Genomic DNA, 124,345 nt, shown 5'->3' on the forward strand with positions numbered 1-124,345 from the left:
TTCCTGAATATGGTACCACGGTGGGTAAGGAAAAGCCAAGGGCTCTTAGAACTGGATTCTTCCCACCAGCCCCAGTGAGTCGCACAGTGCCAAAACCCAGCTGGGTCCTGAAGAAGGAAGACATTTCCTCTCCCAACTTCCCATGTAGCTAAGGGTGGTCATGTGACTTTGTTCTGGCCAATAAGATATAAGGAACATCTACTGGGAGGGTCCTGGGAAAGATTTCCCTCCCTGACAAAAGAGAAAGACCTGGAAGGGGAGTTCTTTTCCTTCCTGCTCCCTTCCTGGGATAGGAATGCTGTCACATAAGGACATGATATTTGGAGCTGTTGCAGCCATCTTGAAGCCATGAGGTAAAGGCCAAGAAAAATCAAAATTCCCAAAGAGCTTTGAAACCATTGAGCTATTTAGCATGGAATCACTGACCTCCAGACTTCTGGTTATGTGAGAAAAATAAGCCCCCATTTGTTTAAGTCACTGTTGCTTATAGCAGAAAGTATTCCTAATATTACACCCAAGCTGTTTCACTGTATTCATTCACTTACTTAATCAGCAAATACCCTTGAGCATATACAATGTGCCCATCACAATGGAGGGAAGGGAAGATATGGCCATAATCAAGACAGACATGATTCCTGGCCTCATGAATTTCTTAGCTTGGCAGAGAAAACCCACTCTGAACAGATGTGATGGGTCAGGGTGTTAACAAGAAGGAAAGCACAGAAATGCTACTGGAGTATAGAACAAAGACAGTTAACCTGAGTAAGCATCAAGGAAGTTCTTGAAGGATACTGTATTATGAAGGGTTAAGTGCTATAATAGAGCCCAACATGCAGTGCCTTAAATAAGAAAGAAGTTTGTTTTGTTTTCTTTTTCTTTTTCATGTAACAGCCCTGGGCTCTGACAGCCATAAGACAGGGCTGCCCTCTCTGGATTCAAGACGGCAGCTCCTGTTGTTGCCATTTTCCAGCCAGTAGGAAGAGGGGAGTGGAAGTGAAAAGCAACCGGCTCCCTCTTTAAAGATGAGACCTTCGGAATGACCATCATTAAAAAGTCTACAAATAACAAATGCTGGAGAAGGTATGAAGAAAACGGAACCCTCCTACACTGTGGGAATGTAAGTTGGTGTGGCCACTATGGAAAACAGTATGGGGGTTTCTCAGAAAACTAAAAGTAGAATTACCACATGATGCAGCAATCCCACTCCTGGGCATATATCCAGACAAAAGTATAATTCAAAAAGATACATGCACCCCTATGTTCATAGTAGCACTATTCACAATAGCCAAGACATGGAAACAACGTAAGTGTCCATCAACAGATGAATGTGGCTTCCCTGGTGGCGCAGTGGTTAAGAATCCGCCTGCCAAAGCAGGGAACACGGGTTCGAGCCCTGATCTGGGAAGGTCCCACATGCCGCGGAGCAATTAAGCCCCTGCACCACAACTACTGAGCCTGTGTTCTAGAGCCCACAAGCCACGACTACTGAATCCTGCGCACCTAGAGCCTGTGCTCCGCAACAAGAGAAGCCACCGCAGTGAGAAGCCCGCGCACCACAACAAAGAGTATCCCCCCCCACTCGCCGCAACTAGAGAAAGCCCGCGCGCAGCAACGAAGACCCAACACAGCCAAAAATAAATAAATAAATAAACAAATTTTTAAAAAATAGCAAAAAAACAAAACAAAACCCAGATGAATGGATAAAGAATATGCAGTACATATATACAATGGAATACTACTCAGCCATAAAGAAGAACGAAATTATGCCATTTGTAGCAACATGGATGCAACTAGAGATTATCTTACTAAGTGAAGTCAGAAAGAGAAAGACAAATACCATATGATATCACTTATATGTGAAATCTAAAATATGACACAAATTAACCTATCTATGAAACAGAAACAGAATCAGAGACATACAGAATAGACTGGTGGTTGCCAAGGGGGAGAGGGGTGGGAGAGGGATGGATTGGGAGTTTTGAATTAGCAGATGCAAATTGGTATATATAGAATGGATAAACAACAAGGTTCCTACTGTATAGCACAGGGAACTATATTCAATATCCTGTGATAAATCATAATGTAAAAGCATATGAAAAAGAATGTATATATATATATATATATGTATAAATGAGTCACTTTGCTGTACAGCAGTAATTAACACAACATTGTAATTCAACTATACTTTAATAAAAAATAAATAAAAAAAAAAAAACGAGACCTTGAAGTTGGCCGTATACACATATAAATCGCTTCTGCCCACATCCTATGGGCCAGATCTTAATCATGTGACCACACCTGGCTTGGAAGGGAGGCTTGGATATGTAGTCGTTAGCTGGGCAACCGGGTGACAGGTAACACCTGGGGAGGTTCTATTGCTAAAAGAAACAAGGGGAAAGTGGTCCTGAGGGAGAGTTAGCAGTCGCACCTGGTAAAGGAATAGGGCTATTGTTCTCTTAACCCAGAGAGCAATGGGAAGTCACTGAAGGGTTTCAAGCAGGAAATGCATGGTCAGATTTGTGTTTTTAAAAGATCATGGTGGCAGAGGATGGAGTGGAGGGGGGACAGATAATATCGGGGGTAGTGAGTTCTCTCTGCTATTCCAGGACCCAGCTCCCCAACTTGGCTGGGAGCTTCATGAAGGTAGAGACATGACATTTTCTCCTAACTCTGGGCCGATCATCAGACCACCTGCCCAGTCGAGAGACCCACTGCAGGGCCCAGGACTCAGCCCTTTCAGTAGAAGCACTGACCCTTTGTCACCCCCCTTTCCTTACCTCATCCCCCCTTTCCTCACCACAGCACTTGCTGCCACATTTGCCAGCACCTGGGGCAGACACCAAGCCCCCTCTGCCTGCAACACCCGGGCTGCCTCTGGGATGACCCCAGTCATGCAACCAGCAAGCGGGTGTTAGGGTGTCCCCTCCTAGGGCAAGCTGCACCCAGTTCCTCCTCTGTCTGCCATAGATGGGCAGATTTTGCAGAAGCCTGATGTTGAGAAATGAACCCGTTTTGTGTTAAAAGCTTCTGAGCTCTGTGTACACCAGGACTACAGCAGATGTAAACACTCGCGGCCTCTCTTCTCCAGCTAGATAAACTTCAGGCTTTCAGGGGCAGGCACTGCCCCAGCACACTCACAGTGTTTAAAAAAGGTGTCAGCTGCAGCCCATGCTCTTGGCAGAGGGCAACTCTCCCTCTCCCAGCTGAAGTCCCAGATTCTGGGCCGCCGATGCTCAGGCCAGGGGGTGGAGGGCCCAGAGCCCATCTGCTAAAGGGGCCAGCCTGGGACCCTCTAGTCTGTGGACAAGGGGGGGCATTCTGTGAGGAATAAATCCTGGAATGCTGCGGAGACCCTAACATCCTCCAAAAGCTCTGCCCGACCTACATGGACATGTTCTTTTAGTTTAAGCTTTAGATTCTGTGAAAATAAGAATGCTACTCCCATCATCCCTGACAGGGTGATGTTTTAAACTTTATTCATTATTTGTTATTCATTTATTCATCTGGCATTTATTGAGCACCTACTGTGTGCCATGTACCAGGCTTCATACTGCCCTGCCCACTCAAAGTTCCCTAAAATCCCACCATTACAGCCAGTGCCATTAGTATAAGGCTTTCAGATATATATATATATTAGATATAGATAGATGATATATGTTACATATACAATTTATCATCCCTCACCCCTGAGTCATATTGTAAATTTTTTTTCACCATTTTCATTCAATCAACATTTATAGTGCACCTGATATGCTGACTACTCTCCTAGACACCAGACATAAATAAGACACAATCCAGGCCCTGAGGAGCTCCCTGCCTGTGTGACAGGGAAGTAACCAGGAGGTGACTTTGATGGGCCTCAAGCAAGCAGAGGCAGACAGGCCAGTGCAGGACGAGGGAAGCCCTCAGGAAGCGGCCCCCCTCAAGGGCCAGAGGACCCAGGGCAAGCCTTCCCCTCTCGGGGGCTCCCCCTCTCTTCTCCAAATGAGGAACTAGATCAGGGCTCCTGAGTCTCTGAATTTCATAGACCAATAAAATATCAAAAACCTAATTGAGGGAACCACACAGCTCACCAGAATGTTATTCCACTGAGTAAGAAATATTAGAGAAAAAGAAAAACCAGGAACACAGCTACCATCTGCCATCACCATTATTTCATGAAAGAAAGGACACTTTAACCCAAAAAGCAAGAAGGGCATAGTCTCAGAATGAAGGCTGAGCCTTCAAACGGGATTCATTTACCGGAATAAAAAGCTCAGTGCATCGTCCTCATCCTCAATTTGCCCACAGCCCTGTGAACTTCGTGGTGACTAGATGACCCACAGCTGCATGTGACCCGCCGAAGCCAGGACCAAGGGCCCAAGCCCAGCCAGAGACATGGTCAGGCGACTTCCAAAGGCATCTCTGGGACACTGCTGAGGGGCACCCAGGCCACAACGCTTCCCGGAGCCCCTTTTCTCTCCCTTCCCTCATCCCTGCAGCAGCTCCCACCTCCTTCTCCTCCAAACTCCCTGAAACACAAATCACTTCCGACTCTTGTCTTCAGGATGCTCGCTTCAAGACCGCAATAGCACAAACCATGAGGGTAACTCTAACAGGCCATTCTAGCTCAGAGTGACTCAACCCGGGGCTGTCCAAGGCGGCTGTCTCACCGTCACCGCTCAACTTCCTCTTCCGCCCACACCTGCTTCTTTCCCCTCCCTTCCCCAGGGGTTGATCCCATGCACTCCTTAATAAACATCCTGCACTCTAAAGTCTGAACCAGAGTCATCTCCCAAGGGTACACAACCTGCACCATCACCTCAGCCCATCCAGCCAGAACCGATGGGCAGCCTTCCCCTCCACTTCCTGGCGGAGGGAACTTCCCATATACATGCTCGAAGAGCAAACTGGAGTCTTCACGCATCCAGAGGAGCTGAAGGAATTTCGAATGTTTTTCTGTTTTGACAAAGAGCAGCCTTCAAGGACATTGTTTAGCGATGAACTCAGCAGGCCAGCTCTGAGCAGCAAGGCTGATTGGTAAACCCTTTGTCCAGGGCGAGGCGGCCCCCACCCTCTCCTTCCACGAGGCCACGAGCACATAGTTGGAAAGCCACAAGAGCACATGATTTAAGGGGGAAATAAAACTCTTAGATTCCACAGCTCCAAAACATAATCCTCACATACACAGTGGAGGTGGCGGGACGCTGCGGGGAGGAAGAAAGGGTACTATTTGGGGCTTCTAGGGCAGGTGACACAGCCTTGGGTGTCCCAGCCCTGCACTGTGCTTGCACCTGAAACTCAACGATTTCTGGCTGCCTGGAGTAGGAGGCAGAACCGCAAACAGAGAAGACTGCCCTGCGGTTACGTCCTTATTTCTATACATTCTACCTCCAAAACCCTGGTCACTGGAGCATGAGACAAACAAGCCCTAAAGTTCAGTGGCTGCCGCTGCTACCACCAAAAGGCATCAAAGGCAGAGGCCCTTCAGCCAAGGGCAGACATCCAAACAGAGGCTGGTGGCCCAATCCAGACAAGGAACAGGCCTCTGCCCCACGGCCTGGCCAGGGCTGGAGCCAACTGTGTCTGAAGCTGACTCTGGGCGGGAGGAGGCCCAGGGCCCCACGGTACACATATCCACGGGAGGAGCAGGGGCCCCTGGAAGCAGCCCCTCCTCAAGGAACGGGGCTGGCTTCCCAGGAGACCAAGCACACACTTAGCACAGCAGCCCAGCAGGGCCACCAATGCTGGTGACTGAGAAGCCCTCCTCGGCTTTAATGAGGGACACGCCCTGCCCTTCTGAGCCTGCCCGGCCTTGAGGGTCCACACACCCACAGGTGTGCACAGGTGCACGAGTGTGTGTGTGCTTACACAAGTCTGTCACACACACAATCACTCAGACACAGCATTGCAGCTTCAGGCAGCACCCGACACACATGCACACAGTCAACGACCAAGAGTAGAGTCTGTGCGCAGCCCCTCGGGGTTTTCTGGAGCTCACAGAAGAGGCAGCGAGCCCTGCCCTTGTGCTAAGACAGTGGTTCTCAAAGTGAGGTCCCTGTACCAGCAGCACCGGAATCACCTGAGAACGTGTTAGAAATGCTTTGCGTCTGCCTCGGTCAGCAGAGCCCTGGGCTGTCTGGGGGCCTCCCACAGGGCTACAACTCCTTGTCACGTTTTCTTACCTGCCAGCTCCTGTGCTAAATAGACTTTACGTACGTTATCTCATTAAAACTCACCAATATCCTGTGAGATGTGCACCGTATTGTTCCTATTTTTTTCAGATGGGAAAGTCGAAGCTGGGAAAGGTTAAAAGACTTGCCTGGAGTCCCTGGGGCTCCCAAGCCCGTGCCCCTAATTACATTCTAGATGTAGCTCCAGCCCCACTGAATGTAAACACCCTACCAAGGACTGTGCCCCCCATGCCCGGCCCCGCTGCTGCCACCTCCCATTTCCCCTGGGTCTCTCCCTGCCTCAGCAGCCAGTCCTAAATCTTTCCTCAAGAGACAAGGCCGGGCCCTCCACGCAGGGGTGGGACGAAGGGCAGGAGGCAGCCCCACCTCGTGAGCAGAAAACACCTCCGCCAAGGTCCTCACCGCCCAGCATGCCCCGCCCAGAGAGCAGCAGGGTGGCAACCACGGGCTGGCAGCCCTGCCTGCACCCCAACGCCTGGAGAGAGAGCCTGCTGTGCAGTTGACCTATGGAATCCAAAGACGGCTGCTGTGTGTGCATCTGATCCAGAATGTTCCCTGAATTGCATTAGGAGGGACCTGGGTTTGAGTCCTGGCTTTATCACCAACTTACTGTGTGACCTGGGCTGGTCCCCTCTTGGAATCTGTTTTTCCATTTCTGCAGCGAAGGGGTTGACTGATGATTTATAAGGATGTCTCTCGCTCTGAAAGCGTGTCTTGGATTCTAGATGTCCACATGACATTGGAGAAGTCTGGCCAGGACATGGGAATGTAAAATGCCAATGGCTCTGGACCCGGCTCTCTGCTCAGCGTAACTCATCTTTGCTTGAGACTTGGGAGTGCCCCCCGGCTCCCCAGATGTGCCTGGCTTTGCACAGGAGTGCTCCCCTCGCTCCCCCATACTCATGCACCAAAGAGGATTTGTCTTCTACAGCATATCTGGCAGGGCACCAGGGCCCGGAAGGAGCCAAGGAGCTAGACTGTTGTCCCAGACCCAGAGGCAGCCATGGGAGCCTGTGCCATGGTGACTGACACCAACATCTCGTCTGGCCTTGAGAGCAACACCACGGATATCACAGCCTTCTCCATGCCTGGCTGGCAGCTGGCATTGTGGGCAGCAGCCTACCTGGCCCTGGTGCTGGTGGCTGTGATGGGCAATGCTGCAGTTATCTGGATCATCCTGGCCCATCAGAAGATGTGCACGGTCACCAACTACTTCACTGTCAACCTGGCCCTGGCCGACCTCTGCATGGCCGCCTTCAACGCAGCCTTCAACTTCGTCTACGCCAGCTACAACATCTGGTACTTTGGCCGTGCCTTCTGCTGCTTCCAGAACCTCTTCCCCATCACAGCCATGTTTGTCAGCATCTACTCCATGACCGCCATCGCCACCGACAGGCAAGAGGGGGCAGCTGGGGGGAGGGAGTCGGCTCGCTTTCCTGGGTTCACACAGGGCTGGTAACTTGCCCACAGTCACACAGCAAGTTAAGGGTAGAACTCAGTGAATTAATTGCCTCCTAACCTGATCATGATCCTAAACTATGCATCTGGAAGACAGGGGCCTGTGGAACCGAAGCAAGTAAGGTTAAGGTTAGACACAAGGAAGAACTTTGCACTAGATGGCTGTTCAAGGCTGAAATGTTCTTCTCTGGAGTTGATCTTTGTTTTACTGAAAGGAAATTGCTTATATTGTCATCCTATTCCTAGATATATTATATGAGGGGAAATTTTAACACCGCACGCAGTTACTATATAATTAAGATGGGGCCAATTACTTCCCTGTTGCTGCTCTCTGGGGCTGCAGACTGTGACGTTCTGACGGGGAAGGGGTGGGGGCAGGAGGGGTGGAGGGGTGGAGGAGTGATCAGTCGGCAGATCTGAAAGTCCCCTAAGACTTTCTTTTCATTCACTCAGGTATTTGAGGCACTGTTTCAGGCACTGGGGAATAAACACCAGGGGGAAAAGAGTCCCGAAATCATGGTCTCGTGGAACTTCCATTTTAAAGGCTGGGTGGAGGGTGGGTAGTACGGACTGTAGAGGGCAGGGTGGGAGCCAGGAGACCAGGCAAGAGGACACTGAATAATAACCCAGGTGAGGGAGGATGGTGGCTCAGGTCAGGATGGTAATAATGGAGACTCGTCCATTCATTTCTTCATTCATTCTTATGTTCAATGCCTACTTATATACAGATACTGTTATGGGCATTGGGGGAAGAAACAGATAAAGATGCCTGCCCTAGTGAGAATTTAAATAATAAACACAAGACTAAATAAATTATATGTTGTATTTTGAGGTCATGAGTGCTATAGAAAAATATCAGGAAGTGGAAAGGGGATCCGAGGCACTAGGGTATGTGTGCTGGGGTAGGGCAGGTTGTAGTGTTAGATAGGGTGTCAGGATCAGCTTTATTGTGAGAGTGGGATTTGAGCTGCGTCCTATTGTTCTGGCCTGGTCTCAAGATTCAGATTAATCCCAGGGAGGAAGGCCCAGGGGTCATCTAGGACCAAAGCCGTTTCGGCGTATGTAGAGCAGTTCCTCCACTGCAGAAAGGTGGTGGGCAGCTGCTTTGGGCTTTGTCCGGGAGACCGTTGGGCTCTGTTACGGTTTCTGAATGGAAGACAGGCTGTGTGGCTGGGGAACTCGGCAGGGCTGAGCTTCAGGACAAGGCCCCAGATGGACTGCCGGTGTGGCCACACCGCTCTCTTGTGGCCATCCGAGAGCACATCCGCGCTCAGAGGGAGGCCATGTGGTGGAAGGGGGTGGGGTGGGCTGGCGTTTAGGGCGCTAGTGTTCCACATGGCTGTGGGAGAGCACCAGCCCAGCTGGCTCTCTGCAGGTGGTCAGCCAGGGTGCGGGGAATGGGACTAGCAGATCTGGGCTGGTCTGACAGGAGGGCACCCTCCACTCACACCGCCCTCTGCTCACAGGTGCATGGCCATCGTCCACGCCTTCCAGCCACGGCTCTCGGTCCCCAGCACCAGAGCAGTAATTGCTGGCATCTGGCTGGTGGCCCTGGCCCTCACCTTCCCTCAGTGTTTCTACTCCACCATCACCATGGACCAGGGTGCCACCAAGCGCGTGGTGGCCTGGCCCGAAGACAGCGGCGGCAAGATGCACCTTTTGTAAGGCCTGGGGGTGGGGGAGCATGGTGTGTGTGTGCGCACGTGCATGTGTGTGCGTGCATGCACATATGTGCACGTACACATGTGCAGTGTGTATGCATGGGTGTGCACATGTGTCTGTGAGTGAACTGGGGATTATGTGAGTACAGTATCAACTAAAAGTAACACTTAGCACTTACTAAATGTCAGGTTTGGTATAAGTACTTTACATATATGAACCCACTGGATTCTCCTAACAATATGGGTATGTATGTATTATTATTCCCATTTTTCAGATGAGGAAACTGAGGCACTAAAAAAAACCTAAGTAATGTGCCTAAGACCACACAGCTAGTAAGTGGTAAATCGAAGATTTAAATCCAGGCAATCCTGCTTCAGAGCCCAATCTCCTCACCACTCTTACTTAAATAAGGGACATGTCAGGGTACCGAGACAGAAAGAAAGGGCAGGTGCCAGAGCCTGGGATGTTTTCAGGAGGAGCCTGGAGTGGACTTGAGCTGAGGCAGGCACCATGGGCCAGGGGATGGGGGGAGAAAACAGAACTCAGGCATGGTGCAGCTGCTGCGTGACCCTGGGTAAGTCCTTTCCCTTTCTGGGAGTCAGTTTGCCCAGTTCTCACGGCGGGTGTGGCTTTGTCATCCCCAAGCACGGCGGGGGTTGGTAGTAGAGGATAAAGAATTGGTTGAGGTTCTGGAGACAGTAGTCGAGTTGGAGCCCTGCGCTGTCCCCTGCTGGCCGGAGGACCCTTTGTAGTCACTTAACCTCTCTGACCCTTTGGCTCCTTCTCTCTTCAAGGGGATTAGTAAGAGAACCTTGCTCAGGGGTTGTTGTGAACACAGAAGAGAAAATGTACCTGAGGCAACTTAGCACGGTGCCTGGCACAGAACCGGCGCCCAGTAGGTGGTAGTTTAAACGGGCAACAAACGAAAACAAACCTGGAAGATTTAGTCCAAGAAAAGCCCAGCTGCCCCAAGCATGAGGATGTGCACGCTCTGAGCCCAGAGCCGCCAGATCACAGCGACAACTCAGCTCCCTCCCCCGCCTCCTTTAACACTCCTCCCCCAACGCCCGCCCCTACCTGGCCTCCTCCCGTCCCGAGCACCAGCCAGAGAGCGCCACGCTGCGGCCTTCGGGGAAGGCGCCATTCCTCTGAGAAGCCTGTTCCTGGCAACTGCTGAGTTTCCCGGGAAACTGCTGCCCTGGGTCTCTGCCCTCATTCCGTAGCCCACGTTCTCGGGACTCGCGGCTCCAAGGGCGGAGTCCACGTAGGGACCCGCCCCCTTCTTGGCTTTGGGGAGGGGCAGAGAGCAGAACATTTCCTGACTGGCCACTGCGGGGCGGTGTTTCTCCACCTTAACAGTGAGCTTTTCTCTCTGAAGTGGGGACCAGTAAGAATTTAAGGTACCAACCACCACCTTTCTGGGGATGGTGATTTCCGACTCTGATTCAGGCAACAGGGGAAAACAGGAGGGCAGAGGTGGGCTAGGAAGGCCATACTTTGGTGCTACTTCGAATTCTGAGAGGATTTGGGGAAAAGCCTGGTTTCTCGTGTGTAAGAATATATTATTTGTTCTTGGGTTGGGGAGCTTCTGAGATTTAGACTGGGGGCTCCATCCGTACAGGCTCACATCCTGTGTGTATAGGAATCTAGGAAAATGCACATATGCTCCCCAAATCAAAATACAAAAAAAGGCAGTCCAGGCTATGAGATTCTGGCAGGCCCTAGAAGATGGTTCCCAAAGCTCCTTGGCACTCCCTTCTGTGTGGGAACCTAGCCCAGAGTGAATTCCTATCCTGAACCGACCCAAGAAAGAATGAGGCAACAGAAAGGCGTCACTCATACTTGGGAAGGATGGTAGAGATTAACTCCTTGTTTTACAAATGGGGAAACAGACTGAGGGAGAGATCTGACTTGCCCAAGGTCACGCTTTAAATTAGAGGCTAGGCAAGAACCCAGTTCTTCTGACTCCACAGGGTTGACCCTCAGTGGAAGGGAAATCATTTGTGTGTTAAGTCCGTATAGAGCTGTTTCACAGGACACAGACTTCCTGTGCCTCTCTGAGCCTCATTTTCCTGCTCTGGCTGAGACAGGTGGCCCTGCTGATCCTCAAGGTCTATCTATCTCAGACACTCTGTGACCTCACAATGAAGGTAAGGTACAAGGGCCTGGCTCCTGGCTGCTCCTCCCGCCTCACCTGCTCCACAATAGGACAGATGATGATCAGGGAGTCGAGGAGCCCCCAAACCTTTTGTAATTAGCATGCTTGCCAAAAGAGCAAGCAAGCCGAATTCTAAACTCAGGCTTTAGGGAAGACATTTGCTGGAGCCACCTACTCCCCTCCCTCCAGGTGTCAGTACCTCTTGAAAGGTACCCAGCAAGGCTGGCACACGGGGAAGAAAGGAGGGGCTTGGGTACACCTCTGTTCTCCTAGAAAAAGGTCACATGACAGGGCCAGGGGTCTTGGGTCCATTCACCGGGTGCTCCTGCTTGGGCCTTGTCAGAGAGAGGCTACAGCATCGCTCAGAAACCAGAATGGGCAGCATGCATCTTTCCAAAAGGAAATGAGAAGGCCTCAACACAGCCCCGGGTGTCCTCCACGGGGACTGGATGAGCGCCATCAATGGTGTTCTGGGCCACTTGCTCACAGGTGGTGTGAAAGAGTATCTGCTGATGTGAGCCATGTTCCCAACCAAATGCTAATGGTCGGGAAGAGATGCTCCACTAGCATGTGCAGTGTGGCCTGTCTCCACTGCCCCCTTCCCTGCTAGGGATGTTGGTGCAGGATAGAACCACATCAACTCTAGGAAATCTATCTAGACAGACAGATGCAGATATAGAAGATATACATAATCTATCTAATACATATGTGCATATACATATACACCTATATTACATGATTCTGGAAGAAATATTCCAAATCGTTAACAGTGGTGGGGGTGAGATACATAATTTTACTTCCTCCTTTGTGCTTACTGGCACTTTAAATTTTAAACAAATGTATTGCTTGGTTAACTTTTTCGTTCCTATTTATTTCCTTGTTTGGTAACTTGTCTGTCACTTGGAAGGACTCAGAGCTAACACAGGTGTCCCTTTTGCAGCAGGGGAAACTCTCATTGGGCACATGTGCTAGCCAGTTTGCCCTTCTTTTTTTTTACTCCTTTTTTTTTTTTCAAACCAAGGCCTTGGGAGGTGGCCCAGGGTAGGCCGCCAGGGACAGCTCAGGGGCGTCAGCAAGGTCCTGGGGATTGAGTGCTGGCGGATGCTGGAGTCGCCCCCAGGTCGCCCCGTGCCCAGGCCCTTGACTCTCCTTCCAGGTACCACCTCGCGGTGATAGCCCTCTTTTACTTCCTGCCTCTCGTGGTGATGTTCGTCGCCTACAGTGTCATCGGCCTCACGCTCTGGAGACGCACTGTCTCAGGGTACGAGGCGCATGGCGCCAACTTGCGCCACCTGCAGGCCAAGAAGGTGAACTCCGGGGTCAGGGAGGGGGCGGGGGGCGGGGCCGGAAGTTTGGCCCCCGCCTTGGGATCAGCCATTCCGGGCACGTCCCCTAGAGGGCGCCGCGGAGGATAGACTCCACTGTAATTTGCCCTTGTCCCAAGTCCCTGGCCAGAACTTTCATTCCTTCTTCCCGGGCGGGCGGACTTGCTTTGGTCTTCGGGCTGTGGCAGACGCAGATTGCAGGGAGAGGGAGACCTCGGAACCCGTAGCTGGCATGGTCTCCTCTAAGGATGGGGTTAGGAACGAGAGCTCATCCACTCTCCAGGGAGGGGAGCTGCTCTGCTCTAAGAGGGATCCAAGATGTCTTTTAGAGGAGATGGCCACCGAGCTGGGCTTTGAGGAGTGAGGACTTCAAAGGAAAGACAGCAGTGTGGACAGAGAGACCAGCCTGAGCAAAAGCCCCGAGGTGGAAGGCCCAGGAGTGTCTGGGTAGCAGAAGCTCTAGGGGCCTGAGCCTGTGGAGGTAGACAGGGCCTGCTTACTGAGGGCTTCTCAGGCTGGCATGAGAGGTGCCTCGTGCTTCCCCTCGGGAAAACTGGGGCTTGGGGCTTCCAGGCTGAGGAGTGACCTGAGTCTCTCCTGGACCAGTTTGTGAAGACCATGGTGCTGGTGGTGGTGACATTTGCCATCTGCTGGCTGCCCTACCACCTCTACTTCATCCTGGGCAGCTTCCAGGAGGACGTCTACTGCCACAAGTTCATCCAGCAGGTCTACCTGGCGCTCTTCTGGCTGGCCATGAGCTTCACCATGTACAATCCCATCATTTATTGCTGCCTCAACCACAGGTGAGCCCTCACCCCAGCCCCTCTCCTCAGCCTGTCTCCATCTGGACTCCCCTGCACAGCTTGAGCCTGTGCCCATCCATCCCCGCCACCATGGGATTACCATCCTCCCAGGGAGCCCCCAACACAATCCTCCCTCGGGTCCAGGCCTAGCTTGAGCCCCACCTCCTCCCCAAAGCTTTGCCCCATTGCCCAGGCCACAGCTCTCACGTCTGCCTGCTCCTGCTCTGTCTTCTGGGGGCTGCATCTGGGAAAGGAGAAGAAAGGAGGGAGGGACAGAGAGATGGAGGGAGGGGGAGAGAGGAAGAAGGACAGCCAGAGAGGGCGGAAGGAAGGAGCCAGGTAGAGGAGGGAGGGACTGATGGTTTTAAGAGCTTCCTACACTGAGGAAGAACTGAGGACTGTCCCTGGGCGAGGAGAACAGCGCCAGCCCCAGCAGAACGAAGCACTCAACCTGAGGCCTGGGGCCAAGACTAGACGGGGAGCAGGTTGCTCCCTGGAAGATCACAGAGGGGGCTTTCAGGGCAGCTAGGAAGTGACCTTGGCAGAGACTGCCAGAAAGGAAGGAGCCAAGTTCTCACTTCCCCCCAACCCTTGTACTTCTAGAGAAGTGTAGTCCCAGAGAGGGGCTGGCATTTGCTCAGGGGCACTTGCACAGGTGAGGAGGTGCTGGGCCAGGCAGGAGCCCCAGCCCAGGAGTCCCGCTTGCAGAGCAAGTCGTTCAGCCTCAGAAAGCCTTGATGGTGGAGCCAGGTAAGAGGAGATGAGAGGTGGACACTGAGTCCTGGCCTTCACGAGGCAATGATGTGGGTGAGGTTGGCCCTGGGCATCTTTTATCACCTCCCTGCCCACATGTCCAGGCCACTCATAATGCCAGTAGGATCTTTGTTGCTCAGACATCCCACCCAGGGCAGGCCAGAAGGAAGTAACAGACTGTAATTTTTTTTTTTTTTTTGGACTGTTTAATGGCTGCCAGAACCCTCCATTGTCTCGTGAGAGGCAAGTATATAATGGGAGGGAGGTGTTATCCCCATTTTACAGATGAGGAAAGTGAGCCTCCAAAAGGAAGACTCTCCTAAATTCATGCAGCAGGAATTCCATGTGTCTCCAAGGCCTATAATCTCATCATTTCTCTTGCATGCAGTTGTAGGAGTAAGAACTTGGAGACAGGGACTGTCACATCAGGGAGGGGCTCCCAGCTTTCTGTGTCTGTGCACTGGTCACTCTCCTGCTACCCAAAGACACAATCCCTGGGAGTCTGAACACCCCAGGGCTCTACAACTTCTGAATCGTTCAGTATTTGATGACACTAGCTCTGAAGACTGGTATTCCTGGCGGAATTTTCATTCTTCCGGAAAATGTTCACCAGTGGCTCTGTGTGCCCGGCACTGTTCCAGGCCCTTGGGATACCCCGGTGAACAAAAACAGTGATCCCTATCCTCGGGGAGCTGACCCTCTAGTGGGGAGGTGGAGATAGACAATAAGCAAATGTAATGAGTAAATAATACAGTGTGTATTAGGTGATAAATCCTATAGAAAAAAGAAAAACTAGAGCTGGGTAAGAGAGGACAGGAAGTGCTGGGGGAAGTAGTGGGCATAAGGGCTGCGATTTTACAGGATGGTCAGGGTAGGCTTTACTAAGGGGTCTTTTGAGCAAAGACTTGAGGATTGAGTGGGCCCTGTAGGTGTCTGGACAAGAATTCCAGGCAGAGGGAACAGCCAAGGCAAGGGCCCTGTGGTCAAGGTAAGGACTTGGGCTGGTTCTCTGACATGAGGAGCCCTGCAGTGTTCTGAGCGGGGGAAACACATGCTCTGATTCCCTTTTAAAAGAATCAGTCTCGCAGCTGTGTTGGAACTGGACCACAGAGGGGCAAGGTGGGGGAGGCAGGGAGATGGCTAGGCAGGTGCAATAATCCAGGCGAGAGATGGTGGGTGTAGACATGTGAGAAGTGGTCAGAGTCCGGAGATTGCTAAGGTAGAGCCAACAGAATTTGATGGAGAGGGAGTCAAGGATGACCCCAGGTTCTTGGCCTGAACTAGTGGAAGGACAGAGTGGTCAGCTGTCAGGAACTGAGACGAGGACGACTGGGGGGGTGTGGGGGGAAGAGGATGGGGAGCTCAGGTTGGGACATGCTGAGTGTGGGCAGAGGCCATGAAGCTCCCATAATAAAGGCATTTATTGGGCTGCACCATGGAACCTTTAGAGCTACAGGGGGAAGAACCAAAGTCAGGCCTGCTCTTCTGAAACTCGGAACCCTGCGTCTCCTGGGAACAGACCATATAGTTCTTTCCCTCCCTCCGCATCACACAGGGTCTCATCTGTTTCTGCTCCTGACAGACCAGTGTCCTCTTTCTGCCAGCTCCTTCTCATTTCTTCCAGTCACTCTCTGCTTCCTCGGATCTCCAATTTACAGGTGGACCCTCTTTGCTGCCTTGGGGAAAGTTTTTTATTTTTTAAGCAAATGTACTAAAACTTAGTAGTTCCATGTGTATATTTTCTTTCAAAGCTGTCCCCTTGGGGGAGCATCCGTATTCTACCCAACATTGCCGAAGCCCCAAGTTTTTAAGACTCCTCTTTGCATACTCCTTTAGAAACCAATTAACAAATCGAACAAGAAAATCTGTTGTGTCTTTATAACTGTACTTGGTTTACTTTTGTTTGTTTGTAATAGCAAACGGTCTCATTCGGCTTACTTCAGTCCTTGGACTTAGCTCCAGATTACTTCTGGTTGTTTCCAAAAACCAAATCCACTAGAGAACGTGTCTCCCCAGAGACCCTGAGCTCTTAGGAGCGAGGCAGCGACTTTCCTCTGGAGGAGAGATCGGCTCCCGGAGGTGGGAGCAGCCACAGGACAGTTCCCTTAACTGTCGCCCTCACTCCGTTGCTCAAGATGACTCTCCATCCCCCAGGTTTCGCTCTGGATTCCGGCTTGCTTTCCGTTGCTGCCCATGGGTCACGCCAACTGAGGAGGACAAGATTGAGCGGACTCACACCTCATCCCTTTCCACGAGGGTCAACAGGTGTCACACTAAAGAGACTTTGTTCGTGGCTGGGGATGTGGCCCCCTCTGGGGCTGCCAATGGGCAGGCTGGAAGTCTGCAAGCTGAAGTGTCTACTGACCCCTGAACCCTTGTGCCTGGTTGCAGGGGGAGGCTTAGCACCCTGGAGAAGTAGCCAGTTGAGAGGACCACATCGGAAAGTTTGGCCCATGCCTCACCCTTCAGTACATCAGTGGAAAAACAAGATGGGGCCAGGAACTCTGCAGTGGGTGCTGACTCTCCCAGCCACCCCTCTGACAGTGCTTCAGGGGATCCAATAAGTCAAAGAAGACAGTGTGAGCTAACACTTATCTAATCCAGGAGTTGCAAGCTCGAATGCCTCCCTGGGGCATACAACATAATGAGTAAACTGAATCCAGTATAAAAGAAAAACTGTAGATATAATGATAAAAGGTAAGTGACTTCCAGTGTTGGGGCAAAAGGAAGGGTGGGGACTGTGGCAAACTGGAGAGCACAGGAATCCAAAGGGAACAACAGCCGATCAGCTCTGGACAGATGCTGCCATGTGGCTGGGAGCCCACTGTTGCCAGATCCTCCAAACCTTTCAAGAGAAGCCAGAAATCCAAATTTGTCAAACTTCCAGGTTTGTTAAATTGAGCTCACATTTTTTTTTTTTTAAATTTTATTTATTTATTTATTTATGGCTGTGTTGGGTCTTCATTTCTGTGCGAGGGCTTTCTCTAGTTGCGGCAAGCGGGGGCCACTCTTCATCGTGGTGCGCGGGCCTCTCACTGTCGCGGCCTCTCTTGTTGCGGAGCACAGGCTCCAGACGCGCAGGCTCAGTAATTGTGGCTCACGGGCCTAGTAGCTCCGCGGCATGTGGGATCTTCCCAGACCAGGGCTCGAACCCGTGTCCCCTGTATTGGCAGGCATATTCTCAACCACTGCTCCACCAGGGAAGCCCTGAGCTCACATTTTTATAAATGTTGCATAAACCAAACAAGACACACCTGTCAGCAGCACCCAACCATGACACTGACCTATTATGAGGCTAAAGACACAAGGAAAGAAGCTTCTTGTTTTGCAAAGCCCCTAACCTGTGAGCCAATCCAGGGTTTCTCTGCCTTAGCATCTAAGAACCCAGGTCCACCCTAGTGTAGGTGGTGGTTAAAAGGAGCCTCAGCTGGGTGGCCTCAGACAAGTCACAATGACCTTCAGCTCCTTTCTCTTTCAATGGCAAAACCACCTCACAGGGATGCTGTGGGGATGATGGGAGTGATGCCTATAAACTGGCAGGCCCAGCACAGGTGAAGTGCTTCACAACCAGCAGCTGTGACTTTTATTACTACCAGGGCAGCCGTTTGACCTGAATTCCGCAAGGCAGCGACACAGCCCTCACCCTTACTTCTGCTCAAGGAGGTGGCAGGCAGAGAACACCCACTGTCCCATCTCCCAGAAAGCTCCAGGCCCAGCCCGGTCCACACCTCACCCTGCTTGCTGACTCACCCTTCCCACCTCACGGCCCCTCCAGAAGAATCACGTAACACTGTAAATGCACACCTAGAGTTCAATGTTATCTGTGTTCTCCACAAGATCACTGTGTCATAGGCACCGGCAGTGACAAATAAAGGGACTCTGGTCTCACCAAACCAAGGGAGCATGCAGTCAGTCCTGGGAAAAGCCACCAGAAGTGTGGTCATGGCCTGGGAGACTCACATCGCACCTCAATCACAGGGTACCAGAATGTGGACTGATGTGGGGTCCACAGACAGGCTGGGGGAGAACCCAAAACGGCAGCCACAGAGTGGAACAGCACCCTCAAGACCGCGGTGGGGCAGGGGTGAAAGGGTCAGACAAGGGCCCACAGAAGGGGTTCGCTTATGATGGGGGTTGGGGAGAGGACGGCAACCTGCTACCCTGGGCTGCTGCAAGGCTTCATCTGCTCAGGGCAGGGCATCTCTTCATCCATCGTCCTGGAGTCGGCAGAGAGGGTGATGGGGGCAGGACCTGCTCTAGCACAGCAGGAGGGAGGGCCAGCGTTGCCCTGTCCTCTCATGGGGCTTCCAACAGCCCCCGCAAAGCCAAGCTGACTTTTGCTTTGTTCCAACTACAAGTGAGGAAGCCAGGCTATTGGAAGACGGAGGCCTTCCATCCCTTTACCTTCTGAGAGGTGTCGAGGCGGGGGCTGCAGGAGTCCCTCCCTGGGGTAGACCCCCGGGGCTGGAGCGGGGAACTGGAAGGGCAGGTGCTAGAAGAAGGGGAGAGGCTACTTCCTGACCCTCTGCAGGGTACAGAGTACAGAAGTCCTCAAGCCAAAAGAAGGCTGCACGCTGAAGAACACAGCCTTCATTTCAAGCTCTGCCCCTGACCCAGAGGGCCACCAAACCCCTCAGGGTTTGGTTTCTGCCACATCCCCCCGATGTCCTCCCCACTCCCCAGCCATTAAGCATCACTCGGGTCTTTGAATTGATACAAAGTTTACTAGGTCATACAACATGGCTCACAAAAGCGATGGGAAATTCCAATGAGCGTACTGTTTCTTGATTGGTTCGTTTTACCCAAACGGAGACAAGACACTTTCCCGCAGGACTGCCCACCTCCCCTCCCCAAGACAGACAGAATGCAAGACTGTCACAATGTGGCTATGACCAGTTCCACAGACACACAGTTCAGTGGCATTGACACGCCCTGATGGGACACCAGACAGCAATGGGCGCGGGGCCGGGAGGAAGCGGCGGCTGAGGCACCCGTGGGAGGAGGAGTCCCGGCAGTGTCTGCTGGTGATAATACATTGCACACGGGGGACACATCCCCAAGGACGGGCTGCGGAGGCCCATAAGGCCTGTCAGATGGTGTGACTTTTCATCTTGGGCCAATAAATAACTGTTGGACGAATGCATAAGTTAGAAACGGACGCCACTAAACTTCACATGTGGGGAACGTACGACCAGGCTGAAGTCAAATCATGCAAAGTGGCAGGGCAGGTGAGGAGGGATCTGGAGGTCAGGGAGATTACCAACAGCACACACTCTATTTTGTACCCTACGTTATGCGCCAGTAGTTGGCTTCTGTTTTCCTCCCCGCGGTGGTGCTGGCGGGCTCTGGCGCCGGCGTCTCCCAGCACAGCTCGCTGGGCAGAACAGGGGGTCGCTGCTTGAAGAGAGAAGTGCTGGAAGGGCAGCAGGCTGGGGGTCCAGGACTCTTAGCTGCTCGTTTCTTGCCGGAGCCGAACGCCCACTGCCGTGATGAGGGCGGCTCCCTTGCCGCTACCGTCTTCGGATAAGAGGAAGGACACGTTACACTTTGGTGACAGTTCCTTCACGGTTTGGTGCATGATTCTGGAGAAGCTAAAAAGGACAAAAATAGAGAAGGGTAGGTAGAGGAATACGAGGCGAGACGCCAGACCCACCTGAAGACGCTGAAGCACCCTAACAATAAGGAGGGAGGCGAGATGGGAGGGGCTGTTTGGAAGCAGCTGCGGCTTACTGAGAATGGCTGGGAGAAAGTGGGTTTACAGCCAGTCCTGTTAACAATTTGCAGCAGGGAGGCACAACGGAGAATCCAAAACAAGCTGCTCTGTACACCTTCTGAGGGCTATGGCATGAGTAACACACCCAGACGGCTCCCATCCTCAAAGCCTGAGGCTCCGAGGGGACCGAAAACCAAGAAGGGGTGCTGGGACCTGGGTGTGGACCACTGAGGCGGGCCAAGCTGGTCCGGCACTGGGTCAGCTCAGCAGGCTGCATGGAAACGAACATCGCCCACCCCCAGCTGCAGCCCTCTGAGACCCCAGCCCAGCACCTGAAGCTAAGAGGGGGAGCCCCCCACCCACGTGAACTATAATCTCTAAATGAGAGGTGACTCCGGGTTCTTGCATTTTGTGCTGAAAATGAGATAGCGCCAGGCTGAGGAAGCTCAGGGCAGTGGGGGTCCTAGAGGTAATACTGACTGCCCTTTGCTGAGTACCTACTAGGTGTCCCACACTTTATATATGTAATGTCCGGCCTGCCGGTGGTCATTTTCCCATGAAGAAGAGGAGACTTGGCAGAGATGAAACCACTGAGCACAGCTCCTAAATGGTGGTACCAAGATTAAAACCAAGCGTGTCCATGTGCGGCTCCAAAGCCTAGCTCTAAACCACAGTGACAACGAGGACAGCTATGAAGGTGGAGAGACAGAGGTCGGCGTGGAGCCGAGCAGATGCTTTCATCCCAAGCCACGGCCATGACGTGGGCAGGCAATGCCTACACTGAGTTGGGTGAGGTTGCTTTTAAGTAGAGTGAATGGCCCAGTTTACTGGGGACAGTCCAGTGAGATTATTAGTAGCACTCTCTTGACTGGCAAAAGTACCTCCGTTTCGACAATAATATGGTCTCTCTATTCATAAGAGCCAAGCTTTGGGATGTGTGGTAGATCAAAGAGCAGACGGGCTCACTTCTCCTCCTCCAGCATGGGGTGTTGGACACCTGACCAAAATGTCAGGGAGGTCACATCCCACCCGCCTCCCTGCTACAAAGCCCGGGGCCAAAACCGCTCCTGCCTTCCAAGGCTCTTGACAAACTGATTTAGCAGGTGGACAAGACAGTGGGCCCTCTTCCCCTTTCCTTCACTCCCTCTTCCCGCTTACCAAACACAGCCTCCGGGCCAGGCTGATGGGTAAGTCCACGCCCACCCTTACCTCCTTTCCTGTTCCCCACCTGGATAAGAGAGGCCCAGGGGGAGGGGAAAGCAGGAAATGCCAGGCCACAGCTGTGAGCTGGCCAAGTGAAGCCGCTCCCCCACCTCCCCAGGGATCCCAGGTAAACTTCAGAGCAGCTCATTTCCTCGTCCCAGACAAGCCCCACCCTGACCGCACGGCCTGCAGGTTGGCTGTGTCCTGGCGAGGAATTTTCCTGGTGGGAATCACATCCTGATGTCCCATAGCCATAAAGGGGCCTTGCCTGCCCAGGAAGCTCCGCCCATCCCCACCGGAAGCCCCACTCACTGCGGATGAAGCTTGTAGAGCGTCCCGTCCACGCCCACAGTCACGCTGAGGTGGTCCAGCCCCCTGTTCTCGCGGATCTTATCCACCACGGCAGCCATGCCCGCGCCACACAGCTGCGCGGCCCTCCTGGACACTACCCCGCACACGGTCTTCACCAGGATGCTGTCGTCGCACGTGCTGTTCAGGCCAAGCTGCTGGAGGATGGCCCGGACCTGCAGCAGCGCTAATCGGTCGCTGTGGGGGACAAAAGCCAGGAGGCTGGATGAAGCAGGACCCACGAGAGCAGCACAGAAGCCGCCGACTCCAAAGGAGCCGGCCCCAAATCACTGCACTCATCCACGAAAAGGGGCATGGGGTTTTCTCTCCCCTCCAAAATAACATTTATTTGTCTATTTTTTTTTAATGATCCCCAAAGTATTACATGTTAAGTTGTAGAAAAACTAGCAAATCTAGAAAAATTAAAAATTGGAAAATTAAAACTATCTACAATCCCAACACTGGGGAAAATACTATTAACGTTTAAATATATTTCCTTCCAATCTATTTTTCTTGGATATTAAACAATGTCATTGTTCTGATATGTGAATAGGCTTGTTCTTTATTTATTTATTTTAAAATTTTTGTTTTATATTGCAGTGTAGTTGATTAACAATGTTGCGGGCTTGTCCTTTATATATGGTTTTCTTTCTTGCTTTCTTCCATGCTTCATACATCTGAGCAAGTTCCCACCTCCTTATCTGAGACCAAGATTGGTAAAAGCTGCCATAGTATTCTATTCTGGGGATGACCATAATTTATTTAGCCAGTTTAGAGAAATTTAAGTTGTTTGCAATTTTCTGCTAACATAAAGTAACACTCTGATGACATTCCTCTTTACAAGTCTTTGTGTGCAAGTTAGATTTTTCCCTTAGGATAACATTTCTCGGTCAAAGGTTTTTTGTTTGTTTTTTAATCAGTCATCAATTTTATACACATCAGTGTATACATGTCAATCCCAATCGCCCAATTCAGTGCACCACCATCCCCACCCAACCGCGGTTTTCCCCCCTTGGGTCCATACGTTTGTTCTCTACATCTGTGTCTCAACTTCTGCCCTGCAAACCGGTTCATCTGTACCATTTTTCTAGGTTCCACATACGTGCGTTAATATACGATATTTGTTTTTCTCTTTCTGACTTATTTCACTCTGTATGACAGTCTCTAGATCCATCCACGTCTCAACAAATGACTTAATTTCGTTCCTTTTTATGGCTGAGTAATATTCCATTGTATATATGTACCACAACTTCTTTATCCATTTGTCTGTCGATGGGTATTTATCGGTCAAAGGTTTTTGATACATATTGCCAAGTGCCTTTCTGAAAGTTGTATCAATTTACTGTCTCTAACAGAGTATTTGGCCTTACTTGTCCCAGTGGAAAGGGGCTTCCCTGGTGGCACAGTGGTTAAGAATCTGCCTGCCAATGCAGGCGACACGGGTTCAAGCCCTGGTCAGGGAATATCCCACGAGCCACTACTGAGCCCACGTGCCACAACTACTGAAGCCCACACACCTAGAGCCCGTGCTCCGCAACAAGAGAAGCCACTGCAACAAGAAGCCCGCACACAACGAAGAGTAGCCCCCGCTCGCCTCAACTAGAGAAAGCCCGCGCACAGCAATGAAGACGCAACACAGCCAAAAATAAAAATAAATAAGATAAATAAATATTTTTTTAAAATTAGAAACACTGGACAATTTGGTAAGAATGGCATCGCACTGGTTTAATCTGTGCTCCTCTCTATTAGTGAGGATTACTGTTTTTGTTTTTGTTTACTGGCCATATGAACTACCTTATACCAAAACTCTTGTTCTCCTGAGATATTTGTCTCCTTCTCATTAAACTGAAAGAGTTGACAATGACTGATGATGAACACAACAGCAGTGGTAAGAGCAGTCAGCCTTTTTTGAGGACTTACTATGTGACACGTGCTTTACATACATCACCTCATTCCTCCTCCTAACAGCCAACTGATCCATGTACGATTATTCCCATTTTAAAGATGCGGAAATTGAGGCTCGGAGAGATCGAGTAACTCACCCAAAGCTCACAGCCAATGGGGTAGAGCAGGTCTCAAGACCAGACCTGCCAATGCTCTTGCCCACCATGCCATGCTCTGCATCTTGCATATATAATGCAAATGTTTTCCTTAGTTTTCTGTTTGTCTTTTAAGCTTGATGACTGATTTTGTTTTTAACTTATAGAAACTATGCAGCTAAATTTGGCAATTTTTTCTTTATGATCTCTCCCTTTGCTATCACACTTGAAAGGACCTTCCCCAGCACTTCACACCCATCAGGATAGCTATTATTAAAAGAAAAACAAAAACAGAAAAGAATAAGTGTCGGCGAAGATGTGGAACAGTTGGAGCCCTTGTATATACTGCTGGTGGGATGTTAAGATGGTGCAGCCACTGTGGAAAACAGTATGGCAGTTCCTCCAAATAAGTAAAATAATGATGTGATTCAGCAATTCCACTTTTGGGTATACATCCAAAAGAATTGAAAGCAGGGACTCGATCGTGTATTTGTACACTCATGTTCATAACAGCATTATTCACAACAGACAAAAGGTGGAAGCAAACCAAGTGTCCATGGATGGATGAATGGATTAACAAAATGTAGTGTATACATACAAGGAATTATTCAGCCTTAAAAAGCAAGGAAATTCTGACACATGCTACAACGTGGATACACCTTGAAGACATTATGCTAAGTGCAGTAAGCCAGATGTGAAAGGACAAATGCTATATGATTCCACTTACATGAAGTCACTAGAGGAGTCAAATTCATAGACACAGAAGGTAGAAGGGTGGTTGCCAGGGGCTGGGGGGAGGGGGGAAATGGGGAGTTAAGTGTTTAATGGGCACAAAATTTCAGTTCGGGATGATGAAAAAGTTCTGGAGATGGATGGTGGCGATGGCTGAACAACAATGTGAATGTACTTAATGCCACTGAACTGTCCACTTCCAAAATGGTAACGATGGTAAATTTAATGTTATATATATCTACCACAATAAAAAAATGTTAACACGAAATATTCACTGATATTTTCTTCTCATTCTTTTCTGGCTCCTATTTTCCACACTTGGCTCTTGGGTGAACTTAGAATGAGGAGAGAAAGCAGTGGGGAACTTGGTTCCCTGTCATGGTGCGCCCCCCTCCCTGCAGCTGTGAAATGCCATCACTCCACGTGCTCAAGTCCTCCAGGGTCAGTGCCGCAGGGCCGCTGTCTGCAGCTAGCACTTCACCGCGTGGGTTCTGGTGGGCAGTGAGTTTTACCTGAAGGTTACAGACCCAGGCCTGGGCGAAAGCGAGGAGCAGACCCGAGCCGAGCCAATATCAGTGCTGCTATCATGACCATTCTAAAATGAAGGTGGCTTTTGCACAAGCTCTTTTGCTGAGCACTTTTCCACCTCTTCTCACAGCTCACTGTGGAAGATGGCAAAGGCACAGATGAAATGTTCACTCTACATGAGAAAAACAGGAGGAAGACAGAAGCAGCTCGCTGTGGGGCACGGTGGGCGGTGAGCTATGCATCCTAGGCTGCCTTTCAGAGGAAAAGAGGGTGAGGCCAGACCAGGGGTGCTTGGCCCTTTTGGACTCAATGGTCCTTCAATACAAATATCTGTGATGCACCTTTCCTACCCTGAAATGTAACCTACTTACACACAGGATGATTTCAAACAAATCAATATAATGCCCTAACATACAGGATGAATAAAAGGAAATGATTTATAGTAAAATTATGGAACTTCAAAATGCAACTGCTCAGGGCCTACTACTCCAGAGGAAGAAGAAAACCCTCACAAATGGCCAAAATGTCCCCTATGTTGCCTACTGCCCCCATCACAGCCCCCTGGCCAGGTCCACCTCTAATAGGGAGGGCCCTGCCCACTCACCTCTCGATCTGAGAGAGATACTTGGTCTGAAAGATGCCCCGAGTCTTCAGCGGCTCAGAGATCTGCCCTCGGAAGAGGAATCCCCTCTTGGTGAAGTCAATCAAGATGTTGCGGACGATTTCACCCAGGTACATGCCGCTGATCATCTTCTCATACCTGAAACGAGAGGAGGGAACTGGGTGTCTCTTTGAAGCCTGCGGTCTCACGGTAACCCCGGGCACCTCACTGTGCCTCACGGGCATCACCAACCCGTGCTCCCAGCCCTGTGCTCCCCAGCAGAGGCAGAGCGTGAGACCGGGAAGGACTGAGGAAGCCCCAACCCTCCCGGGATCAGACGCGAAAGTACCAGCAGGACCATCCTCTTCCTCACCTGACTCCCTGCCTTTGCCTGGTGAAACCCCATTCCAGCTCTCAGCTCTCAACTTGCCCAGCACTGCTCCAAGAGGTCTGTCCTCCCCCTGCCTATCTCAGCTCCCACGCACCCTCCCTCCTTCACAGCACACACAGGTCCTCCGCCCCTTGGCACCCCTGCAGCGAAAGCCTCAAGGGGACAGAGAATGTGTGTCTTGCTCAGCTTTGAGTCCCAGGGCCCAGCACAGCTCAGCGCTGCTCTCAGTCAGGTGCTCAATCAATACCTGTAGAACCAGCAAACGGCTTAAAGGAACAAGACAACACAGGGGAAGTTCCCACTAGATTTTTGGAAGGTCCTGCCAAAACCCAGAGTGCTGGTCAAGGACCCACAGAGTGATAAAGCCACACAGGCTGGAGGACCCAGGCGGCCACCACACCCCTGAGGGTCACCTGTTCTTGGGGGCTTTTAATTCCTGTCCTCTCCATGCTCAGGAGCCTCAAGAAATGACAAGGGCTTTCAATGCTTCCAGGCACACACCCCATCCCAGTGTCCCCAAGCTGGCACGACTCCACTGGAATCTGGATACTCCAGAAGACTTCGAGTGGTCCACAGGAAAAACACGGAATAGCACTACTATCATCAATTCCCATCTAGTCCTTTTCATTCCATCAAGGAGACATCTCCTTGGTGTTGATAAGTTTGATGCTGATATGGCTCTAACCCCTTCCAACCCCTACTGATCTCCCTTATAACAAAGGGGGGGTCTTCCTGTAGAGCTGTTGGTAGGCACAGTAGCTAGGACTGAAATAACGCTGTTCTTCACTATATCCATTTTATGGTAATATTGGTTTTCCTCCCTCATTAAACATAAGAATACAACCTGATTTAAAGAAAAACATTAAGCATAGGTGGTATTTGGAAAAGACAAAAATCTTGAGGTTAGCTGGAGAATCACTTATGTTTGGGAGGTATTACCCCCAGCTCTTCATTCTGTTCCTGGGGGCACGGCTTAGACCACCTCGTCTTGGCTATGGCAGAGGATGGCCTGATCCCTGGGAGCTTGAGACAAGGGGTCATTTGTCTCTATGCTGGGAAGGGTGGACACTGCCATCTCGGGGAGGGTCACTGACACCCGAGCTGCAAAGGTGCAAATAGCCACTAGGCGGTGCAGGAGGTCTGCCGTGGGAAAAGGAGGAATTGGCGGTGGCGGGCCTCTGCCTCACCCGTGACGGGAAGCCCCCCACTCCCACTGGCAACATCCTAATTTCCCTTGCCCCTTAACAACTGCAGGTCAAGTGTGTCCTACTAAACATGGCAAAAACCTGTTGACCAACAGATTTCTATTAGTCTGATGGGGAAGAAACATAGAGCAATGAGAAGGCCAGAATGTTCCAGGATAAACCCGGTCACTGAGAGGAGTGGTGTGGCCGCTGCTACCCTGTCCCCAGAGGCACCTGCACAGGACATCAACCCTGGGCCATCCTGTACCATGTGCTGCCGCCGCCCTCCACCCCTAAGTTCTCTGCTCTCCTTGGGCCAAAAGCCAAGGTCAGGAGTGAACCTGAGGGACCACAGTCTCCAGGCTTTGTGCAAACCCCACTCCTAGAAACTTCTTCCGTTGTAACAGGCAGAATGCTCTCCCGTCCCGTCTCCTCCACCAGGTGGGATTACCTTTGCTTCCCGCCGTTTAGAGAATATTCATCCACCAGTTTGTCATAGATCGTTCTGATATCATCCAGACACCCGTTGTCCCCAAAGGCACCCCACTCCATGTTGATACACATTCGGCCCTCGTTTCCTTCTAGCGTCTCGACGTTTTTCATTTCTTCCATGTAGCAGGCATTGCTGCCCGTCCCTGAAATACACGAGGGGAGAATGAATGGCCACACCACCGTGCTTAGTGGGGAGGGGGGCTGCAGCTAGGCTTGGGGCCTGGGGCTCCACAGAGAGGGGCACGCTTTTGAGATGAACAAAGTAATAGCTTCACTTTCCCAATGTCTTCCAGGAAAATCTCAAAATATAAAGGCAAAGTCAGAGTTAAAACTGCCCAGAGCATTTGATTAACTTACTTTATACTAAGATGTCAACACCGAGAGCCTCGTGTGTTTACCTGTCCGCGAAGGGCTATGTTTATTTTAATACAAGATGGTCTTACAACAAAGGGATGTATTTTCAATAGTGGAAGTTTAGGCAGCATTCAGACTGGAAGGATATTTCCCTATTTCTCTTTCCTTCTCTCTCCACATATACGTACACACACATATACTGTATTTATGCGTATATACACACATAAATATAAAATATTACATGGAGCGGTTGTCTACTATCCCACCATGCATGTCCACTTATGTTTTCTTATCAAACTTGGCCGTGGACTCTGCCTGAATAAACTCTCCTGTGTGTTCCAGAATGAGGCCCACCGTTAGTTCAGGGAAGGACAGTGTCCTGAGCATCTCAAGGGTGCCCTTCTAAAGCAAGGTTCCTCACCATTTTGGTATCACAGATCGCTTTGAAAGTCTGATGATTCTCCTGAGAAAAGGGACGTTTCCCTGAGTGCACCCCTACACTGTATACACACAATCTGACAAACGGCTTCCAGGGGGTCAGGAGCCTCTGATCTCCATCCCTGACCTCCCCAGGGCAGGGCTAGTCAGACTGTGGCCCCCCAAGGACTAGGGCTGGACCACAAACTGTTTACTGTTCTCGACTAGGAGTAGTTAGGTACAGATGCTGAGAGGAAGCGTTCTAAAACTTTCACAGCAGATTTAATCTCCAGACATCCAAATTTGTGGTCACTGGCCTTGTCTCAGTGAATGGACGGGAAATTTAAAAACCAATCAACTAACCAAGGAGTCCCTCACACAGATATTTTAACATACACCTGAATCCCCTGAGGAGCTGCTGAGATGGATTTTCTGATTCAGGAGGTCTGGGGTGAGGCCTAAGACCCTGCATTTCTAACATGCTCTCGGGTGATTCTGATGCTGCTGGCCAGGGATCACACTTGCAGCCGCAAGGCCCTCGAGCACCCTCGAGCACCGTGGACCCACCCTAGGCGGGAGACAGAGGTCGATGGATTTTCAACATCCTTAAGGGACACAAGGACACCTCTACCAGCTAGACAAGTGGGCTCTGGCTGTTTTATGCCCTTTAAAGAAACTCAAGTAGAATTCACAGATGCTTCTGACTGTGTACCTGTAAGCAGACAGGGTAGGGAGTCCCCAGAGAAAGACAAACAGGCATGACTCTCTTGATATAAGAGGAGCCATTTTGGTCTAAGCCATTTTGTGATCTAAGCCTGGCCACAAGGCTTGCTCTTGAACAGGTCTCAGTAATAATGATTTTAAGGGAACAAAAGGACAAACTGTTATCAGGCATGAGAAGTAACAATAGCAAAGATAATAAATCAGTTGTAAAGACTCCTAGTTCTGTTTCAGTGGTAAAGATTAGCCTGAAGCACTTTACTGAGCTGTTTTGCAGAATTTAAACCCCCGCTGGGCACTCAACCACCAGATCAAATGGAACCTAAGGGACAGTGATGTTGACCTTTTCTGACCCTCGTGACTTAAATCGACTGAAGCCTGGACTCTGTCAACCTTTGCCCCAATTCTATACTGAATTCTCCTCTGCCTAAGCCCCTTCATGAATATGCACGTACCCTTAGCTTAAAACTTCCTCAATTTTTCTGTTCAAGGAGACATTGCTTTGGGAAAGATCCCTAGTGTTCTCTTTACTTGCTGCAAGTAATAAAGCCTTCCTTCTGATCTTTGGTTTGGTTGTGTCTTTTGGCTCGACACCCACCAAGAAGCCAACCCAGTTTTCGGGTAACATAACTGGATTATTTTTGTTTTCTCGGCTCCCTTTCACCCAAAGTGTAAAACTGAGAGAAGAGGAGCCCCAGAAATGGAAGGGGTGCAAAGAAAGCCAAAACATGTAAATTATACTTCTTGCTCATGGGCGTTCTGAGCAGAGATCAACTGATGACAGAAGGAAAGAGTGACTTTGAAGGCAGCAGGAGAACCCCCTACCCCGACCCCCCACCTCCGTCCCCCGCATTTGCGGGCCTGACCTCTGGGCAGGAAGGTGAGGTCAGGCCCAAAGCAGAGAAAGTGCTGTGTCACTCTAGCTTTGCATTTCACACCTAAGCCCATTCATAAGCAGAAGGAAGGGAGGGGCCGGGTGGAGAAAGAAAGCTTTGCAAAAGAAAGGAAGAAACAAAGAGCCCCAAAGCCAGGCCCCAAACAACATTTACCTGGAGCTGCTCCCTAGCTTTTTAAATTTCCACAGGAGCGAAAAGTGGTTTAACAAATGAAAAGGTCTTCCTGGCACCAGGAAGGCAGCCTGCTGGGGCCTTCTCCCAATCTCCCAGGTCCACGCAGCAGGCTGCTTGCTGACTCTCTCCGTCCAGGGATGCTCTGCAGGTGTTAGCTAAGAAACCGGGCCTTTTCCCAGCATCCCTGGTGCTAGGAGCAGGATCAGTTAGGCAAATGTTTTTCTTGTAGCCTAAATCAAGATGCTTCTGGAATTTTGTGCTCTCAAGGCCCAGACCCCTACTGTGCTTGGATTATAAGGGAACAACCAGCAAAGCCAGGTAATCCCCCTGCCTGTAACCGAGCAGGACCCTATGGGGCCTTCCCGGGACAGACCCCTCTCCCATATCCTCTACTTTAGCTCCTCTCTGAAGTACCTAGATAATAGTGTCTGATGCACATTTCCTAAGTTGTTTTACTGATGCTAAAACCCCCACCAAATGGAAGATATTAGCTACTTGATGACCTTGAGAACATAGCCCCAGGCCTGCTGGAGCCTAAGGACTGATAATGTTAACCCCTGTGACACCATCCTGTTACCTCACCATCAACCAATCAGAGAATTGTGCATGAGCTGATCACATACCCTGAGACGCCCCTCCCTCACCTGGCCTTTAAAAAGGCTGTGCTGGGGGCTTCCCTGGTGGCGCAGTGGTTGAGAATCTGCCTGCCAATGCAGGGGACACGGGGTTCGAGCAACTAGGCCCGTGAGCCACAACTACTGAGCCTGCGCGTCTGGAGCCTGTGCTCCGCAACAAGAGAGGCCGCGACAGCGAAAGGCCAACAGTGAAAGGCCCGCACACCGCGATGAAGAGTGGCCCCCGCTCGCCACAACTAGAGAAAGCCCTCGCACAGAAACGAAGACCCAACACAGCCAAAAATAAATAAATAAATAAATAAATTTATTTAAAAAAAAAAAAAAAAAAGGCTGTGCTGAACTGTATCGAGGAGTTCAGGCTTTCTGAGCATTGGCTGTCCTGGACTCCTTGTATGGCGCCTCACAATAAACGCTGCCCTTTCGGTCCTGTGGTAATCTAACTCTTTGTCTATCCCCGCTCCCCCCGACAAAATACCAAAAACATAACATAACAAAAAAAATGCTGCACTTTTCCTTCACCACAACCCAGTGTCAGTAGATTGGCTTTACTGTGCACAGGTGAGCAGACCCAGATTTTGTTTCAGTAATATGCCTCCCACTTCAGCAGCTGGGACCATTGGTGCTGAAGGCCAAATGGCGCCCAGACTGCCCTCTGGCCCTTCTCCACAGTCAGGAGAGGAGGAGGCTCTGCTTTCTTCCCAGCCATAGGCCCCGGCCCTGCAACACCTGCCCGGGTCCCTCCCTACAAGCCCTGCTGACCAGGCCAGCTCCAAGCACTCCCACCCTGCCCACCGGGGCGTGTGAGCCACCTGGGGGCCGCACTCCTGGAGAGCTCGGTTCCTGACAATCTGCTCACAGTCAGCTGGAAGCCTCGTGGGCTGGGTGTTGGGAGGGGGAACCCCTGGAGAGCCCTGCAGCCTCGGGCGGTCATGAAACTCTGGAGGTGGTTAAGGGGACAGTGCTGACAGATATACTGTCTCACACCGAGGGCTGAGCTGTTGGCTCAGGGCCCCACAAAACAGGAAAACCCAGCCTACCCTGCCCCAGAAAAAGACCTTCCAGGACACCCACCTACGATGAGTCCAACCTCGCAGGTGGGCTCCTCATAAGCACAGGTCATCATGGTGCCCACCGTGTCATTGACCACAGCCACCACGTCCAGGTCAAATTCCTTTGGAAAGAAAGAGACACAGGTTTAGCTTTAGGGGAGGGACAGCGCTGCCCGGCTTGAGTTCTGCAGGGTCACTCTGCCGCACTGCAGTCAGAAAGCTGCTGGTGCATCATCTGAAATAGTTTCCTTACCAGCCTGTGAAAGGTAATGAAATGCTTCTTCACTAAACATCTACTATTAATGATGTATCTGAAGCTTGAGCTCTGAAGAAAGGAAGTATTCTACCCATTTCACAGATGGCAATGAGTCCCAGAGAGGCAGCCCAGGAGAATGGAGAAGAGACAAGGGACAATGGTCAAGTAGCTCTTTCTCTTGGCAGGTTAAAGTATTACAGCCTTTCAGAGGGCAAAATGGAAGTACCAAATCTATGTCTCAGAATCTGTTCTTTGGAGACAAACATGCAGGGACACAAAGGCACATACAAGGGTATTTATTGCGTGACTTATATGAGCCAGAAGGAGAAACAACCCAAATCTAGATCAAAAGGGGCATGTAAGGCCTGGTTCAGGCAAACTCTGGAATCCTGCACAGCCAAGAAAGTGAATGAGGTTGGCCTCTATGTAGCGATACGAAAGACTGCTGTTTCATAGTAAGTGAAAAAAGCCAGCTGTAATATAGTATACATGGTATGACTCCCATTTTTTAAATGTGTGTTGGTATATGCATGGAAAGTACATTGGAAGAACACTGAGATTAAGAGTTGTGAAATGGGGCTTCCCTGGTGGCGCAGTGGTTAAGAATCTGCCTGCCAATGCAGGGGACACGGGTTCAAGCCCTGGTCTGGGAAGATCCCACATGCCGCGGAGCAACTAAGCCCGTGAGCCACAACTACTGAGCTTGCGCGTCTGGAGCTTGTGCTCCGCAACGGGAGAGACCGCGACAGTGAGAGGCCCGCGCACCGCGATGAAGAGAGGCCCCCGCTCTCCGCAACTGGAGAAAGCCCTTGCACAGAAACGAAGACCCAACACAGCCAAATATAAATAAATAAATAAATAAATAAATAAATAAATAAATAAATAAAGAGTTGTGAAATGGGCAAAAAGAGGGCATCAGGTTTCTTTTCAATGAAATATTAGCTGTCGTCTAGCACACTCTTCCAGGAACAATCGACCCCTCTTCCAACCCATTCATTTCAGCCTTCCTGACTGCCTGTGTATATTAATCTGTTCTTCTGAACTGGAGACACTTGAATGGACCTTTTTTTTTTTTTTAACTTCTGATTCCCTCATTAATTAATGAGTTAAATAAAAACTTCAGAATTTTTCATTTTATATTTTGTCAGTCAATGTCCTCCAGCCAAAGACCACCAGAAACATACCCACAGTGGACAAAGCTGCATTTCCTGACTGGTTGGTTGCAACACGGGCAAACACATCCCATGGTGCGTGCCAGAAAGTGCTAGAAAGCACAGTTATAGGATCTGAGCCTGTGCTGGTGGTTTTAGGGAGGGTTCTAAGAAGTGGGGTTTTGCTCAGGACTGGATGCTGTCAGGAAGCAGGGCCATCTCTGAGCACGTGCCAAGTTCTGCCACGACGACGCAGCGCTTCCTGCTCATTTGATTCCATCGCGGTCGCAAGGGGGCTGTGATGACGGCTGTGCTCCGCGGCAGTGCCAGGCTGTGCCCCACGGTCAGGGGCTGCTTTTCCCTTTTTTGAGCTGGAGGAGAGCCATGATTTTACATTCCTTAAACTATCCTTTAATAACACAAAACTGTTCTGCTCTCTTTTATTGCCATCGGTTGGGGCAACCTTAATACCCTTGTCACAGGGTTCTGCATCGTTTGAATTCTTTACAGCAAGCAAGTACTTTTTTTTTTGGCTGCCGAGTGGCATGTGGGATCTTAGTTCCCCAACCAGGGATCGAACCCATGCCCCCTGCAGTGGAAGTGCGGAGTCCTAACCACTGGACTGCCAGGGAATTCCCGAGCAAGTACAATTTTTATAACCTGAAAGAAACAGGAAAGATTTTTAAAAACATCCTTTTAATAGTTACCTCTCTCCTTTTTACCGCATCCCTCAGTAAGGTCGCTACATCCTGCCCCACGCAATCAGTTGCCTTAAAACCTTTCGTCCAGGTGATCAAGATTCCCTGTAATAGGAAGGGCAGTGGGAGAGTCCTGTGTCATTAATCCTTCTAGGCAGAATACAAAATCCCAACCCCTCCTTCCAGAGTAAACACCTGCTAAGAATTTACAGTGAGACGATGCTGGAACATCTGAGGCATAAACCAATAAAATACAAAGAGTCCTCCGCAGGCCTGCCCCTCTTACTGTCCTCACAGTGGTCTGGTTTGTAATCCCCACTTCACAGATGGAAAAACTGAGGCATAGAAAGTTAATGGTGCTGCCCATGGTATAACCAACTAGTTCCTCTGAAGAACAGTTTGCCAAAAACATAAGTGGAGAAATGCAAATTTTTAGTAACACTGCTACTACCTAAAGTAAACTTTAGGTTTGATTGGACTGTAGTGTATACACTTGCTAGGTGTGTACTCACTATGATGACGGTATAAGTGAACTGCTTTTAAAAATCACCAGACCTTTTAAAAACTGCAAAACCAAGTTTACATGGATCCACCTGTTGAGATCCAAAAGAGTTATTAAGAGGGAAAAAGACCCGAGTCAGCACTGTCTGGATTAACTGGCTTCCAGAGGCAGGTGGCCCTGCCCAGCTTGCCAAGTGCTGCCAATCACGTGCCTCAAACCCTGGCCTAAGGCCCTATGTGATGTGATGCCAACACCAGGGTCTGCTCCCTGGCCATACCTCTACCTGCGAAACACAGAGGATGGGTCTCGCCCGCATGATTCTGCACAACCATTCCCTTCCACACAGAACATACCCCCGGGCCTGCCAACACCCCTAAGCGTGGTGCCGGTGTTGCTGGAGTAGGCTGGGATGCTCCACTAGACTGGCGGCTTCCTGAGGGCAGGACCTGTGTGCCCAGCTCTTGGTCCTCAGCAGGTGCTCAAGCCCTGACCTTGAGCCCTGGTTCATTCCATTTATTGAATAAACATTTATTAAGCATCTTCTCTGATAGCACACTGTGCTAGGGCCTGTGGGGAACACAGGTCCTCGGCTCAAGGAGCATACGACATCGCAGAAAAGAGAGACACCAAAGATCACTAAAAACTGTGTAAGAAGTGCTATAACCAGGCAACGTTCGAGGAAACAGGGAACACTCACGAGGGTGAGATTCTTTTTGCCTGGAGGACCAGAAGGCTTCCCAGAAGAGGTGAATGCTTTAAGTGATAAAAGAAGAGTAGAGTCTTAAGATGTACTGGAGGGTGTGGCGTAAGGCCTGGGTCAACCCACTGTGACAGCTAAGCTGTCCCAGAATCGAGGGATGACACAGAGGCTGGAGGAGGCTTCAAGAGCTGACCCACACTGGCCAAGGGACAGTCAGCGCCGCCCGATGTCTGATGCCTGGAAAAAGGAGACTCACCGCATCCAAGCTCGTCTGCTTGCAGGGAAACGAAAATGTGAAGCCCAGAGGCATTCTGGGGCCCTTGATGCCCATGTAGTCCAGGAAGTCAGAGATGCAGGAAACGATGTGGTCAAACAGCTTTAGGAGAAAAGAAGGGCTTACTCATGTACCTTCTAGTTTCATACCTTCAGTGCATACATGCAAGTACACACACACACACACCCGACCCCGACACATGCAGAGCAAGCCCCCCTCCCTAGTATCTTCCCAGCCCCTGAGCATCCTAAGCCCAGCATGGCTGAATGTACCTGATGCTTTCGGGCCACACAGACACAACTGCACAGCGGCATGTATCACATGCAGGTTCTGGGGCCCAACGATGCCACTGGCCAGGTCTGTGACGCACATATGCCATGGTGGTGTAAAAGCAAAACTGTCTCACCTCTTCCCCAGTGCCCTGCATGATTTCCGTGGGAATGGCGTAGATCTTGTTGTGCATTTCCACTGTTCTCTTTTTCCCACTGCGAATTTTCACCAGCAAGACGCGGAAATTCGTTCCTCCAAGATCCAGGGCCAAGAAATCACCGTGCTCTGTTGTGGTCAAGAACATAAAGAAGGTCAAGAAGAGTTAGTATTACCTCCTGGCAGCCAGTAACCCCAAGACTTCAGACTTTCAAGGGAGGAAGCCGCATATTAAATATAGGGGAGAAGCTGTTAAGTCTTCCCTCAGCACACAGCCCAGGCTCAGAGAGGGTGGGCACTAACTCATGACCACCGCAGCCTCTGAGCCACACTAGAAGGACAAAAGGCCCCATGGATGAACCATCTGTCACAGTAAACAAATAAATTTTACCAGGCTACTAAAAAGCCTGGCAACAATGACCTGATCTTAGGGAACCTCATATAAAAATTAACAATATATGTCGATGTGTATAGTGTTTGCAAAAATGGCCACAGTCACTCCTCCCTGTATGCAGGCTTCTTTGCAAAGTGACTTTGCAGTTCTTCCCGTCAAAAGATGGAATCTATTTCCGCCTCCCCTTGGATCTGGCCTGGCCTTATAACTTGCTTTGGCCAACAGAGTGTGGCAGAAGCGGAGCTGAGCCAGCCCCAGCCTAGGCCTCCAAGAGGCTTTGAGGTCTCCCTCTCCCTCGTGGACCCTGCTGTTACCATGTGAACAAGCCCGGCGGCCCGCTGGAGGATGAGACACGTGGCCGGGCACTCCTACACCCCAGCTGACAGACAAATGCTGGATGTGTAAGGGAGAGTCCCCCAGGGACTGCAGACGCATGAATGAAAGATCAGCCAAGCCTGGCCCAGATGAGCAACGATAAGTTGCCGACCCAGGGACCCCTGAGCAACAATAAGTGGTTGCTGTTTAAAGCCACTAAGTTTCAGGGTGGTTTATAATGCAAGAGTAAGTAGCTTACACATAGGACATACTCATATCACAAACAGTCATCAGCACCCCCCCCCCCCAGTGCTCAGCTCCAACAGGACCAGCAAGGTCAGCAGTACGGGGTTGGACGCTGAGCTCCAATCTGCCCGGGTGTAACAATCCCCAGGCCTCTGTGTGCCTCTCCACCAGGACCTAGGAAGGGGGCAGTGAGTGTTTATCCTTCTTCTGCTTTCCTGTGTTTATCAGAGGCCCTACAGCAATCTCAGTGCTTTGGGATCTGCCCAGCTCTGTTCTCTTAAGAACACTTTCTAATTCTGAACAGGGCTGTGGTTTTAGAGACAGCACCTGCCTGGGAGGCTGGACCAGGGGAAATCGACTGCCTTGAGTCACACACGCGGCAAGTCGGTGGTAAAAATGGAAGAGAGAGGTTTGAGTGAGTTTCTAGCTCTTGCCAAAATCATGCCACCCCAGTGTAAAGCATCCCCTGGAGAAGCCAACCACCCTGCAGCCCCACCGTGACTCGGCCACTGGTATGAGAAGCAGGAGGGGCGTGTCAGCCCCCAACAGAGGTCCTCACCTGTCCCATCAGGAGTGCTCCGGACGAAGGAGGGCAGCATCTTGACGACGGCCTTGTCATGCGTCTGCTTGCCCAGCCCCAATTCCATCTCGGCCCGCATCCTCCTTTTCACCTCCAGCAGCATATCCTTGGTGAGACTGAAGTGGGCCAGGGTCTCCTCTATCTGCCGGTGCTGCTCAGCCAGGCGGTAGGCCACCGCGGTCACCATGGCAGCCCCCTTGCCGCTGCCACTCTCCGAGAGGAGGAAACGCACATCGCAGTCGGGCACCAAGCGCCTCAGGGTCTTGTGGAAACGCCGGGAATACCTGGGGTGGGGAGGCCACAAGAGCCGACTGAGCTGGACTGTAGGGACCTCTAGGACCCCTTTCTCTCTTCCTGCACACCTTAATTCCATTTTCTACACTTGCTTTCCGCATTACTCCAGTCACACAACACATCCACTGTAGAAAAGTTACCAAATGCAGACAGGTAAAAAGGGAAAACTGAAATCACCCACAGTGACACATAAAAAGAGAGGGCTCTCATTACGACATGAATATCGAGGGACTTCCCTGGTGGTCCAGTGGTTAGGACTCTGCACTTCCACTGCAGGGGACCACAGGTTTGATCCGTGGTGAGGGAACTAAGATCCCACATGCCACGAGGCCAAAACAAACAAACAAAAAAGAATATCAAATACAGAAAATTCAGGGTCCAAAAAAATGTTGTTGTCCACCGTAACAAGGAGATAATACAGCACAGTGGTCAAGAAAGAGCCCAGTGTTTAAAAGTCAGACCAGGAGACAGGGTGAGTGCCCCCACTTCCATACCAGGGGACCTTGTCCCGTTACTTAGCCTTGGAGTCACTGTGGATGACAGCATCTGGCTGACAGTGATGTGGTGGGAACTCAGTGAGTTCATCAAATCTTCGATGAATAACTGGCGCTGAGCAAGGGCTCAATCAAGCAAGAATTGCTCTTGTTTTCCATTTTCACTTGGCCCTTTCCCCCAGCCCCCAAGACCAGGGATATTTTTTAGTGGTCAGAAGAGGACTTTAGGACAGGACTCAGTGAGACACAGAACTTTCTCCAGGTCTGTGGTCTGTTGTAAGTACAGAAGGCTGCCTGCCATGCGAAACTGGGAAACCGGAACCTCAAAATGTTAACAGCGGTCAACTCCAGGGGATGGGATTAACAATGACTTCTATTCTCTTTGTAATTTTTTGAACTATCTGAAGTTTCTACACCAAAAATATGTTATTCCTGAAATAATCAGTATAGAATCAAAGTTATTTTTTAAAATGTGATGTTGCAGATGACAGAGTTCTAGAGATGACTGGTGGTGATGCCTGCACAACAGTGTGAATGTACTTAAATTTACTGAACTGTACACTCAAAAAATGGCTAAGATGGTAAATTTTATATTATGTGTATTTTACCGCAAGTAGAAAATTATTTTAATGTGATGTAAATCCCTAAGCTGTCTTGTCCAAAAATTAGCCAAGAAATTTAAAAAACAAAAAAGAGAAAAAAAAAAGATGCCTAATTGCATTATCAAGAATTTTACAAAAACTCTAAGAATATAAAGAAATAAAATTATGAACCTGGCAGATAATAGCAGCTAACTAGCTCAAACCCTATCCCCTCAGCAACACTGAACTATTTCAGTTTAAGTCGATCTTTATTTAACTGTTACTAGAACTGGGTATTAAGGCACAGTATCTGCAAGGCCACTTCACAGGCACATTATACATACAATGGGAGAAATATCTGAGATCCTGTACAAAAAAATCACGTCACAGGCAGTTATTGTTAAAACTCGGAACATAAAGACTTAGAATTCACCTTTAGCCTTTTTAAAAGATTCAGGCCATGTTCTTAGTGGCCACAGAAAGCTTTTGACGCTAAGGCGTCCAATAGACAAGAAGGCAGCATCAATGGGGACCACTTAACAACTTAATCTCTCTCTGGCTCTCAGATGCAAAGCATCAACAAGTTGCCCATTTTTAAAAAGTACTATCTGAGGGCTTGAGGGGCTTCAGAAACTCAGCGGAGTTTCTAAAATAGGAATGTGGGCACTACACCTATGACCCGAGCTACAGTGAGGATGAAGGTCCCTGATGAAATGCAGACAAGCAAGAGAATTCAAGATGCAGACATATTCCACCCAGTGCTCCTGGCAGCTACAGAAATCTCTAACAAGACTTACGAAATGAGGAGAGATGACGGTGCAGTGCAGAAGCAACACCAGCAGGAATCAGCTGAGGGCTGGATACTTCTTCCCCAGGTGGGCAACTTCCCCAGGTGGGCAACTTCCCCAGGTGGGCAACTTCCCCAGGCGGGCAACTTCCCCAGGTGGGCAACTCTGACCTTTCTGCCCAGAACTACATATTGTCTTGTCTGCCAGAAACCTTCACTGGGTGCAAAAGTCTGCCCTCTGGAGAAAGTCCTTAGCCCAGGCGGGTATTGAGTGCCAATTATATAGCAAAGGGCAGACTCACTGTGGGTGCGTCTTGTAAAGAGACCCGTCGACACCAACCGTGGTCCGCAGCCTGGGCGTGCCCTTGTTATCCCGAAGACGATTCAGGATGGCGCCCAGCGTCGCAGCCACTAGGTTGGCAGAGCGGAACGAGACAATGGTGCACACGTGCTGGACCGAAATACAGTCGTCATCAGATGGCTCCACTCCCAGGCGGGTCAGGATTTCTCTGGCATTGTGGAGGCCTTCCTTATTCCTGTGAGGTCAGAGGCCAATACTTGTGAGTTAAGGACCACAGCAGGCAGTGCAAAGCACTGAGGTTTGAAGGTCCTGGAGAGGTGAACTCACCGTTCACCATGTGTGTACGACATGGGATGAAGGCAGTCAAATGCCTGAGAAGAGCCTGAGAAAGGGTCTCCTCCATAAGAAGTCAGGAGGCAGCAAGAGGAAAAACTGTACTAGGCTGGGTTATGACATGTCAGACAAACGGAGAGAAGTGAACAAGCCAGACCACATGGGCCCTGAACAGGTGAAGAAATAGATGCTTCCACCCCAGGGCTCAGTGCCCAGGAGGCCTGGGGGAAATCTCCTGCTCTTTGGGTCTGTGAGTTGCCCCTGCATTCTTACACATTCTTCCTTGATGTCTTCCAGTCAAATTTTAATTTGCTGCATACATACATGCTTTGTATATCTTTTGCTGGATTCACTCCAGGGTATAGTTTTATTACTATTGTAGATGTGGTCTTTAAAAAAAAAAAGAAGATATATATATATTCTTTATACACACACACACACACACACACACACACACACATATTTTAAATGTACCATATTAAGGTAAAATGTTAACAGTGGGGAAAACTGGGTGAGGGATATGTACTATCTTTGCAATTTTTCTGTAAGTCTAAAAATATTCTAAAATAAAAGATTTTAAAATACATACATATTTTAATTACTGTCAATAGATAGAAATATAATTAATTTTTATATCTTATCTCCAGATATCTTCCTAACCTCTCCTGTTATTCTAATCACCTGTCTAGATATTGTTGGTGTTCCATACAAATACCATCTGCAAATAATGACAGTTTTACTCCCTCTTTTTTTGATTCTTATGCCTTTAATTTCTTTTTCGTTCCTAAAAAACATTTGGCTAAGGCTCCAGGACAATGCTGAATAGAAACAGGTGATACTGTCTTGCTCCTGATTTTAAAGAGAATGCTTCCAACATCTGCACTGGTAAGATGTTTTTAATAGGTTTTTTTGAGATAGACGTTATTACAATATAGATGCCTTCTTGAGCTAGTTCAAGTGGGTTTTGTTTCTTGGTAACCTAAGAGCCAACACCAGAAACAGGCCCAGAGGAAGGCAGGCATTTCCTGACTTTGTCAATGATTCTGAAGACAAACCATGAGCCTCTTGCTCCCCCCCCTCCCAATAGTTGATCGGGTGACTTGAGAAGGGAGACGACTGGAAACTCAGTACTGTGCCTCCCTATTGACTGTAGCTCTGTACCAACTGCTCCTAAAGGAGAGATCCTAGGACAAATGCCAGGACTCGGATGGGAAATAAGAGTAAGTTCAGATAAACCCCTCTCCACTTACATTAGCATCTTCTCCCAGGAGCCAGAGCTATGATGCCACTGGCTCTGAATTTCTAGGACCACAGCAGGGGCAGTGGGATGACCGCCTCGTGTGGAAATGAAAGGGCATTGCTGGCACCAAACTAGCCCTATCCTTAAACAGGTGGCCTCGCACGGCTACGTGGGGTCTCCTGAACCAGGAACAGAACCTGGTGGCGCACGGAACTGGCCACAGGACAGGAGCCCTTCAGACGTGGAGCCGCCTGACTAAACCAAACTGCCTGGCATCAAGTTCACCCAAGGCCTGCAAATAATAGTCGAGGCAGGGAAGTCTGGGTTTCTTATGTTGAGGCCAAAAGGCAGCAGCCGGGTGGCTGGCTGGACTCTGTCCTTCTATGTCTATCTGTCCTGTCTCATCTGTTAACCAATGTTTCTCAAACTTGTGCCAGGGAACACCTGTGGCAGTGAACAAGTGAGAGAATGTAGGGGCTGAGCCAGAGTCGGGAGGGAGGAGGCGGCGGGTGTTTCAGGCACAAGGGAGTTTTGGGAAATGACCAGCTGACCAAGGTGAACTGGGGTTTCTTTAATATGCTAATGAATACTGTACTTCTCTAAGTATTTTCAAATCCTATTGGTCACAGAACCCTTTTTTCAGGGAACACCTAATGATCTTGAGGTCACTGGGTTTCCCTGGAACTTTGTCTGGAGAAGGTCCTGATATTCCAAGGGGGAATTAACCAGGCCCGGGCTCAGTCAGCTCCTGTTCACCACCAGGATTCTAATCAGGGGTGTGTGTGTGTGTGTGTGTGTGTGTGTGGGTGTGTGTGTGGGGGTGTGTGTGGGTGTGTGGGTGTGTGTGTGGTGCGGAGTGAAGGAGAAGAGGCTACTTTCATAACTAAACCATCCACAAAGCATTTGCCACTAACTAGATGGCTCTTTAATGCCACCAGGTGCCCACAGGGAAAGCAGCCCAGGATGGATGAGCTAAGAGAGAGGGGAGACTGGCCCAGAAAGCCCTGACACTCTTGAGAAGCCCAGCAAACCAGGACTTAAGTGGTAACAAGGGACCTGTCATTCTTCTCTGCCCCACACCCCCAGAAAGCCTTGAGGGGAGGCACCTACTTTTCAATAGCTGACACATCACTGGTGTTAAACTTCCCTCTGGTGAGCAGCTCCGGGGTGATCCGCCCTTCAAATAAGAGGCCCTCCTTGGCCATCTTGACCAGGATCAATCGGACCAGCTCGCCCATGTACATGCCACTGACCATCTTCTCAAACCTGCAGAAGAAAAGCGCCCAGGCACTTGTCAATCTTTCTTACGTACCCACCAGTGGGGCAGCTCTTAAAGGGTGCGAGAGACACAAAAGGAGAGGAAGGCACGGCCCCACCCCTCACAAGCTCACATTCTCACTGTCAGGCAAGACCACGCACTTGTGTGATCAAACAGCGAGCACACAGCGGGGGAACAGGGGTCATCCGGACCCCACACCCACCCCCAGGGTAGGAAACAGGAGGAGAGCACCAAGGGGCAGGGGCAGGCAGGGGAGGCTGCCTGGAGGCGGGGGAAACATAAGGATTTAGATTGGAGTTGGCAAGAAGGCCCCCAGACAGAAATGAGCAGAATATGATCATCTCTTACAAAACTTTATGCCTTTCTTTTTATTTTATTTATATTTATTTATTTATATTTTTTTGGCCATTCCACACGGCTTGCAGGATCTTAGTTCCCCGGCCAGGGATCGAACCTGGGCCCCAGCAGTGTAAGCGCAGAGTCCTAACCACTGGATCACCAGGGAATTCCCAATGCTGTACTTTTTAAAGGGCTTTCATCTTCATCACCCTGTCAGGGAGCTCTCCAATTCCTGTGGGAAGGTGGCCAGGAAGTATTCTCTCCATTTCCCAGCTCAGAAAGGGAAAATGTCTTCCCCGAGGGAAGATGACAGGGCTGAAATGCACCCTTTCCCCATGGGACCTCTGTCGCTGGTCACCTCCCTGGCATCCATGATCTTCTCCAGCCAAAAGGACCAGGAACGTGCTTTGGGGGAACTCACTCCTTCCCCAGTGACCGGCCCCTACACTCCAGGAGAGGGCTCCAAGCAGCTTAAAACCAGTCGGCTCATCTTACTGCTCCGGCCACATTCAGCCACAGGCCAGTCACAGCGGATCCGCTCTCCTGCCTCCCCTGGGAGGTGTGGTGGGAGGTGTGGGCTCTGTGGCTGCAACAGCATTTTGAGCCCAACACTGCAGGGGAGAGGCCGCCAGGGACTGGGGCTCGATGACATATCTGAGCCAGATCCAGGTCCCGAATCCTGGCTGACCAAGGGCCAGGAGGAAGCCCTGAGCAGGACAGATCAGAGGCAGGTCCACATCCGGGCAGCCAGCCTCTCCTCTGAGGGAGCCCAGCTGGCACACCCAGAGCTGGCTGTGACACAGCAAAACGATCTGTGCCGTTCAGAGCCAGGCCCAGGAGCCAGGGGTGCTGCTGGGACCTGAGCACGCGGCCCTCCCTAGCCCCAAAACAAGGTGCAGAGAAACACTAGTTCTCATTGTTCTGCTCTGGACAGGACCAGACAAGACCTCCCCAGCCACAGCTGTGTTGAGGATCCCTGGCAGGAGAGCACCCTTCTGAGTCCTAGCTGCCCTGCCCAGTTGCTGCCCCAAACACCTGTGGGAACAGCCTCTGTGCAGCCTAATCTGGAGACTCAGAGCAGACAGAAGCCAGACTGCCTGGGCTTAATCCCAGCCCTGACACTTACTGTGCTACTTACCTCTCTGGGCCTCAGTTTCTTTACCTGTTTAATGGGCCTCATGGCAGGGCCTACCCTTAAGGTTGCTGTATGGAGGATAGGGATTGATATAGGTAAAGTGCTACGGTGCCTGATTAATGAGTGCTGTGGCCCTGGCTATGTGTCTCATACTTAACTAAGCACCTTATATGTATTAACTTATTTCATCCTCATTACAACCCTATGAGATAGACATTATCATTATCCCCATTCCACAGATAAGAAAACTGAGGCATAGTAGGATGAATTGGGAGATTGGGATTGACATATATATATTAATATGTATAAAATAGATAACTAATAAGAACCTGCTGTATAAAAAAATAAATTAAATAAAATTCAAAAAAAAAGTATTCATAACATGTTTACAGAAAATTTAAAAAAAAAGAAAACTGAGGCATAGAGAGGTTACATAATTTGCCCATCATCACAGGGCTGATAAGTGGCAAATCCACATTTTTAATCCAGTTAAATCCAGCCCCAGATTCTATGCTCTAATCACTGTGCTGTTCTGCCTCTCATAGACCGTATCATTAAATGTTACCTGTATTACTGTCACGCTAGCAGCCACTAGCCCCACCCCTAACCCAGCCTATGCTTGTTCACCTCCACCTCACTTCCTCTAGGTAGTCTGCCCCCCTGTTGGGCAAGTATGACAATAGGAAGATTCTTCCCCCTTCAGATGAACAAAACTCAGCCTCCTGCCTGGCACCCCTCTACCCACTGCTTTTTGCTCTGCCATCTGGAGACACTCAGAATGATCTGCTCCCCTTTCTACACGATGGTGTCTTAGACACATAGATACTGCCATCCCCCTTTCCAGATAAAGGAAGCCTGAGGCCAGGAGCCTGTCCTTTCTCAGTCCCCAGAGTCCCTGTCAGAGCAGCAGAACGAGGAAACAGCACTTCTCATGAGCCTCCAGTGAAACCAAGCGAGTCGTGATCTGCTTCTCAGCAGTCGGATGACTACAACCACAGGCCGGTGGGCAGCACCGCGGTGTTGCAACCTCACTGCCTGCTGGTGGGCACAGGCCTGGGGGAGACTGGGAAGGGTTGGGGGGGGACCATATTCAGACAGGGGAGCAAGGGCTTGCACGCCAATCAGGAGTTCCCTTGGCAGCCAGGGTCTGCTCCGACAGGCAGCGCAGGGACAGAGAAGGAGGGTGAGGTCTGTGGCCACCTAATGAGGATTAGAGCTGCTGAGAGATTCCATGGAGCAGGCAGAGCCGCAGTAAGTAAGCAGGTGTTTGGGGGATGACTTGAAAAGAAGTGGAGTTACTCCACCACCATTCAGGCCAAAGAATTTTCCAGACCAAACCTTCCTGCTGTTACGATCACTGCTACTGCTGTTTTGTGGGGCGGTGTCTCCTTTGTTTTGAAAGATGTGAGAAGGAATCACAGATGGGATTCAAAATTCCAGACAAAACAGAGAAAAAGAGCCAGAGGCCCAAGAAGACAGGAAGAGGAGACAGAGAATTTAAAATGAAAGAAGGTAGGGCTGACATCTAAAGTAGGAGACAGGTATGGGACCAAAACAACAAAGGCCCAGGACGGTGGGGGACAGGGAGGAAGGCCATGTCTGATCCCTTTTAGAGAGAGACCTTCTAGCTTGGGGGCTAGGGTGGGGTTCCTGAATACTCAGGGCCGTTCCCCCGCGGTCCTGAAGCAGCAATCACCAGTGAAGGCAGGAGCCACTGTGCCACTACCCCTCCTGTCAGCCATGTATGGTCAGTACTCAGTAAATGCAAACTTCAGTCAAAACAGATGAGGGGGTGCGTAGTGGGCTGGAGCTCACCTGGGCACAGAGCCTTTACAAAGAGCTAACACACCTATGTTTTCAACCCTGGTTAAAAACTGGAATCACTTTTAGGCTCCTGAAGACAGGCCTCAGCCCAGGCCAAATGAATCAGAATTGGGAGGGAAGGCTGGTAGGGCGGGAGGATGCCTGGGCAACAGTATGCTTTTTAAAGGGCTCTATGTAATTCTTCTTTATTATTTTATTTTATTTTTATTTTTTTGGCCGCACCACGTGGCTTGTGGGATCTTAGTTCCGCGACCAGGGATTGAACCTGGGCCCTCAGCAGTGAAAGCACAGAATCCTAACCACTGGACCACCAGGGAATTCCCCTTTTTTAAAAAAATTATTTTTTTTAAGGTAATTTTAATGAAAGACATTCCTCTAGGGGACTTCCCTAGCAGTCCAGTGGTTAGGACACCATGCTTCCACTGCCGGGGGGGGGGGGGGCGGTGAGGGGGGGCGGCGCAGGTTCAATCCCTGGTCGGGGAACTAAGATCCTGCATGCCATGTGCCGCGGCCTAAAAAAAAAAAAGAAAGAAAAGAAAAACATTTCTCTACAAGGTTAATAGAATGAAAGCTCCATGAAAACACGTTGTATGTGTGATTTGGTTTTTGTTCCTTTCAGTCTATTTTGTCACTTCCATATCCACAGTGCCTAGAGCAGAACCTTGAGGATAGTATGCCCTTGGTAAATATTTTTTTAATTAATGTCAAAGGCAGAGAAACAGATGTTGATATAGATTATTTGTTTGGGGGTTACCTTCCTATTTGAGCAGTGGTGCCATTGATCAAGATGGCTCAGGATAAACTATTTATGTAACAATAACTTGGTAATAGTTTGTCAATGCTTACCAGATACCAGGTATTGCTAAATGTTTTACATTCCTTAGATTATATGATCCCCAAACATCCATATGATATAACTGTATTATTTCTATTCATTTTAAAGATAAATGAACTGAGGCTTAAAGGGGCTAATTAATACATCAGATGCCAAAACTAAATGTATGATAGAAACAGAATCTGAACTTACAGAGACTTACGTAGACTTTATTACATAGACCAGGACCTAAGATATACTTGGGTTACAAAATAAATAAAGAAAATTATCATAAGAAGTAGAAAGCCTAAATACATAAAGAAGCATGTACTATAAGTTTTAAAAATGTTAAAAAATTAAAATAAAAAAATCTATTCCTGAAAAAAAAAGAAAGAAAGAAAGAAAAACATTCCTCTAGACCATCCTTGATGATTTTTGTTCATAAGTGATGAGATGCCTCTTAGACATTCTGGAAGTTCACTATGAAAAACATGTACTTTCCAACAGGACAGAAAACCTCAAACTTAACCCAGATTAAACCTCAACAAAGAGCCTTGGGCCAGCTTTGTCCTATCCCTGTATCCTAGTGCCTTAATTTCCCCATCAGTCAAATGAAGCAAACACCTTTCCCTTGTACACGGAAAACAAACAGGCTTTGAAGAACTTGGCATTGCACAGAAGACATAGGGAAGATGCCCCAAATCAGGCAGAAATCTAAGAGACCAGGTAAATTTACTTTGGCAAAAGACTCTCTGGCCAATAGCTTATTTCTAGGAATATATGATACAACTCAAGCATCTGTCATCTCTTTGGAACTGTTCCTACCAAGACCTGACCTATGGTAATCAGTAAGCAGGGAAGCATATTGGAGATGGACATTACCCCACCCTTCTTACTCTTTTATCCATTTACCTGTTTAGCCACCCACCCATTTCCCAGTCATTCAGCCACACCTCTCACCCACCATCCATCTTCCACTCCCCCATCCATCCATCCACCCATCCTTGCACCCATCCCCTACCCATCCACCATTCCAAGAATGTTTACTGCAAGCCAACTGTGAGCCCAGTTCACAGTTCAGCCTGAGGATATGGTTCAGCCCTTTAGAGAAATTCAGAACTACGTCAAAATGGAGCGCAGAGAATCCAGGTTTCCACCCAAGCCATGTAGGATCCCTACACTGAGGCTAAGGAAACAGACAAGGGCCTGGGCCATATCTGCTCAGTTATCACAGGTAACTGCCCTACCTGCTCTGCTGAGAAGGGTGACTTCTGATTAAGTGATCGATAGTAACTACAGGTACATAATTTCTTATCTGAAACCCCTGGGTTCATATGTGCTTGGGAACGTGGACATCTGAGGATTTTAGAGATGTAATATGTTACACATGCCACATAGTACAGAATAATCCCAGAGGGGCCTGAGGCAGTAGTATAATCAAGCATAGATCTCCACTGACATGTATAAACAGGCACAGTAAATAGTTTCATGTCAGCTGGGGTCAGGTTTTAGAATTGGGGGGTAGGTCAATAGATTGAGGGGAAAAAATCTTTGGCTATCAGAGCTGGGGCTCTTTATTACCAAGCTGGTTGGTGCTTCGGCATGCAAAGCAGATATTCGACGCTGGGCCTAAGAACTCAGAATTCTCTCCGTGAGAGACCTCATTTATTCACTACCACAACTCCCAGTGGAGGGGGGCTGGCCATTTATGCAATTCCATTAACTCAGGTGGAAAGCCCAATTGCCATCCTGGGTAATAGGTAAAATAGGTTTCCAAATGACGAATCAACTCCCTGACAGTGCCTCTCCAACATAGGATAAGGGCTGTTAAGCCAACAGGGTCAATGAACATCTCCCAGCGGGCTGACAGCATCCAACTCCAGGATAAGGCTGCTGGGAGGTCGATCAAAGAGAGCTGGCGGCACGCTAGCATCACAGAGAAATATGAGTGTGCACTTCGGGAAACAAGTAGCTCAAAGGAAGCAATGCCCACACCAGCCTGAATAATATCACTCATACTTCTGTAGCCAGAGTTCCCCAAGGCCAAAACCCACTTGCCCAAGAAGCCTGATGTGATGTTCTTTATCAGCTCTGACCCATCTGCCTATACATGACATGGAAGAAGGTCTCACCAAGGTCTGCACGACTCACATGGCTCTCACCCACTCCTCTGCATGACAGGTATTTGCATGTGTGACTTCCCTCCCCAACTAGACCTTAAGTCCTAGAAGGGAAGGTGCTGCTTTGTATCCCTGGAGCGTAGCACAGAGCTGGCACATCCTAAGTGTTCAAGAAATGTGTGCTGAATGAACGGATGGCCCCTCCCACCCTGAAGAGCAACCCTAGTGAGGACAGCATATGGAAACGCTTTTAAACCTTAGCTTTGTGCTAATGACTCTGTGCTTTTCATTTTCAAAATGTTTTACAAGGACACAATCACAGTGCAATTAAACAAAGAGAAAATCATTTAAAATATGCTTTTTGATCCCTGGTCGGGGAATTAAGATCCCACAACCCACACCGTGTAGCCAAAAAAATTAAAAAATAAAAATAAAATAAAATACGCTTTTAAAGCTGCAGACTTCACAGCTGTGTATCTCTCCAAAGAAGTGAGAGATAACGCACACTTGATGGGCTTTTCCTTTTCTGATCACCTGGCTTCCTACCCCTCCCACCTCCCACCCCAAATCTTCCGTTAAGTGTCCCCTAAGTTCTCTATATGACTAGTTAGAAAGGGTGGGACTCACAGCTGCTTCCCAGGGTTGAGTGAGCCGCGGTCAATCTCCCGGTCGAACTCGGTGCGGATGTCCTCCAGGGCCCCGTCGTCCCCAAAGGCCCCCCACTCGGTGTTGATGCACATCCTCCCCTCGTCGCCTTCCACCAGGTCGATGTGCCTCAGTTCCTCCATGTAGCACGCGTTGGTGCCCGTGCCTTGGAGAGAGAGACGAGATCAGAAGCTGTGACCGCATGCAGTCATGAGAGAGGAGGCGGTGCCTTCTGGAAACACCGGCTTCAGGAAGGGACGAGGACACGGTGGGCGTTACCAATGATGAGGCCGACTTCACACTGCTGGTCGTCGTAGCCACAGGTCATCATGGTCCCCACAGTGTCGTTCACCACAGCCACAACGTTGGCGTCATAGTCCTTGGGGGAGAAAAGGGGGTGTCACCGTCCACTCACACGTGGAGCAGAGATCACAAGCTTCAAGACAGCCTGGCGGGAGGGCTCCTATTTTCACAGCCGCCACTGCCCCCGTGGGCGGTGCTGCTTTCATTACTGCTGGCACTCAAATTCACTGGATTAGAGCGCAGTGATCACTCTGTGGAGACGGCAAGGTGCCCTTCATTATCTGGCTTAAGATTCCTTTCAGAATGGATTTTACTCACAGAGCCACAGCCCTGTGCAAACCACCCCACTGCATCCATGTGCCTTCTGCACTTGATGCAACGCCGGCCTGCTGCACTCGACCATGCCAGCCCCCTGCACAGCTGCCCTCCTGTTGGAAGGAGGCCATCCCCTGCCCAAGGGCTTGGCTCTTTGGGGCAGCACCTCGGACAGCTCTGCTTTGAACCAGCCCCGACCTTCCAGACCCTGAACTCTCACCACTCACCTGCCTGGGTCTTCAAGGACTGCCCTCCCCCCAACCATGTGATGGCTCAGGCCATGCACTACTGTCCCCTGAAAGAGCCTTGGTCACACAGCCTTCTCCCCACACTCCCCCACCTCCGGGTAGTCAAGGCAAGTGGCCAGTGAGAAGTTACCCCGCGCTTTTTGATGGCTTTCTCAAGCAGCTTCACCACATCCGTTCCCTCCACTCCACTCGCTTTAAATCTCTTTGTCCAGGTGATCAGGATGGCCTGCAAAGGAGAGTAGATGGGGTTGGAAGAGGGCTGGGAGGCCTCCAGAACCCCCAGGTCCCTGGGGGTTCTGCTCAAGGACAGTGACAGAAGCAGAGGCCCAGAGGGGACAAGAGGTTCACTCCAGATCACACTGGGTAACAGAGCCAGACTCTGTCCTATCTCCTGTTTATCCGTCCACACAATGGATTTCTCTGGGGGCTGCCATGGGGAAAAACCCTGCAGCTCATGCTCAAATACAGCCAGTGGCTGGCCAGTGCCGTGGTGTCACATGGCACGCAAATCTAACTGATGTCAACTGCACAGCCAGACTTCATTTAAAAAGAGAACAAGACTGTCATACAGAGTGAAGTAAGTCAGAAAGAGAAAAACAAATACAGTATGCTAACACATATATATGGAATCTAAGGGAAAAAAAAAAAAAAAGGTCATGAAGAACCTAGTGGCAAGACAAGAATAAAGACACAGTCCTACTAGAGAATGGACTTGAGGATATGGGGAGGGGGAGGGGTAAGATGTGACATGGTGAGAGAGTGGCATGGACATATATACACTACCAAACGTAAAATAGATAGCTAGTGGGAAGCAGCCACATAGCACAGGGAGATCAGCTCAGGGAGATCAGCTCGGTGCTTTGTGACCACCTAGAGGGGTGGGATAGGGAGGGTGGGAGGGAGGGAGACGCAAGAGGGAAGAGATATGGGAACATATGTATATGTATAACTGATTCACTTTGTTATAAAGCAGAAACTAACACACCATTGTAAAGCAATTATAGTCCAATAAAGATGTTAAAAAAAAAAAAAAATGAAAAGGCAACCTACTGAATGGGAAAAGGTATTTGCAAATGATATATCCCATAAGGGGTTAATATCCAAAATATACAAAGAACTCATACAACTGAGTATAAAAAAAATCCCTCAAAACAAAAAAACTGTCTGATTAAATAATGGGTATAGGACCTGAAGAGACATTTTTCCAAGGAAGACATACAGATGGCCAACAGACACATGAAAATATGCTCAATATCACTAATTATCAGGGATATGAAAATCAAAACCAAAGTGAGATATCACCTCACACCTTTCAAAATGGCTATTATCCAAAAAACAACAAATAACAATTGTTTGAGACGTCATGGAGAAAAGGAAACCCTTGTACATGTTTGTGGGCATGCATATTGGTGCAGCCACTATGGAAAACAGTACGGAGGTTCCTCAAAAAACTGAAAATAGAACTACCATACAATCCACCATTTCCACTTCTGTGCATTTACATGAAGACAATGAAAACACTAAATCAAAGAGATATATGTACACTTGGGTTCATTGCAGCACTATTTACAAAAGCCAAGATATAGAAGCCACCTGTGTCCATCAATGAATGTATAAAGAAGATGTTTTATAAATATTCAAAACCAAGCAGGACCCTATGGGGCCTTCCTAGGACAGACCTCCTAGGCCTTCCCTGAATTCCAAACAATAAATTTAATCAGAGAAGTGGGAAAATGCAGAAACAAAGAAAAATAGTCAAGCAAGACGAAATAATATCAGTTTAGCCATTACACAAATTCAAGGACATTTAGTTCCTTTTCAAGGGCTATAGATAATATTCTGAGCCAAATTCTTTGATCCTTTTTGCAGATATTGAAACCACCACCAGGTGGAAGAAGTTAACTGTATGCTGCTCACAAGCACATTAGACCCAAGACTGGTTGGAACCAGAAGGTTGATGATGTTGACTCCCCATTATCTCACTACCAACCAATCAGCAGACCTTCCATGAGCTGGTCACTCACCCTGCAACCCTATTCCTCACCCTATCTTTAAAAAAACCTTTCCCTGAAAGCCACTGGGGAGTGCTAGCTGCCTGGACTCCTTGCTTGGTACCCTGCAATAAATGCTGCACTTTCCTTCACCACAAAAAAAAAAAAAAAAAAAAAGAGAACAAGAGAAATGCCGTTATTACCTGATCACCTTTCTGCACTTTCAAACCAGACCTTGGTTTCCACAGTCCCAATGAACTTTTGTCAGAGCCAAATTGGGAAGGGAAACAAAATGCTAAGATAATTTTTGGCTACTGAACTTCTAAGAGCCACGTCCTGAGATTAAAGGATAACACTGACTATGTATGATTCATGCGTCTTCCCCAAGTTTGGAACTTAACTGCCATTTGTAAGCGGTGACACTGCAATTTATACAATATGATCCATTTCTGTGTGTATATTAATGGAGAAACATTAAGGACAGACAACCAATGGTTATTCACTTGGGAATGTAGAAGGGTAGGAATTTTTACTTTTTGCTTTACACCTTTATATTATTTCAATTGTTTTACATATTGCATCTGTATTTTTTTTTTTAATCAAGGATACTAGAAAAGAAAAAAAATTGTTCTACTTGACTCTGCCTCCGGATGGAGGAAGTCACTATAAACGCGGCAGGGTTGGGAGGGGCTGCTGTTCAGGCCCTGTAGCCTCCGGGGTGACGCAGCGATGGGGAGCTTTTCCACACTGGGCTGCCCCGCGCTCTGAAAGCCACACAGCCTGCAGGATGCACCGGGAATGGCAAGCAGCAGCCTGCAGCCGAGCCAGGCATTCCAAAAGCCCCTGGACACTCTGTTTTCTTCCCTTCAACCCTCAGGCCTCCAAAACCCTCGGAGAACATGGTATTGTGGAAAGAACGTGGGTTGGAAATCAGGAGATTGATCCTATTCCCACCACTTCTGCCCATTTCCTTGTGGGCAGTTTCCCCAACTCCTCTGAGGCCCACTTTGCTCATCTGTGGAAAAAGGCAGCTGGTCTAGATTTGGACAACCTTGAAGGTCCCGGGCACCCTTGAGGAGTGGGCACAGGCCTCCGGATGGGTAATTAGAGCCTGTGATCCACTGGCTTCCTGGCAGGAAGCATGCCCAGTTTAGGAAGCCCTCTCCGGATGGGAATCAAGGCTGGCAGGTGGGGGGCACACTTTTGGCTCCTTCTCTGCCAGGCACATCTGCCCTGCCCTGCGGGGCTTTTGTGCCCCTGAGGACGTTCCCTCTCCACTTCTGCAATGCCTCCTTCCCTGAAAGACTGCACCTCCGGGGGGCAGGCCACGTCTGCGTGCAGCTCTTTCCCAGGGCCTAGCCCAGCCCACACAGGGATGGCACTCGGGCCACAGCCACTGATGAACAAGCATACAGCCAGCACTGTCGCTTCATTCCCAGGCCATCTCCCACCTCTCCTTGTGGGAGGAGGGGTGTCTCACCCTGTCTCTGCCCAGGGGGTGTGGCTATCGAGCCTCAGTTCTCAAAAGCAAGGGAAACTCGTACCAACAGCAGGCCTTGTGAAAGGTCACTAAACCTACTTTGTTTTCCTTCACTTGCTTGAGTTTAAGAAATGGTCCTCTCTACCTAATGGCCACAAATACCATGATTCGTCTCCCAAAATACGTATATAATTAAAGCAATTAGAAAATAAACATGATTGTCATGACCTTACATTAATTTCTACAAATATTTCTAAAAAATACAAGATACACAAGCCATCCTGTAAGCAAAAGGGAAAAGTAGTCAAGGGAAAGGGTTCGTTAGCATTTCCCCTATGGGGCTTCTGTGGAGCACTATGATCCCAGAATGTCTTACCTCGTCTATTTTGGATTGCCGGCAAGGGAAAGAAAACGTGAATCCGACAGGTAGTTTCTTGTCCTTGATTTTTTTTTTCTCCATGAAGTCTCCCAGGCAATCAGCGACATGATCAAAAAGCTGGAGGAAGCACAGGAGAGCAGTCAGGAGGGAGGAAGGGGACTTAGCATTTCAGGAAAAATGTGAACAATTCTCTGCCCCACACAGAAAGGAGCACGGCTACCCCAGCTGCCCATACCCAAGGCACCCAGTGGCCCTGCATGAAAAGCCATGCTGGGGACTTCCACTGCAGGGGGCGCAGGTTCAACCCCTGGTGGGGGAGCTAAGATCCTGCATGCCTCACGGCACGGCCAAAGTAAAAAGAAAAGCCATGCTGTGTGTGACTGGCAAAGAAGAGTCCCTTGAAAAGAGCCTGCTTCATGGGCCACCACGGCCTAGGAAGCCTTTTAAAGGCCTCCCACAGAACTGGCCTCTCAGTGGTCACTAAGATGTATTATCTGGGTACTGAGGAAATGTAAAAATAAGAGAAAATCAGCTCATCCTCCATAACACACAGGCCATAGATCACCAGCAGCCACCCAGGTGGAGTGGCCATTTGGCCCCTTCTCTGTATCTCTATCTCCATCTCTATCTCCCTCGCTCTGTCAATTCCAGAAGCTCCGCGTAATACATATATATTCCTAGCCTCTAGCCCACTTGCGTGATTTCAGAATCTTCAGGTTAACAAATTTTTACTTTTTACTCAAGTATAATATGCATGCAAAAAAGTGCAGACATCCTAAGTATAGGGTTCACTGAATTCTCACAAGCTGCACCCACCTGTGTCACCAGCACCCAGATCGAGAAACACAATGTTATCAGCACCCAGACACCCACCTCGTGCAGCCACTGCTGCTGCCACCCAACCCCACAAGGGCAATCGGCAGCCACTCTGACTTCAGCCACCCTCGATTAGTTTTGCCTGGTTGTCTACTACGTATAAATGGAACAACAGTGTGCACTCGTTGGTGTCTGCCTTCTTTTCCTCTACACTATGTGTGTGTCATCCACGTTGTGTGTCTCTGTAGATTGTTGATTCTCACTGCCGCACAGTATTCTATGGTGTGACTATACCACAATTTATTTAGTGGATTGCAGTTTAAGTTTGCCAGCTCCACAACATGTGGCCGGGATATGTATACGTATCTTAGACTCCACTAGGAAGAACCCAGAACGCTGTTTCCCTAGCCTCTGCGTGAATACTGTCAATGACGGGACACTCACCACCTCTAAGGCAACCTTTTGGATCTCTCCAATACCTCCCCTCTTCTCTAAAATGTATCCAGAACCGAATATAATATTTTATATGTGTTCTGACCAAGAGGAAAGCTTAGTTGAACTAAGAACCTCCCTTTCCCTTGGCTCTATACCTCTATTAATGTAACCAAAGCATATATATGCTCTTTCGGCAACCATATGCCACAGACCAGGTAACCTCTCTGGTTTTTTTCACATGGCTGTCATCTAACACAGACCACTAGACCTCCTTGTATATGGGACTGACACAGCTAATGGAGCTCCTCAAAGCCCAGAGAAGGCAGTGTTGGCAGAGCCAAACCACAGGGTCACAGGAAGCAACCCCAGCCCATGTTCCCAGACAAGGTCATCTGCCTGAAGGCTTTATTTGCAGGGTATCCTATTTTTCCCCCCATATTAAACTTATAGTTTTATTCAGGCTCGATTTTAACAAAAGTGTCAGGGAGAGAGCCCACAGTAAAGAGTGAAGCCCATGGGGGTAGGTCCCTCCCAGATGCCTGAGGAGGGGGCAGGTCCCCTCCCCTCTCCCTCTCTTCGCTCCGCATCTAAAGGGATTTGGGGAGAAACACAGGGGAGGGGGCTGGTCCCCAGTCTGTGCGGGTATGTTTTGGATAAAGGGCTATGGAGGAATAAGGGACCAGCCCAGGGAGGAGCGGGGGAAGGGCACAAGGACCACCTGCCAGAATCCACAGCTTTCTGATTCCAGCCTGAATTCAAAAACAAAACAAAACTAGACCACAAGCAGCACCCACTCCCTCTCCCCGACCAGGGCTGTAGTTCGAGGGGAGAAGAGGAGGCCTCTTCACCGAGGTCGTGGTTCACTCACTCCTGGCCAATCTGCCGGGGCCCCCTGACAGACTGAGGGGGTAGAGGAAACCAAAACAAAACGTCAGATAAACTATATAGGAGGAGTCCAGCCAAGGGCCAGGCCAGAGCGGGGCCAGGCTGGGGGACGGGGGCCTCTGCGGGCTGGGGGATCACTGCCGCCCTCACAGCCACTGTGCAGGATCTCCTTGAGAGACCTAGCCCCATCTTTCCCCAGGTGTCCTTGACCCAGCTCTACAGTCTGACTATCCTGCCAAGGTAAATGAGAAGTTGTCAGTTTTGACTTGGGAGTCTCTGTCCCTGAGTCACTATTACTCAGGTCATGACTACAGCGGCGACTGACTAAGGAGACACATGACCACCTTCCCCGGAGGAGCCCAGCTAAACTTCCTGCGACCTACATTTCTGAGCAATATAAACCCATTACTAAGCCCGTCAGCTCGCCCCACGTCATTTGCACTTAGAAGCTCCAGGCTCCCAGGCCCTCAAGAGAGCTGGCTGGGTGGAAGGAAGGAAGGCAGGCTGTGGGCAGGAAGAGGCAGGGAGAGCTCAGCCGCAGAAGTGGATTCACAGGGCTGGGGCGCTGGAAGCAGCCCCCCGCCCCCATTCAAGCCAAACACACCCACCCCTTAGTGCTCTGCTAAGAAGGAAATGTCCCCAACCCAGGGGTGTTCCCCTAGGCTAACCCACGTCTGTGACCAGCCAGAAAGGGAAGTTATCCAGCCTCTCGGCACGCAAAATTTTAGTGTCTAAAAAACATTTTTTTTTCTTTCCTGACAACATGTACATTTATATAATTTAAATAAATTTAAATTATTTATTTAGTATTCAAAATTCCAAAAACTAAATAAGTGATGTTTTAAGAAGGTTGCATTTATGCTTCTGAAATTATTAAAGCTTAAAATTGCACTGAAACTTTCGAGATACCTTGTGTGTCTGTGTGTGTGTGTGTCTGCATCTGTGTGTGTGTGTGTGTGTGCTTATGTAGAGAAAGAGAGAAAGAAGGATAAAGCAAATAGTTAATTGGGAAATCTGGATAAGGGGTATAAAAAGCTCTTTGTGCTTATCTTAAAGCTTTTCTGTAAGTTTCAAATTATTTTGAATAAAAGGTTTAAAAATCTAGCAAAAATTCCTGTACATTACAGAAGATGAGATCACAACCCCAAGAATTCAGCACAATTCACAGTCTATAAGTATGAGTTGCTTCATGGGCAAAATGGGGCCCTTGGTTTACTAGAATATTCAATAGGTTGATAAGAGATCTCAGAAAAATGGACCACTAATACTTATTGCTAACCTCACACCAAACTTCTGGACAAGAGGTTACGGTTTCACCCCTATTTTTCTACTGCTAACCTTCTCCCTCAATCACTTGGACCTTCCTCCTTACCCACAGCCCTCACATTTCCACTCCATCAAACATTTTTAATAAAAATATAAATTAATTTTTTAATTAATTTAAAACAAAGACAAAACCTAGCCTATGAGTGTCCCATGTTGCTAAAACTATAACATCTGGAGCCAGACTGCCTGGGTTCAAATCCCAGCTCTATCGCTTATGTGCTGTGTGACCCAAGGGGCTGGTTACTTAACATCTAAGCCTCAATTTTCTCATCTGTGAAATGGGAATAATAATAATACCCACCCCATAGGGTTGTTGTGATGATTAAATGAGTTAATCCAAATAAAGTGCTTAGATCAGTGACATACATAACAAGCTCTATGTAAGTTTTTGCTATGACAATATAACATTATCGTTATCATCATCATCATCATCATCACCATCTTTTCTCTGCAGACTGCTTGAAAGGGACAGAGGAAGAAACAGCAGGAAACAAAGTGATCCCAGGGCTGGGAAGATGGGGACAGAGGCTGGAAGAGTCAAGGTCCCAGAGGCAGCAATAAGAAGAAAGTCACGGGACTTCCCTGGCGGTCCAGTGGTTAGGACTCCGCGCTTCCACTGCAGGGGGTGTGGGTTCGATCCCTGGTTGGGGGACTAAGATCCCACATGCCCCAACGTGGCCAAAAAAAAAAAAAAAAAAAAAGAAGAAAGTCACTGTGGAAGTGACGCAGGAAGTGTGCACCTGAGGTGGGAGGCATCCCTTAATTTATAAACCCTGCTCCTAAAAGGTCAGGCCAAAGCACACAGGAATGTCTGCAGCACAGGGTGTGAGTCCCAATGGTGAAGCAAGAGGCAGAGGTGGCTCGACCCAAAGACCATGGGGAACAGAGTGACAGGTCAGTACTTTTGGCAAATGGAGAGAGCAGGATGCCAACCAGAGGCTGCTGGCCACCTGCATAAAGGAACAATGCAGCAACCACTGGGCAGGACGAGGAGACCTACTTGCTGGCAGCCTTCATGTACACACTGGATGAATGAGCCAGTCTCTGAAGCCCAGTGATGGAGGGATAGGCAGGGCGACCTCCCGGCAGGGCCATCAGATGAGTGATGCACTCTTTCAGCAGCTGACTGAAAAGTGGCCCATCTGTCCTAGGGACAGTGTCCCCTTCAATGCTCACTGTGACATGGTCTGAAAAGCTCTGAACCCAACCCCCCCGGCAGTAGGTTAAAGGCCGGGATTAGCCCTTTTCTCTCGTAGAAGGAAAAGGCAGAGAGCTTGCATCAGGTCCCACCCACGTTAATTTAGGAACAAAGTGGAGCCAAGCGAAGGCTCTGGGTCTCATCTCAAAGTCCAGCCCAGAACCAATAAGTTTTCTGGAGAACTTAGTCATGAAGCTTGCCGTGAACACACCCTCCCTAAAGCAAATATTTGGCAAGCTCTGAATAATACATATCCTGACAAAGGCCATGACTCAAGAGGCGAGCTTCAAATGGGAGTGGCCAGAACACCTACAGGAAAGGGTGAGGAGTAGAACAGGACCCGGAAATGACTGAAAACCTGACCGGGGGCTGCCCATACCCTGATCACAGGGTCCTCAGTGAGCCTTCGGCCCATCACCCACCACGACCAGATGGGGAAGCAGGGAGGGTGGACAGGCCCTTCTGAGCATGCCCACAGCCTCGACCAGCAAAGGAAGGCAGCCCTTCCGTTGGCAGGGGTTACGAGTGTGAGAGGAAGGGATGGTGGCTTTCCAGGCAAGGCCTTGCCCTCGGTGCTTTCTGGGCCAAGGACTTGTAGAAGACTATTAAATCGGGTAGCCAGGAGCCCTTTATAATAGCCCTCGGGCTATGAGCTCAGATTCCTGCTGCCCCACAAGGTGACAGTCATAACCTATGAGGCCTGGGTCTTTGGTGAACTGGGTGAGGACGACAATGGCTTGGAAGAAGGGTTTTCACCCAAGGGCTCTGCTACCCCTCTGCTGGGGAACCAACCCCAGGATCCTTAGGGAATCGATGCATTTACCTGCTGGGCCTCCTCTTCGCACCCCTTACCTGAGAGTCCCAGCAGCCCCCTCCCATCCACCAGTTTACGCACATGGTGGGGTCTCTTCAGGCAGTCACACTCTTCCACCCAAGAGTCCTCCACTCGTGCCTAGGACGGACTCCCAGTGCTTTGGGGTCTGGTTCCTGGAGGTACCCTGGGGCCTGATGCTGGGGCCACAGGGGCTGATCAGAAGGGAGCAGGGACCCACCTGGCTTCCACTGCCGTGCATGATGTTCTCCGGGGTGTCGTAAACCTCGGACTCCATATGAACAGTCTGTTTTTGCTCATGATTCACTTGCACCCGCAGAATTCGAAAGGAAGACCCGCCAAGATCCAGGGCAATGAAATCTCCCTTTTCTGTTTAGGGAGACAACAGTATCACATCAGATTCAAGTGCTCCGGGAAAGTCTCATGCTCTGCCCGCTTCTCAACAGGGTCTGGCCCCACCGCACTGTGCTTTCGGCCAGAAGCAGGAGTCATTCAGACCCCATCGGACCACTGCCCCGCCTGGAAGAGTGGGCAAGAGAAACCCTCTCCCAGCCGGGCGTCCCTAGATAGACAGCTTCACACAGTCCTGCGCACTCCCGACTATAGGAGAATGGAAGTATGGACTTAAGTACCAAGCCCTACCCATCTTTCTCTAATTTCTTACCCTTTTTCACAAATGGCTATGTTATCCATAAAGACAAAAACAATATTTCAAGTCAGAGAAAACCCTACATCTGAGGTCCATTCCATGCCTTGGGTTCCTTCCCCATCAGCTCAGACACCAATTTCAGCTAGTCCAGAGCTCCACTGATTCCCTGGGGGATTTTTTTATTTTAATTGTGGTAAAATATACATAACATAAAATTTTCCACTGCAACCATTTCTAAGTGTACAGTTCACTGACACTAAATAAATTCACAATGTTGTACAACCATCACCACCATTCCCAAAATTTCTCATCATCCTAAACAGAACCTCTATAACCATTAAGCATTAACTCCCCATTTCCCCTGTCCCTAGTCCCAGGCAACCACGATTCTACTTTCTATCTCTATGAATTTGCCTATTCTAGGTATTTCATGTAAGCGGAATCATGCAGTATTTGTCCCTTTGTGTCTGGCTTATTTCACCTTGCATAGTCTCAAAGATTCATCCACGTTATAGCCTGTATCAGTAATTCACTCCTTTTTGAGGCTGGATGATACTCCATTGTACGTGTATCCATTCATCTGTTGCTGGACACTTGTGTTTTTCCACCCGGGGGATTTTTTTTTTTTTTTTAATAAATTTATTTGTTTTATTTTTGGCTGCGTTGGATCTTCGTTGCTGCGCACGGGCTTTCTCTAGTTGTGTCGAGCGGGGGCTACTCTTCGTTGTGGTGCGCAGGCTTCTCATTGCAGTGGTTTCTCTTGTTGCGGAGCACGGGCTCTGGCACACGGGCTTCAGTAGTTGTGGCTCGTGGGCTCTAGAGCACAGGCTCAGTAGTTGTGGCGCACGGGCTTAGTTGCTCCACAGCATGTGGGATCTTCCAGGACCAGGGCTCGAACCCGTGTCCCCTGCATTGGCAGGCGGATTCTTAACCACTGCGCCACCAGGGAAGCCCGCGGGGGATGTTTTTAACAGAAGTCTCTCTTGGTCAGATAGGAGTAAACTGGCTTGATACGGTTATATTCGTGAAGACCAATGTGTGCAGTGATTGGGGTGGACCTCAGTGGGACAGAGAAAGATGACAGGACCGTATGCCACGACCATGATACAGCACCAATGGAGGAGGCCATGATGGGCAAGATTCCAAACCATTAAGCCACTATCTAATATTCTTTACCCTAGTTACCCTCACTCATTCTCTTCCAAAATCAATTAAAATCTGTTAATTTTACTTCTGATGTTACATTCTCACTGTCTCACTATCTTTTCATTTTCTTGATGGTGACTTTTGAAGCATAAAAGGTTTTAATTTTGATGAAGTGCAACTTATCTACTTTTTTCTTCTGTTGTTAGTGCTTTTGGTGTTATTTCTAAAAATCCATTGCCAAATCCAAGGTCACAAAGATTAGCACCTATGTTTCCTTCTAAGAGTTTTATAGTTTTAGGTCATACATTTAGGTATTTGATCCATTTTGAGTTAATTTTTGTATATGATATGAGGTAGAGGTCCAACTTCATTCTTTTGCATGTGGATATCCACTGTCAAATTCCAGCACCATTTGTTGAAAAGATTACTCTTTCCCTCATTGGCACCCTTGTCAAAAATCAAGTGACTATAAATGTATGGGTATTTCTGGACTCCCCATTCTTTTTTCTCCAGTTTTATTGAGATGTAATTGACATAGTGAACTCTCAGTTTTGATCCACTGATCTATATGTCTAACCTTATGGCCGTACCACACTGTCTTGACTACTACTGCTTTGAAATTTTGAAACTGGGAAGTGAAAGTCCTCCAACTTTGTTCTTCTTTTTCAAGATGGTTTTGGCTATCCTGGGTCCCTTGAGCTCTTTAATTGTTTTCTTAAGTAGTGGTTGGCTTTTTTAAAAAAACAGCTTTTCTTTTATAAAGCTGACGCCATCTTTGTATTTGATTCTACCAAGCTTTAAGCTCCGACACACTGCTCTATTTCTGGAACTTAGAATGGTTGTTTGGCATACAGTAAGAACACAACAAATACTTGAACTAATGAGGGTGGAAAGGAATCAATGAATGAACCAAAGTCTTCTCACACTGAATTTCTGTTCTTACCCTCTCAAGCTCCTTGAGGGAAGAACCACAACTTAGGATTCTTTACATCTGCCCTTGGCACCCAGGACAGCTCAATAAATGCTTGGTAGCTGCTTGATCACAAGGGTTGGTGGCCCATTCATTCATTCAAGGCAGCCTTGCTTGTTGTTCATAAAACAGGAAGCAGTTATACCGCTGGTTGGTTGGTATTTTTTTTTTTAATAATAGCTTTATTGAGAAATAATTCACCTATCACATTTTAAAGTGTACACTTTGGTGGGTTTTAGTATATTTACAGAGTTGCGCAACCATCACCACTATCTAATTATAGAAATTTTCCGTCATCCCCAAAAGAAACTCCGTACCCATTTGCAGTCACTCCCCGTTTCTTCCCAAACCCCCTCATCCACCAACAACCACTAATCCATTGTCTGTCTCTAGAGATTTCCCTATTTTGGACATTTCATATCAGTGGACTACAATACGTGGCCCCCTGTGGTTGGCTTCTTTCATCTACCATGATGTTTTCAAGGCTCACCTATGTTGTAGCATGTATCAGTACCTCATTCCTTTTTACGACTGAGTTATATTCCACTGTATAGATATACCACATGATGCCACTGTTTTTGGGGGGGGTTTTTTGGCCGCACCATGTGACATGCAGAACCTTAGTTCCCCGACCAGGGATCAAACCCGTGCCCCCTGCAGTGGAAATGTGGAGTCCTAACCACTGGACCACCAAGGAATTCCCCATGATGACGTTGTTTTTAAATTGCTTCTATCGTGACTTCCCTGGTCGCGCAGTGGTTAAGAATCTGCCTGCCAATGCAGGGGACGCGGGTTCGAGCCCTGGTCCGGGAAGATCCCACGTGCCATGGAGCAACTAAGCCCGTGCGCCACAACTACTGAGCCTGTGCTCTAGAGCCCGCGAGCCACAACTGAAGCCCGCGCGCCTACAGCCTGTGTTCTGCAACAAGAGAAGCCACTGCAATGAGAAGCCCGCGCACCGCAACAAAGAGTAGCCCCCGCTCGCTGCAACTAGAGAAAGCCCGCGAAGACCCAACGCAGCCAAAAATAAATAAATAAGTTAATTAATTAAAACAAACAAACAAACAAAAACTGCTTCTATGGTCCAAAGGAAAGAGACCAAGGGAGAATGCTGGGAAGCAGGTGTCATAGCTTTGTAGGAAATTCTGACCCTGATGTTACAGGTTGTTCAAATCAGTTTAGGGTTTTCTTTGGGCTCCCATCAGAATTCTAACCCCTATGGTGCTTACACTACTACTCAGTTAAAAAATTGAATTTGGTATGAGGTGCTTCCTCTCAGGAGGAAGAATTACCAGAACACCAAAAGCACTTTATTTAACCATCATTCATTGAGCCTTTCTGTACTCCAGTCGCTAAGTACTTCATATGCCTCATTTTACTTTTAACCCTCTCCACCCAATGAAATAGGTACTATTATGATCCCCGTTCTACAGATGAGCAAGTAAAGGCTGGGAGGGATTAGGTAACTTGCCAAAGCACACGGCCAGTCAGTGGCAGAGCCAGAATTTGAATCCAAAGCCCAAATTCATAACCGTTGTATAAAACTGCCTCCTGGACAGACCTTGGGGACAAGGATCCCCAAGGACAGCATCAAAGTGAGACTTCAGCACATCAGGAACAGCTACATCTCTCTTTGGGGGTCTCGTCAACATCCACGATTCCTTGCAGCTTCTGACTCTGTTCTTTTGCTTTGATCTTTAATGAAGATAATGAAAACTCCTTCCGGTAAGCAACTATAAACCACTTGTGCATAGGGAAATAATAGGCACAAAAGCAAACACCGTGCTAGGATGAAAATATGGGTACTTTTTATTTTGTTAACAACATTTTAATTTAATTATTTACTGTTTTAATGGTTTTCAAAAAATAAAACCATTTATTTATTTCATGTTTTACACTGGCTTTCATCATAACTTAAAAACAATAGCTTGGGAAATTTTTCAGTTGCCAGCCCGGTCAAAAGTCTCATTTTCAGTTGAATGAAAGGCCTAAGTAAAAGGTTCTTGTGCTCAAGTTCCAGGTGATGGTCGGGCATCTCCTTCTTATTGGTGTCAGTGTCAACACACATCGGGTAAGAGCTTTCAGCCCTTCATGCAGAAAGGGATCAGGTTTCAAGCAGCACCTTTGCAGGACCCAGGCCTGAAGTTTTCAAGCAAGATAAGTGAAAATGGTCTCAGCTGCCTCTAGGTCGGGAAGGAACCTGGCCTTAGGGTGCATGGGGCTGGCCCACACTTCTGCAGCTCTGCAAGACCCCTGTCCCACCCCAGCTCTCCACTGCTCCCTTTTTTTTTTTTTTTTTTTTAACACAAACACAGGTCAGTAGGGTTCCAAGGAGTTAGGGTCAGAGAAGGAGACCAGAAAGGCGGCCTTAAGATGTCAGGACAACGTTAAATACTGCATACTCCACACACCTGCTAGTGGGAGTTGATGGGTTTGAGGGGGGCCTTTCCCTGAAGGCATTTTACAAGAGGTCACTGTTAAGCCCAGCGCAGTTCCTGATCTTTCCCTGAGCAGTGACCCTGATTCCAGGGTGTGCTTGTGATTGCTAAAAGAAATGGCAGTTGGCATCTCTTCTGTAAATCACATTTGCACCTCAGGAAATGCGAGACAAATATTAACTTACCTTCTCGGTTTATGGATAAGGAAGCTCCAACCAAACCAGGTGAATGACTTGCTCATAGTCACGCCTGTGGCAAGGCCAGGACCCTTCCCTTTCCTTAGTCACTCATGTACTTGCAAATACTGGGATGCTCCTAATTTTTTATGTATATATGGCTTATCTTCCTCAGTTGGATGATAAGCAATTTGAAGGCCAGGGCAATTTAACATGCTTACTTCCCTCCCCCAGTACTGAGTCCTGCAAATCAGTACGTGTTTGCTGCTAGTTTGATAAGAACTACCTGGGTTAAATGCATGGTCTGTTCAGTCCTATCCTCTGCCAGGCAAAGGACACCAAGGAACAACTTCTGGAAAGGGCAGCAAGATTTCCGGTAAGCTTTGTTTGCTGTCTAGCACCTCTTTAGATAACTACCCTTCCTGGTTTTCACCTGAGTTGGGGGTGGGGCTGACCACCCACTCCAGCTCCAGGGAACCAATGTGTGACCCAAGAGCACCCAGAGTCCCCCACTTTGGCCATCATGATTGGTTCAGGATGGGCAAGTGATCCACGTCAGCCAATCATTACCCTCTCCAAGACCACCTCTGGGACCTCTAGTTCTTAGGTGAGGTGTCAGCTAGGGCTGCCAGGGCTGTCTCTGCCACCATAAGGGAGAGGTGGCCTACGAATGAAGCCGACACAAAGACTGAAAGAATAAGAGACAGATGAGTCCCTGTCAACAGAAGCCAACTTACAACTCCATTTCCCAGTTATGTGAACCCAGAATTCCCTTTCTTGCTTATACAACTTTGAGTTAGATTTCTTTCAGCTACAACCAGAGGCTTCTGGGTTCAATATTCTTTATTAGGCAATGAGTCCCCCAAATACCAACTTGCCCTCCATAAAGGATCTATCCTCCCCTTTATGTCAGTTGGTTCCCCCATTCAGAGCTGTGGTGTCCAGTCACCCTGCTGCAGAGGCACCAGAGCTGCAGCCTATGGGCTCATCCACATTATGTGGGGATATTGGGGTGGGGATGAGACAGCCTGCCTCTGCTTCCCCCTTTTTCCTGCCTCCTCCCCCTGTAACATCACAGGGATGCCAGTGAATTCTGAAAAGCTCTGACTCTTTCCTCCAGGGCTAGACCTACACATTTAGGTCTGATGGGTGGGGGGTCCTTTGACTGGCGGCATCAGCTGGGAAGGGGCCTCTCGAAGAATTCTTACAAAGTCGGTTATTAAGTTACAATGATGATCAGGAGAACAATGACCCCCTGTAACTCTCAAGGTGGTTTGCAGTTTCCAAAGCACTGTCATCTGATCCTCTTGACAGCCTTGTAAGGCAGGCAGGGCAGGACGGTCACACCTATTTCACAGATGAGGAAATGGAGGCTTAGAGAGTTAAGTGACTTCTCCAAGGTCGCAGAGATAATAAGCAGCAGAGCCAGAGATGAATCCAGTGTTCTGGGTTTCTATTTTATTTTATTTTTTCCTTTAAATTCAAGTTCAGCTTCTTTTTGCAGCAGTTGGCTTCCCTCTAACTTCCTCTTCAAATCTTTGGCCTCAACCTTCCTGTTGGCCGCTGCTGAGACTTCATCCCACATTTCCCATTTCCACTGAAGCCAGAAGAACTGCTCTTCTAGAGAAGGCTCATTAAACAAAACATCTGAAGGGCCCCCGGCAACTCTCCACTTTCTAATGACAACCATTATTACCAGCAAATAATGGAAAACAAACACGGGGACAGATGTCTCTCTTGAGTCCAGACCTGCGCTGGAATACAGGGCAAACAAAAACTCTGCTTTCATGAAATGCCTACCTTTGCTCTGCTCCATGAATTAATTCTGTACATGAGACACAAAGCCTTCCCTCCTGTCTGCAATCCAGCTAGTTGATGAGAGTTTACACCTTCGTCAGAAACCCACCCAGAACGCTAGACATTCAGGAGATTTCATGGATGGAGAGAATTTCTGAGACAATCCAACCACCTTCCCAGATAAGGAAACAGGCAGAGAAAGGTAAGTGACCAGCCCAAATGCCGTGGAAAAAGGAAATATTTTCCTTCCTTTGGCTGGAAAGTAGTATACTTTAAGCCCCCAGAATTTAACTGTGACCACACTGCAAATCAAACATTTTTAACTTAACCTTTGAGCAAAGAGCCTGCTAGGAACCATGAAACAGAAACAAGGAAATGTTCAACTCAGTTTACCCTTGAGAAGCTTACGATCTAATTGGTATTTACGGATACAATATCCTGAGTGATAAATGACAAGAGGAGAAAAGAGGGGAGGTTTCACAAGTGAGACAAAGTGTTGGCCAGGACTTCTGAGGCAGGCTGGACGCAGCTAGGCACCTATCCCCGACTGGGCAGCTCTGAAGAGGGGTTTCTGTCTAACCAAGTCATCGGAGTAAAAAGGCTTCAATATCTTTCTTCTTTATATATTATTCATACCTTTCCCACTCCAGAAAGGATATGCAGCAGCTAAAAGCCACTTTAGGGTTTGTTTGTTTTTTTTTTAAACCTAGTGTGTAGATTACTGGAGAGCAGTTAAAGAAAAACCACTGCCCATAAAAATCGTCAAAAGGGGAAAAAATTAATAAAAATGGGCTGATAACATTTCCGAAAAATCAGTAGAGTTTCAAAACTCTGAGTCCAGTCATGAGGGTCAAGGTCAGCGGGAAAGGAAAGGTTTGTTTCTCCCTCTGACTTGGAAGTCACATCACCACTTGACGGGCGGGGGCATCTGTCAACCTCGGTAAGTCCAAGTTATCCTTTGGTGGTTTGGGATTACCACTAATTCTGTCTCTGACTAATTATACAGTTGAAGCAGTAATTAACATTGTGAAAAGGGACTAGCACCACGGTTTACTATGAAGGAGACCTACATTCCAGCTACCCCAGGGGACCTCCTGGTTGGAGGCACTTCCATCACAAAGGGGCAGGGGCCGGACTGGGGTCAGGGATCCAAGGCCTTGGTATCAATGTCATTGTCTGTGTGGGGCTGTAGCGACCATTCCGAGGGGAGTGTGGGCCCCTGGGCACATGACCTGAGCCCACCCGTGAATATTAGGAACAGTCATAGGGAGAAGAAGTATAGGGTGTATTACAGGTTGCACAGGGGCCCCCCCGCAAAAGATATGTGGAAGTCCTAACTCTGGGTATCTGTAAATGTGGCCTCATTAGGAAATAGGGTCTTTGCAGATGTAATCAAGTTAAGAGGAGGTCATGAGTGTGGGTCCTAATCTGACTGGTATCCTTCTAAGAGGAAAATGCCATGTGACAATAGAGACAGAGATTGGAGAGACGCTACTACACGCCAAGGAATGCCAAGGACTGACAGCCACCGCCAGAAGCTAGCAAAAGGCAAGGAAAGATTCAACCCAGTGTCTCAGAAGGAGCGTGGCCCTGCTGACACCTTGATTTTGGACTTCTAGCTTCCAGAACTGTGAGATAATTCACTCTGATTTAAAGCTACCCAGTTCGTGGTACTTTGTTACAGCAGCATGGGAAACTAACGCAGGGTAGAAGAAACAGTCACCAAGGAGCACAGAGGTGGGCAGGGTAGGGGAAGGCTGGGGGGCCCAGGGCCTCATGCATAGGAGGGTGGGTCCTTGTGGTTCAGGGCTTTGGTTCCTCCTCCTGCTCCTCCCCCCCTCCCCCTCCCCCTCCTCCTCTTTCTGTTCTCAGCACTGTTCTGGGCTCCCAAGAGGCCCTAAACATTTGGCCCCACCTACGCTGGAGATAAGAAAGGCTCAGAAGGAGGCATGGGGCCCAGGCTGCTGGCTCCAGTTTCACAAACCCTAGGACAGTGTTTCCCAACATGGGCAAATTACCACATATGTCATCACATTTAAGACACCACTGACTGCAGACACATCATTATTTTATGTAATACGAAAAGAGAAAAAAATACTGCCAATAATAACTTAAAGATGCAACTACTGTACAATGCATTGCTGATTTCAGAGGACTCAAACAAAAAGGTGTCTCAAAATAGATGAAATATAGTAATAGATGTTGGGGGGAAAGATCAAACAGGTTTGGGGAAAAGGCAGGTAGCCGGGTTAAACAGGTTTCTCTCCTGCAGGACTGCTCAGGGCCTTTAATAGGTTGGTGTCTGCTTTGAATCTCTAAGAGGGGGCTGCAGAATGTTGTCTTTCCCAAATGAGGATGAGTTTTGGGCCCTGTTTTAAAGAGTAACTAATGGGGACAAATGGCTAGATTACTAGCCATTTGTGTATGTGGATCACACTTTGAGCCCCTCAACCCTGGAAATGGTGTGTGAAAGAGTGAGGGAGGGCACCTCCTGCTGACACATGGTCCTGGGAAGGGGAGCTGGTTTGCAAGCCGCGTTCAGGATGAAAGAGAAGGCATCTCTCATGGGATGTGCCAGCGCTGGGCCAGTCACACAGGATCAGGTGCCCCCCAGGCATAAGGCATCCTTCTGAGCTCTCCAAGCAATGCCAGAGCAGGGGCCCTGGGGGGCTGCCCACCCCACCTCGCCTCCCCTTCCTCTTTTCTCAGCTGACAGCAGGCACGGCCACACCTCTCCTACAGAACTCAACCAACCCTGTAAAGGCACAAATGCTCCTGGATGTGGATGCCATTCGGGGCTGGGAAAAAGCAGGAGCGAATTACAAAGCCAGAGGCATCAGAACAAAACCCAGGGGACACCACGGTCTGGTCACTCTGATGGCTAGAATCTCTTCAGCAGTCATAAAAAAAAAAAAACCTAAACTGCTGGTCACCAAGACCTCAAGGAAAACAAAAGGATAAAAGTGGAGTAGATTTTAAACAGTCAAGAAACATCAGAGATATAAGTACCAGTGTGTGTGCATGAAGTAAACCCCACCTGTGGCCACAGGGCAAACAGAGCACACGCCCTTCCTAGGTGTCCCAATCTTGTTCAGGACTTTAAAGGCCGGCTGCAGGCACAGCAGGACCTTTCCACTGCAGCCAGTCCTCCAACAAGCCGTGCACTCGCCCACCCTTCATAAACATCAGCCGCAACAGCTGCAGTTTTCCTGATGTCCATTTTGTCGGCTCCATATCAGATGCCCCAAATCGCAGCTTTAAACTAGTCCCCAGAGTAGGGAAGAAACACAACAGCAGGAGTGTTGTAAGGGCCGTACTTTCAGGCTATGGACTCACAACCCTAAGAGAAACCTGACTTTCATGATCTCTCTCCCTCCCTCTCACAAAGCAGGCGAACCCCAGCCTAGAGCACAGAACACGGCTCAGAGCAGGATTCCTGTGCGTGCGCTAAGCTGGGGCAGGCACAGCACCCACCCCCGGGTCAGCCAGACAGAACGACCTCCACTGAGCAGGCCAAGGCCAGCTGTGCCCTCCCAGCCTCCACTCTGCCAAGAGCCGGGGCTGAGGCCACTCCCTGGGGAGGGGGTACTGACAATCCCCAGGGAGCCCCCAGATCCCCACTGTGGGGCATGAGCCACACGATGCAGACCAACAGGATAATTTTTTTTTTTTCCAGTCCTACTCCTCTCACCATTTCTCTGCTTGAGGGGCTACCTTGACTTAGCATCTATGAAATTTGTACAAATGGGGACTTGAGTCTCCCCCCCGAGTCTGAGACCCACCTGGCCGCTACTTAACTGGGGTACTAAAAGGAGGCCTTGGTGCCCTGATGGAGAGATTCTCCTAACATGAACTCTTCATCTGTTCTGGAGCCATTCATGTTCTGAAGACATAAGAGTAACTCACACAGCATCTGTAAGATCCATAAACGCTACACTTTCTTACCATAAGTCACTAGACAGTCAGGCGGATGAAGGCAGGTCAGCATGGTCCAACCATGGTATCCCCTAGCACATGGTAGGATCTCAATGGACATACATTGGATTGATGGATGGATAGATGAATGGATGGATGGGAGAACAGATGGATGGAATGGTGAATGAATGAGTAAATGAATGAAAGATGAATGAACAAACAAATGAATGTAAGTTGGAAGGGTGGCTTCACAGAGCTTTCAGGCCTCACAGCCCAATCTCTGGGTGAGAGACTCACCTGAACCATCAGGAATGGACCTTACAAACGTTGGCAACATCTTGACCGTGGCTGTCGGATTAAAATCCCGGGAGAGGCCATTCTTCATCTCCTTTTTGAAACGAGCCATGATATCTAACAGAGTTTCATCAGAGAGCCGCATGGCATAGAGATATTTGTCGATCTGGAAGAAGGATGAGAAGGAAAGAAAGTGAGGCCAAGGCTGAGGAAGGTCGTTTCAGCTCAGGTCTGGCTGGGGTAGGACAGGGCAGGCAGCGTGAGGTTCCCGCCTGCCTAAGACAATCCAGCTCCCGTGGGCACTGGGACACCCATGTTGGCCCATCATTCAACTGTGATCAACCATGTCACCCAGAGCACGCTTGCAAATGCTCTGAGCCCCGGTTCCCCCCCTGTAAAATGAACCAGACACCTCCAAGGTCCCTTCCAATCCTTGAATATTACATGGAAGCTGCCCTTCAATCCCCAGGTACGTGCCAAAGGTACTTTAAGCCTCCACATGACTCCTTCCCTCTGTGAGAGGTGGCTGGCTCATCCTCACATGGATGGCAGTGCCACAGAACAAGGGCTCCAGAGCCATCTACCTGGGGTTCAAATCCAAGCTGCATCACTTACCAGCTGTGTGAACTTCAGTTTCCTCAACTGAAAAACTGAGATGATAAATAGAACGTATCTCACAGAACGTTGTAAGATCAAAGGAGACAGAGAAGCACTTAGAACACAGAAAGTGCTCAGTAAACATTAGCTATTATTAGCATTGTGAGGCAGTGGTGCTGGTGGGTTTCCTTGGGCACGGCTTCTAGGTAGGTGGAAACGGTGGACGAAGGGCTGGAGCCCTTCAGGACATGGGGCTGCAGGCCCAGAGCACAGAGACCTTAACCTCACTACCCCCAGCAGGTATGGGACAGCCCAAGTTCCCACGCCCGTGTGCCAGGGCCCATGTGCCCACACTTCCTGATCAGACCGCTCCCGACCCAACAGGACTAAACCAACCCGCTCCTCTTCCTGGGCTCCCCACTCTCCTCAAGGATCCTGGGCTCCTAACCTCAGGCCCCGTTGTTGTCATTTGTTGTTCTTCCTTCATAGTATCTTCCCGCTGACTCTCTCTGTTTACTGGGCACCTACTACATGTCTGGCTCTCGGTTAGACATCTGTCCTCATGGCGCCTGACCCTGTGGAGTTCACTGAAGTCTCTCTGTCTCACCATTCATTCTTTCTGCCACTCCCTGCCTTAGGAAGCCCCGATAACCATGTGCCTGGATTCCTGACGCCTGATGCTCATTCAGTGTAATGGTTTTCAATCTTCAATTTCTCTCCCTTCCAACCCATCCTCTACACCACGGCCACATTTCACTTTCTTTTTTTTTTTCTTTTTTCTTTCTTTATAAATTTATAAATTTATTTATTTATTTATTTATTTATGGCTGCATTGGGTCTTTGTTGCTGAGCGCAGGCTTTCTCTAGTTGCGGCGAGCGGGGGCTACTCTTCGTTGTGGTGCACGGGCTTCTCATTGCGGTGGCTTCTCTTGTCACGGAGCACGGGCTCTAGGCATGCAGGCTTTAGTAGTTGTGGCTCGCAGGCTCAGTAGTTGTGGCTCGCGGGCTCAACAGTTGTGGCTCACGGGCTCTAGAGTGCAGGCTCAGTAGTTGTGGCGCACAGGCTTAGTTGCTCCGCGGCATGTGGGATCTTCCCGGACCAGGGCTCGAACCCGTGTCCCCTGCACTAGCAGGCGGACTCTTAACCACTGCACCACCAGGGAAGCCCCACACATTTCACCTTCTTAAACTGGGACCCTGGTCACTTCACTCCCCTGCTCAAAACCTTGCAAAGCCTCCCACATTGGAGGCACCTACACTCTGCAGGTGTGGCTCCGGGCTCTCTGAACACCAGCCAAACCACCTCTACCATTCCTGGGAGGTGCCTGGCTCTCCTGTTGAAATGCCCTTCCTTCTCTTCCCAGCTACTCAAAGCTCACCTCCCCTTCAAGGTTCAAATTAAATGTCACCCCTCCTGCAGACGTCGAGACCCTCGGGGTGCAGATAACGCCTCCCTCAGCACTGATCTCTCTGCACGGTCCAGCCTGGATCATCACTTTCTACGCCTGTCACCTGGACAGTGTCTGCTCCATTCACCTTGACCTCCCGGTGTCTCACAAGCAGCCTCACACACGGCAAGTTTCTGGCAGAGGGACAGACAGATTTATGACCCAATGCGGATGAAAAGACCTTTGACGTGATTTGCTTCTGAGAATGGCATCTCATGCTCACTTTTCAGGGTGGCTGGAAACGTCCGACTCAAGGACACAGAGTCATTTCTGCATATTTTGGTCCTGGGCAGCCTTCTCGCTCTGGACTCCATGCCTCGTGCTCCCCCAGGCCCTGCCTGTCTCCTGTCTCAGGGACAATCAGGGCACTGGCAGAAGTCCCCCAGTGTCCTCTGTGGCCAGAGACAACCCTGCCCCCACCCGCATCTCTTCTACCGCAACTACCTTTTCCTTTCCCCTTCGGGAGAAAGCAATGCAGAGAAGGACGATCAGAAACCGCCGAGAGCTGAAAGAGAAATGGCCAGAACACAGCCCTAGGAGAAGACATGCTCCGTTCTACCCCCAAGGCTGGCAGCGCTGATCAGCAGCCCTTGCTGTCACCACGCCCACGTGCTGGTCGGGAGAGGCAGTCACACGTGCACGAGCAGCCACAGAAGCACACGGAGGCTACTAAGCACAAACTGGAGAAGGATACTGGGAGGGGTGATGTCAGAGAGTGCGTCCAGGCACAAACAAGAGCGTGTGTGAAGGCCAAAGGTGAGGGAGGGAGGGTGGTCTGTGGGATGATGGAGCACACACTGCAAGAAGTGAAGCAACTGGAAAGACTGCCAGGAGCTAAGCCTGCAGGGTCTTATCCACTGGGCGAACAAATTTAGACTCTAAACGTGACTCTACTGAGTGTTCAACAGTGAGACGTGTTTCAGGAAGCTCAGGCTGTGCGCTGGGGAGGGGACGGGCGAGCAGGAGCAGAGCAGTAACAGTCACGGCGCTGCTCTGGCATTTGGACATGTTTCCACTACCACGCTCCTCACCCTACATCACGATTATCTGTCTATTGACCTGCCCATCTCCTCCGATAACATGTGCGTTCCCCAGGAAAGGAAAGACGGAAGAGACCTTTGCCTGGCACAAAAGAGGAATTCAATGAATGCCGGATGCTAGAATAATACTTTATAATTACATCAAGGTTTACCGTATATCAAGCGCTTTCACATCCAATATGTCATTTAACCTTCAAAACGACCCTGTCAGGGGGACATTCTTTTTTTTTTCTTTTTAAAATTTATTTATTTATTTATTTATTTTTGGCTGCGTTGGGTCTTCATTGCTGCACGCAGGCTTTCTCTAGTTGCAGCGCACGGGCTTCTCATTGCAGTGACTTCTCTTGCTGCGGAGCATGGGCTCTAGGCACATGGGCTTCAGTAGTTGTGGCTCGTGGGCTCTAGAGCGCAGGCTCAGTAGGTGTGGCGCACGGGCTTAGCTGCTCCGCGGCATGTGGGATCTTCCCAGACCAGGGGTCGAACCCATGTCCCCTGCATTGGCAGGTGGATTCTTAACCACTGCACCACCAGGGAAGTCCCAGGGGGACATTCTTAATCCCCATTCTACAGTTGTAAAAACTGAGGCTCCAAGAAGCTAAGTGATTAGTTCGAAGCACACAGCCAGGGAGTCAGGTCTCATACCTGAGAGTCTAACACTCTCCCTACAACCGTCCCCATCCCTTGGAGAAGGCCATTCCCCCTACCGTGTGGAGATCAGGCCCAAGCAAAGCTGCTGAGATTTTCCAGCTGGACAGGGAGAAACTTCTAGAAGAAGCAGGGCTCCACAGCCAGCCTGCCTCCTAACTCAAGGCGCAGCTCAGCACAGGGACAGTGATTCCGGAAACCAGATGTTGTTAGGACAGCCAGTCACACCCGAATAGAGGCAAGAAGCTCAAACAAGAAAACAGGCTGGGGATATAGAAGACGAGCTGGCCCCCCAGCGTAGAAGGAAGGAGGGCTTTCCCCCTCTGGTTCAGGTTCATGAATCATCACGTGGTACAACTCCTCTCAGAAGAGATGTGGAAATTGGGGCCAGAAGGAGGATACAGCTTAGGGCAGAGCTGGAACTGACTTTGAAGCCTCCTGGATCTCAGGTGCATGAGAATAAGCCAAGGGGCACCCCTCCTGATTCTCAGGAGCTCAGGAAGGGCCTTTGAACGGCATAGATCCTGGGGCTGGGCTGCAGGTACCCCCCAACGCTACCCAGCCAGGCAGACACCTGGTGCAGGGCTCAGCAGATCCACCCCATCTGGACTGTGGCCCTTTAAGCAGCCCAGGAAGCGCTGGAACAAGAGACATTTGCAGAACACTCCCAGGGGCCCAGAGTGCCCAGCACCTCACTGAACAAGGGGCCTCTTTCCTCTCATTCAGACTAGCCCTGCCTCCCAGCTGGCCGGGCTGCCCCTGTCCACCTGGGAAAGAAGCTGGGAAAGGGTGGTGGGTGGAAGGGGGTAGAAAGGAAGGGTGTCCTCCTGCCCATTTGCTCCAGAACTCTGCAAGAACCCCAGTATAAGAGCTGCTTTTCTTATAGAAGGTTGGCCCAGAAGCCCAGGAGGGGAGAGATGGGGGAGAGATGGAGGAGGGATGCAGGGCCGGAGAAGGACAACTTCGGGCTTTGGGAGGTTTGGCCAAAGTCTGTGGTCCTTTCGGCATTTCTATTTCCTTCCATCCCCTCTCAATAGCAACTCCAGATCTTTTCCTCTCCCCTCTCTCTCTCTCCCTCTCACATTTCCACAATCCTTGCTCTTCTCTTAGGACGCTGCCCCAAACTTTGCTGCTCTGGCCAAACACTGGTGCCCAAAGAATCCCACCTGTGCCTCCAACACCCAGCCCTACATTTTGGTGACAGGAGGGCACAGCACCTCTTCTGGTGGGCTTCAAGCTGCAAGCCTTTGGAACATCTGTCATAGGATGTCTGTCACAGACAGAGACAGAGGCTTCCAGGAGTCTGTGATAGGAACCCCCTGGGCTCACTTTCACACATGGTGTCTGACACAAGCATTCAGGACTTGGTCAGACTGGGAAGGAAATGGGGGAGGTGCCAGGGTCCCAGACACCATATGGTGAGCTGGGTCCTGCAGACTCTCGGCTCAGACTGAGGAGGACCCTGTCCAGCCCCCAGGGCATCTTTCACCACCACCACCCCTCCCCCCAACCAGGGGAAGAGCCCTTCTCCCGAGGGTGGGAGCCAAGGCGGCTGCACGGGGCAGGCACTGGTGCCCTACTACTGTGCAAATACTGGTCCTGGGCTGTCCCTCCTGTGGACCAAGAGGGCCTGGAAGCTCTCATCGGCTCCAGAAGCAGGAACACAGCAGAGGCAGGAGGAGATGTCAGAAGAGAACGCAACCTCACCAAGCCCCGCTGGCCCAGAGCTGTCGGGCCAGTGGAAGAGCCCAGTGACCCCGCACTGGTCTAACCTCAAACATTTCTGTGCCCGACCCCAGCCCCACCTCCTGCTCCCAACAGACACGTATGAAAAAGACAATTCAAGACTGGACATGCCCAAGTAGACAGGCTGGTCATGGCAGGAGGCTCCGTAACCACTGGTGACCCGGGCACTCTGACCCCCTGTGGGAGGGGGAACAGCCATGGAAAATTTTCACTCCCTCTCTCGTCCATTCTTCCGTGAGGATCAAGAACGAGGCAGAGCAACAGGTGTGACTGAAGTTGATCAGCACAGGCCTATGAAGTGAACGTTCCAAGTGAGACATTTTACTTGCAAAGGAAATTGGGGAGCTGGCAGTGAAGCGTTAAGAAGGGCTCTTGCTTAAGGGCAGGGCAGAGATTTCAACATCAGATTCACTTCTCTTTCTTAAGGAGACTGACTCAGGAACGAACGGGTCCAGGGGGATTAATATTATTTTAATAAGAGCTCACGTGTGCAGAGGGCTTTGCTATTTATACACACAACTTTCACATACCATATCCCACCTGGACGGCATACAAAGAGAAGCAATGAGCTCATGGATGCCAGGGGCCTGGCATGAAGCAGTGCCTAATATGTTAGTTCCCCTTCTCCCGGCACAGAAACCCAGCGAAGTAGGCGGGAGAGATATCGTTATCTCCATCCTGTAGTCGAGGAAACTGAGACCCATGACTCACACAAAGTCACATGGTTTATAAGTGGCAGCTGGATCTACATTCCAGGTCTTCTAACCCCTCATTTTGGTCCTTTCTTACATGATGGGAAGAACACAGGGCTATGGATGAAGAGAACTGGGTTCAAATCTAGGACCTGCCATTTATTAGCTGTGTGACTTTGGACAAGTTACTTAACCTCTCTGAGTCCTGATTTTCTCACTTTTAAATGAGGATAATTATACTTTCTCCTCAGAGAGCTATTCGGAGAATTTTAATTATGTGCCAAGAACTCTTCCCACACTTCCATCGAAATGACGGAAAGGGAATCCATCTCCCTCACTCCCCTGTCTAACTCATAATCACATATCCCTAATTCCTTTTACCTAAATACCTAGAGAAATGCATTGATTACCAAATATTACTGACCCATTTTGTAGAAAAGAAAACTAAAGGTAGGTGGTCATTTGCCTGAAACCATAGCAAATAAAAGATTCTCACAAAAGTCCTCTGAAACATTTGGATTGTTTTATTACTTAAAAAAAAAAATAACAGTACATTATAGTAGCAATAAGTAATATACACTCATTATTAAAAAGATTCGAACAATACCTAAATGCACAAAAGTAAAAAGTCTGAGTTCTTCCCTCAATCTCACCAGAGAAATCCCTGCTAAAAGAGCTTTATGTTCTAGGACAGTTTTCCTACCTAAACAAACATTCATACATACAGGGCTTGGGTTTTTTTGTATTTCATTTTACAAAAAATTGGATCATATTATAAACAGTTTCTCCCTTGAAACCTTAACTCCTCCTCTATTTCCTCAGGGAACTGCCTCTAAGACTCACACTAACAGCCATACTTAGATTTTCTCAGGACCCTGCCTGGCTCAATGATGGGGCACGGACTGGGCAGTACAAACACCTGCGTCAGACTCCAGCTTTGCCATCCTGCAGGCACCTCAGTCTTTCCATCTGTAATGTCGGTGTGTTCACCTGACTTTGACCTATGAAGGCCTCTCTACTTTGCACAGCACTTTCACATGCTGGTCCTTAAACTATCCTGTCCAGAGAAGCAGGGCAGGTGCCATCATATTCAATGAGCTAAGGAAAAATTAGAGGCTAGAGAGGTTATTCGAATGGCCAAGGTCAACTGGCCAAGGTCGACTGACCGCTGGTCAGCAAGAAAACCGGAGTAGACACCAAGTTCCTGGTTCTGTGGTCCTTCCTCAGTACCTTTCTTGCTCAGGCCAGGGCGAACCCAGGCCCAGGGCTTCCGAGAGCAGCGAGACGTGGGAACATGGTGGCATTAATGCCACAGCTCCATCCACTGCGGGAGCAGCATAGCTCCCTTGCCTTGCAGAAAGCACGCTGCTCCAGCCTGATTACTTTGGAAGCCTCGTTCAGCCTCCAGCAGCTACCAGGGATCTGAACTGCTCATTTCCCCTTTCACACAATCCTGGGAAGGAAGTTCAAAGGCCACAGCAAGCCCCAAGGTCCTGGCCCGATGGGACCCTCCGCCACGGTGGGTGCCATCCCAAGCCCTCCTCCTGCAGGTCCAACCCTCTTCCTGCCTGCCCAGCCCCACCTCACTGCCAAGGGTGTCGGTCCCAAGGAACCTACCTTTCTATCCTGCTTTTGGCAGCTGGTACCTGAGCAGAGAGGGCACTGGCCACAAGGAGAGACATTTTGGACCCTGTGGGTTCCCTACCAGGATCATCTGCTCCCGGCACCCTCCTGCCTTCTGCACCCCCGACGGTCCTTCCCCGCAGATCCACCTCTATTACTCGGCTGGCTAGGCCTGTAACTGCCTCTCTGCACTCCACTCCACACCCACCTCCTCCGAAGGGGGTACCATGATCCGCCCGCCCAGCACCAGCTGCCGCTCTCCTTGGCATCCGCTCGGCCGAGCTACGTAGGAGCAATCTGCCCGCGCCGCAGCAACATGTGCATGGTGCACGCCTCCAGCTAGACCGTGAGTGCCAGGGGTGCAGGGGCCATGCTTCCAGGTTCCTTGTGTCCCCACCCCCTCAGGTGGCTGCTCTTCTGGAGGGCAGGAAGGCCTCTGGAGACGCCTGGCCCGGGAGGTCTTCTCGGAAGGGTCTGCTGGCTCAGATAAGGCCGGAGCCTCCTGTCCCCTGAATGACCCAGCCCTTCTCCAGCACCAGCCCCTCACTTCAGCCTCCGGGCGACCTGCGTGGAGCCAACAGCCCCTCCCTGAGCGATGGAGAGTTCCAGGCGCTCTCAGACTCCTGCTTCGCCTCACAACATCTGCACCTCAAGGCCCAAGGGGACATATGAACGCTCTACAGATAATCAGGAGCCTCCACTCTTCAAGGCTCCCAGAGACTGTGGAATATCTGAAAGAGGAAATGTGTTTGGGAAAATAAATTCCACTCTAGAGGCGTCTCAGTGAAAGCCGTGTGTGCGAATATCCGCAAAGCATCAGGGGTCCCTTCAGCATGTTGAAACACTATAAGGGGAGGTTTCCTTTCCCCAGTCCCTTTTTCAAAATTCAGACACAGCTCTCGGTGCCTTATCTATCATTTAATTGATGCTTCTGAACTGTTAGTTCCATTCAGTGAGCATGGACGGAACACCTATTAAGCACCATGGACTGTTCATACAACACTTCTGTTTAATCGCAGCAAATCAGGAGGAAAACGGGATCCCCATTCTTGATGAGGAAACCAAGGTTTTGGGAGCTGAGATGTAACAGTCAGCAAGGACGGGCCCCCTGCTGGGCACTTCCACCTGCCCTGATGCAAGCGGCACACTGGCAGGGCGGGCGTTATCAGCCCTGTTTCACACGAGAGGAACCTGGGGCCGTGAAGCCAAGCGAAAGGCCCGAGCATCCAGCACCCAGGGTGGCTCTGGCTTCAGACCCCAACCCCGGTGCTCCTTCCCTGCTTCCCCAGACTCCTCTTGCTAGGAGGACCGCAGAAGGCCGTGAGGTCATGCCCAAGGTCCTCCTGGTGACCTTGGCTCCCGCTAAGAGGCACTTTCTGCTGGTGAGAGACCAAGCCCTTGCCCAGACGAGAACAAAGCTGTCACACTGAACTAGCTAAAAATAAAGGAGGTACCCAGTCCCTCAAGGGGAACAGAACAGCCCTGGAATGTGGCGGGGCAAGAACAACAGGCTTCATTCTGGGCCTTGTGGTCAATGGCTTGGGCAGGGCCAGGCACCAGACTCACAGTTCCCAATGTGCCAGGTCCAATAATATCCAAAATATTATTCCCACATGTAATTAATATTTTTTAAATGATCAATGAGCGATTTTATATCTTTGTCATACAGAGTCTTCAAAATCCTGTATTTTATGTTCAACAGCACATCTCAAACCAGACTTGCCACATTTCAAGTGCTCAAGAGCCACACGTGGCTGGTGGCTACTGTTGTGGACAGCAGGGCTCTAGCACTCCAATCACATCCCCATCATGGGAGCCTTGGGTGATGATTTCTGCTGGGAGCCCACTGCAATGCACTGCTTTGGAAGCCTTAAGCCCTGGACCGAAGTCCTGGATCTGCATGCACAGTGAGAGCTGCCTACTAGTGTCAGACAGACCTGTGTCTTCATCCCAGCCCTCTGTTCTCTGGCCACCAAAGATCACATCACTTCCACTTCCTGAAGCTTGCCCGCCCCACATGTAAGATGCAGGAAGAAACACCTACACCCAAGCTTGCCAGAAGGACTTCACTAAATCAAGCATGTAAAAGTATATTGAAAGTGGAACAGAACTTTGCAAATGTGAGTTGGTATCTTTGTTACAAGGATGGCCTGCAGTCTCCAACTCGACTCACCCCACCCACCCACAGAGGGTCCCGGAAGGCACCAGTGGACATTAGAGAAATGAGATCAGACTGAATAACAAGGCTGAAGGCAAACCCCACGTGTCAACCAATCAAGGAACTCAGCTGCTTACAGTAGGGCCAGGCAGAGGCTGGGAGAGAAAGCTAGAATAATAATGCCTTATAGGGAGCATGGGGAGGTCTTGCAGGGTAAGCACTGGCCTCCCCAAGTGTCCTCTTTTAATTGCAAACAGGATAGAGGGAAGGGGACAAATGGAAAGGGTACAGAGAAAAATTTGAAAAACAGAGAAAACCCCTAACATTCACTGTAAAAGACTTTATTGGGTCAATTTCCTGCCCAAGTGGAGGGAGTTGGTCAACACTGAGCAGCTTGTGGGTGGAGGGATGGAGGGTTGGGGATGGCAGGCACAAACCAGTGTGCTGGTGCTGGGGAGGATGGAGAGGATGGGGAGGAAGGGGAGGATGGGGAGGAGGGGGAGGGTGAAGAGGATGGGGAGGAGGGGGAGGATGGGAAGAATGGGGAGGAAGGGGAGGATGGGGAGGAGGGGGAGGATGGGGAGGATGGGGAGGGAGGGGAATGGGAATCGGGGGAGTTTGGAGGGTCTTGTGCCCAGCTCTGCCCTGGCCCTGGCTCTTTCCTTCCTTGAATCTGTTTCCCTCAACAACAAAATCAGAGTTGGATGTGTTATGGTGGAAAGAACATGGGTTTCTGAGTCAGAGGACCTGGTAGTGTTTCTGTCCCTATCACTCATGAGCTGTGTGGTCAGCAAGTCACTTCACTACGTGGGGGCCTCAGTTTCCTCATTTCTAAATGGAGATGATGCCTTCCCCAGGTGGACAGAAGCAGGGGCTCTCCCAGCAATTCCACTCCTACACACATACCCAAGAGAAATGAAAGCACATGTCCACACAGGGAAAACTGTTCACATCAGCATTACCATAACAGCCGCAAAGTGGAAACAACCCAAATGTCCCTCAACTAACAAATGCGTAAACAAAATATGGTATATAGACACAACTCAATATTATTCACTAATAAAAAGAACTGAAGTACTCATACATGTTATAGTATGAATGAACCTTGAAAACATGCTAAGTGAAAGAAACCAGACACAAAGGTCACACATTATATAATTCCATTCATATGAAACGTCCAGAAGAAGCAAATCCATTAAAAAAAAGAAAGTAGATTAGTAGATACCAGGGTGGAGGGAGCAATGGGGAGTGACTGCTTAATGGGTATGGGGTTTCTTTTGGGGGTCATGAAAATTTTCTGGAAATAGATGGTGGTGATGGTTGTACAACCTTGTGAACGTACTAGACACCACAGACTTGCACTCTTTAAAATGGTAAGTTGGGCTTCCCTGGTGGCGCAGTGGTTAAGAATCTGCCTGCCAATGCAGGGGACATGGGTTCGAGCCCTGGTCCGGGAAGATCCCACATGCCACAGAGCAACTAAGCCCACGTACCACAGCTACTGAGCCTGCACTCTAGAACCCACGAGCCACAACTACTGAGCCCACATGCCACAACTACTGAAGCCCACGCACCTAGAGCCCGTGCTCCGCAACAAGAGAAGCCACTGCAAGGAGAAGCCCATGCACCACAACGAAGAGTAGCCTCCACTCACCACAACTAGAGAAAGCCCGTGTGCAGCAACGAAGACCCAATGCAGCCAAAGGTAAATGAATTTATTAAAAAAAATTTTTTAAATGGTAAGTTTTATGGTATGTGACTTATATCTCAATTAAAAAAAAAAAAAAGCAGGGGCTCTGCCAGCAGACTTAATGCATCTGAATGCTGGCTCTTCTGTTTATATCTGAGCCTCAGGGTCCTCATCCAAAAGTGGCGATCATAAGAGTACCCACCTCACGGGGGACCTCTGAAGATGTAATGCCTTTGGTGCAGCAAATGTGAGAGGCATTATATATGTTGGCTTCGATTAGTATTGTTACTATTGATGATTAAATAAGACCCATTTTAGGAAAGAGAGGCCCCTAGTAGGCATTCAGTGCACCCTTCCCTCCAAAGCCCCCTCAAGGCCTCGGGGGTCTGCGAGCCTGTAACCAAGCATGCAATCAGATGAACGTGATCTGACATTTTCTGCCTCCCCAGGGACTGCATTTGCAAAGGGCTGGGCTGCAGACTTCACACTGCAGTGTGCCGGGGGAGGGGGGGGGGGCCAGGTGGCGCACAGCCAACCTCTCCTTTTTTTTTTTTTTTAAGGAAATACTGTGTTTATTAATTTTTTTTAAATTTTATTTATTTATTTATTTATTTATTTACGGCTGTGTTGGGTCTTCGTTTCTGTGCGAGGGCTTTCTCTAGTTGCGGCAAGCGGGGGCCACTCTTCATCGCGGTGCGCGGGCCTCTCACCATCGCGGCCTCTCTTGTTGTGGAGCACAGGCTCCAGACACGCAGGCTCAGTAATTGTGGCTCACGGGCCCTTTTGCTCTGCGGCATGTGGGATCTTCCCGGACCAGGGCTCGAACCCGTGTCCACTGCAATGGCAGGCATATTCTCAACCACTGTGCCACCAGGGAAGCCCCACCCTCTCCTTTTACGGAAGATAGTCTGAGAGAGGCTGCCGGCTTGAGCTTTCTGTAATAGAGAAACGTTTAGGGGACAGATAAGCCAGCCCTGCCCCAGTCAGATCCACCCAGGAAGAGAGTGTGTGCAGGCAAAAGCACACTTGTTTGTTTTAATTCCCAGAAAAGTTTAACGGATTCATGCTAGAGCACAAGGGGACACAGAGCGCCCTCACAAGCCTGTCTCTGTACGCCCTACCCCGCCACCTGGGCACTGTGCTAACAGCCAATGGGGTGGGCACTGCTCACAGTGAGCTGTCAACCTCACTCAGTAATACTCGGCAGCAAGGGCTCCCCTTCATAAGGTAAACTAGGAAATGGCTAATTTTAAGCCAAGCTCAAATGTTGTATGTGAATGGAAATGGCTGGGAAGAAACAGTTTCTTTCAAAATTACCTATTAAAAAATGTAAAGGTTTTATTGTAACCAAGCGTTGGCTGTGGAACCATATGAACCTGTACAAACTTCTGACTGGACTGGGACCTGACATGACCACGGAGGCAATTTGGCAAAATCTTAAAAGTGGGAAGATGCACTCACTCCTCCACCGAGCAATTTCAGCCCTAGAAACACAGCCTAGAGCAACTTACGTGTGTACAGAAGGATCATGGTGGCACTGTCTGTAATTTGAAAAATCAGAAACTCAAAGGCCTACCAAAAGAACAGATAAATTAGTTTGGTGTATTCACACAATGTAAGGGCATACGGTAGTTTAAATTGATGAAACAGAGGTATACAGATCAACATGGAAGAATGTCAAATATACAATGTTGAGCTTAAAAAAAGCAAGGATACAAACAGGATAACACCATTTACAAAAGGTTAAAGCCATATAAAGTAACACTACATACTGTTCATAGATATATGATATGTAATATAAATATTAAAACATGCAGGAAATGATAAACACCAAATTCAGGACAGAGGTCACCTCTGGGAGGAGAAATGAATGTGACTTGAAGACGGGCATAGAAGGGGTTTCAGTCATGTCTGTAATATAATTGTAATAGTGTCTGTTACCTCGCAAGCTGAGGAGTGGATACACAAGTGTTTGTTATGTTAACTTCAATATTTTTTACGCACCTCGAATATTTCATAATAAAAAATTAACTCATATGTATTGACTTGTGGGGGAGAGAATTAAAATACAGATTCCAAGTTAAATTATTCAAATCAACAAAGATGGGTTTTTCTCCTAAAGGAAAGAAGCAGAGGGAGCAAGAATGGCCCTCTGGATGCCATTCCAGATTTTCTGAGACCTTGAGAGTCACTCATCTCCTCTGGGCCTCCAGTCAGTCCCTGTTTCTAAATGGGGAATAAAATCTCTGCCTTCTGTCCACAGCACACAAGGCAGCAGGATGTCCAGGGGAGGAGCTGCGAGGGGGAGGGAGCTGCCCTGGGAGCTCAGGGATAATACTTCCTGTCGTGACATCATCACTCAGGTTTCTGAAAGATCAGATGAAAGCATACACATACACACATGCATGTTAGTGTGTCCATGTGTATTGTTAGGTATAGACAGACATATATACATATATGCACACATATAGCTACACACACAATTGATATCTGATGTGGCACCCAGAAGGTGTCTTGGGATGCTCAGTGATAACAACCCATTAAAAAAAAAGAGAAAGCAAAGCTACATTTTGGTAACCATCTATTCGACTCTCCCTTACAAAGTTTCTAAGCATAATATTTCCATTTGTACATTTAGAGCCTGATTTTTTTTCTTTTTTTTTCGGCCGTGCTGCACAGCTTGTGGGATCTTAGTTCCTCAACCAGGGATCGAACCCGGGCCCTTGGCAGTGAAAGTGCCAAGTCCTAACCACTGGACCACCAGAGAATTCCTTACAGCCTGGCTTTAACCAACTCTTAGGCTAGTGATTTCCCACCCAAGATCTGACCACTGGCCCCTATAGCTCTCACAGCATTCTCTGTTTTGCACTTATCATAAGACAGCAAATAATTATTTATACTCCATAAGAATAGGGACTATTTCTACCAGGTTTATAGTCGTCACCCCATCCTAGCACAATACTCTGCACGTAATAAAGGACTCAAACATTTTCTGAAGAAATGATTGAATTCCCATGATCGGATTTGATTCTAAAGGGCCTCAAAGCAATAAGCAGGTGCCTGCAGTCTAGCCACGACTGCTTCCTGGACACAGAGCTGTATGGATGTCTCTCTATCCAGCATCTCCTCCAGGGCCTCCTCAGGCATGTTCAGAGCTGACGCCAGTGGCTAATTCTATCAGGCAGGAACCCCTGACTGCAGACACACATGGAGACAAATCAGTCCTTTTAGGAGAAAGCTGCCCATGCCTTCTCCAGAAAACAGGAGGAGTGTGGGAGGACAGCGCAGCATGGCCAGATGTGAAAGTCCTGAATACCCACCCACTTTCCCAGTTTATTCCCTCACTACAATCCCAAATTATCAAACCAAATGAAGTGCTGGGCATTTTCTTAGGGGGAGAACTCCAAGGAACATCCAAGGTAGAGGGGACAGGGATTATGAAATGAAGATTCCCCAGGGAGTGAGGCTCGTACTGGATGCTTGTATAACACCAGATCAAAAGGTGCATGAAATAGTTTTCATAATTTTCTAACTCTCATCTCTCTCACACCCGAGCAATAAGGAAATGGGCATTTTTTAAATGCTTGCTTTTGCTGCTGGAATACATGGGCTCCAAGCAAAAAGAACTTGGTAGCCCTTTAACTGCTAAGCATACTCTCCTCTGCCTTCCTGAGCCAACCACTCGAGGACTCTGGGTTCAGCCATTGGACAAATCACACCTGTTGCTCACCTGCTTATGGGGATTCCTTAGGGTCATGGGGATCCCTCCCAGAGAAAATCCACTGGCATTTGCTCACCATCTGTCAACCCTGGAGAAAAGGACATCTAGTTTTTCTTTAGAGGCCAAGTTCTGACCTTGCTGGACCCATCTTCCTCTCCTAAAGGAACAGAGCACTACGTAATCCTTTACCCTCCTTCGAGCTCTTAATGGCTAACCCAAGTGGAGGAAGCAGGCAAGATGAGAGGCATGTTAAAAGTTACTTGGAGGTGAAAAGACCCAGGCTCTAGCTGTAGAATTAACAGATGTCTGGTATTCTGATGAACGGAATCTTTCACAAGCACACATGTGCATCCTTTTCCTCCTAAAAGCACCAGAAGAGTAAAAGGGAAATCTATGTTTTATACTTAACTTCAGTCTAATGCCACGACACCCTTTTCACCGCACCCCATCATCCAACACTATGCAGATGCAGTCTGGAAAATGGGACTCCAGGCTGGGAAGCCAGATGCTTGGCCCGTTTCAACCCAGGATATATTTATGAGGCTGAATTACTGATGTGTCTCATAGGCAATGGGGAGAGAAATGATACCCTTTCATGATCACTTTTGTATCCTGAGCAATCCCACAAACCTTTCCTGGCACCATCCCCATCTTCCCTCTTCCTACACCCAGACCAGAGGGCAAGTAGATGGATGAGGATTAGTGCGGGATGCCAGAGCTGTCTCCAGAGCTCCAGAGGCCACCTAGGGCTGGAGGGCTGAATCACCATGGCTGCCCACGCTGGCAGGTGCGGCGGGGTGGGGGCTGTCTTCACTGGGTCCTCATCAGGTTGCAGGTAGGGCCCAGTTCCCGCAGGAAGAACAGGGCTTGGAGTCCTGCAAGTGGAGGACTTACCTTGGAGTCCCAGGGTAAGTGGTAGGTAGGAAAAGCTGGTCTCTAAAAAGTCCTGAGTCCCAGGAGAGCAGATGGAGTCTCCCAGGATCTGCTCGAGTAGGGGCCGGGAAAACTGACTAGGCCATCAGAACAAGCGCCCACTATGTGCTCAGGAGGCCCAGGAAGCTTCCTGAGGACCACAGTCATGGATGGCAGAGTCACACAGCCCATCATGAAGGCCAAGGTGACCCCCTGGCAGCAATGCACATACTCTCCCCATAGAAAGCAGCCTGAGAACTCCTCCATGAGGTGCAAGAAAGCCAGCCTGTTTTTAAGACTCTCCTTGACCAATAATATCATCTGGTGGAAGCTTTGGCCTCAAGACCCACCTCCAGCAAGGTTCTGATGCCAGAGGAGGGCGGGGAGGGAATTTCAGAATGCCAATCTCAGAGGAGGGACTTGAGGATCAATTGATTCAGAAGTCACACAGTCAGACGCCTACAGGACCCTGGTGGATAGAGTGTGAATCAGGCCACCAGGAGAGTGGAAGGCTCTGGGGCCACACTAGATACTGCGTGCCTGATAAAATAGGTCCCACTGAGGGCAGTCCAAACCTCAACCCAGCTTGGCCCCTGGCGGCCACACAGATGTGGTGGGTGCGGATGCTGGAGGCTTACAAGGTCATTCGGGTCCCCACCTCAGTGATCTGCTGTCTTGAGCTACAGAGGGCACCGTGTGCAGGGAGAGGGCAGTGAACTCATCTATGCCTTAAATCCCCCACTGTGAAATGGGAAGAACATCAAGGATACACAGCACCACTGAAGAAAACTGGTGAAATGCACATGTTGACATGCAGAGCTCCCCAAGCTCAGTGGTCAGAAGGAGGCTCCAGGGTGCTCCATGGGAGTGAGCATGAGTCCCACGGTTTGACAACTCCATAGTCACTGCCACTTGTAGCCATGAGGGACCGTGGCAGATTCCCAGGCCTGTCTCCTAACTACCCAACTCTGGTCCCCACTCAGCGCAGGACCCAGGATCCAAGCAGCAGCATCCCCAATGCCTTTGTCTCAGCACCTCCCCCTCAGCTGACTTCCAGGAGGAGCCTCAGTGAAGTTCCCAGTGGAGGGAGGCGGAGACCTGGGTCCCGCCCTGGCTCTCCCTCTAACTCCTCGGGTGACCTTGATGAGGTCACTGCCCTTAGCAGGCCCGTTTCCTATTGTGCCAGAGGAGGGGGCTGTCTTGGGTGGTTAGGAAGAGCACTGAACATCCTGTGGCTGCAGGCCTGTGGCTCCTGCCTCTCACCTGTAGGTACAGCTCCTTTGTTTGAACTACAAAGTCAGGTTGACTTTGCTGTCCACCCCAGCTTATCCCAGCAATAATGTCACCCATTCTGGGTGTGGGTGGGTCAGGAGATCTGTCAGGCGTGGCAATGATAAAATGGGCGTCTTTCCCTACAGCTTAGGCTCTTTCTCAAAAACTTGATGCCAAAGCTGGTATAAGGGAGAGATACACCTTTAACACCTGCCAGCAGACAGTATTTTATGTTAGACAGAAGTTAAAGGCAGCAATACCTCAGGGTAGGGAAATGTGTCCTTGTGCAAGTACACACATGCCACAAGCATACATATCAAGGCCTCTATCCGACTCAAAAGACCAGTCTCTTATTTGAGCTCCCTGGGCTGGCTGGAAATTACAGCTTAAGAGAGCAGAGCGGTCACGTAGAGGGATAAAAAAATTCCATTCAGACATGCCGCCCCAGACCTGAGGCCTATGAGCAAAGTTTCCGGTGGCCTCCACGCTTCTCCTTGTTCCAGGAAGCCGTGCCGGTCGCCCAAGTCTTCAGATTAAGGAGCAGGCGCAACAACTGGGAGAGCCGGGGTGACAGCTTTTCCGGGCACCCGACGCCCTCCACCGGGAACCCCAAATATGGGATACATGGCCTCCAGCCAGCACCCCCGCCTGCTGCGCGCTCACCTCCCCAGCATCTCTGTGATCACTCCTCCGCCCACGGCGCTCGGACCGTACCAAACAGGCCCTGTGGACCAACCCACCAGTCGCCACACGGTCACCCTCCCCGCATGGCCCGGGGGCCCATTTGACATCCACAGCTCGTTTCAAGGACACTGCAGCAGGCAGCCCAGTCTCGGGGGTCTCCCCCCCACCCCCCAACACACACACACACACACACACACACACACACACGCGCGCGCATACGATCCCGGGCAGAATCAAAGGGCGAAGCCTTCCCCACCGCCCCGCGGTCCAACCAATGCTGGCCTGGGGTAGGCTGGGCGCGGGAGGATGGAGGCGGCTGCGGCGGCGAGCGGATACCGGAATGCAACGTTGCGGGCAGAGCGTCGGGCGGCGGCGCCGGCGGGGGCTCACCTTTTTGACTTGGTCATCCTTCAGTTCGGTGAAGTAATAAGCCAGGAGCTGCGCGGCGATCATGCTGGCGGTCGGGGGCTTGGGGCGGCAGGCTTGGGGCCGGCGTCTGTCCTCCGCAGCCTGGGTGAGCAGTGGTCCCAGGGCTGCAGCTCCGCGGCTCCTCCTCCTCCTCCTCCTCCGGCCGCTCCTCCCCCACGACCCGGGGCGCGGCGGCGGCTCGCGCGCTCCCAGTCTCCGCGCTCCCGTCCCCGAGAGGGTGACAGCCTCCAGCCGGCCCACCTCCTCGGCGCCCATTGGCTGCCGCGCGCCTCTGCAGCGCCGGGCGGTCGCGGCCGGGCCAGGGCCGGGGGGGCTCGGTGGCTGCTCCTCCCCGCGCCGGAAAGGGGGCGGGCGACGCCGCGAAATCCCCCACAGCCTGGCATCTCCCAGCACGTCCCCCACGTAGGGAGCCGCCGCAGGGGCGGGAGGTTCTGTCGCGCGCGCACCGTCACGCGTGGCGGCGCCCTGCTCGGGGAGGGGCGCAGGCGTGGAGGCTCGGGACGCGAGAGGAGGCACCGCCCGGTCCGGTTTGCTGCCGAACGGGGCAGCCTAGAGGGGGCGGTCCCCTTCCTTGGAAATTAGGGCTCGCCCCTGGGAGTTCCGTGGAAGGGGAGAGGCCCGGAGGGGAGCTCGAAGAAGTGGGCGTGGAAAGCGAGCGGGGGCTGTGCCGGCGGAAGCGAGATCGCGGAGGCTTCGCGGTCCTCGCACCGGGTCACCACGCCAACCGGCTCTCGCTCGGCCAAGGGGCCGAGCGCCGAGCCCCACCTGGGCCCTCACCGACGGAGCTTCATCCCACTCCACCCCGCCCCACCCTGGCCCGCCCGTGCTGCGGTGCCTCCAGGCCTAATCCCCGGCTGGCGGATTTGTGTTGCTAAACCAAGAGCGACGCCCCACAGCGTCCGCCCCTGAGTCACCGGTTCTTTCGGCCGGCCCTCCCGAAGGGCGCACGCCCGCTGGGCGGGACCTGAGCTGCAGGCCCCGGCCTGTCCCCATGCCCCCCGGCCCCCTGAGCACCCAGGCTCGCTGGACTGTGGGGGACAGTTTGGGCGCCCCTCCTAGATGCCACCTTTCTCACTTCCCGGAGGAAGTTAGCCGGGCTGGGAGGAATCCCTAGAAAACCGTTCGGCTTTAAAGGGGGGAAGGAAGGTGAGGAATCAGAGGTGTTTATGCTGCTACTAGGACTGATGGCAACCATAGGATTCTTAGATTAATTGCTTCTGTGTGCCAAACACCACCAGGAGCTTTACTGCCTTACAAAAGGACATGTATTGAGCTCAAAATACAAAGAAGTGGTTACCATTCTGATTCAACGGGTAAGCAAGTGGAGGCTCACTGAGGCCATGTGTCTTGCTGTACAACCAGAAAGCTGTAGATCCAGGATTAGACTTTGGGTCTGTGTGTTTTCAAAATGAGTGCTCACCCCTGGGTTTTGCTGTCCTCCCAGTCGTATGTAGCCTCTGCCTAAATAGGCCATGATACTTGAACCAAGGCTGCATCACATGGTGCCCTGAGATGGCCAGTGTCCAACCCCATAACCTCTACCCCAGCCCTGGATCCTGTGGGCCCCTGGCCAGGCCTAAGAAAGGTACAGTGGAGTCAGGAGGGGGTGGTTTAGGTCCAGAACAGCCCTCAGGAACCTCAGGGGCATGGCTTTGACATCACCAACTGAAGAGGGTCTCAGTTGTGGCCCTTGAGGCCAGAGCCCTCAGTCCAGAGCACAGCCCCTGACCCCTAGCTTTATGGCTGTGGCATCCAGGGTCACCTCTCTGAGCCTGCTTCCTCATCTATAACATGGAGATACTAATGCCCACCTACCTCCCTTGGTTGCTGTGAAATACTACAAATAAAATACCTGCTTATGATATACAATTAATAAATGGTAGGTATTATCATAAGATTGACTGGGAAGCTGATGAGGTTTACACTTCAGGGCTTCTTGCTTGCATTCCCCCAATTCTAGGCCCTCAGAGGGCCTATCAATTTTATATTTGTAATTTTGAATTATTTTCCAAAGAGGATCCCCAAAATTATTTTAAGCTTTAAAGCTTCACAAAACCTGGATCTGCCCCCTGGATAGTATCATTATAAACCAGAAACAGAGAGGTTTCCTGGCATCCATCAAACACTTATACCACCTGCATGGCCATAAAGCAAAACTGGGTGAATGGGAACAATTTGGTTGTTCTCAAGTACCATTTGAGTCTTGCGAATGTGGTTCTGCCAGACTCAGCAGGATCAAGAACTGTGCTTTGTTAATTCCTCTGTCTCACACTCAGCCCACAGCCTGGCACTCGAAGGTGGAATGAGCCCAGTGCAGCGATCGGGAGCACACATACCCCTTAACACAGGCCCAGCCAGCACCATCACCAAGCCCCCATTACAACTGAGATGTCTTATCTGAACTGGAGCTAGGGAGAAGCTAACCCTTCCAATGGCCAGGCCCGGAGATGTTCTGTTTGCAGGCAGGGAGACTTCCAGTGCTTTCTCTTCCCTGCCTTCGAGAGAGAAACTGCTTCTTAAGGTGACTCACTCCTCCCCACCCCCTGAATGCAGCCATGTCCCAAAGCCTATCAGTATTTCCTGAGAAATATCTCTAGGCCTGCCCCACCGTCTCCTCCCAACCCTCAGTCCTCATCAGCCCATGCCAGAAATATTGCAAGAGTCTTCTAGCTGCCCTTCCTGGTTCCTGGCTTCCCGCCATCCAAGTCATTCTGAGGTGCCAGCAACATTACTCCTGCTAAAAAGCAGCCTAATCACAGCATAACCCTGCCCGAAGCCCCTGGGTGGCTCCCTCTTTCCTGATGAAGTGGTTCAAATGTCTCTGCCTGGTGTCTGAGGCCCTCTGTAATCTGACTCCACTCTTCCCCACTTATCTCTTCCTCCACTGTTGGCCACGGCGAAGGCACTTCCCACTCCACGTCCATCCTGTTGGAGCCCCTGCTCATATTTCCTTGCTTGCTCGGCCTTCTCCACTCACCTCCACCTGACCAGTGTCCCTCTCGCCGAAGGCCCAGCTCTCCCACCCTCCCCATAAAGTCTTCCCTGACCACGGCTACTCACTGCAGTCTCCCAGGCCTCAGCACCTCCACAGGGCAAACTTGGATGGTGCTCAGAGTGCATCTAGATCTAGACCAAGACTCTTCTTTACAGACTAAGAATGTGAGAAGCAGCAGGTGGGCCATCCTGCCCAGCCAGTGCTCTGTCCATCCTTCCCCACCACCTCACTGCAGCCTGGTTCTCAGATAAGTAACACTGAGTCATAACAGTCTGCCTGATATTTTTGACTGTCTTCTTGGGGGGTGGCCTTATCTGCCCCAATCAGACAGCTTCCTGAGGCCAGAGTCCATTCTGCTCTGCTATGTCCCACACTGGGCTCAGAGCTGGGGCCGTCTCCCCTTTCTGTCATGCCAGCTATCATCCCTTGCACTTCTTTATTATTCTGCCTCTTTTTTGCTGTCACGTATCTCTTGGACCCCAGCCAAATCCCTTTGCTGATGACTCCACAGACCCTGAGGAAAAGCAGCAAAGACCTGGACCATGGGAAACCTAGTTCCACAGGTCTCTCCTCACCCTCGAGATGGCCCTCCCCTCTCCCAGAAGTCCCCTGGGTTTCTCTGTTCATTTACTGGGCTTCCTCCTGTATGAGTTGGGATGGGGGGTGGAGGGTCAGACAGCGCTGGGCTGCCAACCCACAAAACACCCCTGCTGGTAAGAGAATGAGGGCTGCAGCTAAGTCAGAAGGAAACAATTTGCATCAGACGCATGGCACTAGGAACTTTACACCAGAAATTCTCTGCAGCGGATCAAAGCTGTACCCCAGCACCTGGCAGCACACTTGTAACAGCAATCCTTGCATAATGTTGACAGTTTACAGAGTAGTTTCTCATTTATTGCCTCATTTCTCCTGATAACAGGCTGGTGAGGTTAGAAGGGCAAATATCATTATCCCCACTTAATCAGTCGATGAGGGTAATGGAATTTAAAGAGCTTGTTTAAGGTCTCAAAGAGAAAGAGAAAGCAAGAAAAGAAAAGAGTAAGGCCAGTGCCCACACCAGGGCAGCATCTTGGACTCCTGACACAGTGGGGGGCCTGTTGTGCACAGCACGTTCTGAAAAGAAGCACCAGGAAGGGACCCTGACCCAGTGTTTATATTAGTTAGATCCATGGTGTTGGGAATTCCCTGGCGGTCCAGGGGTTAGGACTCAGTGCTTTCACTGCCGTGGGCCCGGGTTCGATCACTTAGGTCGGGGAACTAACACCTCTCAAGCCGTGTGGTGCGGCCAAAAAAAAAAGAATGACCTGGAGAGCTTTTACAAATGCTGATACCCAGGCCCCAGCCCCAGAGATGATGGCTGAATTGACCTGGGGTGCAGTCCAAACATCCTTTTGAAAGTTCCCCAGGTGAGTCCTAGGGACTGCCAGGAATGATTTAGGCCCTCACTTTCTATGGGGACATCTGGAGGAAATGTCTGAAATGGATTGACTGGTAATATTTTCAGCAGTCTCTCTTGGATGCTGCCGACCAGTGGTTCCTCCAGGGTCCTAGTGGTCCTACAGATCTGGAGCACACTGGATGCAAGTTCATCGTGACTTTCTCATCAGCTCTGCACTGTTCTGCTTCCTGCGTGAGAAGGCTGGTGAGGAGTGTCTGGGGTTGGAAAATCACCTCAGCCTGCCTCCTTTCCTCTCGCATTCTCCCGAAGTGCTGCCCTTCAACAACATCACAACAGAGGTTAAAGATCGACAACCACCAGGTTAAAACATCTTATTTGGCCCACCGAGTGTTTTATGAGCCAACACTTGAAAATGACATGTCACTTTAAAATCCAGGTTTCTGGCATCTAAAGTCTAGCCGCACAGAGCCCACGTTATCACTGGCAATAATCAGCTGGCACTGAGCACCACTGCCCCCTTCAGACAAGGCAGGTGTGCTGCAGCTTGCCCAGGCCCCACCCAGCCCACCTGTTCACTGGTACACACAGCTGACTGGCCCCTGTAGGCATTTCAACTTTCAACTGATAACTGGAATTTGTAGACCGAAGGCCTCAGGTATTAGGGCCGGGACTGAGAGGCCTTGCACCCTAAGCACCTCTCTTGCTTCACCCAAGTCCCAACTCTCTCAGGTTTCATTAAGGTCCCTGCCTGCCTGCCCCTTGCTCAACCCTGACCTATTTACCTGGCTCAGAAAGGGCCTGACCCTCTAGAGACACCTTGCTCAGCTTCTGTCCCAAAAAGTCTTCTATTCCCCTTTAGGGGTGACAGTCCCTCAGGGAAGCCAAAGGAAAGCCCAGTCTGGTCCTGTCAATTCCTGGACATCCCATCCTCATTCCATTGCCTCTGAACCTGACGAGCCTCCTGTGCATAAAGAATAATGGCCTGCAGGAAGAAGGGTTAACCAGACCGCTGAGGCCTGCCTGGCTTCAGCCATGCTCCTTATCTGAGGCCAGCTCCTGCCCCAAAGGATGCCCATATCGTGTTGGAACAGAGCAATCCTAAATCACCCTGCTGGTTACCCTGAGTTTCCTGGGATAGTGCTCCCCAGTGCCCACACACAGCCACCCTCACAGGTCCAATAGAAGGTCCTCCTCAATCCTACCCCTTAGAATTAGCTCCAAAATATGGAGGGAAATGCTCACATAGGAGAGTCCGTGTCAACACCTAGGCAGGGTTCCCAGGCTATGGGATTGCACAGGCCAGCAAATGAAACATACAGACAAAACCTAGGCACTGGGTTTTCATTTTGCTAAGAAAGGATTTTTTTTTCATTGTAATTTCCATCTCCCACTACCATAATTTCCTAAAGGAGGAACTATTTTAACCCAGAGAAGTAAACATACGGGCTGGTTTTCAAACAAAATACTTTGGTTTTATAATAATACTAGTGCTTAGGTAGGACTTACTACATACCAGGTATTGTTCTAAATTCTTTACTTACATTAACTTGCTTGACCCACAGAACAACCCAATGAGGTAAAAACTAATTTTATCCCCATTTTATACACAAGAACACCGAGTCACAGGGAGATTAAGTGACTTCTCCAAGGTCACAGGGCTACTGATGGAAGAGCTGGGATCTGAGCCCAGGCAGTCTGACTCAAGACCACCCTGCTGCTCTAACAAGGTGAAATATTCATTTTACTATATTGTCCTTATTTCTTTTATTTAACCAGGGCCAGTGACGGCTCAGTCACAGATGGGTCCAAGCACCTGAGTTGGGAAGCTTCTCTCCTAGTGTACTGAGCCATTCTTGGTTAGATTTATAAAACATGGCACGTGGATCCTGGCTCTGCAGAACCCTAATGATAGGGACAGAGTAAAGGGACAAAGCAGGTAATTAAATAGTTAATCCCACTAGGAAATTGTAAGTAAAGAAAAAAATATGGGAGACCCCTGTAAGTTAATGATCACTCAAGAAAGCAAGTTTTCTTAACCACAAAGCCAAGCAGGCTTGCTTACCAACAAAACCATGCAACAGAAGCATGAGACATGACTCCAAACAATAAAACAACGGTGGCATGAGACCCACATCCTGCCCAGTGAGCTCAGTAAGTTAATGACCCTAGGACATGCTCTCTGCACACATAAAAAACAATAATTTATGGAAAGGTGACATTTCAAAGGGAAAGACCCTCATTGTACTGAGACCTGAAGTAATTTTTCCATAGTGCCATGACAGTCCCAGCTTGACCACGTAGGGACAAGAAAACTCCCCCACCCAACCTGGAGGAGGAGCTGATGATGGAAGCATGACGTCTACTAACGAATGAGGAAGAAGGGGATCTTCTCCCCATCCCCACTTTTCCTTTGATTATGAAACTGTAGCCCAGGGACTTCCCTGGTGGTGCAGTGGTTAAGAATCCGCCTGCCAATACAGGAGACACGGGTTCAAGCCCTGGTCCAGGAAGATCCCACATGCCGTGGAGCAATGAAGCCCATGCACCACAACTTCTAAGCCTGCGCTCTACAGCCTGCGAGCCACAACTACTGAGCCCACATGCCACAACTACTGAAGCCCGTGCACCTAGAGCCTGTGCTCCACAACAAGAGAAGCAACCGCAATGAGAAGCCCGTGCACCGCAAGGAAGAGTAGCCCCCGCTCGCCTCAACTAGAGAAAGCCCACACGCAGCAACGAAGACCCAAGGCAGCCAAAAATAAATAAATAAATAAATAAATTAATTAATTTAAAAAAAAACTGTAGCCCAGTAAGTTCTCAGGGTGTGGCACCCTCTCGTCCACCTGCTTGTAAGCCTCACAAGCATCCTATTCTAATAAATCACCTCTTATCTATCACTTTGCCTCTCGCTGAATTCTTTCTATGCTGAGACGTAAAGGACTGGAGCTCCTTGGAGCGCCCAGAATCGCCTCCAAGCGGTTTCACTCTTACAAAGGGCATTCTCAAACCAGCTGGTGAGGCTGATCCCGTGACAGAGGGGCCTATAAGGGAGGTGTGGAAGCAGTTGCCCCTCCCAGTGCAGGGGTGGGGAAGGGGGGACGTCTAGTTTGGTGGATTCAGCTGAGCTGACTGAGTATTCCCTCCTCTCTCAGTCTTCTGCGGGTCCATCCCAACGTGCCCTACCCAAAGAATCACTTTTGTCAAGAGTTGCGGCCTCCACCTCTCTCCTGAGCTCCAGACCCATATTTCCAACTGCCTGTAAATATCAACTCCTAGATCCCATGGGCACCTGAAACTCAATTTGTCTCCCATCACAGTTATTTCTTCTTCTTAAATTTCCTTTCTTCTCGATTCCTCCCCTTGTCATTTATTCACTCAACAGATATTTCTGAAGCACTGAAGGTGCCCTGCACTTCCTAGTTCACTAGAAATGTGCAGGTGAGCAAAACAGAGTCTCTGCCCACATTCCGTGGACAGAGACAGACAGTAAACAAATCACAAATTAAATGTACCTTATGTCAGGCGCTAGGAGGAAAAATAAAGCAGAGTGTATGTGACACAGCTGCATCCTACAATTTCCATTTCCCCTGTGTCCTAACAAATGCTCTAATGTTTAGGTGCCCTGGCCCTGCGCCCCAGAATAAAGGCTAGCCACCCTGCAACTAGATGTGGCCAGGGGACCAAGTTCTGGCCAGAGAGTAAAGCCGAGTTCCCCTAAAACTGAGTTCCCCTGCCGAGTTTATGATTAACCTCTCTATCCAAAACTTTATTCCCTTTCTTGTCCTGCCCCTGTTCCCCTCAGGACTGAGGAATAGCAAAGAAAAGGGGGGACTGAAACTGAGCAGGCCCCTGCAGGGTCTTCCCAGGTACAAGCCCCTCCATGCTCCCTCACCCCCTTCTTGTTTGGCCTTCCCTGATTTCCAAAGAGCAGTTAATAATTAGGACAATAGTCACAGGCCTCCTAGTTCCTCCTGAAGGGATACAGATAGCATCTGAAGCATATCTTTGAGTGGTTCTGCAGAAATTAAGACCCCCACTCAGTGGAGGGTGGTGACTTGCTGACCACAAGCACATAGACCCCAGACTGGTTGGAACCAGAAGGCTGATGAATAAGATTCCTGAAACATCCCCCTGTTACTTCACCACCAACCAATCAGAAGAATGTCTGCTAACTGATCACACAACCTGCAACCCTCACCCCTAATGCTCCCTTTAAAAAACCCTTGCCTGAAAGTCTTTCAAGCACGAGCTGCCCCTTGGTGCCCTGCAGTAAATGCTGTACACGCCGTACTTCATTCACTGCCACCCGGTGTCAGTAGACTGGCTTTGCTGTGCATCGGGAGGGAGGACGTAACAAGAGGAAAGTGAGGTCTCATGGGAGCTTCCAAGAGCCATTCCTAAGATTGTGCAGCTTTCCCTCTGCCATCCCTCCTTCTTCCCTCTTGCTGGCTGAAGTACAGACAGACAGGCTGGAGATCCAGGAACCACCTTGGATTACGAGATAACCTTGGGAACGGCAGCCATACAAAACAAAGCAACAAAATAAAATAGAAAGAGCTTGTGTCCCTGTCACCAAGGTGCCCCATATCATCCCCACACTGACTACCTCCAGACTTTTAGAACTTGAGAGAGAAAATTTAAATTACAATAGAGAACAACAGAGAATGTGAGTATCACTTTAGATAGGATGGATAAGGGAGGCTTCTCTGAGGATATGACATTTGAGCAGAGACCAGAATAAAATGAGGGAGTACGCCATGCCTGTGCTTCCTCTTCTCTCTTGGGAAAAGAGTGTTCCAGGCAGAACCATCTCCCTGCCACCCAAGCTGGAAACCTGAATACCATCCGTGAGTTCTTTCCCCTCCCAAACCCCATCTAGTCTAACCTGATCTGTCACCAAACCCCATCAAGTCTACTTATACTTGTGTCTGGAGAACAAACACAACACAAATCAAACCTACAAACTCTCTTGAATCCATCTTCTCCTTCTGATTCGTTCTGCTACAACAGGACTGTAGTGGGTTGAAGGGTACCCCCCCCCAAAAAAGATATGTCCTAACCCTCACAACCTGTGAATGTGACCTTATTTGGAAAAAGAGTCTTTGCATGCGTAATTAAGTTAAGGATCTCAAGATCATCCTGGATTACTGGTGGGCCCTAAATCCAACGACTGTCCTGATTAAGAGGCAGAAGAGAAGACACAGGGAGGAAAAAAGAAATTGTCACGTGAAGGCAGAGGCAGATGCCATGTGAAGATAAGCCAAGGAACGCCTGGAGCCCCCAGATGTGGAAGAAGTGCCCTAGAGCCTGTGGTGGGAGCACAGCCCTGCTGACACCTTGATTTTGGTCTTCTGGCCTCCAGAACTGTGAGACAATACATTTCTGTTATTTTAAGCCACCAAGTTTGTGGTAGTTTGTTCTTGTGGCCCTAGGAAACGAATATAATGCCTTTAGCACAATATCTACTCTCTCTTAGCCCCAGGCTACAGAACTTGTCTGTTCAGAAACCCCTGTAGTAAAAATGTTTTGATCATATATCTCGATATGTATATTAATTTACAACTATCAGTGCATACTACTGTACTAATTCGTTAGGTATGTTATAAAACATACCTAAATGTCTATGTTTGACATGAAAATGGATGAGACAGATGGGAGTGTAAAATGGTACAACTACTTTGGAACTGTTTGGCTGTTTCTAATAAAGTACAATATACACCGACCCCATGACCCAGCAATTCCATTCCTGGGTATTTACCCAAGAAAAATTAAGGCATGTGTCCCTACAAAGATTCGTACACAAATATTCATAGCACTTTATTAGTAACAGCCAAAACTAGAAGCAACCCAAATGTCCCTGAGCAAGCGAGTGGTTAAACAAATTGTAGTATATCCATACATCATACTTCTCAGCTATAAAAAAGGAATGCTTTTCTGGGGTAACAATTTTATTGAGTATAATTCACTACCATATAATTCACCCATTTAAAGTGTAAAATTCAATGATTTTTAATACAATTGCAGAGTTGTGAGATCCTTGCCACAATCAATTTTAGAATATTTTCATCATCCCCAAAAGAAACCCATATCCATTAGCTGTCACTTCCCACCCAAACTCCCATGCTCCCTAGCCCTGGGCAACCACTAATCTGCTTTCTGTCTGTACAGATTTGCCTATTCTGGACATTTCGTATAAATGGCATCATACAGTCTTTGGTGACTGGCTTCTTTTAATTAACATAATGTTTTTAAGGTTCATTCATGTTGTAGTGCATATCTGAACTTCAGTCTTTTTTATGTCTGAATAATATTCTGTTGTGTGGATATATCACAGTTGGTTTATCCACTCATCAGTTAATAGACAGCTGGTTGTTTCCACTTTGGGGATTCTTTTGGTATTGTATAAGTTTGCTAGGGCTGCCATAACAAAATACCACAGACTGGATGGCTTAAGCAACAGAAATTTACTTTCTCACAATTCTGGAGGCTAGAAGTCCAAGATCATGGTGTTGGCAGGTTTGGTTTCTTCTGAGGCCTCTCTCCTTGACTTGCAGATGACTGCCTTCCTGACATGTTCTTCTCTCTGTGTGCACGCATCCCTGATGTCTCTGTATCCAAATTTCCTCTTCATAGAAATACCAGGCAGAGTGGATTAGAGTCCACCCTAAAGACCTCATTTTAGTTTAATTACCTCTTTGAAGACCCTATCTCCAAATATGATCACATTCTGAGGCTAAGACTTCAACATATGAATTTTGGGGGGATACAGTCCATAACAGGTGTTGTATTAAGAAAACACTGCCAAATCCAAGGTCACAAAGATTCATACCTATGTTTTCTTATAAGAGTTTTATAATTTTAGCTATTGCATTTAGGTCTTTGATCCATTTTGAATTAATTTTTGCATATGGTATGAAGTAGGGGTTCAACTTCATTCTTTTGCATGTGGACACCTGATTGTCCCAGCACCATTTGTTGAAGAGACTATTCTTACTCCATTGAACTGTTTTGATATCCCTGTCAAAAATCAAATGATTGTAAAGTTGTAAGGGTTTATTTCTGGACATTCAATTCTATTCCATTGATTTATATGTCTATCCTTATGCCAGTACCACACTGTCTTTATAAGCTTTGAAAATAGGAAATATGAGTTCTTCAACTTTCTTATTACAGATGTTTTGCCACAACAACTGAGCCCTCATGCTGCAATTACTGAAGCCCGTGCGCTAGAGCCCGTGCTCCGCAACAATAGAAGCCACCACAATGAGAAGCCTGAGCACCGCAACGAAGAGTAGCCCCTACTCACCGCAACTAGAAAAAGCCCGTGCGCAGCAACAAAGACCCAACGCAGCCAAAATAAATAAATAAATTCATTAATTAAAAAAAAAAAAAAAGACTCCACCTGACCACCTTTGCATGAAGCAACCCACCTCAGATATACTCTGTTGCAATTTTTTTTTTTTTTGGCCATGCCGGCATGGCTTGCAGGATCTCAGTTCCCTGACCAGGGATTGAACCCAGGCCACAGCACTGAAAGCCCAGAATCCTAACCACTAGGCCACCAGGAAACTCCCTGTTGAATTTTAAAGACACTGTAAAGTGCCAGCTTGAGGAATGGGAGGGAGGGTTGGGAAGGCCACCACAAATGGCACAGAAAATTCTATTTTGGAACCATAAGGGAAATGCCAGTAGGGAAAATCTGAAACGTGTCCATGCTCCGGTGCAGAAGGGATGGGCGCCAATTTCCTGGCATGCCTGATCCTGCACATTGGAACAGACAAGAGAGGGGAGAGACCTTTCCAGTCCCTCCCCCAGAGTCTCTCCCACAGTCGGTGTGCCACGCAGCTCCAAGGCTGGAGAGCCCTGTGTGTAGTTCTGATGCTTAGCATTTTGCTTCTAAGAAAGGGCTAAGAAGGGAGCCTAGTAACAAAGGTCCCTCAGAAAGCCCCTGTCCTGTGGCAGTGGGCTGGGCCCAGCGGGAGCAGCTAGAGGTAAGTGCTCTTCCTCACCCCAGAATCTATTGCAGGGCTGCTCACTAAAACCATGATCAGAATTCCCAAAGAGAAGTGCCGTACAATATGTTTCTCTTACGGAAAACGTTACAGAAGAAAATGGAAAGAAAATTTAGGTTTCTTACCTTACTTTGAGTGAGCGGGGGCTGAATTGGACTTTCAGTTGCTGTACCCTTCAAGACAGGACAAGATAAGGTGTTATAAAGGCATGCAACTTGCATTCACAGCATATCGGTGCTTATAATTAACCAACCACGCTCAGAAAGCAAAAGTAGTTACAATTAACATTGAAATACCTAAGCAAATTCTACAATGATAAATGATTCTCTGGATGAAATGCAGCAGAGCTCAGAAATCTTCGATTCACAGATCTATTCACATCAGCGTTTATTAGTTAGGTACTTACAAACGTGCCAGGCACTGTGCTAGGAGGCAGAGATTCAAAGACGGAAAAAACCACCGTGGCTCTGACCTCAGGGAACCCACAGTCCTCTAGAGAAGATGCATGTGCTCATCAATAATGAAAGCACAGCTGGCTGAACTGCTAGAGAGGCGTGTAGGGGAGCTATGGGAACACAGGGGTCTGTCTCTGCTGGATCTCTGGCCCCGCCCCACCGTGTCCCCAAACTTGCAGGGTGAGATGCTTCCCAGATGAACGTGGAGGGAATGTGGGCAACAAGCAGTGACCAGCTTGATGAGTTGCTTGATGCTTGATGAGCATCCTTGGTGAGTTAGCACCCCGCCCTTCCATAACCTTTTTACAACCTCCCCTGCCTCACAGATTTGGAGAGCTGCTGCCAATCAAGAGACAGGCCCATGAGGATTTCTTCATGATGGCAGCTGAAGGGATAAGGAGGATATAGTAAATTATTTGCAAAAAACACCCACAACAGTTCACCTCTCTGTATCTATGCTCTCATGTTGTCTCCTCCCACAGTGACTCTGGGATTGGCTGTGTGACTCCCTTTGGCCAGTAGCACAACAGCAACAGGATGAAAGTGGAGGCTTGAAAAATTCCTTGTGCTGGGGCTTGCCCTCTCTTGCTGTTCTTGGGACTCTTACAAAACCACTCTCAGTGGGTGAGAAGGAGTGGAAACCAGAGTGACAGAGCACAAGAGGAAATCCCACTTTACAAGGAAGGAGACTGAGGTTTCTAGAAGGTTGCATAGCAGCTAACAGACATGCAACCAGTCCCTGTGAAAACCAGCAGTAAACCACGCATCCTCCCTGAAGGGCAGCCCCTATCTTTTCAGCACTTCTTGTCCTGCCTCGCATAGAATAGGTGCTCAATAAACGTTTGCTGCTCATGAACTGAAAAGCCATGCCCTCTTCTAAGCGGGCCCCAAATCAAAGAAGCTCCATAGAAATCATGATCCTAGGGAAGCTAGGAAAGCAAGAAAAGGCATAAAATGACCAGGACAATCCAGGCAAATTTTCCATATGCCCAAGGCCCAAACAGTCTAGGCTTTATACTGATACCCCACGAGAGCAAACTTCCTGCTGAAAGGGCTCTCATGAAGCCTTGCAGATACTTACAGGCCTAGAGTCAAGAGTAAGGAGACAGTGAAAAATACTGTCTGGGGCTTGGAATAGCCAGGGAGCCAAGGAGAAAGAAACTGAATGGACCATATAATTTCTAGCCCTTCCTTAGATTAAGAGTGGGAATTCAATATTCAAAGCACAACATTTCTAAGCTTGGAACAACTTGAAATATAACTGTCCTAAGGAAGTTATGGTCTGAGCGGCAGGCCTCACCCTGAGCCTTGAGTATGATGTGGAGATAGAAAGAGTACAGGTTTGGAGTCAGAGAGACCAGAGTTTATGTCCTGGATCTGCCACTGACCAGCTGTGCAAAATTAGGCAAGTAATTTAACCTCTCTAAGCCTCAGTTTCCCCATCTGTAAAATGGGAACGATACCTACTTTGTTGGGCCTTTGTGAAAATTAAAGGAGACCATGTAAAGTGAAGTGGCTGGCACGGGGTACTGCTCCTGAAATGGCAGCAGCTGCAGAAAAGATCATGGATTTATACGGAGGCACAGGGCAACAACGCCAACTTACACCGGCCTGCTTGAGGGGTCAAACCAAGCTCCAATTCATAGGTTTTCAGCTTGTGTCTGAGACCCCAGAGCCCGTGTTCCTCTCTCTGGACCCCCAAGTACCATGGAGGACCAGCCCTAGACCCACAGATTGACCCTGAACTCCAAGTGCCAGTGCCCGAGCCTGCTGACTGCCACGTGGCGCCTCTGACACTGGCTGCTTTGTGCCACCTCTCCAAGGCTGGCCTGGCCTGCTTTAAAGGCTCGGTGGCATTCTGCCTGGGGCTGGCAAAGCCAAGCAGGGGCACAGGAAGGGGACAGTGGGGACCAGGAGATGTGGCAATGACATCCCAGACGAACCTCCTGGTGTGGAAGTGCTCCTCCTTCCCCAGAGCGGGCAAAACTTGTCTCTCTCTGGTTGCGGAGTAAAGGAGAAGAGAAGGAAGAGACATCGGAGGCCCGGGACCCACAGAGAGTCTCCCCACTATAACAAACAGGTGCCTTGGATTCTTGAGACTGAGCTTCCACTTGGGGGTTAGAAATGGGATCGAGTCCAATTCTCTCAATGCCCTGCAAGGTAGGAAGGATGTGTCTGGGCTACACTTTGCAAAGCCCTTCTCAGAGATGATGAAGGGGGCATTTTAAACCAGTCCTGCAGGACTGAGGGAAAGTCCCCCCACCCCACCCCACCTGCTGTGTGCGCAAGCTTCTCACCTGGAGGCCAAAGTGGCTCCCTCCCGAGCTAGCACTTCCTCCCCACTTTCAGATGCTATTTGGGAACTAATTTGACATCCAGGCACTGACCTGGGGAAAGTCTTCACAAAGCAAACAGGCTGGGCCACAGCAGTGATTGAGACCCTGCTGTGAGAGAGTTCTGTCCCCAGGGCGCTAGCCTTGCGTTTGTCCCTTGGGCTTAAACACCACTGTGCCTCTATTTCCCTAACTTAAAAAGGGAGCAATTGTAGTTCTTGCCCACAGGGGCATTCTGCAGCACAGGTTAATTTAAAATGAGCCAGCCACTCAGAACATAATTTGTCCTGTAAACGTTTTCCAGGGTGTGTTTCAACATCCAGAGGAGAAGCAAAGCTCTCTGTAAGAGGCAAGAATGGGCTTCAGCTTTTACATGGCAACGTAGAATCCAGCCAAGGAAGGTTTCTCTTAGAAAAATCCACACTCTTGTTTTCATCACACATTTGTGATTCTGCAGCATGACTGTCTAAGAAGCAATTAAGCGGAGGGGTTACGTGAATGATCCTCTGGGCTCCCCTTGGTCAGGACCTTTCTGGCCCTGGTGAAAATTAAACTGCAAAGAGAATTAGAGGCAGGATCTGAGGGGCTCCTGACTTGTTCCATAACAGGTCCCTGCAGTGCTCTTGGTCTGGGGCTTCCCTCCTATAAAATGGACCCTAATGTAACACCTGCCAGAGGGAGTGGGCTGAGCGGGCAGGGGTGCCTGTGACCACGTGAAGTTAGAGAAAAGCTAGAGGAGATCTTACCCATCCTCGCTGGCAGGTCTGCCCCATGGTGGGGAGGACACCTGCTGTGCCTAGGTCCTTTCTTCTCTTCCGCTCTCAGCAGCAGGGGCTGTGATGCCTGGAGAAAAGCAAAGCCCAAAGGAGGCAGTGTCGGGGGTGCACCAGCCTCGCTCCTGTTCCCCAGCTGGGAGCTAAACACCAGATACTGAGGCCCAGGGACAGAGTGCAGGCCCCTATTTCCAAAAGGGTCTGTAATCCCAAGTAAACTGTCATAAGGTTTCTGGCGGGATATCATCCCAGAAGAAATTCCCGGGAACCTAGTCTGCAGGTGGTGCCTCATCCCAACTACAGCCTCCTCTGCTTACACAGAGGTCTGGAATTGGGTGCTGCTCTGGGGAGGAAATCACGTAGGAATGGAAATCAGCCAAGACAACTTCCAAAGGCCAGCGTTTCAGAGGTGTGATCGTCATCACGGTGTCACTCTTTTCCCCTGTCTAATTTAAACACGGTAGGGAGTATCTCTGGGTAAAAAAGTAATTTTCTGGGCTTCCCTGGTGGTGCAGTGGTTAAGAATCCACCTGCCAGTGCAGGGGACAAGCGTTCGAGCCCTGGTCCGGGAAGATCCCACATGCCGCAGAGCAACTAAGCCCTTGCGCCACAACTACTGAGCCTGCGCTCTAGAGCCCGCGAGCCACAACTACTGAAGCCCGCACGCCTAGAGCCCATGCTCCACAACAAGAGAAGCCACCACAATGAGAAGCCCGCGCACCGCAACGAAGAGTAGCCCCAGCTCGTTGCAACTACAGAAAGCCTGCGCACAGCCACGAAGACCCAACACAGCCAAAAATAAAATAAATAAAATAAATAAATTTTTTTAAAAAAGCAATGCACACTCATCACAAAAAAGCCAGAAAATATAGGCAAGTACTTTAAAATTTTAAATCACTTTTATTCCTGTAGAAACAAGCTCTATTAATATTTTGGTACATATCCCTTCCTTATATTTCCTGATGACTACATACCAATAACAACATGGTTCCAAAAATGGAACCATGCTATAATATACTTTTTTTCTTCTTTTATTTTGGAAACAATACATTCACTCTAATATTCAAAAGGTGCAAAAAGCCACATAGTGAAAAGTCCCCCTTGAACCTTTGTTCCCAAGCCGCCCAGTTGCCCTCGCTGGGCAATCAATGGTATAAGTTTGTGGTATATCTTTCCAGGCATATTTTGTGCCTATACAAGCAAATCTTAATATATACTGTCCCCCTCTTGTGTGTGATAGCATATTACACACACTGTCTACAATATACTTTTAAAAACTACTTTTTTCCAAGGAATAATATATTATGAAAATCTTTTCATGTCAAATTAATCAAGATCTCATCATTTTTTATTAGTTACACTGGGTAGAGATTTTATAATTCATATACAGAAAGGCTAATTCAAGAATCCTTATTCAATAAATGTCAAATAGCCTAACTCAAAATTCGTAGCAATTTTATTTTCTCTACATATCATCATGAACAGCTTACAATATTGTGTGATTTGCCTAACAATTAGTGTGCTGCAGCAAATCCAAAAGCCTCCCTACTATTTGAGGCTTTTTCAGTTCTCAGAGGGTAAGCCAAGAGTCCAAACTTCTAAACATTGGCGTAAGTTGGGCATCCAGCCACTGAATCCCAACGATTCAAAGTTTGTGAATTCTGCCAGAATTGGTCTTGGCAGGATACCTGGCACCACTGACACCCCAAAGCCTCCGTGGCCCAGCTCAGAGGCATAAACAAAATTTGTGAGGCTGCTTTGTTATTTGTTTACCTAAACAAAATTTGATTTAAAGTTCATACTTAATTCCTTCATCCCGAGAATTTCTGGATGAGAAAAGACACAGAACTTGGCTGTGGTATATCCTTCAGAGAACTTAGAAATATCAGTACTTGTCTGATATTTACTTGATAATCGCCACCCTCTCCCATCAGAGGATAAGTTCCCAGGGTGCAGGGACTTTGTGGGTCCCCAGTTCTAGGCACATAGTAGGTGTTGAACACAGCCTCGAGGTCATGCTGCTTGGTATGGAGCCCTACTCAGCCACATAATAGCCTTGACTCTGGAAAAGTTACTTAGCTTATCTGAACCTCAGTTTCCTCAACTGTAAAATGGGGATAATAACTGTAGTAACAGAGCCACATAGGAATGAGGTGTGTGTACATAAACAGAGCACTTAGAATAGTGCTTGGCATCTAGCACGTATTCAAAATATGTTAGTTAACCATCATTCTTGTTGGTTGATTAGCAAATGTACTGAAATTCAAAACAGTTGTGAAAGCAAAAGGGCTTTTACTGAGAGCATAAGTGGCTTATAATTGGAGGCACAGCCTGTTCAGAGGTGGTTTAGAGCGGTGACTCCACAGGGAGAGCACAAGGCAATTTGTTGGGGTGAGGGAAGACATAATCAGAACTTTTATTTACAACTTTTTAAATCTCACTCTATAACTTTTTTAGGCTATTCTTTATAGTGTGTATATTCTTTTAGTACATTACTAAATGTATATAATTTTTTAAAAAATTGAGCTATAATTCACATACGAAAAGATTCACATTTCAAAGTATGTATATAATTCGGTGTTTTCAGTGTATTCGTAAGGTTGTGCAAACATCACCACTATCTAATTCCAGGACATTTTCATCAACCCCAAAAGAAACCCTGTAGGGAATTCCCTGACGGTCCAGTGGTTAGGACTCGTCTCTTCCACTGCAGGGGGCGAGGGTTCGATCCCTGGTTAGGGAACTAAGATCCCACAAGTTGAGTGGCGTGGCCTAAAAAAAAAAAAAGAAAGAAAGAAAGAAAGAAATCCTGTACCCATCAGCAGTCCCCAGCCCCTGGCAACCACTAATCTACTTTCTTCTCCATGGATTTGTCTATTCTGAACATTCCACATATATGGAATCATACATGTATATAATCTCAAAATAATTACAACACATGCATTTGGGAATGTGTCTACAAAAATATTTTACTGATAGAGTGCATGACCAAAAAAGGTTTGGAGGGACCTGGCTGGGAGTGTAAAGCCTGCTTGGTTTTATCCCCAGCTCCTCTACTAGTTTGCTCCACCGACACTGACAGGAGGTAACAGGCTCCATCAACCCAGTGCTAATGAAATTCCAGTCGCTGGCACAGTCCAAAGCAGAACATGATCTAAGCATAACAAAGATTTTGCTTTGTAAATTATGATTTAACTTTGTTTTTATAAAATATGTTCTCCTCCTAATTATGCTAGATAGGCTAACAGTTAAAATAGCAATGCAGCCTGGAACCTGGGCTCAATCCTTGCTCTGCCACTTACTGAACTTCTCTAAGTTTCCTTGTCTGTAAAGCGGGGGTAATAATAGGTGAAAATTAATAACCCTTTTCTACTTTTTTTTCTTTTTGGCTGCACGGCACGGCTTGCAGGATCTCAGTTCTCTCACCAGGGACTGAATCCCGGCCACAGCAGTGAAAGCCCGGAATCCTAACCACTAGACCACCAGGGAACTCCCCCTTTTGCATTAGAATGTGGCCTTAGGTTAGTGCTTTAGCTCTGTTCCCCTGCTTACCTGGTAAGGGTAGTAGGTCAAATATATTTCTGAGCAACATCTCCTAGGGTAAAGGTGACCCCTACTTGGTAGATTGCTTCTGGGTTGGAAGAACTATAAATACTAGATGGAATGCCATAGCTTTGGGCTTCCTGAGAGAGGTGACTCTTGTCTTGTCCCCTGCAGGGACTCTGGAAGATGTCCCTATGGAGCTGCTACAAGAGAATTTGGTTCCTGTGGGGCAGGAGGCTTTTAAGCAGAGAGGAATCCTGCACCTGCCCAGTGAGATCTTGTCTCCTCCTGTCTGTGGACTGCTACACGGACTCCCTCAGGAAAGAAGTGCTCCGCCTTGCCCTGCCGGCAAGCTGTGGTTCCTGTCTTACAGCCTTGCACGCAGAATGGGGCCGAGTGTGGCCTGTGGCAATCATTAAATCTGGAGGTCTAGTAGAGTCTAGAACTCTCCTGACGGGCACTGCAGATTAAGTAATGCAGAGAGCCTGGCATAACAGTAAGTACTTAATAAGCGACAACTATCAGTACTAAATAAATGGCCATTATTATTATTAATGTTTTTTTTTTTTAATTTTATTTATTTATTTATTTTATTTTTATTTATGGCTGTGTTGGGTCTTCGTTTCTGTGCGAGGGCTTTCTCCAGTTGCGGCAAGTGGGGGCCACTCCTCATCGCGGTGCGCGGGCCTCTCCTTATCGCGGCCTCTCTTGCGGAGCACAGGCTCCAGTCACGCAGGCTCAGTAATTGTGGCTCACGGGCCTAGTTGCTCCGCGGCATGTGGGATCTTCCCAGACCAGGGCTCGAACCCGTGTCCCCTGCATTGGCAGGCAGACTCTCAACCACTGCGCCACCAGGGAAGCCCCATTATTAATGTTTTGTTTTATCTGCACTTACCAATTCACAGTGGGCCAGAGATCATTCTAACCCCAAGAAGCCCGGGTCGGGATATCAAGCTGCCAGATATAGCCCCATCATGAAGCATGAGAAAACACCTCTCTGTAATTCTCAAAAGAGAATTTATACAAATGTCCATTCACCAAGTATTTCTTTGTACTAGATATTAGGAGCACTGTAGTGGAAAAGAGGGACACGGTCCCTGCCCTTGCAGAGCTTATAACAATTAAAGAGCAATTATAGTGCATTGTGACAGGAGAAGAGTGGGGAACTATATTTTGAACGATATATATTTAGAAATCCAAGAAGACTTCTCAGAGTAAGAACACCAACCTCTGGCCCATGGCACAGAACCCTAGGTTGGATAAAGACTGGAGCCCTGGCACTCACCTTCTCCCCCCATCACCGTACACACTGTACACATGGTAGATTGTTGCAACCATGGATAGGTCTCTCTGTAGCCGGGCCCTTGGGTAGTTCCCGTCCACAAAGACCCGGGCTTGACAAATGACTTGGTTTGGCCGACTGGCCAATAGCAACTGTGCCACAGGAAAAAACTTGAAAAGTGCCTACACATGAGGGACTTACTCTCTCTTGTTGCTCTTGGGAGCTCTGCCACTGCTGTCATGGGAAGAAGTCCCTGCTGGCCTACTGGATGATGAGAGGCTACAATGGGGCAGAAACAGTCATCCCAGGTGGGTATCTGAGGCCAGCCCCCAGCCAACCAGGGAGTTGACTGACATACAGGAGCGAGCCCGACCAAGACCAGTCACATCTGCCTCAGATCTGCAGAACCACTGTGATACTGTGATTTACAATAAGAAATGTATATTTGGTCTTCAACCCTGTTCCTGGCACATAGCTCCTAAAGCCCTTGTAATTTCCTAAGTGATAAAAAAATTATGGGAGAATCTTTGGTTATAATATCTGGTCTTTTGTCTTCAAACAGCTCCAATTCCTGAAACAGCTCAAGCGATAAAGGGGAGCGTCTTGTTATTCGTAACTAGCCTCTTTCAACCTCACCTGAGTTTATGTTAATGAGGATGGGGCTGGTTGCCAGGGGAACCAATCCTGGGATTTGAGGGTTGGAATTTCAGCCCCCTCTCCGCCCCACCCTCAGCCCACCTATGGGGAAAGGACAGGGGCTAGAGGACAAATTAATCAGCAACGGCCAGGGATTGAATCAATCATGCCTATGTATTGAAGCCTCCTTGAACACCCGAAAGGATGGGGTTCAGAAGCTTCCAGGTTGATGAATATATGGAGGCGCTGGGAGGGAGGTGCACCCAGAGAGGGCATGGAAACTCCATGCCCCTTCCCACATACCTTGCCCTATGAATCCTTCCCGTTTGGCTGTTCCTGAGTTATATCCTTTTATAATGAACTGGTAGTCTAGTAAGTAAACTGTTTCCCTGAGTTCTGTGAGCTGCTCTAGCAAATTAATCAAACTTGAGGAGGGGGTTGTGGGAAACTCTGATCTACAGTCAACTGGTCAGAAACACAGGTGACAACCTGGATTTGTGACTGGCATTGAAGTGGAGGTGGGGAGACAGTCTTGTGGGACTGAGCCTTTAACCTGTGGGGTCGGTAGATGGTGTCAGAATTGAGTTAAATTAGAGGACGTTCTATAATTCTGGTGTCACAGAATTGCTTGGTTTGGGAAAGAAACCCCATCCATTTGGTGACCAGAAGTGTTCAGTGTGAGTAGGGAGAAGGAGAGACACAGGTGAAACGTCTTCCTTTACAACCACCCAGCTGAGCCCAGCTCAAATTGCTGTAGCACAGAATCATGAGCTTATTGTTTTAAGCCACAAAGTATGGGGGTGGTTTTTTAACGCAGCAATAGGTGACTGAGCCCTCCAGGAGCAGGCTGTCATAGAAGAGTCCTAAGTTAAGAGAGAGCTGGCTCGCTCTAGGCCTGGGTCCACCACCTGTTACCTAAATGGTCTCAGTGAAAATGCTTCACCCCTCCAAGCCTCAGAGTGTCACCTGGTATCAACTGCTCTCCTGTCTACCTCAGTGGGTCATTGTGAAGATCACATACAGCTACTTGGATCCCTCAAGGGAGCTATTAGCACGACCTGAATGGCAGCTGGCCGTAAAGAAACTTTGTTGCCCAATAATCACTGATAATGCCATAAGAAGAAAGAGTTGCTTTTGCACTTATACATTTTCTCACTTGATCCTGGTAACACCATTACAAGGGGGATAATATGATCCTAAGTTATAAATGAAGATGCTGACATTCAGAGGGGTGCTGTAACTTGCTCAAGGTCATACAGCAGGACATGGGGAAACAAGCATGGGTGCAGCTCTCACAGACTCCAGAGCCCTCTTCCCACTCCACGAGCTGCCTCTCCTCCAGAGTCTGTCATGTCATCCACCCCTCCTCGCGCCTCAGCATCCTGAATGCTGGGGTGGGGTGAATCACACACTCCCCAGCTCCAGGCCCTCTACAAGGAGAGCCTGCAGGAGCTGAGCTGCCCACTAGCTTTCAAAGCTGCTCATCAACAAATGCCACATGCACACTTTCTGATACCAGGGCAGCTTCCCAAGTCTGGCTCAAACACTGCCCTGGATCACCAAAGCAACCTAACAGAGAATAAACTTACATCTTTCCCATTGGTATTTCTTTCTTAAAGACCCCATGGGTCTGTCGTATGACAGAGAAGATTATAGTCTCATCCTCTTCTTCACTGGCTTCCTATCTGCTGTTACCCAGGAGACAGGAGTGAGGGGGAAAAGAAACCCTAGGGACTGGCCCAGGGCACTCAGTTTGAAGGTCATTCAAAGTAGCGTTGCTTTTTGTCAAAAGACGGCTTGGCCCAGAGTTCATGTAGAAATTGGTGTCATTTCCACTGGCCCACCGCCGTGGTTCCTTCTGCATGCACACCCTCCTTCCTGCTGGAAGCCAGCATTCTTCTATCACTCAATTCCCCTGGGAGCCCATCGATCCTCTCTCTGGGACTCACACAGATCTCCCTACAACTCCCTCCTCAGAATTTAAAGCATCTGTGTAAACTGAATATTGCCCTTCCCAAAAAAGCTGGCAAAGGCACCATCACAACACAATTTCAAAACAGATGCTTCACAACATTATAAATCAACTATACTTCAATAAAAAAAAAAGCTTCATTTCTTGTGTCATTTAACTGAATGTAGGGGTCCTGATATCCCAGCATTTTAATAACAGAAAAATCCACTATTCACTTGCATCTACCAATGGCTGTTGGTTTCCAGCTATGCTTTCTTTGAATCGTTTTCGGCTCTTTATCAGAGAGCAGGAACCCCCTAATCAACTGACTTCCCATCTTTCCCTTAAGCAACTCACTTGGAGGTAATTGTAACTAGCATTTATTGAGGGCATATTATTTGTCAGGCACTGCTACAGATGAGTCAAGACATTAATTCACTAGAACACATCATAAGTAATATTGTCCCATTTTACAGATGAGGAAACTGAGGCTCAAAGAGGTAAAGTAACTTCCCAATTTCACACAGCAGGTAAGTAGCAGAGCTGAGATTGGAGATCCAGCTGGCTCCAGCTCCTGCACTCTCCACCCCTGTACTACACTCTTCTTCAACAGCAGAGCATCAGCTCAGACACTGAGGTTAGTAAGAAGGGCAAATGGTACTCAGGGGAGAGAGGCCTTTTACAGTCTATTAAGCTATGGTGAATACTACTACAGCATTTACCTTTAAAAAAAAATCACACTGTAGATAACATTAGCCCAGTTATTTCAAACAGAAAGACCTAACTGAAGTGAGTTTGGGTCCAGCTAAAAATCACTGCGTAACCTGGCAAAGTGTTTGTCCCTCTCTGGGCCTCTTCAGTCAAGTAAGTGGGTTTAAACTCCAGGATCTACCCTTTGAGATCATGAGACTTGAGTATCTCTTCATCCTGTTTTACAGAGAAAGACAGGAAGCTGCCTAAGGCAAAGGTCAGGGAGGGTGTGGCTTGGGGAGGAGTGAGACCATCAGGGTTTGGCCGCCCACTCACTTGCCTTGGGATGACTTGAGACACCTCTACTGGCTCTTCACTTGGTCTCACTTTCATTTTTCCAAAAGGACAACATATGCTGCCTTGCAACCCGAGTGTAGATTCTTGGCACAAAGCAGGTGTGTGTGGGTGTTTGGCTCTTTTCTTCCTTGGGAACAATGCTCTTGGGTAACAGTTCTTTGGTTGGTTAGTTGGAGTCCTGAGAACAGAAAGGGACAAAAGATGCATTTGTCACAGTATCAAGGGTCACCAAAGGACTGGAAGGGGTGAAGCCTGCTCCAGCATCCTGTGGAAGCAAGGGTGCGGGCCTTGTTTCCAATGAAGGGGATGTTACTGCAGCCTCGTGGTCAGGGGCTGGGGTCCTTGGTGTCCTTGACATTCAGAAGCTGCTTTATGGTTATAAAGTTCTTTGTCCCACTGGGCCCGCACAGAAGCTTTGGGTGGGGGGGACAAGAATGGTGACAATGGTGAAGAGGATGGTGAAGATGGTGATGACAACGGCAACCTGTGTGCACTGAGCCCTCACGTGTGCCAGGCACTGTGCTAAAGACTTCCTGTGTATTGACTCCAGAAGCTTCCCAACAATGTCAGGAAGTAGAAGACTATTTCCTTATGCCCAGGGAAGCTGAAGCTTAGAGGGGTTGAGTCAGGCACTCATGGAAACGCAGCAGAAGCAGAGCCGGGTTTTGAACTCGGATCTCTCCCACCTTGGGGCTTTACTTTTTCATTTCACGGGTGCAGTAGCTGAGGCTTAGAGCCGGCAAGTAGCTCAGAATTAGTAAAACCAACTCAGATTTTTACTTTTATTTATTTATTTATTTATTTAAGTAAAGCATTTATAGTCTAAAGTATGTAGAAGGAAAACACCCTGTAAATAACAGAATTAAGCATGAGAAACACATATGTGAATATGTTTAACCCAAATTCAATACAGTATTCATTAAACAAGTTCACAAAAATTGAACTCTAAGTTTTGAAACTTGTATAAGGTTCATTCCATTTCTTTCATTTTTTTTAATTTTTTTTTTTGTGGTAAAAGTTACATAATATAAGACATACTATTTTAATCCTATTTAACTGTACAGTTCAGTGGCACTTAGTACATTCGCACTGTTGTGCAACTCTCACCATCATCCATCTCCTGAATTTTTCACCTTCCTAAACTGAAACTCTGTCCCCTTTAAACACTAACTCCCCATTCCCCCTCCCCACCCCACACCCCCCCGCCCCTAGCGTCTACCAATGTACTTTCTGACTCTATGAATTTGACTATTCTAGGTACCTCGTATAAATGGAATCAAACACCAACTCAGGTTTTTAAATCTGGGGAGATATGAAGTGCCCAGATCGGTGGAAAAAATAGAGAAGGTAAACCTTGTGTGTTGGTGCCAGACTGAGCTGGGGTAGACCTGAGCCAAAAGTCCTAGTGACTGTCCCAGGTCACCTCCTTCCTTCCTCCTCGCATCACTAGGAGCTTCTTTCAGGACAAATACTCCTGTTCTTCTACCCTCTTCCACAGCCCTGGGGGTGATCTACTGTCCCTCCACCTCTTTCCCACTGTTCTTAAATCCTGCCCTCATGGAGCTTACAGTCTCTGGAGGAGAGGGAGGTTAATTAAGAAGTCACAAGAGGGGGACTTCCCTGGTGGCACAGTGGTTAAGAATCCGCCTGCCAATGCAGGGGACATGGGTTCAAGTCCTGGTCAGGGAACTAAGATCTCGCAAGCTGCACTGTGTGGCCAAAAAAAAAAAAAAAAAAAGATTTAAAATGGCTTCCTCTGAGTGGAGTATAGCCTTTAAAAATTGTGAATCACTCCTGTGTACACTTTGTACACCTGTAACTTATATAATACTGTACATCAACTATACTTTAATAGTATAGTTGTAAATAATAAATAATAAAAAAAAGAAGTCGGGACTTCCCTGGCAGTCCAGCGGTTAGGACTTGGTGCTTTCACTGCTGAGGGCCCAGGTTCAATCCCCTGGTCGGGGAACTAAGATCCCACAAGCTGTGAAGTGCAGCCAAAACATAAATAAATAAAATTAAATTAAAAGAAGTCACATGAATTATAGTTACAAACTGTGAACGGGGCGTGGTCACATCCGGAGGAAGTAAGGGGAGGCACAACACCTGATCCCGGAAGTGCATGGACAGCTTCCCAAGGGAAGTGACTTTGGGTCTGGGACGCATCAGCCTCTGTCAGAGTTTCCTTTGAGGCCCCTGAGCCAGGGAGAAGTGAGCCTTGATAAAAGGACAGGAGAGAAAAACGAAGGAGGAGGATGTGCCCTAACACTTACTAATCCATCCCTCCAGATTTGGGCCTTACTGAGAGTGGGCTGGCTTGGGTCTCTAGGGCAGTGGTTCTCAAAGTCTGCTCCCTGGACCAGTGGTAGGGGCATTACCTGGGAACTTGTTAAAAATGCACATTCTCAGGCCCTGCTGCAGAACTATCGAATTGAAAACTTTGGGGATGGAGCCAACCATCGGTGTTTAACAAGCCCTCCTGGCCATTCTGCAACCTGCTGAAGTGCAGAGCCATGTTCCAGATGCCTACAGTCAAGTGGATTCACCCACTAAAAGTATGATAGGTCCTCATAGAGGACTTCATAGATGATGTTCTGAAAGTAGGCCTGAAAGGGGTCTGCAGCTGTAGAGAGAAATGGGACAAGTGGCTTGATGGGGCTGAGGATGGGGGATAAAATACCAAAATTTTAGCAATTCAGAGATTCACTGCCCCAGGTATGAGACTCCAGGAGGTAAAAGCATAATCTTGGAGAACTGGAAAGAACCTGGCACCTCATATCCTATTCCTATCTCCATGCAAGACAAGATCTGGGTAGGTGATACCTCACCCTTTAAAGTAGCCTTTTCCGTTGTTGGCTGGTCACGTCTGAGATGAAATCTGCCTCCTTCTGACTTTCTTTCATCAGCCTTAGTTCTGTGGATTCTTGCAAAAAAATCTTCTTTCCCATGACCTCCCAAGGATGATAATCATGCTTATCCAAGGTTCTTAGTGAAGACACAATCACTGACTGACCGAAATATAAGAGAAGACCCCAGACTTATGAATGCTTTTATTAAAGCAAGAGTGAACGTGATAGAAACAACTTCAAGTACACGTGCCCTTCAGCTGGGCTGGTTGACAGGAGGGTGGCTTTGCGGACTGGCCCACATTCTGGAGAATGTTCAACAAAGGTTTACAGGGTCTGATTCCTAACTCTGGCCCAAGGCTCCCATGCTCCCTAACTCATTGACACCTCTAGCATGTGGTTTATTTCAAGTCGTGCATTCATGACTTGGCTGGTTAGGAAGAAGTTTTTGGACTATACATTTAAACTGTCAATGCTTATGTAACTACTTCACAGCCAGGATCTACTCCGTTTCTGGAAGAAACAGGCCTCAGAGTATGTTTGTGTCATTCTGAGGTTCCTCATCACATCCAACCAATTGTATGTTCATTCACCCATTCATTTAACCACTCTGCACGTCCAATCCCAGCCCACCCTCCTCAGTCTACTTGCAGTTGGGCACTACACAATTTCTTCTCAAAATTGAGAAACCTAAGAAAACCCTGGGCAAGTTCTACTCCAAAGACTATGCTAACAAAAGACCCAGAGAAAACAAATTGTGGCAGAGTGTGAAAGAGCAGCTTAAATTCTCTTTTGAACTTGCACTCTCATGCTCTCCCAACATCCTTTGCAACACAAGGAAGAGGGCAGAGAGATGATTAGCCCAGGGAGAGCCAGACTGAAGCCCAGGAAGAAATACAACACCTGACCTGCCGCTCGCCTGGTCATCCCACCACCACTCAGCACCTCCCAGGCCTGGGAAGGCTCTCTGGACACCACCATCTGGAGATGATGTCAGTCCTTGAGTGATGATAAGAAATTTATCTTCAACCAAAATAAAACATCAAAAGAAACTTACTATGAAATGGGGCTCTGACACTTCTTGCATAAAGATGGTCTTTGGAGAATCACATCAGAGAGAAAAGCTCCCTCTTCTGAGGCTGGAATCACAGATTCTCTATGCTCTTGATGATGTCGGACAAAAATGTGACCACATGCTCTTAAACTGGCTTTCCACTGAACGCCAGAGAGACAGCTCATTTGCCCACCACCTTGTAAAAACTGGAGGCAAATCTCTGTCTCATTTTTTCCGAAAAAAAAGACTCCATCCTACCACAACCGTCCATTGAATTCAAGCCTCTACACAGAGGAAGCAAAAGACATCCTAATCTCAAGCAAAAAAATGCCAGCTATGTGCTCCCACAGGGTTCCAGTGCCCTGGAGGCGCAGGGCACCAGGGCTATCACAAGAACCTCCCAGCTGATCCACATTCAATTCTCTTTTGTGCAAAACTCCAGACACTGTCTGACCATTCAGATCCAAGCTTCAATCCCAGGACAGTCCAGCCTGTGTTCCCCCCAGAAGCATTCGCTGGCCTCACCAGCTGACTCAGATATCTAGATAGACTAGAATCTGGGGCCCAGAGACTGACCAAGTAGCTCTAGCCCTCTTTGAGAGGAGAGACGGATTTCCAATTTCCCAGTAAGTGCTGCCTTCTATGTACCAGGCACAAGAGGCAAAGGGCATGGGTGAGTGGTGGGGAGTGGGAGGGCAGAGTAGAACTATGAAATCCTCAAAGAACTGATAGAACACAGATTAAGCATACACATACCTAAGCAAAATGAGCCAAGCAGCCAGCATGTGAGCAGTAACTGCTTTATGCCGAGTGCTTTAGGTGTCAGAGGGAATGCCGGTTGGTTCCAAGAAGATGGATTTGACCTGGGACATTGGCTAACCTGTCAGTTTCTCTAGGAAATGTCAATCTCCTTTCCTCTGCCCCCTCAGATTTATTTTTGTGCCCAGCCCTGTCCCCTGTCCCTCCACAGTTCACTATAAAACATACTGCGTTTTTATCAGCACTGGGGTACCTGGTGACTATTATTTTATTTAGGCTTATAAAGAGCTATAAAAAAAAGACATAAATTGTAATTGTTATCCACGATGTATTGTTAAGCCAAAAAAGCTAGATACAGAGTAATGTGTAGAGTAGAATCCCATTTTTATTACCACTGCAACAAACAAAACAACCATATCCATGTGTATCAACTGTACCATGTGAAATGTCTATTTTTATAGGTGAAAAATAGTGAAGATTAGAGAAGAGTTATTTAAAATTTTCTCCTGCCTCTCCCTGCACATAACCTAAGACAATTGCTTCCTGCTCCTTCACTACGGGCAGGAATATCTCAGACTCCAGTACAGGGGTCCATGGAGTAAGACCAGCATATAAACCCTGCTTGGGTAAAGAGCTGGGAAAGCAGGTGAGGCTTAACTAGCCTCAGGCATTTCCAATTCTAATACATTGATTGCCCTTTCGAGAGTTAAAACAAAAATTGTTAGACCTGCCGGAAGAATCTGACAAATCTACATTTTAAGAGGAAATTTAAATATATTTCTCTTTGTTGTTAGGTCAAGCAAACAAAAAATATCAACAAAGATGTAGAAGATTTGAACAACATAATTAACAAGTTTAATAAATATATATAACTCTTGGGCTTCCCTGGTGGCGCAGTGGTTGAGAATCCGCCTGCCAGTGCAGGCAACAAGAGTTCGAGCCCTGGGCGGGGAGGATCCCACGTGCCACGGAGCAACTGAGCCCATGCGTCACAAGTACTGAGCCCGCGATCTAGAGCCCGCGCTCTGCGGCGGGAGGGGCCACCGCAATGAGAAGCCTGCATGCAGCAACGAACACCCAATGCAACCAAAAATAAAAAATAAATAAATCAAATAAATTTATAAAAATATATATATATATATATAAATCTTTATCAGAGAATATATATTCTTTTTAAGCACACATAAAATATATACAAAGCAATCCTTAATAGATTTCTGAATATAACATAAACCAGGGGTTAGCAAACTATGGCCTGCAGACCAAATCCAGCCTGCCACCTGGTTTTGTAAATAAAGTTTTATTAGAACACACCCACACCCATTCATTCACATATTGTCCATGGCTACTTTTGTGCTACAATGGCACACACTATATGGCCCACAAAGCCTAAAATATTTATTATCTGGCCCTTTACAGAAAAAGTTTGCCAACCCCTGATACGGGCCATATTCTGTGATCAACACACAATTAAGTTAGAAGTTAATAACAAAATGATAAATTTTAAAACGTCATAGTTTTGGAAATTATGAAAGTACAAACTTAAAATCTCTTTTAAATAACTAATAAGTGAAATAAGAAATCATAACGGAATTTAAAATATTTAGAATCAGTGGTTAGGATGTAGAAGGTAACAGAAGACCATTGTATTCACTGTAACAACTATAAAAAAAATGGATAAACTAACAAAATCATATCTCTTTTTAGAGACACTGAAAAGCTATGGATAGAAAGAAGTCTAATGGAACTAAATTCCAGAGCAGAAAGAACTCTTCCAAGGTGAGTGGAGATGAGTGACTGCTTTTGTCTCTGAGGGCATTTGCTGAGTCTGGGCACAGGCTGATAGAGATGCGACTTGTCAGAGCAGAGGCCAACCTGCTCTGACAGGTGTACAGACATGTGCACCTGTCACAAAACATGCACAGCTGGTTTTCTCCACCTGCCAGTGTTCCTTCACAGAATATTTACTATGTGCTGGGCAGTAGAGGAGACTGCGGGCTAGAGTGGAAATTCAGAGAAAGATTTTTCTGAAATGTTGTAAGTTTGGAAAAGAGAAGTCTGCCTGGAGGAGACTTGTAGGTGCCATCTTTGCACTCTCCTTCTGCCTAGTCCCAGATTTCTTTATTTCTTTCCTTCCTTCCTTCCTTTTATCTTTTGTCCGAGCCGTGCTGCGTGTGGCATCTTAGTTCCCCAACCAGGGATCAAACCCACACCCCTTCATTGGAAGCGCAGTCTTAACCACTGGACCGCCAGGAAAGTCCCTAGCCCCAGGTTTCTGGTGTCTCCTTGAAAGGAGCTTGTGTGCACGTCTGGTATCCTGGCTTTTGTGGCTGTGGCCCAGAGGAGACATCCCTTGACAGCTTGGCTCTGGTGGCCAGCAGCGCTTGTGTTCACAGGTCAACGGAACAACAGCAAACAAAGGAGCAGTTTTTAACTAGCTATCCCCCCCTACCCCAGGGCTCAGCACAGAGAGAGCACAAAGAAATGCCCATCTCCCAGTCTTCCCCTGAAAGAGGTAGAGTTGCATTCTTTAAAAACTGCTGCCTGGGGGTCTGGCTTCCAATCAACCTACATCTAGATGCTGACTGAGATCCTCCCCTTTGAGTCACTGACAGGTCATAGCACAACCTCAACTGCTGGGGGCCACTAAGAACAAAGAAGGCTGCCTGGACAATCACAAAGGCTTGAGAGACAACCAAGAACTAAGGCAGGGTTGAAGGATAAAGTTCATCTCCTACAGGAAGCCACTCTTTCAAGATTGGGTGAGGTGGCTGTTTTATCTAATGCATAGAAACCAACACAGAAGGTCAAAGAAAATGAAGAAACAGAGGAATATGTTCCGAATGAAAGAACAAGATAAAAACCCCAGAAAAAGATTTTAATGAAATGGAGATAAGTTATTTACCTGATAAAGATTTCTAATAATGGTCATAATGATGCTCATCAAGGTCAGGAGAACAATGCATGAACAAAGTGAGAATTTCAACAAGGAGATAGAAAATATAAGAAAGTACCAAACAGAAATCACAGAGCTGAATACAATAACTGAGCTGAAAAATCCAATAGCACGGTTCTACATCAGACTAGATGAAGCAAAGAAAGGATTAGCAAACTCAAAGACAGGGGAGTGGAATTCACCCAATCAGAGGAAGAAAAAGAAAAAAGAAAGAAAAAGAATGATTTAATAGACATATACAGAATATTCCATCCAAAAGCAGCAGTATACATTACAACAAAGGAGCCAAGAGTATACAGTGGGGAAAGGACAGTCTCTTGAACAAATGCTGCTGGGAAAACTAGACAGCCACGTGCCAAAGAATGAAACTGGACCACTATCTTACACTATACACAAAAAATTCAAAATGGATTAAAGACTTGAATGTAAGTTCTGAAAGTATAAAACTCCTAGAAGAAACCAGGGTATAATTTCCTTGACATTGGTCTTGGCAATGATTTTTTGGATTTGACATCAAAAGCAAAGGCAACAAAAAGCAAAGATAAACAAGTGGGACTACATCAAACTAAAAAGCTCTGTATAGTAAAGGAAAAACCATCAACAAAATGAAAAAGCAACCTATAGGATGGAGAAAGTATTTGTAAATCATATATCTGATAAGGGGTTAATATCCAAATATATAAAGAACACATACTATTCAATAGAAAAACAAATTTTTTTAAATGGGCAGAGGATCTGAATAGACCTTTTTCCGAAGAAGACATACAAATCAACAACAGATACATGAAAAGGTGTTCAACATCACTAATCAGGGAAATGCAAACTGAAACTACAAAACCATCTCACACCCATTAGAACGGTTATTATTAAAAAACAAAACAAAACAAAAAACCAAGAAATAACAAGTGTTGGAAGGGATATGGAGAAAAGGGAACCTTTGTGCATTGTTGATGGGAATGTAAATCAGTTCAGCTACTAGGGAAAACAGTATGGAGATCCCTCAAAAAATTAAAAATAGAAATGCCACATGATCCAGCAATTCCACTCCTGGGTAGTTATCTGAAGGGTAACTACCATTTCACTATCTTGAAAAGATAATCTGCACTTTCATGTTCATTGCAGCATTATTTACACAGTCAAGACATAGAAATTATCTAAGTACCCATCAGTGGATAAATGGATAAAGAAAATGTGGTATCTATGTGTAATGAAATATTATTCAGCCATAAAAAGAAGGAAACCCTGCCATTTGTGACAACATGAATGGACCTTGAGGGCATTATGCTAAGCTAAATAAATCAGACAGAGAAAGACAAATACCATATGATCTCAATTATGTGTAGAATCTTAAAAATTCATAGATACAGAGAAAAGATTGGTGGTTACCAAAGGTGGGGCATAAAGGGATGGGCAAAATGGGTGAAGGTGGTCAAAAGGTACAAACTTCCAGTTATAAGATAAATAACTCCTGGGGATGTAATGTACACCATGAAGACTATAGTTAACAATACCATATTGTATATTTGAAAGTTACTAAGAGTAAATTTTTAAAGTTCTCATCACAAGAAAAAAAATTGTTACCTAAACTTATTGTGGTAATCATTTTGTAATATATACATCTATCAAGTCATGTTGTACACCTGAAACGAATACAGTACAATACTATATGTCAATTATATCTCAATAACAATTTTTAAAATACCAATTTGTTTTATGTTGTCATACAATATAAGACATTCTCTTTTATCACTACCCAGTAAAACTAGAAATCAATATAAAAAATAGCAAAAAACATTTTCTCTTAATCTATGCTAGTGATAATTTATTGTGCTCTCCCACTAGTCATGTCTTGTGATATGCCTTTTTCATATAGTGTTTTGTGAGAGACAAAGAGAGAAAGAAAGGAAAGAAAGAAAGAAAGAAACGGGAGGAAAGAAAGAAAAACGAATTCACTAGGTAGGCTTAAGGCAAATTAGGTAAACTCATAGAAGAAAACATAAGAGTAAATCTTCTTGGCCTTGAGTTAGGCAGTGGTTTTCTAGATATAACACCAAAAGCACAAACAGAAGAAATAATAAATCAGACTTTGTGAAAATTATAACTTATATGCTTCAAAGGACACTATCAAGGAAATGAAAAGACAACCCACCAAAATGGGAGAAATTATTTGTAAACCATACATCTGAAAGTGGTCTAGAATTCAGAATATATAAAGAACACTTAAAACTCAAAAATAAAAAGAGGAATAACCAATTTTTTTAAATGTGCTAAGGATTTTAGTAGACATGTCTCCAAAGAAGATACACAAATAGCCAGCGAGCACATAATAAGATGCTCAATATCATTAGTCACTAGAGAAATGAAAATTTAAACCATAGTGAGATATTACTTCATACCAACTAGGATGGCTATAATCAAAAAGACTGATACTAACAAGCGTTGGTGAGGATGTGGTGGTGTGATGCCACACCACACACACACACACACACACACACACACACAGCTATGGTGGGAA

At 48.5% G+C, this 124,345-nt stretch overlaps 2 protein-coding genes and 1 non-coding gene across 3 annotated transcripts; 1 reads left to right on the plus strand and 2 right to left on the minus strand.

Annotated features, from left to right (window-relative positions):
* The first annotated feature begins 7,176 nt into the window (after positions 1–7,176).
* TACR2 (tachykinin receptor 2) lies at positions 7,177–16,703 on the plus strand. Its single transcript, XM_059899689.1, has 5 exons — positions 7,177–7,568; positions 9,098–9,292; positions 12,608–12,758; positions 13,383–13,579; positions 16,487–16,703. Exons 1-5 carry the CDS (start codon positions 7,177–7,179, stop codon positions 16,701–16,703), a joined length of 1,152 nt encoding a protein of 383 aa, XP_059755672.1.
* Positions 16,704–19,036: 2,333 nt separating this feature from the next.
* On the minus strand, positions 19,037–90,124 carry HK1 (hexokinase 1). The gene is made up of 18 exons (XM_059899099.1): positions 89,748–90,124; positions 71,133–71,295; positions 59,965–60,113; positions 54,250–54,369; positions 50,533–50,628; positions 49,816–49,915; positions 49,519–49,702; positions 42,491–42,646; positions 39,809–40,042; positions 37,330–37,634; positions 35,796–35,944; positions 35,372–35,491; positions 33,923–34,018; positions 31,831–31,930; positions 27,523–27,706; positions 25,500–25,655; positions 21,561–21,794; positions 19,037–19,923 (listed from the first exon to the last, which is right to left on the minus strand). Exons 1-18 carry the CDS (start codon positions 90,039–90,041, stop codon positions 19,779–19,781), a joined length of 2,985 nt encoding a protein of 994 aa, XP_059755082.1. The 5' UTR covers positions 90,042–90,124; the 3' UTR covers positions 19,037–19,778.
* On the minus strand, positions 43,093–43,164 carry TRNAV-UAC (transfer RNA valine (anticodon UAC)). Its single transcript has one exon. It is a non-coding gene; the product is annotated as a tRNA-Val (tRNA).
* Positions 90,125–124,345: the final 34,221 nt, after the last annotated feature.

The sequence above is a fragment of the Balaenoptera ricei genome, chromosome 16, assembly GCF_028023285.1.
Source record: "Balaenoptera ricei isolate mBalRic1 chromosome 16, mBalRic1.hap2, whole genome shotgun sequence".
Taxonomy (NCBI): domain Eukaryota; kingdom Metazoa; phylum Chordata; class Mammalia; order Artiodactyla; family Balaenopteridae; genus Balaenoptera; species Balaenoptera ricei.

What these genes read in the sequence shown, in the direction of transcription:
- HK1 (XM_059899099.1), bottom strand. Translation starts at nt 90,041, where the DNA reads ATGGGCGCCGAGGAGGTGGGCCGGCTGGAGGCTGTCACCCTCTCGGGG. An exon ending in AGGATGACCAAGTCAAAAAG is followed by an intron (nt 71,296 to 89,747) that starts GTGAGCCCCCGC and finishes TCCTTCTTCCAG; the next exon opens with ATCGACAAATATCTCTATGC. An exon ending in AAGCCATCAAAAAGCGCGGG is followed by an intron (nt 49,916 to 50,532) that starts GTAACTTCTCAC and finishes TTCTCCCCCAAG; the next exon opens with GACTATGACGCCAACGTTGT.
- TACR2 (XM_059899689.1), top strand. Translation starts at nt 7,177, where the DNA reads ATGGGAGCCTGTGCCATGGTGACTGACACCAACATCTCGTCTGGCCTT. An exon ending in GCCACCTGCAGGCCAAGAAG is followed by an intron (nt 12,759 to 13,382) that starts GTGAACTCCGGG and finishes CTCCTGGACCAG; the next exon opens with TTTGTGAAGACCATGGTGCT. An exon ending in TATTGCTGCCTCAACCACAG is followed by an intron (nt 13,580 to 16,486) that starts GTGAGCCCTCAC and finishes TCCATCCCCCAG; the next exon opens with GTTTCGCTCTGGATTCCGGC.